Genomic DNA, 143658 nt, shown 5'->3' on the forward strand with positions numbered 1-143658 from the left:
TATTCTCTAGGAGTTCAACTGCCTTAAAATATAGGCTTGCATTTATCTTGGCCACATTAACGAGATCTGTTTGACCAATACATTTATATTTATGATGACTAAGGGCAGATTATGGTTGTTAAAATTTGTCCCTGAGACATGAAAACACTCCTTTGTCATTAATACATTCTGTAATATAAACTATGATGTCAGGTCAACGTAAAGGGAAAAACGTTCCGAAAATATGCACACATCATTTTTTAAAGCAATTGAGCCTAATGGAATAACAAAGGTCATCATAACAAACCATTACAGCCTTGGTCTTGGCAACTCGAGCCACAGAAGAATCTCCAAGAAACCATCATCATTCCTCCAATGTTATGGCAGCCAGACGACAGGAATGGCTCGCAAATGAGTCATACGGGCTCAGATCCTCGGTAGCTATGTGAGCGCGGGACGATCAATTATTCATGTGTTTACAGAGAGCTTTCTTGGTTGATGTTAACCAGAGCTGCTTGCAAAGAAGAGCTCTCCAGCTGTCCTTGGCCGTCCTGGGCCTCTGACTAACAAGCTGCCTTTAATTGCTAGGCCGGTCATCTGGAGGATGCCCCTCCCCTGGACCAAGCAAATACAATCTCTCCGAGTCTTTATTAGGTGTAAAAATATTCATCAGACATACTAATGACAGCGAAACTTTATTGACAGAAATCCCAGCAAATCCCAAAGAGAGAGATACAGGTTAGACTTGATTTAGAGCCCCAGGGTTCAACTAGGACTGGAGTATGGACTTGAAGAGAGAGGTCAGGGACTGGTGGAAGGTAGAGAGAAGGGAATGGAGGGGGGAAATCAGGGGCTGTGGGCTTATGAGAAAGGTTGAAGGAAGAGCAATCTAGAAAGTTCTGTGAAGGTAAGGGAGCATGACTGAGGACCACCAAGGGTGACTAGATTAGGTTGGTCAATAGCCAAACGTGAGTGAACTTGACCCACCATCAGCTTTGGAAGAAGTTGGATGGGAAGTCATTTCTCAGCCTCTTCTGTTACTTAATACAACTTATGACCTGTCCAAGAAGACTAATACTGTGACTGAGGCAACGCCCCCTCCGGAGCTAGGGGAGAGCATGGGACCCGGTGGCCCCACCGGGCCCCCATCAGCTGTGTTTGAGGGAGAGCAGGACCACAGTCAGGGCTGCGACCTGGGCCTCCTCCTCTGAGGACAGTGCAGTCAGAGCCGACACCGAGATCCCTCTGATTTTTATTATCACAATTCCCAAAACATTGGTGGTGCTGAGCCCAAATCTTCCCCTTGCTCGAGACGGGGTAACTTGAGATGCTATCATAACTCACTTGTCCATTTCTTTTTTGTTGTTAATCCTGACCCGAGGATATTTTTTCCAGTGATTTTTAGAGAGAGAGGAAGGGAGAGGGGGAGAGAGATAGAAACATCAATGTTAAGCTGCCTGCTGCACGCTCCCTACTGGGCATTGAACCCTGACCTCTCGGTTCATGGGTTGACAACTCAACGGAGCCACATCAACCAGGTTCACATGGTTCCTTAAATCCTGTTGGCATTCTCCCATGGGATCCCGAGATCCCATTAGTAATGCTATCTGCTGAACTCTTATTTTTGCCTCAGTCTAACTGTAGGTTCAACATAAAGTGGATTTATTGGGGAAGATGATGGTATAGGTTACTCGATTATTTTAATTCTTCAACTCACATCAAGTGTACAGGAAACAAATTGCAATAATTCACCAACCAGAAAACATATACGTGCACCTGTCAACTTGTAACGTGACCTCAGAGCTAGGCTCGATTCCAACAATTTCTGACCCCTTTTCTAAAACCAGTAGGAAATGCACAGCTTTTGGTAAAAAGCATGTTTGCTTGACAGTCCTTGGAAAGTGGGTGTTTGCCTGGGGATGCTGTGTGCGCGCGAACCCACCTGTGAAAGGCCCAGGCCACAGAATTACTGGCTTTGCCCGTTAACCTCGGTCAGCTTTCAAAGCCAAGAAGTCAGTAAGATCTGAAACTAGTCAAAGTAGCTTCCATTTACTTACATTTTTTTCATGATTTCATCAGCTTCCTAATACAATCAAAGGAGAAAATAGCAACGACATACTTCATCCGAATTTAGTTACATAACTCCATCAACAGAAAAATTAGACCTTGGTTTTTAAATGACAGACCTATGTTTTCCTTTTCTCCCATGAAAGGTCTTTGGTGGTTTATTTGGAATCACACAATCCCGTTTCTTCTCTTCTGGGGGCTTCTGCAGTTTCTTACCCTGGACCTGAAGAGGGGCACCCAGTGACGAATTGATGGAACCAGCAAGGATCCAGGAGGGCTCCGTGACAGTACAGCCCCCCTTTTAGGAAACCATGACTCTGGCAGAGAAGCAGAAAACACCTGGAGGGTACCCGACTTCCTTTAAAGAAGAAAATTCTAGAATAGAAAACCAAAATCTATCCACAGGTATTTTTTCAGTCTTTTCAAAGGCATGGGCTGAGCTGCCCCTCCTCGCCTCTAGATGGCACCACCAGTCCTTTCAAGAAGGTTCCTTTTTGCCCAACGGGCGTGGCTCAGCAGTTGAACATTGACCTAGGATCCAGGTGATCAGGGTTTGATTCCCGGTCAGGGCACACGCCCAGGTTGCGGGCTCCATCAATGACTCTCTCATCATTGATGTTTCTATCTCTCTCTCTGCCTCTTCTTTCCTCTCTCTGAAATCAATAAAGATACATTAAAAAAATTTAAAAAAATTAAAATCAAGAAGGTTCCTTTTTGCTCTTACCCGAAGGGGGCGCCATCATTTATTTCCTGGGCAACATGAAACAGCATCTCAGACATCAGACCAGGGGTCTGCCCCTCTCTAGTGGGACCATCCGTTCTCAGATATCAGAAGAAATTCTGGATCATGAATGGAATATATCTGATATTCTGTCTCATGTTTGTTGGTCTTGCTCTCCACAGGTTTCACATGAGAGGGTGACAGCAACGTTGCCCTCAGGAGTTGGTTTTCCAGCCTGACATTTCTGCTGTCCCTCAGCCCAGAGGCCCTGCATGCTGTGCAGATCCTGGACTTGAAGAGGGGCACCCAGTCACGAACTGATGGAACCAGCAAGGATCCAGGAGGGACACCGAGGAGGTTTTCAGTGTTTCCTGAAGGTCATGTTCTTTACCCCCTTTCAAAAGCTCCCCCTGAGCTCGAGGAGAAAAGCGAAGTGAGGTTCCAGCCTTATTTGCGGAGCTACTTAATTTCCATTGCACGCCCCACGCATGCGGTCATAAAACCTTCCAGAACATTCCTCTCACTCGCCCACTCTTCCTCTGTCTCTTCTGTTCTCTTTCCCTAAGGACTGGTAATGAGATGGTGGAGGTGAGCACTCTGGGTAGATGAACAAAGAAGGAAAAGAAAGAATTATCCCACAATCATAGTTAAACATGGAGTTTTCAGAATCTTGTCTTAAATTTAAGCGGCTTCCTGAAGGCCCACTCAGTTATGGAGACCATATTTCTCTGCTTTGAGCACCAGGGCACTGGAAGCTTCGGGACACGAGGAAGTCCAAAAGAGGAAAGGCCTGGAAACCACAGGTCTAAAGAAAATGCGGAGGTGTCAAGTGTTGGCATTTCCGAAGACATCTCTTCAAGGCATCTGATACCCCAGGACCTGCGACTCCTGTTACTGGCCCAGCAGGTACACGGCGTCTCCCACTTTGATTGTCCCTGGGTTTTCCGGAACAAAATACTGTCCAAAGAGAGGCGATTTTCCATATAACTTTTGTTCAGAAGGGTCACACAGGCGGTAACTACAGTAGGAGAGAGATCATGATGAGTCACAGCCACACAGAAGCGAGAGCTCAACTAGCACGTGGTTTCACCAGTTAAGGTCAGAATCCGCCCCAGGCTAGTGGTGCCCATCAAAGTCCAACAGAACAGCGCCCCCCAGGGCACACACCGCACACACCGCACAAGCGCAACCAGCGGCCACATCCCCACGTCTTACCCAGGGACACCGGGGATCTGTGTACGTTGAAAGGGCACTTTGGGGTGAGGAGTCCAAATGAGCCCTTTACACTGGCCACGGTGGGGCGAGGGGGTTGGTTTGTACAAACACAGCTTGGCAGGTGACGGTGCATTGCACTGTCTTGGAGTAGAAATGGAAGCACTAGGGGAGTGGAGTGTGGCCAGCCTGCCACTGCCTCCCTAGGTGCCATCTGGCCCTGCCCACCCCTCCTGGATTTTTGCCCCACCTCCAGCTCCTGCTAAGAGCACCCCCGCTGGGCTGCGGGAAGGAAGCCCCACAAATGAGACCAGCAGTGCCCTCTGGTGAGGACCGGGAGGTACACCAGGCTGAACAGCACTGGATCACACCGGGATCTTCCATGATTCTGTCAAATATACACACTTCTGTTGGGATTAATAAGCTACACACTCACTTAAACGCTCCTTTCCTAGGGTATCTTCTGCCTCAGTGAATATGAAACATTCAACTACTCTGATGAGCAGGAGGCCGGAGCCGCGCTGATCAGCTCAGACAGAGGCCTCCACACGGCAAGGGTGCAGTCAGTTGGGTGGAAACCCCGTAACCTGTAAAGTGCGGTGCACCAGGGAGGGCTGCTCGTTACGCACTCTGCCTGCTTTACTCATTAACTGTCAGAGCCCCGACCGTGACTAGGCAGGGGCTCTGGTCACTGCTGGGCTCCCAGGCAGGGTCACAGGCCTCTTCGGAGACCTCGCTACCTACTGGCTCCCTGGCCAGGCGAGGTCCTTCCTGAGCGGCACTGGGACCGTCCATGGAGAGGGGAGCGTCCGAGGCTGAGCCGGGGGGGCAGGGCTGCACTGAACGCTGCTGCCTCGGAGGGAGAAGGCAGAGGTGCCCACAGCCTCCTCCTCCGGGAAGGCGTCCAGTTCACCAAGGACCACAGCCCACATGCTCACAGTGTACAATCTTTTATCATCTTTTTTGTTGTTATTGTTAATCGTCACCCAAGGATATTTTTTCCATTGGTTTTTCTTAGAGAGCGTGAAGGGGAGGGAGGAGGGGAGAGAGAGAGACAGAGAAACATCGATGTGAGGGAGACACATGGATTGGTTGCTTCCCACACTCACCCTGACCCAGGGCTGGGGATCGAACTTGCAACCCAGGTGCATGCGCTTGACCAGGAATCAGACCCGAGAGCCTTGGGTGCACAGGCCGATGCTCTAACCACTTAGCCACACTGGCCAGGGCCAGGCCTGACTGTTTTACAGACAAAGGCTCCCCTGTGCCCCCAGCCTGTGGGTGGCAGCATCAGTAGGCAAGGTCAGCAGAGAGGTGTCCCTGCTGAGAACTCACATTTGGAAGCAACACAGCCCTCGGCCACCAGGAGCACACAGAAGGCAAAAAGCAGTGTGTCTCCGAGCATCCCGCCCCCGAGCCAGGACGGTGTCTGGACACCACTGTTTGCTTCGAGTCCCATGATTTATGTCACGCGGCCGGGCCCTTCTCGGCCCGATTTATGACCACCTGTCCAGGAGAGAACATAAATTACTACCTCTATGGCAGTTTAAATCTCAGCGAGATAGGAGAAGACACCTCGGCTGGCTGCTCTGTCTCCTGGGGGCTTAGGGGCAATTAGGGGAGACGGTGGGGCTGCAGAAAGCCTGCAGAATTTCAGGAGAGCCCTGCTGGTCCCCATGACCCCTGCCTGCCTGCCCTCAGTCTGTGTTTGGGATCAATTATCCTCTATAAACACAGGCTCCCCATGGAAAGGGGGCGCTGAAGATTCAAAGGAGCAGCCCAAACACATGGAGCGCTCTCAGGAGGCTGAGCCAGCCACGGCGGACACTTTACATCCCCAGGGAAAGATGCCAGACGCCAAGCGACACGGTGGCGACAAGAATCAGACGTATAGGAAAGGATGCCGGTCAATTCCCGCAGTCACTCGGCTGGTTTGACACAGAATCATCCAGCTCTGCCCTGCCCTGTTCATTTCCTGGAGAACACCCAGAGTCTGAGCCAGAGGGGGACCCGCTGGTGACCACATCAGTCGTGTGTGGCAGAGTCAGGGATCCCGTCAGGGAGGGGCCAGAGAGTAGCTTCTGGAATAAGAGCATCGGCAGTGGGTGTTGGTGCCAACCAAAGGAAACTCAATTGTTGTCCCAAAAGAGGCCGGGAGCTTGGTGAGAGATCAGAAGGAAGGGGTTATAGCCGGAGTCACATCCCAGGGGGGGAGTCTGGTCCCACGACCCCCAAGTATGACTGCCTTCCCCTCCACGTGCTCTTTCACGGTGGCTTCGATGCCAGATTGCCACCCTGCAACTTCATTCCATCCCCAAGGCTTCCCGGGTGCTGAGCCTCTGTGCCTTCCCCCTCGAACCCTACAAGTGACACCCAGAGACAAGAGTCAGGGTCAAGGCCAAGAGTCTCGGGGGCTACAGCGATGAGCCCTGCCACCCACCTGTGGCACTGCACCCGATTTAGAAGGCGCCAAGGAAGATGAGCATCGTTCACTCACTCCCACAAGTTTCCCCAATATCTCACCCCAGATCTGAGAGATAGCGGCACAGAAATGTGGGGGTTGGGAATGTTCCAGCAAAGGTGATGCAGGTGGGGTGTAGCACATTCACAGATGACATATAAGAATATACATATAATTCCTATCTCATAATTCACCCACAGAGCACCTCCATTAACATTTTGGTTTCCAGGCTTCTAGCCTTTTATGGACTCATGTGCATTTCTATGTTTTAAAAAGTAAAATCGAGTAAACAACAAAGTAAATGCAATAGATGCTGCTTTGTAACCAGCTTTTAAAAATGAACATTGTCTTAACTTTCTGCGTATTCCACTTTTTTCCTATAATTGTGTCACAATATTTTATGATGAAAATTTTAAAGGAAACATAAAAGGAGAAATATTAGTGCAATGAATCCCACACTTATCATCCAGATTCTACTTAGCAAGATCCTGACACTTTTTTCCCCCCATATCCCCTTTTTTTTTTGCTAAAATAATCTGCAGCACATCCCAGACACCAGGTCACCTCCCTATATACTAACACCCCTCTTCAAAACATACGGACGCTTCTCACATCGCCACAATGCCATTATCACACCTAGTAAATTTCTGGTATCATCTAATACGCAATCCATAATATAATCTGCCAAAATACATAAACAATGTTTTTTAAAAAAACTTGATTTGTTTGAATCATGAATTCTCAATGAAAAATAAAATCCTATGTACAAGCGGGCATCCTGGGGACCAGAACACCCCGAAGTGTTTCCCAGAGTCTCGATCACGAGGGCCCACCAGATCCAAGACTGTATGTGTGGAGGCATCTCACTGACCCTTCTTAAAGATACTAAATTTCCTGTTCCTACCTCTTCAGGGTCTCCAGCGGCTCCTTCCTGCTCATGACGCCGGTGTCTGGATCCACCGTGGTTAAAAGGCACCTGCACACACAGACCCACAGGGCATCACACGGGGACAGAGTGACCTTGTCCCTCCCCCCCTCTTGTCCTGGGCAGCGAGGGAAGCATCTTACCTGGAACAAGCCATCACCCTCTTCAGTTCCACGTCACCAATTAGAAGCTCGTTCCATGAATCCTAGGGGACCGGACACAAAAGTCACATGAGCACTCCGGAGCCCTCGCCCTGACATGTCACTGGAAGCCTCTAAACTGCATATGTGTTTCTCAACGGCCCAGAAAGCTGGGCACCTCGGTGCAGAGCAGCCCCGGCCTGTACTGTGTAATCGCTCCACCAAGGGGCACTGTCGTCCTAAAAAGCATAAAAGATCCAGAAGGTGAGAAAGGAGTTCCAGTTAGGAAACTAACTTAAGAAATATTTCCAGAGCCCCTTTCGTGTGCAATAAAAACCGTTAGGAATTGATTCCCAGGTAAATTAGGTAAAAATTTCACCATATGAGGAACAAATCTATTGGTCAGGTTTAGAAGAAGGGGTGACCAATGAAAAGGGGCCACTGCAACCAACCACATGAGAAAGGGGGGGGGGGAGGGACATGGTCCAGGGAGGGAGAGGAGATTGGGAAGAAGACAAAGCCCCCAAGATTTGTCTGTCGTTTGAATGTGGGAAGTAAGAGAGAAAAAACAAATGGGGGGTTCCCAGTTTGGGGCCTGAGCAAGCACATGGGAGTCAGTATGTGGAAATCAGAGCTGCTATACAGGGGTGGGCAGGACTGGGCAGGGCAGGAAATTCAGCCCTCGGTTTTGGGCATCCTGAAGTTGAGCCTGGCACCCACGTGGAGCTATGGAGAAGGCGGTGGGGTTCTCAGAGTGGAGAAAACTCTGAAGAACAGCCTGGAAGCAAGAGTACAGGCAGAAATTGCTACAGACTGAATGTGTGCACCCTCCCAAAATTCTGATGTTGAAACCAAGCCTCCACCCTGGCCAGCACGGCTCCGTTGGTTGGGTGTCATCCCTTGCACCGAAAGGTCGCTGGTTCAACTCCTGGTTGGGCACAAGCCTGGGTTGGGCCTAGATCCCCGGTGGGGAGTGTGCGGGAGGCAGTTGATCGATGTTTGGCTCTCACATTGATGTTTCTCTCTCCCTACCTCTCTCTCGAGAAATGGATAAAAATATATATTTTTTTAAAAGAAACTAAGCCTCCAGCAGCCGCAATGAGAATGCCAGTCTTCCCCAGAAGGGTCATCGACTAACCAGCAAAGCATCTTCACCCAGACAGGGCCACATGCGTCTCTGTCCCACGCTCCAAGCACAGCGTGTGCTCTCTGCTAAGGAAACCCGGTTCAAACACGCGTCTGCTTCCTGGGAATTCTCCTGAGACGCTCAGGCCCGCAACTGCTCCCTGAGGCCACATCTCTGCCTTGTCTATATCTGTGTCCCCCACACTGATCGGGTGATCAGGAAATTGAAACATTGACCGTGGTGCCTTATAGGGCCAACAAATGACGCATCTCTAGAAATAATCTAATCGACGAACATCAAAGACTCTCGGACCTTAAAAAAAATAAAATAAACCCAAGGAAAGGCCAAGCGAGGCCCCGTATTACCTCTGCATAGACACCACACCCGGAAATGACGATATTGGGCCGGAAATTAGTGGCTTTAACTCTCTTCCGCAGCCTGGAGTTGAGATCGGCCAGGGAGGCTTCAGAGAGGATCAGGAGCGGGCTGGCGTCGGAGTAAGCGATCTGACAAGGAGACAGACGTTGTCTTTACAGGAGGCACACAAAGGATTTCTTTGTGGGCCTAGCTCTGGGGACCCTCCCCTTTTCCTCCCCCAATCTCTCTAAATATTTCTCCGGTTCTTTTTAACAGAAAAGTCACAGTGGCTCAGAAGGTTCAGCTAGCCGTGCAGATAACAGGAATTATATGATAGAGTGAGCAGGACATGACCTTGGGAGCCCAGAGCTGCCTGTGGGCAAGTGCCCTTGGGGAGCTCACTCCACCTGTTTAAGCCTTTAGTTTCTCACGTTTAGTAAGGTGGTTGGGCTCCACGACCTCATTATGTGAGAATAAAAAAAAAACCACTGACTGATTCTATGGATATTTATTTTTACGCAATTCCACACATCTGTGTTAAGGACTTTTGCTGACTGTGATTAATAACTGAACGACACAGTATTGGGCTCCCAACCCTACAGTTATGATGAATCCGTGCAGCCTTGTTCCTGCAAAGGCCAGTCTGGTCATTGCAAATCTGTGGATCGCCAGACATATACCCATTTGCACCACTGTGGTCTGACCCTCAAAGGCAACCAAACCGTAAAAAGGCCGGACTCATGCAGTGACAGAATGGAGCGGAAAAGTCACTGCCGTAAAATATTCTGAAACCCTAAGAGCCCCAGCAGGCTCAGGTAAAGAGCAAGGTAGATGCTGATGGCCAGCAATGCAAGAGTTTCCCCAAATCAAGGGACACAGATGATGCTCCCAAGGGAACAGCTGTATTTTTGCCCGTTGCTATTGCCCAGGGGCCACCTGGCAAAACAACAGAGCTGAGCTCAGCAGATATGTGCCCTGCCCGATGGGCTGGAGATGGACAGCTCTCAGCTCCCTAAGAAACCTGCCTTCCATAGGACACCGAAGGCCAAAGCCAAGGGGCGCTCCTCTCACCTGGTCTGTGGGCCGGAACACGCTCTTTATTTGGTGGGACTTTCTCGGTGCCATGTGAGGCTCGAAGTGCACCAGGCGGTAGGGCTGGCTGTTCAGGAAGCTGGTGATCCACTGGGCCGCGGCCTCGCCGCAGTCCCTGCCCTCGATCTCCAGGCCGTGCACTCTGCAGGGGGCAGCAGGGGTTAAGAAGGGGCATGGCTTTGCAAATCTGGGCACCCTACCATGCCCTACCCCCATGTGCACTGCAGCATTGTCCACGGTGGCCAAGACGCGGAAACAACCAGTGTCCTGCGATAGAGGGCTGGATAAAGGATATGGTACATATATGCTAGGGAACACTACTCAGCCATGAGAAAGGACGGGTTACTGCCATTTGCGACAACGTGGGTGGACCCTGAGAACATTACGCTAAGTGAAATAAGTCAGAAAAAGCTAAGAACAGTATGATTTCACTCGTGTGAGATAGAAAACTGAAACTCGTGGACACAAACAGCAGTGTGGCGGTTGCCAGAAGGAAGGGGGTGGAGGGTGAAGGGGGTCCTAATATATGGTGTTGGGAGAAGATTTGACTTTGGGTGGTGGGCACGCAGTGCAATATGCAGATCTTGTAACAGAAACCCACACCTGAAACCTGTATGATCACATTAACCCATGTCACCCCAATAAATTCAATTAAAAATAAATAAATAAAATTAAAAAGAAAACCACAAAATTATACTAGAAGCGTATTATATTTAAAAACTCCAGGATATTATTGAAATTATATTGGTATTGCGTTTTGTGAACTTTTGGGGTGCCTTCAGATATTTTCCAGCTAACCACATTTTTTGATGTAATACATTCGGAATATGGATTCCATTTGGCATTTGAATTCAAAATGCAGCAACTGGAACAAACGTATAATTAGACCAAATTTTAATTTCCCCATAATAGGATAAAAAATCAACTCTAGACAGGATTTCTTAGAAGCAGTGCTAGTTTTCCTGGAATCATTGCTTCCTGTCGCCCTTCTGATGTCGGGCGGAGAGCCTTGGTACAGAGGGGTCCTGGCTGACTCTCCCAGCTCCCTGGGACTCGGACCCCCCTGGCAGCTGCAGGTCCGATCATTCTTCTGGTCACAGCTGCTTGTTTCTATCTTGGAACCACCTTTTATTAGACCTACATGTCACGGGTCACACAGCCATTTGTGACTCCCTTCCTAACTCCCATTGGGAAGGCTCCCAGTCTTCCCAGGCAGGGCAGGGCCAGTCCTGAGGTTACACGCAGACCCATTCTCACCTCTTCCAGGACCCTCTCTCCAGTCACTGCCACCCCACTTTGGTCCTTTGGCCTTTGGTGGTGTGATTTGCCCCCTGCTGACATGTCAACATGCTTTTGTCCCCAGAGTTTTCCAACACGGGACTTTGATATCCGTCAACCCCACATAAACATACATTTCTGAAGTTGCTCCACCTTTGTGATATTAAGGACTTGCTCCCACCTATGGAGCATTTGCAATCAATGACTAATTATTAACCACCTTTCTCAGGGTTCCCTCCCTAATTCGAACTTTCTCGAAGCACTCACTCCAGGGCTAAGAAGGCCGTCTCCTCACCTGCACTTGAGCACGGCGTTCGTGGCAGGCGTCTCGATGGGCAGCTGCAGGTCCTTCGTGTAGGCTGCGCTGAGGGTCAGGGTGTCCCCCTCGCAGGTCAGGGAGACCAGGACCAGGCGAGGTTCCTGGCGAGCAGTCACCATGTTCCCCGTCTCATTAATCACCAGCCAAAACCTGCCATTTGCAAAACACAAGATATGCAGGGACCCTCACGACAAGTTGCCAGTCTACGGGACCCTCAGTCACCTGCTGTCACCTCTGACTTCCTCCCTCCCCATAAACCTACTATGAGTGTGACTGTGAGCTCAGCAGCCCAAGACTGAGTCTTTCAGTTCATTGCAGAGTCTCATAAGCATTCAAACATTCGACAATTTCTGCAGAACATTTTGAGCTCCCTGATGGCACCAAAATCAGAGACGTGGATTCTATTTTCATCTCAAGTGAGAGTCCGACCACTTTCATTCCACCTGCCCCAAGGAAATGACAATAATCTGTTGCCCAGAAAGACTTCGAGGGCCCGCAGTGCCTGGCACACAGGAGGCATTGGGCTCTTGCCAGTCGAAATAACAAGACCATTCACACAGCTTGGAGTTCAGCTGACCACATTCAATGCCACGTACGCCTTGCCAAGTCCACCCCCGGCCCCCTCGTTTTAAAAAAATTAATGTTTCCACATTCAGAGCTGCAAATCCTGCAATTTACTGAAAAGCCTATTGTTAATATGGACAATAATATTTCTGGCCAGTATTCCTGGTCTAAAGGTACTTCCCAGAAAGAAAAAAAAAAAAATAGAGAGAAGAGCAAAAGAAAGAATTGTTTCACAAAAAGAAAAATGCAGTTCTGCACGTTGCCTCTCAGCTACCAAGGAAGCTAAACACATGGATGTTTCCGTAATTTCGATTCACGCTGGATTGGGTGATGGCTATTGTGGAAGTGAGCTTGTGCTATGCGGATCTAGAGACATAGAAAAAATATGGCAGGTGCTTCGGGTCATGATGTCCAGCAGGTCTTCGGGGTTGAGGTGTGCAGCTACACTAGAAAGAGTAGGTCAATGCAAGCCCTTCCTCCTGGACCTGGACAGGGGTCTGTCCTCGGCCAAATCCTTGGCACCAGCACATGCATTTTCTTCCTAGTAATTCTTTCTAGTAACAATGGTAGTCTGACCTTCCCAAAATACCAATCTGATTGTGTCACCCCCTAACTCTGCAGTAAGGCAGGTATTGTCACCTCCCGGTGCCCTCACCCACACCAGCCTTTCTTTCTCTTTTTAATTTTTTTATTGCAGTATAATAGATACAACATCCAATACCTGGCAAACTCTTAGGTATATACCCAAAGGAACTGAAACTGTTCCTCACAATGTCAAAGGGTAGAAACAACCCAAGTGTCCATCAACAGAGAATGAATATTTTTTAAACGCGATTTTAACCATTTCTAAGTGCACAACTCAGTGTCATCATGCACATTCGCAACGTTGAGCAACCACCACTATCTATTTCCAAAACCTTTGGATCATCTCAAACAAAGGCTTTGTACCCAGCCAGGCCGGGCGTGGCTCAGCGGTTGAGCATCGACCTAGGATCCAGGCGATCAGGGTTCGATTCCCGGTCAAGGCACAGGCCCAGGTTGCGGGCTTGATCCCCAGTCGGGGACGTGCAGGAGGCAGCCGATCAATGACTCTCTCATCATTGATGTTTCTCTTTCTCCCTCTCCCTCTCCCTTCCTCTCTCTGAAATCAATAAAGATATTAAACCAAAAAAAACAAAAAAAAGACTTTGTACCCATTAAGCAATACCTCCCCATTTCCCTCTCCCCTAGTCCTGGTAACCTCGAATCCATCTCTATGAACTTGCCTATTCTAGGTATTCATGTAAGTGGACTCGTAATATTTTTTCTTTTGTGTCTGGCTCACTTCACTTAATAGAATGTTTTCAAGATTTAGCTATACTATAGCAGGTATCAAAACTTCATTTTTTTTGGCCAAATACTATCCCATCATGTGTACATACCACATGTTGTTTGCCCATTCATCTGCTGGACAACTGGGTTGATTCCACCTTTTGGCCATTGGGACTAACACTACAATGAACACTGGTGTACAAGTATTTATTCAAGCCCCTGTTTTGTTTTGTTTTGTTTTTAAATATATCTTTATTGATTTCAGAGAGAGGAAGGGAGAGGGAGAGAGACTTGAAACGTCAATGATGAGAGTTGTCAGTGATCGGCTGCCTCCTGCACGCCCCCGACTGGGGATCGAGCCCACAACCCGGGCCTGTGCCCTGACCGGGAATCGAACAGTGATCTCCTGGATCCTATAGGTCGATGCACAACCGCTGAGCCACGACTGGCCAGGCTCAAGCCTCTGTTTTCAGTCACTTTTGGTAAATACCTAAGAGGACGCCAGCCTTTCCCCCAGCAGACCTGTCCCCTCAAGCCCAGCGTCTTTCCCCAGTTTATCACCTCTCTCTAGGATGCTTGTCTCCCAACTGACTTGCCTGGAAAATTCGTAATCATTTTAAAATTTTCAGTTCAAACTATGATGTCATTCCTGACCACCCCAAACAGTTTCTGCCTTTCCTTTCTCTGTGCTTCCCGGCACTTGTCCCATTGAGTCGGTTGTCACATGGGACGGGAAGCCTTTGTTTGCATCTCTTGTTCACATTTCTTGGTAGCATGGCAATAAAGGATTTACTACAGTGCCTGGCGCAAATGCCAGCTCTTACTACTATCCACTGTAACATGGGCCCAATACATGTTTTTTTTAATTGATATAGTACAATGACAGTGCCCTTCACCTCTGGGCCTACAGACTGAATTCCACCATCCTGAGTGGGCCGTACACACGGTGGAATAGCTCGGACTCTTGGCTTCTTTCCTGCAGCAAAGATGCACAGCTCACCTTTCAAAGGCGCCATGAACTCCTGTCTGGGGAGCCTGAAGAAGAGCTACAGCCCCTCAGCCCGTGTGTTACCCCAAGAAGCCCTGAGGGCTGCGGAGGGAGGAAGCAGTTTGAGGTGCAGCTCTGCCACGAGGCCCGGGGACGGCCTGAAGCCAGGCCCCCGAGAGGACTAAGCTACTTACTCCGGGCCTCTGCGAGCGTCGCTGCACCCCAGGAACTCACAGGGATGGTGCCCACCCAGGCAGGGCTTGAGTAAAACCACCACACCAGCCCCGGTGCGCTCAAGGGAGCCGGGGCCCCGCTTCCACTGCAGCGCGACTCTGGGCCGGGAATAATCTGTGCACGGGCACTTTTTAAGCTGCAGGAAACTTGAGCGTCAACTGCTGTCCTTTCCGTCCCATCCTGGGCTGGGCCTGGGCCTGGGCCTGGGCCTGGGCGGGCTCTGGGAGGGCTGGGCTGGGAGGTGGCTCCAAGTTGCCCCAAGTTCTCAAGAGACAGTGATGCAAAAACAGAAAGGCGGGGGCCAATCCTGGCTGGCAGGTTCTACTACTAGACGATTGGCAGGCACCTGGGGACCGATGTCACACAAGCTCCAGGGGCGCAGCGTGGGAAAGAGCCCATGGGAGGCAGAAAGACAGCCACCCCTGCAAAGCAGGTCGGGACCCCGGGGAGGTGATGCCATTTCCCCCCCTTTCTCCTGGTGCCACCAGCTCTCGGTGGTCGGAAGGGCCCGTGAGGGGGCTCCGCAGACCTGCCCACCTGGGCCCCGCCCGCTCCCCGCCTGCTCCCCTGCAGGGCCCGCGCTGCCCCCCCCACCCCACCCCCCACCCCACCCCCCCCCACCCCGCGGAGCCCGGTACCTGTCCCGCAGGTGGCCGCTGCGCAGCCCCAAGGCCGTGCACTCGGCCTCGCTCACCGCCACCCCCTTGCAGGACTTGACCGGGTAGATCCACAGCTGCGCCACGGCGCCCACCTGCTGCAGCCGCGCGCGCCGCCAGGCGACCGTCCCCAGCGCCACCGCGCCCAGGCCCAGCGCGGCCGCCCCGAGCCAGGCGGACCTGGGCAGCGCGGGGAGGCGCGGCGCCCAGGAGCCCGCGGCGCCCATGGCCAGCGGGTGCGGGTGCGCGTGCGGGTGCGCGTGCGGGTGCGGCGTGGGGGGCGCTGAGCCGGGTCACCTCCGGCGCGCGCTCCGCCGGGGCTGGGGAGCCGCTGGGGGCGGGGTGACCTCTGTCCCCGGGCCCAGGAGGGCGGCTCCGGAACCCTGCCGGGCCTATGGGAGCCCGCGCCCGGCCGGCCCGGGAGGGGTGGGCCCCGGGCGCAGGGCGGGAGCCGGGCTTGGCCTCCAGACTCCCAGCCCCGCGCGCTCAGCCCTGCCCCAGCCACGCTCCGAGCGACCCATTGATTTGCTCACGTATTTCTGGGTTGTTATTTAACTTAGGAGAAAATTTGCGAAGCAAAGCGTGATTTCCAGTTAGAAATCAGGCGGCGGGCAGGTCGCAGCCTTTGGGGAGAGTGGGCGCCTGTGCGCCCAGGTGTCCTTGGCCACCCTCCCCACGGGCCTCCGGAGGCGGGGAGCAGGGGTCCGGGGAAACAGACCCATCTGTCCTACTCGCTTTACAAGCTCAGGTCTCCCTCTCCCCAAATCCAGGAACTGTGTTCGGGGTGCACAGGTCAGCGTTGCTGCAGCTATTGGGGTACATCCATGAGCCCACCTCTTCCAGGAATGAGCTGGAAGAAGGGCCTTGGTCAGTCCAGGCTCCCCCCCTCCCCCCCCCGAAATGTTGAATGGCAGGTGCCCTGGGGGGACACAGTGAGGAACACATCTCAGAACAACGCAGGGCTTTGGGCCCTATATTCTCCATAGAAAAGACAGCTTGGGGACATGAAGTTTTGTGGATTTCTGTTTCTCTCTCTCCAACCCCCCCCCCCCCCCCCCCCCCGTTTCTCTTCAAGAATTTAAAGAGAAAATGTTGCTTCTCTATGTTAATGGTTGGCTTTAAAGTTGGCAGGATTTTTCAATTTCATTTCCAAAATTGACCCAGGGACACAGCTAAGGGAACACCTTTCCCTCGCAGGGAAAGGAGGTTCACTGCAGTCCCAGAGCCCAGCAAATGAAAATAGAAGGAACGGCTGCCCCTCTCTGGCCACTGGGGAGTGTCTGCCCAGTCACCGGCCATCAGGCTTCAGACAGGCTGCCTGTGTTCTCCCCGACGCCCGTCCCCCACCATAGACGGGAGGGAATGTTTGTGGATCCGATTGTGTCTCCACTCGGCAATCAGAAAGGGCGAGCGGAAACTTCGGTGACTGAAGTTCTGCTACAAGATGAGAAAGCCCCGGAAACAGGCTCATAAATACCAAAGAAAAAGTACAAGAATCACATTTATTAATAGTAAAGAAATCACAGAATTATTAAGTAGGTTAATTCATTCACATATTATTACGTCAGTGAGAATTTCTGTTGAGTTGTACCAAGAGTTTATTTCTGTTACCAAAAAATAATAATTACTTGCACCTAAAGAAATATGTGCAACCTTCTTTCTCCTTACCCCAACTCTCAAACTTCCACTCTTTTCAATACCATTCTCTTCTTGATCATAGCTGGATTTCCAGGTGGTGTACCTGGCAATTACACACAATTTCTTTTACATGGCTTCATAGAGGCCTAATTTAACATAAAAACAAGGTTTGTAAAATAATTGCCATACTCCGTACAACCTGATTCCATGATGCACAGGAGTAGAAAGTCAAAAGGACTCAATAGCCAGGTAAAAACCAACCAACAGAGCCCTGGACAGTATGGCTCAGTGGATAGAGCATCAGCCTGCACGCCGAAGGGTCGGTGGGTTCAATTCCCGGTGAAGGGCAAGGACTTGGGTTAAGAGTTTCGATCATTCACATCAATGTTTCTCTCTCTCTCTCTCCCCCTCCCTCCCTTCCATTCTCTCTGAAAATCAATGGAAAATATATCCTTGCGTGGGATTAACAAAAAAACAAACACCCAACTTAACAGAATTTTGTGTGTTCACATATAAAGGCACATCAGGAAACCTGTTCCTCATTTTGCCAACCCATGGAATGGTAGGTAATACAATGTAAACATTTAGAAAAAACGTTTGCAGCTGTCGAGCAGACGCTTTATACTTTCTTGACTCATCAATATTAATGTCAGAAGCATAATAGCTACAGTTAACATTGGAAATAATTTCATGGACAATTTTATTTATTTAAAAAGTCTTCCTCACCTGAAATCTATATAACTTTCTTATTCTCAAATCACCTCTACGACTTTCCTTGGAGCACATATAATTCCAAAAAATTAAAAACAGAGATTCATTTCCAGGGTGGAGATGGTCAGAGGCTGGTGATAAGGATTCTTGAGGTACTGTTGTTATTGTAGCTAAAATCCTGATCAATGTCTCCTGGACTGTGACACCTAAATAAATAATAAGAATCTGGTTATTTGCTTATTTCTCCTACCAGTCATTCATAATTCAAATACCCACAAAAGTCACTTATCAAAATGCAAGAAACAGAAACCATGTCTTGCACTAAATTACCTTAATGGGAAAAGGCCACCTAACGCCAGATGTGGAGTCTGAACCACTAGCCTACGGGGTCCGTAGGATGGTCAGGTGAGAAGGTCAGAACCCAGGCACCTGAATGCACTGACTTCTTTTCAAGCTTTAAATCCTATTTTAAAAAATCATTCGCTACACAGTATTTCACAACCCGCCCCCTCCCCGCCCCAAGTTGATTTTGAATTATTTCAACATTTCCCCTTTGCTCTGCTGTCGGAGACAGAAAACAAATGATGAGGTAACTCTCATTCCTGAATAACATTCCTTAATGAGCTGGGCACACAGACCTGTCCTTCTGCAGGGCTCCAGCATCAGCATTTTATCATGAATGGGGGCAGGGGATGGACAAGGCTGGGTGGGAGAATACAGATGACCGAGAGGATTAAAAATAAAGGGCACTGCCTGGCCACTGTGGCTCAGGGGTTGAGTGTCGATCCATGAACCAAGAGGTCGCGGGTTCGATTCCCAGTCAGGGCATGTGCCCGGGTTGCGGGCTCGATCCCTAGTAGGGGGCGTGCAAGAGGCAGCCGATCAATGACTCCCTCTCATCATTTATGTTTCTCTCTCTCTCTCCCTTCCTCTCTAAAATCAATAAAAACATATTTAATAAAGAAATAAAATAAAGGGCATTTCCCAACTCCAAAGATCTGAACGCAAGCTGCTCACGCTCCCAACAGTTAAAGCAGCAAAACCTACAAACACCTCAAGGTGAGAAAACGTGGCAGCAACTTCAAGGCTCTCTGCCTTCCTGAAGCTAAGCCGGCCCTTTGCCTGTCACTCACCCTCGTGGGTCCGTCACTGCACCATCTTATACACGGGGTCGCCAACTTTCAAGCTTCCAATTTTTTCCACCGAATAATAGATCCCAAAAAGTGGGGATGACTTGTATATGGGCTTCTCAGAAGGACTACACAGGCGATAGCTGAAAGAAGCCAAAATTCATCCTCAGGCACAAAAAGGGCTAATAATCTAAGTGCTTCCGATAGAATTCAGGCTTTCGTCCCTGGGTTACTTATAAATAAGCCTTCAGTCAAACTGCAAATAATTCTGGTTTTTCTATAAGGGTCTATCCTGAGAGTCTAAACCATTTTCCTATGGCTTCTGTTTGGGACCAAAAAGGGGGGGAAAAATTTTTATATGTGACTTAAATACTTAGTTTACACATGGACCTCGAATTTCACAACTCATGGAAACAAGTGCTCATGCAACTGCAAGGAAAACGAACCTCGTTGCATCTTCAAAAGCAAAACGAAACAGAATTATAAATCTGAACGTTTCAAGAAATAACCTCTTCTCTCACCTAAACTCATTAGAAACCAACACCAAAACAAAGGGAAAGAAACAGAATAAAGCTCCCCCCATAATGTTAAGTTGGGTTTAAAAACACATTTTATATTGAGAAGTAAAATCAGGCCAAATTCTTTACGTAACGAAACAGATGCTAACAACCCTGGCACAGGAGATGTTCCTGGATAAACTCTGACAACTCATCTCTTTCTGTTTTTTCTAATAGTTTACGATACAACTTCAATTATTCTCATAGTCCTTGATATTGGTTCTAATAAAGAAATCTGAGTTGCAATAAAAATAAAGTATTTGCGGTCTTCACAGGGAAAGACACATGTAAGTGTTATTAAAAACTGATATAAGAGGTATGAAACGTTCAAGACGTACTATTATACAGTTAAAAATTTATTGGCCTTGGCTGGTGTGGCTCAGTTGGTTGAGCACTGTCCCAGGCACCAAGAGGTCGCCAGAGCGATTCCCAGTCAGGGCACAAGGCAGCCCATAGGTGTTTCTCTCTCTCCCTCTCCCTTTCTCTATCTTGAAAATCAATAAAAACATATTTTTTAAAAAAGGCAAAATCACTAGAAGATGCACCCAGAAAAAAAGAGGAAGCCACACTCCCATTAACCGATAGACACAAATCAACCAGCAGGCAGAGTGGAAGGTGCCCAGATGGAGCACCTCTACCCACAGGTGGGGGTAACATTAAAAATACACTGGACACGGGTCCTACCTCTTCAGGGTTTCCAGGGGCTCCTTCCTGTCAATCACTCCGGTATCTGGGTCCACCGTGGTCATAATGCACCTGTCAGGCAGGAACCCCGGGTTAGGTGACGATTAGGAACCAATGGGACTGCCGTACCCCAGAGGTCAAGTCTCGGGAGAGTCCTTACCTGGGGCAAGCCAAAACCTTTTTCATTTCTGTGTTGCCGATGAGGATTTCATCCCAGGTATCCTGGGAGAAAAGGAAACATTACCTGTTGAGTGAAGGCTTCCCTAATCTTTAAAGCAGTTTATTCTGTGGCTGGTACTAACCATAAAGGGAGCAGAAGACAGCAGTGCAAGAAGACATCAGAAATATCTCCCAGGGGGACTCAAAGGGGGGAGGCATGCTGGTGAGTCCCAGCTCTACCTCTTTTTTTAAAAAAATATGTTTTTATTGATTTGAGAGAGAGAGGGAGAGACAGAAGCATCAATCGGCTGCCTCCTTCACACCCCCTATTGGGGACTGAGCCCCAAACCGGGGCATGTGCCCTGACTGGGAAATGATCAGGTGACCTCTCGGTGCCTGGGTCGACGCTCAACCACTGAGCCACACAGGCTAGGTTCCACCTCTTGACTCCCAGTCTCAGATGCTCAGAAACTTGACCGTCAGCAGCAAGAACAGACCTTCTCTAGGGGCAGTCGCCATGAGAATCGTAAATTAACTCAAAGGCAAATTTATGGATATAAAATAAAAAATGTATGGCTTGCAAGACAAGCCCAGTCTCTCCTCAAAGCTCAACTACAACGGAAGCCAAGTTAAAACTGGACATTTTTTTGATCCGTGGGACATTCCCCAAGGGAAATCGGTCATAAGAGTCACAGATTCAACACTTTCGCCTCCACACAGAGGCAGCCTGACGGCGGGTCCCAGCGTCCCATGGTCACTGGCCCTGCCCTTCCTGTCCATTTCTTATTGACCTCACCTATCCTGCTTCTCTCAGAGACAGAGACCTGCCCCCTGGCGCCAGAGGAAGAGGGGGACCAATGCAATTTTGCTATGTGGCCCTGGCAGTGGCTTAAAGGAGGCAGAGTTGTGCAGACAGCTTAGATTCATGGGACTTCTGACAGGCGCAGGAGCCGCACTTGGCCACACATTAGCTGTGTGATGCTGGGCAAGCTACTCAACTTCTCTGAGTCTCAGTTTCCACATCTGGAAAATACTACTCACCTCAGTGACTATCAAGCATTTTCTACTGTGAACCAAGGTACAAAATTACATTTTCTAATCGCCAAAACTCAGACGCCACCAAGGTGTCCTTCAGTAGGTGAATGTAACAGTGGGGGTTATATGGGAAATCTGTTATTTTCTTCTCAATTTTACTGTAAATCTAAAGTGGCGGCAGCAATGAGTGAATGGCTGGAAAAGGTTAAGGTGACTTGGGAAAGGAGTTCCCGGCACGGCCGCCCCTGCAGGGTCTGAGCTGGCGCGGGCCAAAGGGGACAGCAGCTCCGTTAGCGTCTTGAGCGTAACGCACAAAAACAGCGAGCCGCTCACCTCCTCAAACGCGTCACAGCCGGTCACCACGATGTTTGGCCGGAACTGGTCCATCTTCAACTTCTTCTCCAGCCTGGTGTTGAGATCGGCCAGGGAGGCTTCGGAGAGGATCATGATTGGGCTGCAGTCCGGGTAGGCCACCTGCGCCAAGAACACGGCCCCGTCAGGCCTCGCCGCCCCGTGAGATTCCTCGGGCCAACTGCGAGGCTAAGCAAAGTCTAGAAGCAAAACCACCTGAGCGCAGAAGGTGATGCTTTGGACTTGGAAACGGCCAAGTCAGCTCTGGGCTTAGGGCAGGGCTCCCGGTCCAAACTCCGGAGGCAGCAGCCAGGCTCGGAGCCAACACCCTCCAGACGCCACTCTCTTTCTGGTTCCTCACTCCAGAGCCCAACAGGTGACCCCCCCTTCCCACGTCATTCCCACAGCAGCAGCATCCAAGAGGGGAAGGGTCTGCGGCCAATCAGCTCTACTCTAGCAACAACTTCTTTCACCTGCCCCTGCGCACTCAGCATGCATTTAATTAAGCACCTACTAAGCCGCAGGCATTATTCTAGGTGGGGAAGTCGCAGAGAACAGAGCAGATAAAACGCCAGGCATTCAAGGAGCTTGTCATCAGGGAGTCTGGGGGAGACACCCCGAGGTGCTTGCACTTTAAACCCCATCTCACTGCAGAATCAAAGGCTCAGAGGGCAGTTTCTTCGGGAGGAGCTGCCTTCTCAGCACCTGGCATAACCATCCCGCATGCTGACTGTGAAGGCAGCCCTGGGGGAAACCTGCTTCTGTAATTTTAGGAAACCTGGACTTAGTCCCAAACAAACCTCTCACTTTCACCTCCCCAATTGTTTCCTCCTGAGGCCCTGGGAGTCGCTCCTGGCTTCTTTCCCCTGCACAGGTGTCTCCCATGTTCCATTCCCTGTGTGGCCCCAACACCTGCTCACGGGGCACCCTGAGGATCACTCTCGGGGGTCATGGCTACACTTTCCTGACTGGGGTCCCCAGCGTGGCTCTTTGTGGGTGGAGAAGGGAGCGTGACCAGTGGAGGCGAATGGGCCGCTCTCCGGCAGCTCACCTGGTAGTTCTGTACGAAAGCTGGCAAAATTTTCCTCGACATCCTTCCCTTCATGTTCTTTTCGAATTGAACCAGCCTGTAGGCTTCTGTTTTCAAAAAGTTGGTGAACCACTGAGCTGCCTCGTCGCCACAGTCCCTGCCCTTGATGTCAAGACCGAAAATCCTGCAAGGGTGATAAGAGAGGCCAGGGTCACCTCCTGCATCGGCAGACTCTGGGGCGGGAGGCTGGGCTGGAGCCTGAGACTCTGCATTCCTAGAGCGAGCTTCGGATGCCTCAGCTGCTGGCCCGTGGGACCACACTTCGAGTAGCAAGGATTTAGGGTGCTTTCAGAAGGAGAGAGGACGCAACTCTGAATAGAAGTCCATTCTACTAAAATAAAAAGACAAACCCTAAAGATTGGCTCTTCGCACTCTCTGTTTGTGTTAATCACGCTTTTTGATTTTCTATATTTTTGGTGCTTCAACATCTCAGGGCCTCGCTGATTCTAAAGAAAGTGCCCCTCCCAGGGCTAGTTAACTCCTAGAGATAATAAACCACCAGGCTTTCATATACACGCGAACCAATCCAGAGCCCCCAGCCATCTCCTCTGTTGCTCTTTTAGACTCCAGGCCACCATCCCTTGCCCTGGTCAACCAGGGTCAGGTACCAGACAACTAGGGACAGCCCCTATGGTCCAGAGCCCACTGAAATGATCCACGCTGGCCAATCCTAAGCCTCTATCCTGCCCCATAGTCCTCTCTTTGGAAACCACAATAAAGGCTCTTGCTCACATTTTTCCTGTTCCTTCTGCCTCCTGACCAACCCTGGTGCTTCCCCGAGTAACCCTGCACAGCATGGGGCCCCCCCATTTCTAGGGATTTGTGAATATAAAAAACTTCTTTCTTTGTGACAGTCATTTCCAAGTCTGCATGTCTTACCGTATCTCATCAAAACGATCCCCAGGTACCCTTAAAGCAATACCCTGCATCAGCTACTCACGCCTGACCCCCCGCATTTCCTTTACCAGTCTCATCCCCTACTGTATACAAACTGTAGCGAGACAGAGTACAGGGAGGAGCCCTTAGGGAACCAGGCCTGTCGCAGGTCCCTGAGGCCCCCTAACACAGCACCTGCAGTCGTGGATCACGTTTGAGGAAGGCAGCTTGCTCGGCAACACCAGCTGGTCCATGCCCGGAGCCTTGAAGATCAGGCAATCGTCCTCATAGGTGACAGAGACCAGGACGAGGCGAGGCTCCTGCCGGGCCGTGACCATGTGTCCCTCTTCCTTAATCACCAGCCAAAACCTGCCGACACACAAGAAGGGGCACACTCAGAATTCCACTTCTACCCTCTCCACAGCTTCCTGCCAGCTTTCCACTTCACCAAAATCGCCCTGCCCCAACTCGGAGACAATTGTTTTTTTCCAACACAATTACTCAGCTCCAGCCAAATTCTTTGGGTCCAAAAAAAGTTAGTGCCCCCCAAAAGGAGCTTGTTTAGGAGAGAGTATCTGGCCAACCCACAAAAGTGACCAGTTCTGGAAATCCAGAAAACAAGGCCAATTCACTCCCTGCTCCGACAACTATGTTGCTTATCTGGGGCCTCAGCTTCTATCAGAAAAGAAAAGGCGTCTTGTCACTGAAGTCACCCCAACGGTGCCAGACCCTATGTGCATAGAAACTTTCCCAAAGGTTCTTCCCTGGGGACCACTCTGCTTCTGGGAGAGACACATACTATCCTCTTGGTGATAAATATGACCCATGCAGTCCCCCTGACAGCCCCTCTCCCCGACAGAAGACTTCACTCTGCTCATTACACCCTGCCTGGGACTGGACACGGCAGGGACAGGCCCCAGCAAGGCCAAGGCCAGTGCGCCTGGACAGGACCTGGTTCCAGCCTGCCCTCTCCTGCGCTTGTGCCATAGCCAAGGCAGAAAGTCTGGAACTAACGGGCGCCGCGCCCAGCCCTGCTGCCCGGAGGGAACTCTGCCCCCGGCGACCTTTCCAAACCTGAGTCAGACCCGAGGTGACCGGCCCCGCTCCAGGACCAAAGACTGCCCCGGAAACGCAGGTGGCCAATCTCTTCTCCTTCCGGAGGGGATGGGGGGATGGGGCGTGGGGGAGATGGGGGAATGGGGCGGTGGGGGAGATGGGGGAATGGGGCGTGGGGGAGATGGGGGAATGGGGCGGTGGGGGAGATGGGGGAATGGGGCGGTGGGGGAGATGGGGGAATGGGGCGTGGGGGAGATGGGGGAATGGGGCGTGGGGGAGATGGGGGGTGGGGGCAGGACAAGCCCCGCCTCCCCGCCTCCCCGCGTCCCCAGCAGGTCCCGCGCCGACTAGACCCCCCCGCCCCCGCCCCGCCCCAGCGCTCGGCCTCACCTGTCCCGCAGGTGGCCGCTGCGCAGCCCCAAGGTCGTGCACTCGGCCTCGCTCACCGCCACCCCCTTGCAGGACTTGACCGGGTAGATCCACAGCTGCGCCACGGTGCCCACCTGCTGCAGCCGCCCGCGCCGCCGGGGCCGCGCGCGCCGCCAGACGACCGTCCCCAGCGCCACCGCGCCCAGGCCCAGCGCGGCCACCCCGAGCCAGGCGGGCCTGGACAGCGCGGGGCGCTGGGACACCCCGAAGCGGGCCAGCAGCGACGAGCCCGCGACGCCCATGTCCCGAGCAGCGGGCGGCGGGCAGCGACTCGGCCGAGAGCGCGCGCGGGGGCGCAGCAGGCGCGGCGCGGGGAGGGGCCAGCGTCGGGCCCGCCCCTGCCCCGGACACTCGGGCCGTGCGCGCGCTGGTGGTCCCGCCCCGGGGCGGCGCGGGGAGGAAGCGTGCGCGCGCCCGAAAGCGGCCCCCGGACCCCGCAGCCTCCGGGGGGGGGGCGGGCAAATCGAGGTGGGGTGCGCCCGGGTGCCGTGCGCCCCTGGGGGGCAGTTGTGACGCTCAAAGCAACTGGGCCAACCTCCCGCTTAATCCGGGCTGGTCACTTTCGCTTAACTCCTGCCTCCTCCCCGAGCCCTGCAGCGCGACAGCCCCCAACCAGCTACTCCTCACGGCCCCCCCCCCTCCGATTGCGCCCTGACACCGGCCCCGGGGTTGCTGGACTGGGGCGCACGGAAAGCGATTGCGGTTTTCAGAATGGCTGGTTTACAAACGTGTAGAAACGACTCCCCCCCCCCCCAGGATGGCTCCGAGAAAGAAGGCAGAGCTTGCTCCCCTAACCCACTGGGGGGGGGGGGGGGCGTCTGCTCTGCGCCCCAACTCGAGCACCGCCTCTTGCAGCCCAAGGCCAAGTCTCCAGGGTGACCCTGCTAGACAGGACCAGGGTCTCAAGGTCTGGGCAGGCCTCAGGCTTATTCCCCGCTCGGTGTGAAAATGTGTCGCAGACGCAGCAGTGAAGATGAGCGGGCAGGACCCGGGGGGATGAAAGCAGCCGGCTGCCCAGGAGAAATCCGCGCGTGACTGAACAAGTGGCCCGTGGGAGCCACGGCGACGCTTCCCCTGCAGAAGGCAGGGTTTGGGGTGTGCATCCCCTGATTCGTTTTTTACTGGCTGCAAGTCCATAAAACTACCCTGCGACAGCCACATCTCATTGTTGAATAGAGCACCCTAAGTGGGGAGCCCCTTGAGTTCTGTAACAACCCCAGCCCCCCCAACCCCACTCCTTTATCATGCCGCCTGGAGGTTTCAGGGTTCCTTTGGGTCCAGTCGACTTGGGGAGAGGGGCCCCTGACGGCCTCTTTTTGGAGCACTTACTAGAAAGGGCTTCTGGTTGTGAATCACTCCTGTGTCCCTTGGCAGAGGGGAGTGTGTATGGCCCACACCTCAGAAATGTCCTTCTCAAGGGCCCGAAGCCATTCCGTCGAAATGGAGACAGGGCCTGTCTCCCAGTACCTTCAGTGACTGCCAGCTAGTGGACACAAATGGCTGGCTGTTGTTCTCCGGGAAGGCGACTGTCACCCCAGCCCCGCTGTGTGCCCTCCGAGGGGTCTCCAGTCTTCCACAATGACTGGGGGAGTCTCTGATCTCAAGGGGCTGGGACCCTTCCAGGAATCCCATCAGCAGACAATTTGGCTGCAAGGAGAAAACAGCTGGAGGAGGGGAGGGGAGGGGGCTCTTGGGACCCACGGGGACACTGGGCACCCACTGTGGGCAGAGATGCTGTGGCCAGACTGATGAGGGACATTTCGTTAAGTGAAGAGAGAGTGGGGGAGAGGGTGACAGAGAACAGGGCTAAATTCAGCACAGGCTCGGAAGCAGAGGGCAAAGCCTGGGTGCAGGGAGAGGGCCGGGAAGGTAAACAAGACCAGATGGGAGAAAGAATTACACTGTGTGGAAAGGAATGTGGACTTCATCCAGAGGATATAAAACAAAATAAAAGGAACATCATTTACTGATAAGAAGAGAAACCGGGAGAGATGGAAACTTTTCAGTCCTACACACATTGATACCTTTCTCATTTTGAATCACGAAAATTATTACTTATTCCAAAAATTCAAAATTGTTTTAAAATATATTTTTAACATTACCCTACTTACAATCCGTGGGCGAGCAAAACAGACAGCAAACCTACCCCCCCGGCTTCTAATCTACGAGGTGTTTGCAAAGCTTTATATCTTTGGGTAGATTTCAAAAGATGTGTAAAGAAATAATATAGCCCGACCGGCGTGGCTCAGTGGCTGAGCGTTGACCCATGAACCAGGAGGTCACGGTTTGATTCTGGGTCAGGCCACATGCCCCGGGTCGTGGGCTCGATCCCCAGTCGGGGGCATACAGGAGGCAGCCCATGAATGACTCTCATCATTGACGTTTCTCTCTCCCCCTCTCCCTTCCTCTCTCTGAAATAAAAAAAAAAGAATTATAACATATGCAAAATGATTGTTATACTAGAGATATGGGCTTAGAATTTTGAAAGCACAGGTTGGGGGTGGGTAGCTTGCTGTGCCTGAAGGCTTGGGGAGGTATTGTGTCAATGGGGTTTTCGTGGGAGGTAATGTGTGAACTGGGTTTTGAAGAATGCATAGGAGTGTTTAAAAATGGAAAAGTGAGGAAGGGCACTTTAAAGAGAAATATAATTTTCGGAAAAAGCCTGAAGTGTTCTTGGAGGAAAATAGTTTGAAATGATGACTGGTCAGGGCAACGCAGGACATTGTAGGGGGTGGGGTGATGGGGCAGGGTGAGGCCAAATTGTCCAGGCTTTGCATGTTGGATTAAGGAATATGAATTTCTTCCCTAAAAAGTTCAAATACACCCTCATGGACATTTTTACTGAAACTTCCTAGTTTCTGCTGGTTCACATTACATATATATATATAAAATCAGTATAACAGGCAAATATAGATGGGAAAACTCAGAAACAAGCTTATGAATAAACTTGTTCTCTTTTTGTCAAATACGTTCATCGTTGTGACTTTTATATTTTATATAACATGTTTCTGTTACCAAGACGGTTCCTCATGTACGAGCTGGGATTTAACTCTTGTTATTAATGTTTCATCTTCTCCACGAAGATCAGGGCTTCCCGGAGGTTTGCAGCTCTCAACTTTGGCTAACCTCCTGTTTTCTTTGGCTTGTACAGTTGGTTTGGGTTTGTTTGTTTTTTTCCATAGGCAAGTTCCTCATTCGTCTTGAAAAACCAAATTATCTGGTCCTGCGACATCTGTACTCTTCATAACAACGATCAGCGGGACCTGCGGGGAGCCCGTCCCCTTTGGGCATCGCCTCCCGCCCCCTGCATGTTCCCTGCGCCTTTGGGTGGTTGGGGACTTTGCGGGGCCTTTGCTGCAGGTTTCCACCAGGAGGCGCTGCCGCCAGCGTTTTGGAGAGGAGGGCGGGCAGGAAGCCTTGCAGCCGGCTCTTTGGGGCAGAGAAAGGAAGCCTCCTTTCCTTCCTGGTGAGTAAATCCTGAGGCACAACTTCCCCTGACCCGGCTCAGGGGAGGGTCGGGCCTGAGAGTCGCTTGGAGGCCAAGTATTTGGAAATACACTGGGGAGGAACAAGGCCACGCTCTATACGACTCCTGACACTTGAACGATACGTTGTGGCCCCTGAAGGTCTACGGAATGAGACAACGTGATTCGGTCCTCAGGCCTGTCCTGAGTCAGAAACAGGCTAAGGCGTCTATTCCCGGACTAGCTGAGACACTGAGCCGCTTGTCTCGCCGCAGGGTGACCTCCCTTCCGCCAGCTGGGACTTGGGTGCCTACCTGTGTCTCTCGGGCACAGTAAAATCTCGGGGAATTCGTTGGGATGGGAAGGTCACCTGTATCCCTTGGATGTCAAGGGCAAAGTGGTGGGGGTTTAAGTTGATGACCCTGAAGGCCGGAGATCTTCTCACCTCTGGCCCACCCCGGTCCCCCAAGATCCTTCGATGACCGTGACCGCCTGTCTTCTTCGCAGCTTTGATTTGGGGGATGTTATCAGCCAGGATGCAGGATCCTGCTTCCCCTCTCGCTTCTCAGTTGCTCTCTCTCTGCCATTGTTTCCCTCGGAGTGTGGATTGTTTTCCTTGGCGGCTGCAGGGAGACGGGCCTTTCATCTCAGCGGCCTGTGCCCGGCTCGGAGGGAAGGAGGAAGGACTGTAGCTGGAAGCGGTGCCTGGGAAGGGAGAGAGTGTCCTTACCTGCTGATGTGTCCCTCCGGCCCCGTGGAAACAGTATACCAAGTGCCTCCTCTCTCATGGCTATTCACAAAATAACCTCCATTCCCTAGGCTCCCCTTCGTTGCATTTATTTATTAACCTGCAAAGCCTTGAGCATCTTGAATATGGGTAGAGAGCTGTTTCCCAGGGAGAGGGAATTCCACAGAGTCCTCCTAAGAGTCTGGGCCAGCTGTCGCTGTGGCAGCCACGCAAAGTCTGGGATAAAGACCACCTGGACGCCCAGCATGAGGTAGGTCGGGGGTGGAGGAGATGAAAAGCCAAGACCAAGGGGTGGGGGTTGGCATCTACGGGACCTGAGCTGCCCCCCGCAAGGCTCCATGCACTAGTGAGGCCCCTCTGTCTCCGTTTCCAAGTTTCAGTCAGGCGCACAATGACATCCATGTCACCGTGTCATCATGAGGACCAAACCACACATGGAACTAAACACCTAACTTTTTTTTTTGGCCCGGATTTTCCCGCTACAGGGGTGTGCTCTCCCACACAGCCCTGCCTCACTGTCTCCCCCACCCCCAGGGCCTGGAATGTGCCCTCCCAGCAGACTCCAAGCCAGGAGAGACCAAGGGGGAGTGTCCAGTAGATCCCTGCCTCCCGGAGAGGCCAAGGTCAGGGACCCGGCCAGTCACGTAACTGCCCTGGCTCCAAGATAAAACTGACAACAATGGCGCAGGAAACCCTGGCTGCAGCAGAAAACCCTGGGTCCTGGTTTTGCACAGGGTATTTCTGGCCCGGCGGAGACGCATTGTACAAATTCAACAGCGGCCTTGGCCTTGAGCTTGAAAGGCTTGGCATTCTTCCGTTCCCCCCCCAGCTGGTGCTTGCAGGGCCAGAATCCGAGGGAATTCTTTGATTCCTCCCTTTCCCTCCACCCCTGGACCCACCTCAGCAAATTCCATCACTTCTGTTATCTTTTCCCTCCCATCGCCCCGGCAGCAGGCTGTCTCTCCTGAAAGAGCCAGCACCCCCCTGTGCCCCCCCCCTCCATAGCAGTGATGCCCACCCAGGCCCAGCCTGTTCCCTCTGCAGCCAGGGGCATCTTTTCAAACCACCGAATGGGTCCCATCACCACTGCCCCCACTAAGATCCCATCAGAAGTTCCCCTTTGCCCTGCCTGGCGTGGCTCAACTGGCTGAGCATCTGCCTGGGCACCGAGAGGTCACCTGTTCAATTCCCCGTCAGGGCACATGCCCGGGTGTTGGACTTGATCCGAGGTAGGGGGCGTGCAGGAGGCAGCCGATGGATGATGTGTTTTTTTTTTTCCTCTCTCTCTCTCTCTCTCTCTCTCTCAAATCAATAAAAACACACAATACAATATACAGACGGTGTATTATTGAATTGTACACCTGAAACCTATATAATTTTATTAACCAATGTCCCTCCAATAAATTCAATTTAAAAAAGTGTTTTTTAAAAAAGATAAACAGGTATGGTGTTTTTTCCAATGGGTAAGTCCCCTGCAAAAAAAAACAAAAAAAAAAGAAGTGGTGTTATCTGTTTCTGCAGCAATTCTAAACATCTCTCACAGGAAGCAAAACAAACGGCCTCTCTCTGTGTTAGATGGAGAAAGCGAATCCGACAGAGGTGGGTCACTGGGGGGTGAAAGAGCCAGTGTCAGGAAGGGTGGCCTCCTGGCTCTGCCGTCAGCACTTTGCCCTGATTTTATGTCTGCTCTGAACCAGACACATTTGTTTAGAGCTTTGTCAACAGGTTACGCAAGAGGGATCACCTGAGAGCCACCTGTAAAAAGAAAAAGCATCGCCAGTCCCGGAGGTGTTGGATTCTGACCCGAATTTGTGTCCCTAGATAGAGCTGCAGGGTGGGAAGCACTGAGCACCCCGGGGGGGGGGGCAGGACATAGTGAGTGGGCACCACACACATGCCCAGCATGGGGGCTGGCACCTGGCAGTCCTGCCCCTGCTCAGGTCAGACCCTGGGCTCCCCCTTGGAGCCCTGGGCCGTTGCAAAGGGCAGCAGCCCCTGGGGGCCGGCATTTCCCAGCTCAGGGAGAGCATAGCTCCTTCGGCTCCTTCTAAGCTACTTGTGGGGAAAATCTCCAAATCCAAATAGGAGGTTCTGGAAATTTTCATTTTTAACCAATGCGGGAGCTGAGGCTCCTGCACACCGAAGCCTGACCCGCTGGGCTTCTAGAGAATTCTAGAGAACGGCCCCACATTGAACAGCCAAGCAGAGCGCAGGTGGGTCAGGGCCTCTCTCCCTGTCCCTGCGCCTCGGGACTACACGGGGCTCCGCCTGGTTTGTCCCTCGGAGGTCCCCCTGGCCCTCACCTGCCGAATGAGGTCCTTGGCCTTGGCTGGACACCGCAGGCATCTGTCTAAGGCAAGGCCAGAAAGCGAGGGGGCAAAAAAAATCGTCATGCACAGGAAATTAAACCAAACGGGGGCTTTTATTTACATCATCGAGCAAGAAAACGGTACAAAAGAAGCCGCAAGGTCAAGCGTATAGAAAAAAAAGCTCTAAAACTCAATTCTCAGTAGGGTGGGGGCCCAGGTACTAAAAGGAAACGAAAGAGAAAGAAAGGGCATCAAAGGTCGTCTGCAAGGCGGGCGGGTGGCCCCTCGCGGAGTAGGTGACAACTCGGGCTGAGTGACAGTCTGAAGTCCACCTTCAGTCCCATGAATCTGGCTCCTGGGACCGTCTCTGTGAGGTTTCGACTTTTGCAATTTCTGGGTTAATTCTTAACCAGACTTCCAGAAGTTCAGAGACAAATGAGCTTGGCCTGATAGTGTCTCCAAAGCGGGGGGCGGGGTGGGGGGGGCAGGTCCCACACAGGCCTCAGTAGCTCTTGTCCCTTTCTGAGCAGCCCCAGGCACTCAGCAGGCTCCCTCCCTCCCAGTCCCCTCCTGTGACCAGCTGCCTCGCCGCTTTTCCCTGTCACCTCTCTATCCCGGTGCGGCCAGGCAACCTCTAATGATCTCACGTGCGTGAAAATGTGTCATGATCCACTTTCATCACTTGGGCTCCAACAAGACCCTCTGTTTCCTCTGTTCCTCGCAGATCCTAAGGATGCGGGAATTGCGTCCAAGTTCATCTCCCCCTGGGCCTCCAGAACCGGGAGCTGAGTCCGGCTCCACGGCTACGACGAGGAATCCCTCCCCCACCCACCCCTTTCTGTGTCCATCTGTCTGTCTGCCCCCTCCCCAGTGCCGCCCGGTTGGCTGACTGGTGCAACGTGAGCATCCAGGCCTCCTCTGCGTGACCTGGAAACTTGTTCCCATTTCCTTCGCGCCCGCCTCCTACTTTCTGGTTCCTTCTCTAAATCGTACGCCTTCATTTCCAGATGTAGTTACCTCCCTCTGGCTTGGCTCAGAGACGCTCAGCGGATGCCGCCGGGCACCTGACTCAGGTGGCCCGTGGCATCGGCCAGCCCCAAACATCTGGGCCGGACCGGGGCCCCTCAGGCGCCCTCCCCCACCAGCCTCTCGGACCACACAGCCTGTGCCCTCCTCCCGCCCCTCATCCCCGCTGCGCGTTCCTGTCACTCTGACAATTTTCTCTACTTTCAACAGTCACGACTCATTGTCAACACAGTTTCAAAGTGCCAGAGCCCTCAAAGAGCTGTCTCCTCCTTCCTTCTCAGGCCTGTAATTAAACTCCCGGTGACAAAGGGTAGAAGGGGAGATGGGGGACATGACTCGCAAGCAAACTGCTCCTTTGGTGCCCTCAGAACCAGAGCAAACTATCTCACTCCAGATAAAAATCCCCCCCCCATAATCACCCCTCTGTGCCCCCCCCCCACCAAGTGCTCACTCCGGTGAAGGGTTTGCCTCCACCCCAGCCCTGCCAGCCGCACGTGAAGGCTCCAGTGTGAGCAAACTTAGCTCTGACCCCAAACCTAACATTAGCCCAATTCTCCGCGGGACTGTCCATTGGACCCACCCGTGTCCGCGAGACGTGAAAAGCTCAGCAGATAGGCAGAGACGTCCCATTCATAGCACCCATCCGATTCAACGAGAAAGACGTCTTTTCTTCCAAGTGTTTTGTGGCTTCAAGTCCGAGATGCCCGGGATCTGCGTGGCTCCCAGAGCAGAGGCCTCCATCGTTCCGAAGGCGTCTGGCCCCCAGCAGCTCCCACTAGCGGACAAATGACACCACGCTGGTGGCCACCGCAAACGGGGTGGAGTAGGCCGCGGCGAACCCCTGCAGGCCGATGACCATGTAGCGGCACCCTTTGGACAGGACCTTCCCAACGTTCTATGTCAAGGAGCCAAGACAAAAGCAAAGAATTAGGTCAGGCAACTTCTGCACAAGGGTGACAAAGCTAAGGGATCGTTTTGCTACATTCTCCGAGGGCAAATGAACAAGTTACCGTGTTTGTCTCACACCCACCCGCAGCCTGGGAACATGTGGGGGGCTCAGGACAGACGTCCCCACTGTGCCAAGTGCTTCCAAGCTCTGCATATTTCCAGATCATTCAAAGACCTTGGAGCCTGCAGAGAGGCCGCTAGCTTGAACACCAGACCGATTTTGTTTTATTTTTTAACCAAAGCCAACTCCTCTTCGCTGTTCCAGCTAAGTTACCAGATCATCTGAAGGCTGGGTCAAGGTTTGCTATATTCACCTTGTCCAAAAGCTCACCCGGTCCTCTCTCTGCCTGCAGGGCATATTTCTGTCCAACCCACACATTTGTCTCTTTAAAGTCTCTGACTACTGCCTCCATAGACGTCTGGGTTTCAGACACAGTTAGAAACTCCTTAAGGGTAAGGACCGGGCCATACTTTCCGAGGTGGCTGCGAGGATCCAGAGATGCCACGCATTTTAACCTGCGCACAGGGCACTCAGCCACCTGTGGGAGCACAGCGCATGCGTCCCTTCCCCTTCCCCAAGCCCAGAAAACAACTCTGGGACAATGAATGCCCCACATGCCACGAGGCTCACTGCTGAAAATCAACTGGGAACACTGCCCCCAACGCAGCCTTCTGGACGCACAGCCGTCTTGGAGAGGCTGGACCAGCTCAGGACCGGCAGACCCCTGGTCAGGGCCAAAAGGCAGCAGGGCTGCGCGGGCCAATCCTTTCACGCTTCACAAAGGCCAAGCCTTTTTCTTGACAAAGAAGCAGGAAGGGACTTGGGTGAAGAATTTGAGCAGTCTGATAAATAGGAACTTTAATCACCCTTCCTTGAAGGAAAAGCCAGCTGTCCTGTGGTAACAATGGAAATAGTTCTGCAAAATGTATCATCAGGTGATTTCATCCTTGTGCAAACACCAGGGAGTGCACTTACACACCTAGATGGTCTAGCCTACTGCACACCTAGGCTACAGGGTACAGACTCTATGGCTTGTAGGCTACAAGCCTGTACAGCTGGTGACTGTAGCAAGTACTGTGAGCAACTGTTACCCAATGGTAAGTAAAGCACTTCTGCATGACTGACAGCAAGCTCCAGGTCCCTCCAGTGCTACAATGTAACCACGGCTAGGACCTCACTAAGGGAACAAGAATCTTCCAGCTCCATCATCATCTTATGGGACCGCCGTCGTATATGCGACCCATGGTTGACCAAAACGTCGTTACGGAGTGGACCCCTGGAATGTGGGGCTGTCTGCAGGTCACTCCTTATTCCATTGTGCCCAATAAGGTAAAATTTCACCGAGTGATGAAAGCAGGGGAAATCTCCTCCCCTCATTTCTAGCCGAGCCGCGGCTATTCTTGGATTTCCAGCAAAGAAGGCTCAGCTCTCTTCCTCCTCTGTCTTGGAGACTAACTGGTTCCCGTCTCAGCTGCTTCAGGAAAAAAATGGAAGCAGGAGCTGCTCCTTTGAAAGGCAGAAAGAGCTCATCAACTCGGACACGACAGTGTCCCCGCACCTGGCCTGCCGGGTCCACTGAACGAGTGTGTAGCCCTCTAGAGCTCTCGCACGCCCTCATCTCTGCTTGCGCTGGTCCCTCCACCTTGAATGTCATCCCTTGTCTACCTGGTGAATCTTTTTCTCTTTTTTCTTTAATCGAGGTGAAATTCACAGAGCAAGAAATCACTTTAAAGTCAACAATTCAGTGGCATTGAGAACATTCATGATGTTGTGCAACCACGGCTTCCATCCACTTCCAGGACATTTGCATCAGCCCCAAAGGAACACACACGCCTGTTAGACAGCTCTTCTCCTCCCCCAACCCTGGCCCCAGTCCTTGGCAACCACCAGTCTGTGATCTGTGTCTCTGGATTTACCTAATCTGGGTCTTTTATATAAATGGAATCATACATACATACAGTGTGTGACCTTGTGTGTCTGGCTTCTTTCACTTAGCGTAATAACTTAGCGGTTCATCTGTGTGTGCAGCACAGATCAGTACTTCATTCTTTTTATGGCCGAATAATATTCCATCGTACGTGTGTATCACATTTTTCTATTCATTTATCAGCTGATGAACATTTGGGCTATTTCTACCTTTTGGTTATTGTAAGTAATGTTATGGATGTGTGTGTATTTGTTTGAATACCTGCTTTCGATTCTTTTGGGTAGATACCTGGGCGTGGAACTACTGGTTCATATGGCAGGTCGATATTCAGTTTTTTGAGGAACTGCCCAATTGCTTCCCACGGCATCGGTATGTATCACTTTACATTTCCACCAGCAGTTCCCAAGAACTCCAGTTTCTCCACATGCTCGCCAACACTTATTACTTTCTGTGTTGTGCGTGTGTACGTGTGCGTGTTGATGATAATAACCACCCTAGTGGGTGTGAAGTAGTATCTCACCGTTAACCTGTGGAACCTTAACTCACCCTTCTGTGCCCAGGCTTCATGTCACCATTGATTTGAAAATGTCCCTGACGTCACAGCCTCACCCGCGAGGACTGCCTGCCGGGGCTCGAACCACGCAGTCCCGGCTACGCCTAGAGAGGCTGCGACTTCTCTAGGGCTGGGCTGCATCGTACCCGTTTTTGTATCTCTAGCGCTTAGCACAATGCCCGGCACATAGTAAGAACCTAAAACAGCACCTCCTGAGCCAGGCTCTGGGCTGAGATTTCCACATTAACACCCCACCGCTGGCTGAGAGGTGCACTGATGGCGCCTTTGTGCTCAGCTGGACCAGGAGGAAAAGGACTAGCCCTAGTTCCCGCTTTATAGTCTTTATTAATATGTTTTACAACTGCCTGCTGGCGTTCTGGCTCCAAAAGCTGCTGAAATACCTCCAGAGAGGATGATAGGCCTAAGCTTCTAGGTACGAAGGTTTCAGGTCAGATAAGGGCCACCGTAGGACACAGATATCTGCACAATAAATCAACAAGGCCTTTGGCCTTTGGCCACGATGCAATTAATTTGTGACTTTTCTCTTGGGGCAGCTGTGTCCAGGCCCAGGGAGCAGGGGTGGCAGTAGCTTCAAATACCCCCAGGCTGATTTCGAGGCGGAAACTGTCACTTTATCCCATATTCGCATTCACCTCTCTCTACTTCCCTCTGCCTCTCCGCCCCCACGCCTACCCCAGGAACACCGCAGGACGTCTACAGGCCCCTGGAGCACGCGGGACAACTGTGCGTGTTTGTGTATCTGCCCAGCTCCTAGGCCCTTGAAATAACCTTGGGAATATTTGGGGCAATTAACTCAAAACAAATTCTCAGCCGGTGGAAAATCCTGGAGGAGACGTTGCCGGAAACAGAGAACCTGGGCTGCGGCTCAACGCTTTCCCACTGGGTCACCTTCTGCAAGTCACCCGGCCACGCCCAAGCCTCAGTGTTTCCAGCTGGAAGAGGGGGGACCCTGATGTCTGTCCTGCCCCCCACACAGGGGCGGGTAAGACGGAGGAACCCACTTGGCAGGTGACCCTTGGGACTGTCGCTAACCAGCCGGCGGTGGCTGGGGGCCCCGTGACACCTCTGCCGCAGTTTCTGTCCTTACCTGAAACTTTTCCCTCACTTTCCAGGTCACAGGAACAGTTTTGGGGGGTCTCAGTGGCGAATGCCGGAGAGAGCGTGGTTGTGGGGGGGCTTGAGAGGGACACGGGGAGCCCGGGGAGGCTGAGCGCGGCCACAGGGCGGGGACCGGGCTCCAGCTCTCCAGGGGCACACTCAGGAAGCCGGGCGAGCGCCCCGCAGCCCCCCGCCCCCGGGGCCATGGCCAGGGCGCCTACCTTGCCGTACTTCTTCAGCTTCTGCCGGTACCTCCCCTTGGGCTTGTCGCCGGGCCCCGGCTCCTCCAGCGGCTCGTAGCGCTCGGGGAGCGCGGCCAGGTGCACCCGCCGCGCGCTCCGGGCCCCCGGGCGCCCCGCGCCGGCCGCGCCCTCGGCCGCCCCGTCGGGCAGCTCCGGCTGCTCCAGGAGCGCGGCGCCGTCCGCGTCCCCGCGCCGCCGCCCTCGGCCCCGGGGCCCGCGGCGCGGGAGGCTGCCGGCCACCTTGCTGCGGAGCCCGGCGCCCACCGCCATGGTGCCGCGCCTCCGGAAGGTCCGCGGCCGGAGGCGCCAACCTTTGCTCCGCGCGCGCCCGGGCGCCGCCCCCGCGCCGACGGGGCGGGGGGACTTGAGGTCGCAGCGCCCCCTGGCCGTGGGGCCCGGGATGGCGGCGGGGCCTCGGGACTGACCCGCGCGCCCCCCGCCGCCTGCGCGCACAAGGGGCGAGGGGCGCCCCGGAGGTCAGCGCCCGGGGCATCCCCACCGGGAACCTCCGACCGCGCTCGCCACCCAACCAGCGAACCTCGCGCGCCCCGGGTGCCAACGGGCGGCGGCGATACCCACCCGTCCAAGGCTATTACACGCAGGGCTGTTTAATTTTCTGTAATAAATGTGTGAATTTGGTAAGAAAAAGAATAGAAAAGGGGTTCTGTACGGACCTGCAGTGTTAGGAATTAAAGTTGTTGAAAAGTTGGGGCTCAAGAAGCAGCATCTCTGGGGGGTGATGGGGGCTGGTCGTAAACATCAGCGCAAGGCAACAGGCTTCGTCTTCCAGAGCCTGCAACTTGGGGCAGTTTTCAATCCCAGCCGCAGGAGTCCCCGTTTTTTTCTGAGCACCCCCCAAAGGGGGGAAATGGTCAACCTCACGCCCTTCTCCGGTTAAAAATTTATTTTTTTAAAGATTATTCTTAACTTGGGGCCTGCTAGAGTAACTATCAGTTCAAAATGTGTGAAAAAATAGGAGAAATTTAACATTTGCAGGGGATTTTCTTTTAAAATATATGCCCGTGGCAATCTCATTTGGCGGACCCTATAGAATGCAAACTTGGGAATTTCGGGCACAGCGCTTTTGATTCCACTTAAAGGGGTGGGTTTCAGCACTTGACCGGAGGACAGGCTTGAGGTCAACGCAACCGAAAGGCGGGATTACAGTTAAATCAAGTTATGTTGCTGCTAAAATTTGCTACGGGGGTCTTCCAGAAATTGTGTCCCCGGGGATATGAAGGATTTTCTAGAATTCTGTTTTCTCCTTCCCAGGGGGAGTCAGCTGTTTCCATCTGGTGCTGCTGTGAGGGGCTGATCGCTGAGCCCACCCGGGCGAGCAGAGCAGGGAGACCGGGCCTCAGCTCCAAGCAGATGGGGTCACCTCTGGGTAACCAGGCCTCAGAGCTACCGCAAGGCCCCGGAGCCTTTGATCTCCTGTCTCCGCTTCGGGGCTGGGAGGGCCTTGGAGCAGAGTCAGCCTCGGGGCTCCCCTTTGCCTTCCCCTCCAGCAGGGCCCTGCCATCAACCGCGGGGCGATGCTCCAGGAAGCTTCCCGGTGCTCCTGCTCTGCCCTTTCTCAGCACGATTATGAACTTAGGGACAATCGTGGGGCTCCATGAGTTTTTAAAACTTTGGGCTCTCCCACATTCCAGCTTAGCCTGCCAGCCTGCACCGCGCTGTTGTTAAAAGTTGGCAATTTCTCATCCCCTGCCTCCCCCCAGTCACTTCTCGGTGCCAGGCAAGGCCACTCCTCTGCCCACCCAGCCAGCTCAGCGACCTGTCCAGGAATGCGAGCTGCCACGGCTGGCTGCTCATCCGTGAGCAGCGCGGCCCCCCTGGAATTCTGTTCACCTTCAAGCTGTCCCTGCGGCCACCTCTCCGCAGCCCACCAGGGAGTGTGGTTCGTACTTGTGCGTGCAGATTCGTACCTGTGTTTCCACCGGATCCAGAGTCTTCGGAATCATTTCCCATCGGAAGCAGAACCACAAGTCCCCTGTGGATAAAGCTTTAAAGCGGGGTATCTAGCACTTAATTCTTTAACAGTATAATGGGATGCTCTCTTATTTACCCAAAAGACACTGGAGATTTGGAAAACTACTGAGCTATGTGCATTTAATAATACTGAGAAAAAAAGAATATATGTATAGAGAAATAAGGTCAGAATTATGACCTTGTAAGTTAAGAGTATTTGTTTAAAAAAATTTTTTTTAAATGATTTTAGAGAGAGAAAGGGAGAGAGAGAAACATCTGTCTGTTGTTCCACTCATTCACGCATTCACTGGTTGCTTCTTGTATGGGCCCTGACCGGGGATCAAATCCACAACTTGGGGCACTGGGATGATGCTCCAACCACTGAACTACCCGGCCAGGGCTAAAAACTGGCATTGGTACTATACCCATCCAACAGTATTCCATTCTCATACATATATGTGTATACATATAGGGTGTCCACCAAAAACGTATACACACAAAGGTTACCTGGGCCAGTTAAAGGATTCCTTTGGCTAAATTGTGACATTTTGATCACCCTAAAAGCACTCATGACTACAAATAATGGACACAAATTGAGTCAATGAAAAGCCATCGGTTCATCCCAGTATTCTAAGGGAAATAAGCGTCTGATATAAAAAGAGCATGGCTATAAGAGACTACATCATTTTCAAGTATCATTTTAATTATCTCTGTGGTTTTTGGCCCTGCTAGATTTGCACAATATGGAAAAAAATGCAGAATTCCAACAAGTTCTCGAAAATTTATGAAAGCGCTACATTTGGACGTGAGGGATCCAATGGAACGGAATTAAGTGCCTTTGTAGCCAGATGGAAAGATTTTTAAAAAAGTGCAAAATCCAACTGCAGCAGTGAAGGACGTTAGCCCCAAATCTGTGAGCAGACAGAGTAAGACATGCTATTCATTAAATCTAGGGAATGTGGGCCACCAGGGCAAGCACTTTGGGGGGGCAATGAGGTGTCTGCTTTATAGACAGGCCCACAGGGCTCCGACTGCAGTGGGTGGTAGTGCCTCCCGGATAGAGGTTTTCTCTGCCCTCGTGTGGCTCTGTCTGGTAATGACTGGAACCAACAACAACGTCCATGTGCCAACAGGTTCAGAAGAAATGGTGGCCTTTCTGTGCTTATGGCTGGAGCTCTGTCTGGCGGCAGGACCGTCACACATGGACCAGAACCTAGGACTGACAGATGCATTGCTACTGAAACGCAGCTCAAGGGACCAGACTCCACTGAGAACTCGCGAAACCAACTCCCCACTCCGTACCAGAAAACAGGTCATTCACATTCTGATAAAGAGCGAAAGACAAGTGCTTTATTATGAGAACTGTTCAAGTAAAATTTCAGTGTGCACCAGTGAAAGTGAAAAGAACTTGCATCAGTTGTTTTGGAATGAACGCTACGTTAAAAAGGGGGCGACGCAGTTGCTGTTTTTTTCCAAACACCGCCCTTGGCTAAGGCAAAAAAAAAAAAAAAAATACACTTTGATTCAGAACAGAACTGGTACAGAAGAGAGCTACGTCACAGTACAGTACAGAATGTAAAGGTCACCCTCGTCCGGGAGCCATGTGGAACGGCAGTCACCTACACGGAGAGCCTTCGGATGCAGGCTGGAATCACAGTATTTATCACAGCTTTAGTTTTCTTTAGACTCGTAAAAATCTGAACACGCTTTCTGTCTCAGGAGTGTGCAGACGGGGCCCTAGGTGGGTGTTACGGTAATGACAACGTTAACTAACATTGCACAGGAAACCTCCAAGGCCAGTCCAGTATAAAATCACAAGTATTAAAATGTACCTTGACTAGTGGTTTTACATCGCAGGGATCGCTAATTACGAAAGGAAACTAGGCAAACGCCTCCCGTCACAAAGCCGCACGTTATAGGCATGACGTTATGAAATAAATACAAGAGATCTGGCAAAATAGTCAAAACGAACAGGTTACATGGGAACAAACGGAACAAGCACATGACTGTAAATCAATAATCTGCTGTTATAAATAGTATAACAGTTTTGCTCAAAAGTCTCCTAAATACTTACAGATATTATTGAGTTGGGGGAGAGGGAGCGGGGGACAGGAGAGTGGGGCAAAGAGTCCCGATGCCAGTTGATTCCTGAGGTGGCGTTACTTCCTAACCGATCGGTGACCAACGCTGGAAAGGTGAGTTTGTGCTATGGAACAATCCTGATATTCCCACATCCCCACAGTGCGTGGTGGTATTGGGACGGCCGCAAACCTACTGCGTTACACTAGCCAGATAAAGCACTGATTCTACCGTTAGAGCAGGGCCAGAATACACTTGAAGTTCAAAAGAAATCTGGTGAAGATTTCACTTCCCCCAGTACTTCCTAGTTATTTAGCTCAAGGCGAAGCTCTAATTTATTTTCATGTATTTTATTTGAAAAACTCTAAGTGCCAACACTGTAAACATTTCGTATCTTCTCAACTAGACCTTGCCCAGTGACAAGGTAAGAGCAAAGACAAGCAGGAATAATTCTGTGTAGAACAAAGCCGATTTAGGCATCGGCTTCTGGTTTAAATTTAAGTATGACGTGAAAATAAGTTTTTCAAAGTCCATGCTACTGTGCAGACTATTTCTGTGCACTTTGAATCCTGGACACAATTTTCAAAATTGCATGATGGAAGTTAAGAATTTTTTAAAAAAACCCACCAGAATGTAAATAACAGGGAAGAGTATTTTCAACTCAGAGCATCAGGCGTACAATCATGGGCAGAAATCTAGAGAACTATACAAGTTTTGAAGCAGTCGTCGGTTTTATTATACAACTCTATGAACAGAAAATGAACAGAAATACACAATATACTTACCTGTACATGTGAACCTACTTTTCTTTTTTATTTTTAGCTACAGATATTTGTTATGGTTCATACTGACTTTAATTTTACAGATCATAACTATGTATAACCTTATTGCGTTAGGGGCAAATTCTACACGGGCGAATCACAGGCCGATCACACTGGGCGTTACCAGTACGTTCAAGAACTGTACCTCGTTTGGATGGCTCTTCCCTGATCCTGCCAATGGGAGTTTCTTTACAGTTTGAGCTCGTTGGCTATTTTAGACGCAATGTTCTTAAAGGCAATAGACGTTCCAGATATCCTCTTGAAGCGGACCCCGTTCAGCGACAGCCGTGGCAACTTGCAGACTTCCATCTCCCACTGCACGAGGCTATCCTGTCTGGCGTCGCCGTGGACGCAGAACAGCAAGAACCTCTCTTTCTGTTCGTAGTCGCAGTTGTTTGCATCTAACACTTTCCGGATTTCTCGCATCATGTCGTTGGGGTCCATGGAACTAGTGGTCTTCATGCTCCAGGTGAACCGCAAAGAACGGGGCTTGGGGTCTTTACCCTCCTCCTTGTCTCTTTCTTTGGGGTCCCCTGACGTACTCCTGGAAGAACAGGGCACAGGGAAAGAAAGCAGAGAAAGTTCCATTCAGCACAGAAACCGAGACACACACGTACTGTCAGGGGTCATCATTCAGTGCTTAGCTTAATAAAATGACCTAATTTGCAGACTACCTGCAGGCAGATACAAGGGTGCAATGTCATCTTGCTGCTACCAAAACAAAACCCTGTTTTGACTTTTATAAATATCTTTTACCTAAAATAGCATATTTCCTTAACTGTATTTGTGGGAAACAAGTTTGCAGTCAGAAGTGAAGAACTTAATACCTTTTCAGGTCCTTCCGTATTTTTCTGTTTAAGTTTACAAAAAGCAGATTCTCCATTTTCTGTAATTTGTACCAAAAGAGCCCACTAGCATTCTGCCTGTAAATACACAATTTTGAAATATAAAGAAAAAGTCTCCTTTTCTATCTTTCATTGGGTAGGAGAAGGATGGGGGACAGACAGGATAGTAGTCACAGCTACAGAGGGATTATTTATACTTCCTTGCTCACTCCCATAGACACACTGGCCTCCAAACTATTCTTCGAACCTACAGGGTCTGGTCTGGCCTTAAGGGTTTCGCAAGGGCTGTTCCCTCTGCCAGAGCAGATGATTAACACGTATTTCTTAAATGCATCAACCTCACTGAATTTTTCATACTGTAGGTCTCCCACAAATAATACAGAACCAGAAAACCTATATCACATAATCATAGAGGTAAAATTAATATTTTATAATTTAGAAGACCCTGTAATTAAATCTAATGAGCAATTACTCAAATATAGATGTTATAATTTTAATTTGTTAACCCATTTCACCTACATGTGATTTAAAGAAATGATATACTTTGAAAGGAGTTTATAAACTACTATATACACATTTTAAACATTTTATATCAATATTATCCTAAAATGTATATTCATGTATACATTTATATATAAGTTTTAATGGATATGTGTATGTTTATGGCTTCTCCCTCATTCCTAGGTATCTGAGGCCCCAAAGCTCTGCAAACTATGCAAGCTTGAAAAAAATAAGGAAAGAAATAAGTAGAGGAAATAAATTTCCAAAGACTATTAACTATGTATCCGAGACTATGCATTCCAATGTGTTCTCCAGCATTCTCTTTTTGCTCACTGACTCTAAGTCACAGGGCTCTTGGAATGTGCAGATCCAACCAGAGTCATTTACCAGGATAACATGTATAGTTCAGGTCAGGGGTCAAAGCACTTTTTAAGGTCCTACAGCTAATGACTTAAAAGGATATCTTATCCCAAGTCTAACTTTCCTTGCATCCCACCAAGGAAACCTGGTGAGCTTAAGACAATGGGCACACATAAGACGTTTCCTACGTGTATCTCACAGGCTTCCCCAATGGTAACGTTAACTGTAGAACGTTCCTGGAAATGCTGATAGTAGTAACATCTAACATTTACTGAGCACTTACCAGGTGCCAGGAACTGTTCTAAAGTGCCTAACGTGTACTAATCCCTCATTCACCGCTCACAACAACCCTGGGGGCACAGAGGTCAAGTCACTCTCCTGAAGTCACACAGCTCGGTGAGGGGTAGACCACCGCTCAACCCGAATGGCCTGGGCTCAAGAGCCCGAGCTACTCACCCTCACGCCCCACACATCTCTGCAACCACAGAACCTCTTTAGAGGGTTTGGTCCCTCCTATGCACCCCACTGTTTCTTCTGTAAAATGGGGTACTTTTCTCCTGGGGGTTGTATAGATCAAATGGCTAGCAAATGTCTTATAGATAGGAGGGATTCAGTATGTTTACTCAAAAGTAAAAAGAACATGCAAATTAACTGCAATTTTAGCAGCCACGGTGACGCTCTCCGGTATTCAATGTCTCAGAGAGAAATTCAGTAAAAAGAGAGGAGGACACCCAAGAAGGGGGCTCAGAAGTGGTGACTAAGTGAGGGAGGGGCTAACCACACAAGTCCTTCTTGTTTATTTAACAGGCAGAAGAGAGTTAAAAATATTTTTCCTGCCTGCGTTTGGCTCCCTTCCATGGTGTGACTCAGGTACCTAACTCAACAAAGAAACATTTCAACTATTATGACTATACGTAAATACAGCACACTTTGTAAAAAGAACTACATGGGAATGCTTAACCAAGTCTTTCCAAAGCTAATGATGTTTTATATTCCAAGTGATTTTAAAAAGTAGAAATCAAATTGAGGCTCTGTTTAGCTGGTCAAAAAATAATTCCTGAACAAAGACAGGACATGCATCTACTCAAAATAATGTAATGTCTTTGTTCCTTGAATTTCCCAATTATAAATGTGAACACAAGTAGTAACATGTCATTAATGTGGTCCCCAGACCCTCCAGGCGGCCCATCACAAACCCTGAGGGTGGGGCCCAGTCATCTGTTTGATCAGTTTCCGACTGTGCTCAAGTTTGAGACTGGTCGCCAGATTGAATCCATGACCAGTTTTAAATGTCAAAAAAAACATAAATTATGGCAGGTGACCACTTGCAAATGTCCACCACTGAACACTAACCTAAAATATATTACTAATACCAAATCTTCCTGTATACTCTTGATCATCACTGTATTATTTAAGACTAATTTTAGTTACATTATTTTAGTGAGAAAAGTATCAGTACATTTTAATCTAGTCATTCTTTTGCCAATATATCTATCATAGAACATAAAGGATATTTCTCTACAAAGCATACAATTTAAAATAATGTTTAGAAAACACAAACTTACAGTTAATTAAATGCTAGGCAACAAGTAGGAAAACCTATCCCATTACAAAATTTTTAAATATACATACTAGCTAGTTATTAATTCTACTCATGTCTATTAAGTGCTGTCAATATTTCAAGAGCACGTTTCCATACACAGGGACCTGGCAGCGAAGTACTAATAGTGGCTCCTCACCTTGAGGTGTCTGTTCTGCCACTGGCTTCGCCTTCACTTGGATCCCTCAAAACAAAGTGAAGGTTGAGATTTAATGATAAGAGTGAAAAAAACAGATCAAGAAAACCTACATCTGAAATGATCTTAAAGTTAACTAGTCGAGCAAACTTCTAGCATGACAGTTTTCTGTTACTAGTCAGTCTAATACTATTTCTCATGTTTTCAACATAATCACACTTAACTGTCATTTATTGAGCGTCTACTGGGTATTGTCATAGAGGAGATGTAGGTGAGTTTAGGATTTTTTTTAAAAATGATCGTCCAATTCTCAGAAATGTTTTTAAAGTTATAATTTATCTTCTGGTGTAGTTTAGTTCAATCTAAAGTTAAAACTATTTAATAATTATCAATAGCAAGATTCAACTTAATGTTATTAAGCAGGATTGTAGTAGTCGCTCAATTTTAGAAAACATATATATTAACCTTGTAGTTAGAAATATAGCTCAACACATATATAAGTATCTCTACAAATAAGCACAAATTTTTAAATAATTAACTTATTTCAGAAGTTAGGCTAATGATTCATGCACATGATAAAATATTACAGCAAATGAACAGCCTACCCAAACAGGTGAGTCTAAAAACAGGAACTCAATCTTACACAGAAATATTGATCTTACCTGGATATCCACCTGTGAAATAAAACCAGGAAAACTCTACTAATTGTCCTTTTGTTGAATATAATTAACATTCTTTAAATCTACCAAAATTTTAACTACTTTTTCATTTTCAAAGGTAATTAAATATCGACATAGGAGTTATAAACCAGGTTAAATCTATGAAGAGATGGCTTTTGATAGCAAAATACTAATAAATAGCTGTGAAAAATGATCAACTTGAACCTTTAAGTTAATGTTAATGTTTTAAAAATCCTTATATAAGAGAGAGCTATCCTTAAAAAATCATCAGGTTTGCCCTGGATGGGTGGCTCAGTTGGTTGGAGCGTCATCCCAAACACCAAAAGGTGGTGGGTTCCATCGCTGGTCAGGGCGCATAGGAGAGGCAGCCAATCGACGTTTCTCTCCCACATGGACGTTTCTCTCCCACATGGACGTTTCTCTCCCCCGCCCTCCTCTCTCTAAAAATCAATAAAAACATATCCTCAGGTGAGGATTAAAAAACAAATCATCAGGTGCGATGCCGTCTCCCGCTCACAGAGGAGGTACAGAGAAGCCACCCAGAGCAGCTGGGCTGCGGCTATTTAGGCGCCGTCTGAAATAACACATCTATGGCTCGATGGATGAGTCAGGTGTAAATCGCTTTCCCAAGACCCGAGAACAACTCTCTCCATGAACTGCCTCACCCACTCTTCATTCTTCCCTTCCTGAAGCTCAGCACCCCAGTTCCTTTACTCTTCTCGCTATAAAAACCCTGCTTTCTCATCGTCTCCAGCACCCGGAGGCGTATGGACTTGGTTGGTCCCACAGCGGGTGCGGCCTCGTGGCCCCCAGCTGACCGACACCCCCCCCAGCTGACCGACACCCCCCCCAGCTGACCGACACCGGCCCCCCCAGCTGACCGACACCCCCCCAGCTGACCTACACCCCCCCCCAGCTGACCGACACCGGCCCCCAGCTGACCGACACCCCCCCCAGCTGACCGACACCCCCCCCCAGCTGACCGACACCGGCCCCCAGCTGACCGACACCCCCCCCAGCTGACCGACACCCCCCCCCAGCTGACCGACACCGGCCCCCCCAGCTGACCGACACCGGCCCCCCCAGCTGACCGACACCCCCCCAGCTGACCTACACCCCCCCCCAGCTGACCGACACCGGCCCCCCCAGCACACCCAGCTCGGGTTGCACGCGGGGTCCCCGAGGGGGCTCCACTTCGGGCCTTAGGCTCAGGGAGGTGAGCGGGCACCAGGGCAGACACACCGGGCCCGGGCCCAGTCCGGGTTCCGAGGACCCCGGCGGGGGAACGGGCTGCCCTGAACCCCGAGAAACGCCGCCAGGACCCCGAGCCCCGGCCCCCGCCCGGCCCCCGGCACTGACCTGCGCGCGAAGCGGGAGGCGATCTTGCTGATGAGGCCGGTGGAGGTGCCGCGCCGGCCGTGCGCCAGGGCGCCCGCGTCGTGGGCGGGGGAGGCGGGGGGCCCGGCGCTGCGGCGCTCGCGGAGCTGCTCCCCGTGGAAGGTGCTGCGGCTCGAGCTGCCCCGCGGGAAGCGCGTGCGGTCGGGCGCCGCGCCCACGCTGTGCGCGGACGGGGAGGCGGCGGGCGCGCGCGGGGCCGGCCTGCGGGAGGCGGGGTTCAGAACCGGGCTTCAGAACCGGGGCTCAGAGCCGGGCCGGGGCCCGCCCGCGCTGGGGGGGGGGTAACCCTTCATCACTGTTTCTTTTCTGTTCTAAAAATTAAGTTTACTGCAGCGGCGCTGACCAGCGACATCTAGGTCCCAAGCGGCCAGCCCTGCGGCCCGTCCCCTGGCCCGTCCCCTGTGCCCCGCGCCCCGCGCTCGGCCTCGGCTGCTCCCACTCGGCGCGTCCCACGGGCCCCCGCCGGGCGCCGCCGGGTGGGCCGTACCTGCCGCAGCGTCACGGGCGGGACAATGTGTTCGAGACCAAACGACTTTCATAAAAATGTAGCCGCAGGAATACAAAGGGAAATCCCCCCTTCAGTAGCAGAAATGCCAAACCAGGGGGCTGCACATATATATATACACATATATATGTATATATATACACATACATATATAGGCATATGTACGCATATATATATATATATATATATATATATATTTTTTTTTACTGTTATCTTAACCTAAGCCGCTCAGCAACATGGAACACACACGTTACTGTTTATCCAAAGCCGGTGAACAGAGTCCCTGCCTCTTCAGAACCTCGGCCTCACCACAGCACCAGGCTCCAGCCACACCATCGACACCATCAACACACCTAACTAGCGAAGGTGCTCCCGAATTGGAGAAATCCTAACACAGGCCGGTACCAGGAACACAGTCACAGGACTTTATACCCGAAAGGGCTCTCTGAGCACCGGCTTTACCGACGGGAAACTAAAAGGCCGGTTTTATTGAGAAGTACCTGGCAGGAGCCAGGACGACTGCCCAGGGCTCTCAACTCCCGGCCTCAGGACTTTTTGTTTGTTTTTAAATCATCAAAAAACTCAATTTACCTAAATGATCCATCAGGCAGCAATGCTTTACTTGTAAGGATGGATTTTAAATAAAATCCTTCAAGAAGACTCCTCTGGAAATGATTTAAATTATAAGCAATATTTCTGGAGAGCCTGGGAGGTGGTAAGTTTCGTTCCAATTCACCTCTTCCCCTGCCACAGCCACGTCATCTTTTCACAAAGTTCTTAATGGCATGATGCCTGGAATGGATTTTCATATGGTGCCATATTGTTAAAAACTCTTGCCCAGCTGGTGTAGCTCAGTGGGTTGAGCATGGTCCCATGTACCATGAGGTCGCCAGTCTGATTGCGGGTCAGGGCACATGCCCGGCTGTGGCCCCATCCCCAGCAGGGGGCGTGCAGGAGGCAGCCGAATGATGCTTCTCCCGTCGATGTTTCTCTCTCACTCCCTTCCTCTCTCTAAAATCAGTAAAAACGTATTTTGGAAACACCAACCCTTTAATAAACAAAATGAAATGCAACTGGCACGTTACCCGGGTCGGTAAGCTTCGGAGCCGTCTTTAATGGTTGGCAGTGTAACTTTGATCGGGTGGCCGGATGCCGACATGGACTTCTGGTGGCGCGGTCGTGTTGAGGGGACAGCAGGGGCCACGGCAGAGCCTGCGGAAGACAAGCTGCTGGCCGACATCTCCGTGAGGCTTTGGACATAAGACAGAAACGCAGAAGAGAGGTTCACCAAAACTTAAGAACTACATTTTTAAAAGTTAACCAGCTAACACTGCTCATAACTAAAACACTTAGAGGAAATTAACACTAGTGGCATATTAGTGTCTGGCAGGTGAATATTCCTGTTAATGATGTACAGGATGAACTTACCCCACCTTCCATGGGAAATAAAGATCACACACGCTTGCCCTCTATGTGATTCTGAGATGAAATGATTTTTATGGGTAAAATGACTGTGACTGGGGACATTTTCCACTTTCCCAAAATCACAGTTTGGTGTCATTCATTATACAAAATGAATTCATAATTTTAGCAAAAATACGATTGCTGGAAGCATAATTAAAACACTTTTAGCTCCTATCATCAATCCATAGATTAACTTGTAGATTAAAGGACTTCAGATTAGGCCTCGGGAAAGGAAAAAAAAAGTTGGAAATCAATCCCCAACTATTCTAGCCTAAAGGATCGATGTCCGAGGAGATACCTTCCTACGAATCACAATGAATAGACTCCTACTTTGCGGGTCTATTAACTGAGAGGAAACGAATGTAAGGACGGTCCGTCCAGTCTACTGAAGTGCCTGGGGATGGAACTAAGCACAGAGTTTCATTAGAATAAGCTCCCTGCCCTTTGGTACTATATTGATAAATAGTGATGTATTATACCTCACGATGAAAAGAAGCTAAAGTTTTTAAATAAAAAAGCAACATGTTTATCATTATTTAAACGGTAGTTTAGAGGAGTTCGGCTCCCCATGGTCAGTTGAGACGGCCACGCTTCGTCAGAGGCAGAAAACTCACGCCTTCGTTATCTGGGTGCAGTGCTGACTTGAGGGAGGGGCAGGAGGGAAGAGGGAAGCAGCGGGTACAGGAGAAAACGATGCAGATTACGAAGATCAGACTAGGGTGGGGTGATCTGCTTTGTCACAGGCAAACAGAAAATAAAATTTGCAAAAGATTTTATTTCGGAAAGTCTCAGGTTCAGAGCTTCACCTCCTGTTTTCCCTAAATATTTCCCCACCCCCGCCCCCTGGTACAGAAGGATGGCTGGCTGCGATCCTACTATCTTGGGTTTCCTTTCCTCTGACCCATCAGCACGGGGTTGTAGGGCAGTGACACAGCGGAATCACCGGGCACTGTGACATCTACCTGCTGTCCTTCCCATTCTGCAGGGCCGCGTATCGGTCTGTGGTCCTTTCGCAGACGTACGTGTTCCTCCGAGCCATGCTCCCTCCAGCATACACATGGTTCTTTAAAGAGAAAAGCCATTTGAAAATTCCAACTGTGCTTGAGCAAAGTCAAAGAAATAAACGGAAGTGACAAATGAGGGGGAAGCAACAAACCAAAAGCCCCATGGGTGTGTTTAATCACAAGGTCTACACACATCGCATGCCTCAGGGCTCTTTTCCGTTCTCTCCCCCATTTATCTTTTCTCCTGCCTTACGAGAAGACACCTCAGTCTCTTCCAGCTCCCACTGTATCATTTCTAGAGTTTGCTGTTTTAAGTGAATAGCGCGAGCTAAGTTTTTAAAGTAATTGTTAACAGCATCTGCCTTCATTGAACACTTGATCTATACACACAAAATTTAATGCGCCGATATAATATTAAGTATTACGAATGGGAAAAACGAGGCAGGGGAGTTTAATTTAAAGGATTCGCATTTTATCTTTGTGCTTTTGAATTGCATTTACGAGAAGCTTGGCCCCTTTTGCATGTTCTTTAAATCCACGATCCACTTTGAAATTTTGAAACTTTTTTTTTTTTTTAAAGATAGATTTTTTAAAAAAATCTTTAAACAAAAACTCCTGGCAACAGACCACCACAAACTGCAATAGGCCAGACTATTGACTCACACTGGGAATAGTTGACGATTTTTTCCTTTCTGGCCCCACCAGGGGGCTGGCAGTCATCTCGCTCTTTGATCCCACCGTGGTGCTGCCAAGTTTACGAGCTGTCCCGTCTTTCTCCCACTCCTCTTTCTGCTCGCTTTCCACGCTGTTAGCCTGAGGCCTTTTCGTATAGGACACGGCAGGGGGGATGGATGGACCAGCTGTAATTAAAAAAAAAACACCAAAAAATCTAATGAGCTACAAAAACTGACATATTTTCTTCTTAAGAACAAAAACTCTGTGTTAAAAATATCTTTCTTTGCATATTTTACTCTCGGAAGGAAGAGGAAACTGATTAATTACGAAAATTAGGTGGGTCCCTGCAAATGGGATTCAGTTTGTCATTCAATAATGGAGCCTGCGGTGACAGGGATGGATGACACGGGCACATGAAGGTGTGGATGGGCAATGGCCTAAAAAGCAGGAGTTCGGGGGGAATCGGGCTGTTGTCACCGGTGTGACTTTCCCCCACCATGATCGCTAAAGCGCCGCTGCTTCTGATTGGCCGAGATGCTCCTCTGGACCTTCAGGTGGGCGGGGGACTGGAGAGTGCTGTTGTTTAGGTCACTACTGGGCCGGGGCCTCTGACTCAAGTTTCCACTGGGTAATGACTCACCGCCTTCGAACTAGAAAAAACAAAGACCATCAGGGCTTCAAACACAGAAAGATGTTTATGCAGCCGATGTACACTCTCGATTTTTCTAATCTATTCCAAGCCATACAAGGAGTCATCAGAAGTTAAAAAAAAAAAAAAATACTTTGGGTACAGAACTCCCAGTTGGCAAACAGGAAGGGAAGGAAATGGACATAACGTGTTTCCATGAGCACGTGTGATCCTGTTTTCTTGTCCAAATGGCTCTGGATCCTTAGTTTAGTCAAAACACCAAATAACTGCTCACGATTATTGAATGGCCGTTATGGACTGTGCTAAGCTCTTTACATAGGTTACTTTGTTGAATCATTACCAAAAAACCTGATTTATTCATCTGCACTTTATGGATGGAAAAACTGAGGTTAAGAGAGTCAAGGGGCATCTCTGGATTCAAAGGAAGGTAAAATCTAAAATTTTAACTTCATGTGCACACGTGTGCGCACATATTTTTTTGCTTTGTTTGGTTATCTCCAACCCCATTTACAGAAACAAGTTTGGTTTACCAGCTCTGATCAAGGAATTGCACCTCCTTAGAACCAAGCAAGGTCCACTGGGGGTCGATACACTATCCCTCTCTCTGTAACATAAAAGATGTTTGTTGCCAGCAAACTTTTTATTGAATCACTGCCGTCCCAAAGGGTGACCCAGATTCGTACGTAAAGATGCTAACGACAAATAGCAGGGTGATACTGCTGATGAAAATTAGATAACAGCAACAGAGCACACAGGAACCGCCAGCTGGATATACTGCCTTCACTAAAAGTTATGGTCGAGCTACAAATAATTTCAGCCGATTCTATAAAATGCTCCCACAGATGTCAAGTTTTCAACAAACCATCTGGACTCTGGGCTCTGTTCTTGACACTCGATTTAAACTGTTATATCTGCCGTCCCCAAGGACCATTTGCTTTTTATGGTTCAATAGCCATTTGCATAGAGTTATTTCCTAAATCCAGCTCATGATAGACCTGGCCTGGCCTGGAGAAATCCCAGCTGACTGCATCAAAGCCACTTAACACTCTCTCAGGTACAACGTCACCAACTTTTTTCTGGGTCCCCACCTATACAAGTCACTGAAGACATACACTTTGCTGTAAATGCTGTTGCTTGCTCCTGTTTCGGCCATTGTCTTTTCTGCACACCCAGGATAACCATATTACTTTTGGTAGGGGTGTTGCATTTGGATGCACAACTCTGGGGGGTGCCATTCTCAAAGACTAGACCGTGAATGGTACCTCTTATGGCTAAGGCATTAGGCCTGCTTTTCCATGATAGAATCTCTTGGTACTCAGAAATAAAATCAGTTCATAACGTAGCCTCTTGAGTTTTTAATTCTAATACATAAGAATGTTACGGTCTTTAAGCTATTTCTGATACCACACAGAATATATTTGCTGATGTTTTATATTATACTTGGCCATCACTAGCCCAAGAAATGATGTATATTGATCTAAAAAAGGTGCAAAACTTACTTCAGGTGGTTTTCTACCTAGAAGAATGTAAGTGGCCATAACTTCATCGTATTTCTGATTTATTAAGGCATCATTTATCTCATCTCTTGCGAAACCCATGGTGACCATGACATCTGGAAATTTGAAAAAAATGCAAATTTTATGCAAATAGTTTTATTTTAGTAAACAGATGAACAAGAATTGGCCAAGCTTGCCAACATTAGATATGAAAACAAAGTTCTAAAATGTTAAAATGGAATATCAATGATAGAGACTTCTGGGTTATTAACATTCAGATACTGTATGTTCACGATTTTTCACGCAGAGATTATCTATACCATGGGTTATATATGATGGGACCCATTCCATTTCTCATTGCCTAGCACATTCCAGAGCTGAATTCCTTTGTCCACCCAGAGACACAATGTCTGTCTGCGTGTGACACACGAATCCCTTCTCTCTCTCTCTCTTTCTCTCAACACACCCTCAGCCTCTCAGGGAGTGGTTTCTCTCATCTCGTGACAATTTCTGCTTTCTGATCTGAAGACAGGTTGGTTCCTCCTTGAAGGCTTGAATTCCACACTTGTTCTGATTGGATTCCTAACACCCAGAATGTTCCTCCCTCTGCCCTGAAGCCAGATAGTACAGTTGAGATGATTCCATTTTGAGTTTCTAACGGCTATGGGAAGGGAGAGGGAGAAAAGAGGACGGTTTGGCAGCAGAAAGGGGCTGGGCATGGGAGGAGACCCTGCTGAGATGCAGAAAACAGACAAGGAGAGGCCCTATTATATTAACTCCGGGCCTGGACATTTTCGGTTGAAACACACGCTATGCTTTGCTGATATTTATCAGTCTGCTCAGTGCTGATACTTAAATCAGTCATTCTGCCTGTTGGAAGTTAGGAAAGAATGAGGTTTACTGCATTATTTTAATGTTTGTATCACTGCTGCCAACAACTGAATTAGATTAGAATATGCATGAGAACAAACTAGGGAACGTGAAATCTGCAACGCTTAGTGTACATTCGGGGAAAGAAGAGATAATCATGCAGGTATTTTTCAAATAAAAACTGCTTCCTCTTTATGCTGTTAAGTGCTACTTTGGTAAACTAAAGGGCTGTATTATAGCCTAGGGACAGCACCCCCACAGTGTTTAGACACTTACCTATCCTTTTGGTGTCGTTGAAATCCGGCTCAGGCTCCGTATATGGCTTCAGCTCTTCCTCTTCGTGACCAACATTCATCCACCGATCTTTCATTATTTGCTAGGAAATAAATTCTACATTATGTTTGGCCACCCAGAACATTCAACCACTTACTTCAGCTCTAGTTTAGTGAACAGGGACCACATCATGAAGGTTTCGGGAGAGTCTGAATTTGAAAAGTCTCCCTGGCCATTGTGTGGAGCGCAGGTTGGGGGGGTTCAAGGCCAGAGGCACAGAATCAACTAAGAGCTAGAGTGTAGGAGAGAGAAGAGGCCAGTCTGAATGAGAGGTGGGCAGGGACGATGGAAAAAAGACATTTTCAACATATGGCTGGTAAACATGAACAAAACCTCATGGTTGGATATGGGGGGAGAAGAGAGACAATGAAGGTGATGCCCAGGTTTCTGGTTTAGACAACTGAGTAGTGATGCCATTTACTGAGCAACAAGCTCAGGGAGAGAGGCAGACAGGATGGGAAGAGAGAGCTCGGTTTCAGACAAGGTGAGTTTGAGGAGCTGTGGGATATCCAAGCTGACATGTTCTTTAAACACCTCCAAAGCTCAGGAGAAACCTGGGTAGGGGTGGAGATTTAGGACTCAGCCCACAGATGATGACAGTGGTGGGAGTCTCCAAGAGGAATTAAACAACTTAACAATGGAAATGCACACTATACACTTAGGTGCACATAAAAAAAAAAAAGATGGCCTGGCTGGTGCGGCTCAGCGGTTGAGCATTGACCTAGGATCCAGGCGATCAGGGTTCTATTCCTGGTCAGGGCACATGCCCGGGTTGTGGGCTGCAGCCGATCAATGACTCTCTCCCCATTGATGTTTCTCTCTCTCTCTCCCTCTCCCTTCCTCTCTCTGAAATCAATAAAAATATATTTTTAAAAAAATGATGGACTTTAGGACGGCCAGATGGAAATAATTTTTTTTAAATGGTTTCAACGCTTGTAAAGTACATCATCTGCTTCTGAGGTTGTACTTACTAAGCTTCTTATTTAACACCTTCCTGTTGCTTCTCAGATAGGACTGCAAATTTTATTAAAGTATTTCTTAAAGCCTTACAAATGACTACCTACGTGAAAATAAAATTAGTGAAATTAATTTTGTCGTCTGCGTGCATGGCCTGTGGTTGTTTCCAGCTCTACACGGTTCTGTAATTTTTTCAGGTTGTGTCTACGATGCTGTCAGCTCTTCCTGACTGTACTGATGGGACCGTATCACACATGACTTTAAAAGTATTTGTATTTTTTGTATTGTACACTGTTTATATCCTGTTTCTCTGAATGTTGATGTGTCTAGATTTTTTATTAGAAAGAAACTGAAAAATTTTTGTGCTATCCCCTCTCTCTTTCCATTTTCCAGTCTTTAACCTCTAAAAAAGTACAGTTTATTGGCTCTGATTTTTATACCCTATCTATTCAGCCAAATAAATGACAACAAGAAAGTCCCAGTGAACAATATATGAAGAATCCCTGAAATCGTCTCAGTCCAGGCTAAAATGTCACTCCTCGAGAGGAGATGGGCAAAACATTTCAGAAACAAGTTTTTCTAACTGCAGTACCAGAGGGAACCAAGGTTAGACACTCTGATTACATACACCCCTATGATATTCTTACCACATGTACAACAGCACCTATTATTATAAATACGCTCGTCTGTGGAACGCAGGTAGGTAACACAACAGGGTGTTGAGAAATGGAATATCCGTTCCCAACGTTCTACTTAAATATTTGTAAGTTTTCTGTATTGACGTTGAGAGATTTCTATTAAGTTTTCAAATATCAGACACTCACTTCGGACACGGCCGTGAAGTATTTACTGGATTAGAATTTTCACTCCCTTCTTTTATCTTTGAAATACCTGTACCTCCTAAACCTACGGTTTCTGCGCTGGGTCCGGCACCATCTGCCAGAGGCTAGGTTTTCCTCCTCCAACCAGAAGTCCGTTTCATCCCAGTTTTTATAGTTTTAATGTAATCTGTCCTTTCAGGACAGAGGAGAAATCACAGTCTTTAGAGAAACCTACTGTGATGATGACTTTTGACTAGCAGAAGAACCGTGTTACTTTCTAGAAGACTAATGAGATGGTTTGGTAATTTTCCTTAAAGAAAAAAAAAAAAAGCACACACAGGAAAAAAAAATTATTTTAAAATGCTCTTCGAAGGTTCCTGGAGTGTTTTCCCAGTTCCCCTTAAGCCTGGGGCGCCCAGGCCGACTTACTTCCAAGCTGCCTCTCTTGGTGGGGTTCAGCACTAAGAGCTTCTTGAGCAGATTCTCGCAGTCGGTGGACATGTAGAAGGGGATGCGGTACTTGCCCCGCAGCACGCGCTCCCGCAGCTCCTGCAGAAGAGGGCGGGAGAGGGCGCTTGTCTCAAGGGGCGCGCGGGAGGGGGCGCGGGCGCCCGCCGCCAGTACCTTCAGGTTCTGGCCGTCGAAGGGCAGGGAGCCGCTGACCAGCGTGTACAGAATGACGCCGAGACTCCACACGTCCACCTCGGGCCCGTCGTACTTCTTTCCCTGGAAGAGCTCGGGAGCAGCGTAGGGCGGGCTTCCGCAAAATGTGTCCAGTTTGCTCCCGACTGTAAATTCGTTACTAAAACCAAAGTCAGCAATTTTAATATTCATGTCAGCATCAAGGAGAAGGTTTTCAGCCTAAGAGGGAAATAACAAGAAGACAATGTGAAGAGCCCGCGTGGCAGGGGGCAGCCCATGCGCCCGTCAGCCCCCCCGTCCTCACCGCCTGCCCCCCGCTTTGTCAGGGTAGGAACTGGGGCAGGGGCCCAGCGGGGCGCCCGCGCCCGCGCCCGCACAGCCGCCAGGGCCGCATCCGGGGAGAGCTGGCCCTAACGCTGCCCAGGGGAAGCTCTCGACTTCAAGCATCTCTGCAGCGGTTCCAGAAAGGCCACTTAAAACCCACGGAACCGCGTCTTAGCCTGGCCTAGTCCAAAGGACATCCGTCAGCGTGACACTAACCCCTTCGGGGCTTAGCCCAAGTCACCCGCCAGCGCCCGGTTTTAGCAGAGGACCGCTGGTCAGTGCAAGGCCGACACCCACAGTGACTGCCTATCCGGGCTTCTGTCACGACTGTCGGGTGCCCTCCTGTGTCCCCTTAGAGGATGCTTCCTACCAAAGTTCTCTTCTTTCAGGAAAACAACACAGTACAATGCAGGCGCCATTAGATCTCGTCTGTTCTAAGCTTCCTCGTACTGTTAAAATCTAGATTCCCTTCTGGAGGCACGTTACGGTAGGAAGCAGTGATTTCCCCCCTCCCCTTGCTTTGAGATGCTGCTTTCCAAAATCCTAAATCAGAATCACTCAGAGAAAAAGTTTTCAATGTGTTTTCTGTAAATGCAAGCAATTCAATAAAGCATTTGCTTCTGAACATATTTTGTTTCAAACTCTCACAACTGACAGACTAACAAAGTTATAGGTTACTTTGTAGGTGTGTTTTATCAGGTTCCAAAAGGAGTAACGCCTAACATTAAGTGGCAACCTATGGATTGGGAGATATCTGTAAACCATAGGCCGGATAAAGGGTTAATATGCAAAATACAGGATGGGGCAAAGTAGGTTTGCAGTTGTTTGCATGGAAAACAATGCAATAATTAATCAATAATAATACAACAATTAACTCTGTGTTTTGGGTACTCACAGCTGTAAACTTACTTTCGCCCCACCCTGTATATAAGGAAATCACAGAGCTCAATTGCAGAAAAACAAACAATTTAAAAATGCCCAAAGCACCTCAACAGACATTTTTCCAAAGACCACACAAATGGCCAAAAGGTGCTTGACATCACTCATCATCGGAGAAATGCAAATCGAAATGAGGTACCATCCCACCTGTCTGGCGGCTGTCATCGAAAACACAAGTGTTGGGGAGGGTGTAGGGAAAAGGGGGTCCTTGCACACTACTGAAGGAAGTGTAAATTGGAGCAGACATTACGGAAAACTGTACGGAGGCCCCCGAAAAACTAAAACTAGAACTACCACGTGATCCAGCAGTCCCGCTTCGGGATATATACCCCGTGGAGATGAAATTGGTACCTCACAGAGATATCTGTGCTCCGATGTTCACTGCCACAAACATTTCTTGACTATGACTATCACATATTTCTTATACCAAAGTATGCGACTTTATACTAATCACATGCATTCGATGCTCATAAAAATGTTTTAAGTTTTTCCTTTGAGCTTTGATGTAAAGAATGAGACCTGGGTCTTATATCAGACCAACGTGGATTTGTGCCCGGACCTTGCTTCTCACTGAATTGAACCTTAAGCATTTTTAGTTTGGGACAAAGTCCCACATTCATCTATTAAAACAAGCTTAGTAATGGCAAATCAAATCCTCTAGCCTTTCCTGCTAGATAACTACTTATGTATTTTCTTCATTTTCCCAGTGAAAATACTGCTTTTTGTAAAAGTGCTGTGAAGATTAAATAAAAACTAATTTCCTTGTATAGTGCCTGGCACAATTAGGTAACCAGAGATAGCTCTAATATTATAAATTATCCGTTAATAGTTTAAAATTTTATGTTATAAAATCAGGGCTTACCTTAAGATCACGGTGAACAATGCACTTCTGATGACAATACTGGACAGCGGATACAATCTGAAATAAATATTTGGGTAAAAGATTAAAAATTATTTTTTGGTTAAAAAAAAAAAAATCACAACTTCCCCCAATTATCACCTCCAGCTTAGATCAATTATTAACTTGAATTTCAAAGTAATATTTAATAATTTCACTGTTCTTTTAGTTCAGAAAACTATACATATCAAAGTTAAAGTAATGAAACTCCCCCTTAAATATAAGAAATGTGGACAAGTAGGATTCTCTTGTTAAAATATTTCTTTGTCAGTTGTGAAGATTTTTTATGGGTTGTTATATTTCTCTGTTTACATGATCAAATGTGTACAATTTATAGTTTGGGTCAAACGGTTTATTTGTTCCAGTGTTGGAATAAGAGCTTTGGCAAACGTGAATCAGTATTCCACGATAGCTGGTTCAAGTTCAAAAAGCAAAACTCTATTTTAGGAATTATATCAAATCTGTTCAGCACATGTTTCTTTAGTGAAGCCAACCGACTAAGAACTCACCCTGTGGGGTATTTAGCAACATCCTTTGTGTGTTCATACATAAAGAAATGTGGAAAATGTGCCTTAAAAACAAACCCAACTATCAAAAGACAAAAAAGTGAAATTTAATCTTAAACCTGTCACTAATGCAGGTGGGCAATGTACTTGACACTGTAAGTAGATTTTGTATGCAGTCGAAATTTTCAACAATTACACAGGGCTCTCTGGGGGCAAGTTTTAAACAGAGAGGAACCCAAAAGATCAAGAGCCAGAGATACAAATGAGAAATAGATGATAGCAGTTCTTTCACAGTTTATTTACTACATTAAAATGCAGAATTGAAAAGATTCTGCTAGCAATCAAGTAAGAGCTATTTTTTTAAAAAGCATGTTTTTATTGATTTTTTTTTAGAGAGAAACATCAATGTGGTAGAGAAACATCAACGGGCTGCCTCCTACACGCAGGCTCGAACCCATTACCTGGGTATGTGCTCTGACCAGGAACTGAACTGGCAACCTTTCGGTCAGTACATGGGACGACACTCAACCAACCAAACCACACCGGCCAGGGCTAAGAGCTACACAATTGTACATATAATTATCTGATGTCTAGGAGGACAACCAATTTAATGCTCAGCGGAACATTCAATTTTGTGGATTCACTTAAATGTAAACACAGTCTGCATGCCGGATACTGGCTGGGCGTTTACAAATGGAGACAGCAATGAGATTTCTAAAAGTCTAACAGTGATGTGAGGTGAGACCATGCTGACAGGAATGTGCGTTAAAAACAACATCAAACTTCTAAGTAACAGAAGTGAAAGTTTCAGTCTTCCAAAATTATCCTGATGTATATTAAAATGGTTCAAAGACAGAGAAGACATGAATTCAAAACAAAATCAACACACAATGAGCAATGTGCCATGCAATTAAACTTATTTCGAGTCATCAGCCAGTTTATTGAGTACCTGCTATGTGCAAGGAAATGTGCTAGGGAAATGCGAAAATTGCCACCGCATGGACCCTGCCCTGGCAGTCCGATTAGGAGAAAACGTGAGTGTGGGTAACCACAGTACGAGGCACAATTACAGAAGCAGAAGTACAAAGAAGGGAGGAAATCGTAAAAAATAGAAAATCGATTCCATTAGAAACGCTCCCTGGCGCGTGGGTCGATGCCCAGCCACCGAGCCGCGCCGGTGGCTGGGCCCTTTGTCCCGAGACAGCGAAGAAGCCACGCTACAGAAAACGATCTGGCTACCAAACATCACCGCCCATTAGACAGAACAATCTCCACGAGCGCAGCTCTACGGGCACTTCTGAAATAAAACTCCCCTGGGCCTGAGAGTCTTCAGGATGGGAGGACAGTCAGAGAGGAATGCTCGGATTAGGCACTGATTCTCCCCAAACTCTTTGACCTCTGACCTCTGGCAGTCAAACACGGTGGTTTATAATATCACCACACTTATCTCGCCAGGTACAGTTTCTGATGGGAAAGAAATTCCGGCTTCAGACCCATTGCCAGAACCCCGTCCACAAGGCCAGGTTTCACCGCACTGTTCTACGGCCAGGCCCTCCCATCTCGGGACATCCATATGTAGGGTTGGAAACGTAATTCTATGTTAACATACATGCAAGCTCTCTTGGAGGAAACTCTGGTATCGGTGGTCAGTGTTTCCCAAACTTATTGATGACAGGGCCCCTCTCATTGTAGAATCAGTGTTCGTGCTTACAGAAGAGGCACTGAGCTATTTTTCAATGAACTATTTTCAGTTCCCAGTATTAACAATCCCAAAGTTTGGGATATAGTGAGTTGTCCTCCGAAACTTGACTTCAGTAAGTTTTAAAAACAATTTACATTAACTTGTCATTTCTACAGTAATTTATATAGTATGCTAATTTAATCCCTTTATTCCTAAAAATAAAAAATAAAATCCTAGATCGACTTAAATTTCTTATTTTGGCATTTCTGTAACAAGTCATATTCAAGTTGAACGGGAAATATAAATATCTTACCATATTCTTCTGCCACATTGCAAGGTTCCTTGCCTGGCTAAATAAAATTGACCATAGTCTAAAAAATATGAGTTCTAATACCAAGATATCTTTAATTATAAAAGAAAATAACCTCTCTAAACAGTACTCATATATACTGCATACACAGGGCTAACAATGTGTGATAACAATTATTGGATAAAGGATTATTTCTTTTCTATCTCAGCCTAGCCTATATTTCCAAGACTATCAAAGAGTGATTGACTCTCACCTATAAGCATCTCGCTATTTATGACCATCTAAAAATAACCATTGGCAACTCTTTTAATTTCAGGAAGAACAGGTTTCTTTTTCAGTTTTCCATTCACAAAAAGTAAAAGGAAGCAAGAATTTTTCTCATTAAAATACCACCCCCCCCCCGAAGTCCAGTTTGTGACACTGTCCATTGAACGTTACTAAAAACAGCCGCAAGACAAAGGTGAAAACTACTTTCCGTACCTGCCTAAATTTTGCACGGGCCTCTTTTTCTTTCATTCTTCCGTGGGCCACTAAGTAATCAAATACTTCACCTGAATCGGGAAGGCAAAGCAGGCGGTAAAATACACGTAAGAATTTCAACGAACAATTATATGCAATGTCAAGTGTGCGCCTTGTGTTTGAAGAGGCCTCTGGCCCCCAATTTTCTGGTGGTTCTACGTCAGTCACAAACTATTCCACGAATAGAAAAAAAAGTTTAAAAAAATTACATATAGAATTGAGTATCTGTAGCAGCTTGTGATTTAGCAACACTCTTTCGAGAATAAGTCATAAAAACATACCAAGAAAACTCACTTTCGGCTTTTCAATGATTATGTAAAAAAATACAGTCAACTCTTTATTACCCGTTCTAATAAAGGGAAGCCACAGCACGGCCCATCAGAAATGACATCTGGCTTTGTATTTGGGGGCCTCCATTTCAAATAAAATAACAAAAGTCTTATTACGTTGGATCTCTCTCCTTTAAATTCCTTCAGCCTTGGTCCAATCCCATCTCGCTGTCACCACGGACACACTGATTTTGCTCTTTTCCTTCCTGCACTCCGATTACGCGTATTCTCACCAGACTCATTCCATCGATTCTGTACCTGACTACTTACTATACAGAATTAAATCACCCTCAGGTGCGGCTCCTATTGCCCCACGTGAACTTCAGAATACCTGAAAGCCATCATCACGTCCGTACTTCCTTTGTGTCCCCAGCCTCGTGACAGAACACAAAGTGGATAGACGATACAAACTTGTTGAAATAATTTAAAGACAACTAGAAACTTTAAAATTTTTCTATTAGATCCATTACTTTACATGTCTGCAAGTTACTGCATTTTTTCCTAGTCAATAATAGTAAAAAAAACCCCCCAAAAACCCTCAATTAATATTTAGTTACAATATTAAAAATAAAATATCTCCGGATACAGAAGAAATTTATTTTTTGTGTCCTTTTAAATTGCAATTTACACCGTATGGATATACATGCACATCAAAAACTCATAAAATGGCTTAAAGAGTTCTTATAAAGTACAGCAAAGTGGTTAAAAATTCAAGACTTTAGAATCAGACCAATATTGGTATGAATCCTGGTTTAACCCCAAAGTACTCATTGGGAGACATAGGAAGATTTCTTAACCTTGTGAGGACCAGTTTCTATCCATTGCTTATCTCACATGGCTCTGTCAGGACTAAATGAAATAACCCACGTGCTTAGCACAGTGACTGGCATATAGTAAGCACTCAATAAATTACAGATTTGTATCGAGATACACAAATATATTACATATATATGTATATGCAATATCAACCCTAGGATATAAGTGAAATATTAAAAATCAAATATGCAATGGTGTGTGTCAGATGAAACTAATACATCTACAATGTCAGACGGCATATTACTTAAATGATTAAATGGGGTGATGGAAACAGAGACATGAATGGGTGCCCTAGCTGGCCCATCAGTCGTTAATTCTAATACTGTATGTGAGTTCAGGCTGGGAAAGACACACACCCCAGTCCAAAACTTTGGGCTACTCTTAAGTTCTGCCTGGAACTCTCAGACCCCAAATGTTGGCATGACTCAGTCCTTCACTTATTTATGGTTTGTTTATGGTTTGCTTCCCCTACTAGAATGTAATCTTCTTGAGGGCAGGGGCTTAGTCTTTGCTCAGCCATGTGTCCCCAGCGCCCAGAATATTGCCTAGGACATAGCAAACATTTAATGAAGTTGTTGGCATGAAGGAAAGAAGAAACAAACGTACTATTCCAGAGCAGCCCTGGCCCTACTTTTCACAGGCTCCTTTGGCCAAACTATGGTTTGAAATCGTAAAGGAGCTCCCTGCCTTCCCCACCCCTGGAAACTTTTTGCCCCATTAGTGAACCACACCAACCGGTCTGATCTACTCCTGGCCTCGAGGCTGTTGTCTGACTCCGCTCTTGTTCATGCTGGATTTCTGTGTGCATGTCAGATTCAATCCTAAAATATCTGGAAATTCCAGAGGGAAAACATGAAGTGGTGTATTTTCCAGAGGAGCCTTGCCATTTATAGATTAAAAGGGCAAGAAAATGATTCTAGATTGATTGGCAGAACCAGGACTGTTTTGTCACAGGATCGCTGATTGGCAAGACCGAAGAAAATCGGTCACTGGGAAATCAGAACTGAAGGAGGGGCCCCCTGGCTGGGGCTGAATTCCAGGACACAGTCTCCACACTACACCTCCCCTTCCAACTCCGCTACTGGGGGACAGCAGTGAGGACGCTGTGCTCTCTGCCCCCGCCATCGGTCCCCTTCATTAGCACCAATAGAGAGTTGACTGTACTTACCACTCACTGTGAAAACAGTGCACATATGAACACCACTGGTGGTGGACCTTCATGAGCAGAATGGTGTCCACAGACTGTAAGCAGTCTATAATTTCTCCTATCAAAGCATATCCAGCCCCTATTTCTAGACTTTAGATGACTAAAATAAAAAATAAAAAAAGGTCTAACTGAACTAAAAATAACAGTCAGGGTTCCCACGCTGACAAAAGGTTAAATAAATCTAACTAAAGGATAGAAAAATAGAGTAATAGTTCATGATGGGTTTTTTGTAAGTTTGTTCACTTTATTATAGACCTTCATTTTATGCAAAGTCGTACAGCTGAATAACTGTTTAAAATCCAATAATAAGAAAATACTAATAACCAGGTTTTTCAGGTTAAGTAAAAAAATCTACACTGAAATATCTTTAGAGTGGAAAAAAAAAAAGCTTTGGAAAAAACCAAATCTATTAAAACTTTCAATCTCTACGAAAAACTGAAAATGCAATTAAAATATATTTATTATTTGTAGTAAAAGTTTTTTGAAATCTAAGACAGTATAAAAATACATAATTTGGATGTTCTAATTACATAAAATCTGAATCACCAGGAGAATCTATGTACTTTATCAGCTAAAAGGACTCAACACTGTTTTTCTATTGATTAGCAGAAGAATTAATTAGCCAGAGTGGTTTAAATACTTAGAGCTGCCCTCCCTCTTCTTCAAGTGCTTAAATTTTCCAAGCTTTTAAAACCATCAAGTATTCCTTTTTTACTTATTGAATGACTTAGCTCCATACATTTTAAACCTATTTCTGAGAATGCTGAGTCCTATGCCTAACGGAACTGTGATTTTCAGCCAGTGTAGCTCTCACTTGAGGGGAAAGCAGATGAAAGTGGCTTTCTATATATATATCAGTGTTTAAAAATCATTTCTATTTTTGACACTATGTAGTCAAAATATACATTACATTCTACTACAAATGTATCTTGCTAGTTTCCTGTCAACTCAGTCTTTTAACTTCAAAAATATAGTGTCCCCAAAAAATATATACACGCTGTAACAGCTGAAAGCTCAATTTTGAAACTGAAATATATTTTAACAAACATTGCCTTTATAATTATTCAAAGGGTGTGTATATTGGGGACACCCTATATAGAGGTCAATACTTGTTTAAATGAAAACATTTTATGGATTATCTTGAAAATGTACGTATATTGATAATCTGTCATAGATGAACAATCAGTGAAATAAACATCTGACCTAGAATTTATTAAATACATTCTGAATTTGAGATTTCCTGCTTATAGCCACAAACTTCTAATCATCATAATAACTTGACATATTATAATACTATTTAGGTAGGAGAATCAAACCATTCATAGATAAAATGCAAATTTAGAGTCTTAAAAATGTCCCTACATAATTTTTAAATAAGCTCCAAATCCAGCTCTTAAATGTAGGATCAATAGGTCTTGAAAACAAACACTGAATTTTCCCTAAGGCATCAGGTAACGGCATTTTAATAAAACTATAAATTCACTAACAACAATAAAGACATAAATGCTACACTTAATCGCTAGGTGTTGATGGGTCTATGTCTCACCAACGAGAACTTGTCAAGCCCCCTGACCTTACCCCCGCTTGCGTATTCCATGACCAAGTAGAGGGTCTTCTCTGTTTCAATCACTTCAAACAATTTTACTGAAAAAGAAATCAGAAATAAAACTGTAATTGTTAGCACATATTGGATGTGTTTTAGTAAAACTTAAGGTAACACTAAACCAGCAGAAATTCCAAGTGCTTGTTAAAGATTATTAATTACAATTTTAAATTTAAATATTGTCTCACGAGTGATTACTATGTGGAAGAACGCTATTTACCATACAGTGACTGGGGACCAACGGCTGGGTCAAAAGAGAGTTAAGTTTATGGCAGTAAAAACCCATTACTATTTCTAATTATAATAAGGTAATAAAAGGGAAATCTTAAAATGAGAATAAAATTTTTTTTCACAATAATAAAATTTTAACTAAAGCTTTAAAAGATACTGTATTATAATGGGCCTATCCTAAAGCCGTATATATACTTTAGTACAGAAACAAAAAAATTCTGTAAGTGTGTGATATTATAAAAGTTTGTGGTTAAAAAAATACTAAATTATCAGATTTATGTAGTTGAAATTATACACCACAAATAATTATATTAATATTTCTAATAAATGTAAGACTTTTAAATGTGCAAGAAACAAGTGTTTAAAAACAGATTCAAAACAGAAATGCTTTCTACTTGTTAAAATGCAGTGACATCATATAATACATGTAACCAACACATTTATTTGTAAATATAGGAGAAACCCAGAATTTATGGAAATAAATTCACTACAACTGAAATCAGCTCTAGTTTTTAATTCAAATTAGTTATTTTGCCTAAAAACTACAATAAAACCATAATGCATATTGTCAAGTTATCTGGAATTCACTTTTTATAAGTATCTAAATGGCATGCCATCTCTCCTTAGAGAGACTGAGTAGGAAGATAGAAGAAACATGCGCTGCATGTGGATTAGCTCCAAGTCACACCCTCACTAGTGGCAGGCGGAAGGCTGCAGGGCCTTCAGTTAACTGCTTTATAATCTATCTTTACCCAAAGAATCACTTTCTCAGCTCATCACTCAGGTTTCTGGTTATCACCTTTCTTCTATTTATATAAAACATCCTTAAAACTGCAGCTTTTCATATGCACTCGGATGCGGGGAACGCTTCGTTATTAATTCACGTGTACGCTTCATACCTATGTTAGGGTGGTTCAGTATCTTCATGATTCGTACCTCTCGAAACAACTGGGAAAGAAAACAGGGAGATGCTCCTGTTAAAAAGGACACGCGGGCAGAGGACCATCAACACGTGCATTTGGAGAAATTCATCTCCTTAAACACAGCGGATCCGGGGAAGGAGCTGAGAAAAGCTCTGCTCCCCCCGGCTGACGGCGACCCTGGCTTCCAGGGCAGTTTCAACCAGGCGGATTCGAGGGGTTCATCCTCGCCTGCTCTGCCTGCGAAACTGTACGTAAGTCCATCCAGAAATTAAAAATAGGCTAGTTTACTACATCAACAAACTGCCCGGCTCAGAGAAAGAACAGAAGTGTGACTCTTCAGATAACTCAATGAGAAGATGACTTTTTAGAAGAGCCAGATGGTGAGTCTAAAACCCATAGGAGATTTAAATAGTCCCAGTTTCCTCTATTTCCAAGAAAAAAATTCTTCTGTATCTATTCCAGTAAATCTTAATTACTTTCAATACTTTTGATTGGTTTACAAGTTTGGTTTCTTGATAATTTGCTAAATTAGTAATTGTTTTTTTGTTTTTTTAATGAAATGTTCCCTGACCATGAATCGAATGGGCAACCTTTCGGTGCACAGGATGACACCCAACCAACGGAGCTACACAGGCCAGGGCTAAATTATTAATTCTTAATATTGCTTCTCTTGTTCTAAACAAAATTAACATGTATGGCAGAAATGTTAAAATATCTGTTTCATCTTGAAAGTGCTAAAATGCGTAGCGGAGAAGGTTTCCCCACATAAGCAAGTAATAAAGCAAATGAAACAGCTTCTCCAGGTTTACAGGGCAATCCGCATCCTGACTGCTTTTCATTCTTTCCCCGTTTTCTTACACTTTCACCCTCTGAAGAAATAAGTTAGCTGGAACGCTAGTTCCTACGGAAGAAGGAAGAAACCCACCTATGGACAACATCAACTCATGAACAGATGCTTAACAAAGCAGGGTCCCGAGCACTTCAAAACATTTCATACCAAGTTTAATTCTACTGAATTAAATACATAAATTCCTTTCACATGGCACATGCATTTGAGTAGGAGATATTTTTTACACAACCACTTTAAAAATATTATTTAAATATTAAATATAAATATGTTGTATAGCATGTCTCTTCTGAATATATTGATGAAATGCAGCATTGCACCTAGTTGAAAATTTAGGATAACTGGCTTTACAGAACTCATACATTAATTAATAAACTCACATTCTAATTACTTCCTATTAAAATAATTAAATACCTTTTGTAGACTGGTAGGATTTAGCTGAGTTTTATCTATTATTTTCACAGCAACCTAAAAAAGAGAATCATTAAACTGTATTTGAGTATATTTTAGTGAATACATTTTAGAAATAAAGCATCTTTCATTTCATTTCTAACTAGATAAATTCAGTGTGCATACAACTGGATGGCCAGGTTTTGATAGTCTGGCAGCCTTAGGACACATGCCAGCGACTCACGTCTTTAACGTGCTTGACCCTGAGTCAATGAAATCACTTTGTTATTTCTTCCAAGTTTCCTCTTTTAAAATAAAAATCATTTGCATCTTAAACTTTCACTCCTGATCTTGGTAAGTTACAATTAGCAGAAGGGAGAGGCTTATAAACTTTCAGTGACTTGAGTATTCTGTGACTGAAGTGATTAGGTGGGTAGAGAAACTAGCCACCCAAGCTTAGTTACAGCAGACAAACCAAGGGGGTCTGAATGTCCTCTAAGCCTCTGCCTAGTGTGGCCTGTGTTTGAACAGCTCCTTGGGTCAGCATGGACAGAGAAGACTAAATTCAACCGGAAGTGACAATAATGTTCGGTATAGAGCAAAATCAAATCTCACCAAAAACATTTGATGACTGAAATTTTTCATAATGTCGTAATTAGATCCAGTAAACATAATGTAATAGAGAATGTTAGATGTTTAACTACTTTTAATCTTTAACATAGAAATTACTAAATATATCAGTGTTTATAATAATTATTTATTATATACATTTTTGCTATATAAATACATATAATTTAAAACCCACGGGATTTTAGAAACCCAATTTTAAAACATCTGTATAACAACACTTGTTATACAAAACTGATTATTAATAAAAACTTATCCTAGCCCTGTTCCTAAAGTTGGGTAGCAAAGGTTAAGCCGAAATATTTACAGAAACCACATAATGAAAGACAAGTCTGAGAAAAGCTCATTTGCGTCAGGCTCCATCTCTGAGATGCTACTATGAAGAGGTGGTTCTTTCTCAGCATTCAAGGCCAACTCCATGCTGCGATACAGCTCTATCCGGCACGTTGCATTCACACGGATCCCAGTATTTGCCATTCTGATGCTGTAACACTCACTGATTCCCACCACCTGCTCTGGGAAAGCTATTTAACAAGGCTCTGGGGAGGCAAATATTCAATATCCCAGTAAATATTAAAAGGCATCGTGGAAAACTTACCTCTCTCCCAGTTAGAACATGTCTCGCCAACTTCACTTTGGCGAAATTCCCCTTCCCTATTGTTTTTTGTAAACGATAATTTCCAATGTGAGGCTGTTCGTCGGTGGCTGACGTGATGGAGTTTCTGCACCGAGGAATGTTCTGTCTGCTACTCGACTTGGTGGGCTGGATGTGTGGTTCGGCGTATCCATCCACAGATGTATGCTAAGACAAAGGTTACAAGACGTCAATGTTAATTCCATTCGAAAAGGACAGTTTAAAAGACTACAAGTAATTTTCATCAGTGATTCACCTTCAATGAACATACATCGCACTACACAATTTTAAAGTTTGGGCATTCTGTTTCTGATTTCTATTGGACTATGGCTCCTTTTGCCAGGGGGAATATAACTATGTAAGACGAAATGTTCTGCATAGCTTCAGGCATATGCTTATGATTTAAAGATATAAATGGTTAGGTAGATAGGAGCCCCACAGGCCATTACTCCTCTAAGGGTGTTATTTGTTTAGTTGAGACGACATCACAGTCCAGAACTGCTTCATTAAAATGTCTTTAATGCCAAGACAAACCACCTCATGAGCATAGTCCTGTATCTCGAAACCTGCCATGTTCACACTTGCACTTGCTGAGCATATAACCCAGCCAACTGACCAATCAGCCCGTACTTCTGGTATCCTTCTGATCAATATTCTATCAGCACTCTCACTCAACATTAGGATAGTGCTAGGTAGACCAGCCATGCTTTTTAAGATTTATATAGATCATCTCTCCACCGCTGGCACAAATATAAGCCTAGAAAATGCAAGTAAATCAGTACGATCTCTTAGAGGCACTACTTGAGTTCAATAGAGTTACAAGAAAGAGGAAACATCCTTAATAATCAATTATATTCAGAAAGAATCATTTGGTGAACTCTGAAATCCTTTCAAATTCAGCTTAGACGTTCCCGCCCAGGAAGAGCCAGACATCGTGTCAGAGCTTCTATTCCCCTCTCAACTAGGCTGGGTTCAAGGCTGATTTTTGGTCTTTCTATAGTTATTTCTAGCAATTCACTGCCCCCAATTTTTAAATGAAATTTTATTAAAATGATATATGCACATGGTCAAAAAGGTCCAGTCACTTTAATAGGCTATCAGTCCGCTGTACCCCCCTTCCGGACTTCAAGCCTGCTCCCCAGAGTCTTTTTCTTGAGATTTTTCCTCTGGTGGTTGCTCATTCTTGGTTCTTCAGTCTCAGACATTCTCTCCATTTCCTACTGTGGCCAATTAAGATTAAGATCTTTTACCCTGTGCACCCTTCTCTTCTCATCCACCTAATGTAATATAATCAAATTTTCAGTTAAAAAGTACTGTGTTTACATAATTGTGACTTGTAAATACTAACTCACTGGAAGCCAAGTAGTATGTATGATGCCTGTAGTGAACTTTCTGTCAGCTTCACTGTGGTATAAATAACAATGAAATTCACCAACTTTCAGTGCACAATATGACTTGTGACAAACGTACAAAGTCATAAAACACGATCACGATGTAAATGCATAAAACATTTCATGCCAAAGTGTTCCCTGCACCCCACTGCTGTTAATGCCCCTCCCTGGTGTGCTTCTGCTCTTCTAGAACGTTAGATAAATAGCTCCCACGGTAGAGAACTGAACCTGCTACGTCCACAGTAACTTGTGCCATCCTTGGGCTTCCTTCTGCATTTTGTTTTGCGTTTTCTCTTTTCTTTATATTCCCCATATTCATGAACTTCTCTGTTCCTTTTTCCCCTCTAGTGTGTTGGGAGCCCCACCTCCAGTGTCTGTTCTCTTGGTGGTTGTTTAAAAACGTTAAGGGGAAAAGCCAAGGCGAGGTGGGCTGGGGAAGCCTGCGAAACGGAGGTGGCGATGTCCCATTGCTTGTTTCAAGGAGAGACCTGAGCACGTGGAAACCCCAAGGGAAGGATCCAGTGGAGAGAGAGGAGCTGCCGGGACAAGAGGGAAAGACAAGCGACGTCCCCGGGTCGGGGGCAAGCGACACGGGGCAGAGCCCGGGTGGAGACTCGGCCCTGCTGCAGGGAGAAAGGGGTCTGTCTCCTGTGCCGGGCAGAGGGAAGGGAAAGCAGGTGTCGCTGTAGGAAAGTCCCCAGCTTGCGAGGAGGGAGGTGAGGTGGCTCCAACCTGAGGGCCCTTGCTCTCTCTGTCACTGGAGGGAAGGTCACCTGTTAAGAGCGGAGAGAGGTCACAGGTTTGCAGAGAGCAGAAGAGACTGGAAGTAATTTCTGCAGAGGAAAAACGCACGAACCAAAGCAGCCTAGCAGCGCTCTGCTGGGCAGTCCTGAGGGTCTAGTTGGCACGGGTGACCCCAGGTTGGCTGTGGTGCTAACTAACCCGTCTAGTTGTGTCATTTTCGTCAGCAATACTCGACTGCCCACGGCAAAGGCCGGGGAAGCAGATATACGAGTTCATCCTGGTCTGGAGTTGGCCCAACAGGCACCAACCAAGAGGAGGTGGCCAGATGAGTTAGGTTATTGAAATGATGGATTATAAAATCTAAACTGGACGAAGACAAAAAACAGTGGAGGGACAGAGAGCAGTGGAGGCCAGGATTCTGGAGGGCCCATAGCTGTCAGGGTTCACGGTCACAGGATAATCACAGCCATGAGATCAGAGGCTAACCGGGGCAAGACGAGCTGAGACAGCTCCCCAGGGCCAGGTACTGGCAGTCGGAGACATGGGTGCCTGGACTAGCGATACCAGATGCTATCGGCACACAATGTTTTGTTAAAGCCACCAAAAATTGTTCTGCATTTTTTTCAGATTTTTAAAAATATGTGCCTATTCTATTTTTTAAAATGTTTTAAAGAATAGCATCAAACCTCACAGCCACGTGATTAGAAATTATTTTAATTATCTGTAATTTTCGCTGGTTATGTTACTCATGATAGTTCCCTACATCCCTGCATGTCCCTCTTTCAGATTCACTTTTCCTGGTTTGTGAAAGTTTTTCAGATAGGTGTGGGGTGTACGTGATATACTTTCTAAATCATTGCAGCCAATTCTTCTTTATTTTAACTTCACATATAAACAATAATTCAGATGGATAGAGAACAGGCACAAAGGAGCATTTTCCCACTTATTTCTGGTTTTGTTCCAGAAGGTTGAATTTTTTTAGAATCATGACGTAGTGAAAACCAGAAAATCATTACAATTAAGTTATGACTCACTATGACAAAACAATAAAAAAAAGAGAGAAAGTTTTGTAGCATTTCCAGGTAACAAAATTCTTATAGAAGTTCACCTAAGGAACAGGCCCAACTGCAAAGGAGAACTCGTGATAGGTCGATGTCAATGTGGTCAGTATCTCATATCAATGGAGAAACAGTAAATTATTCCTCAAATGGTTTTGTAACAACCAGAAAAAAGTTAAGTTGGCCCCTAGAAGGATGTATTACTCCTTACACCAAAATTAATTCCCGGTGAGTTAAGAATATTAATGTAAAAAAACCCCCAAAACAAAGAAGCCATAAAAGTAAGCGCTACAAAAAAATAAGTGACAGGCTAGTAACTGCTTTTATAGCCTCAGCACGGGAAATGCTGACAACTTTAGCAAGTCAAGAATACAGACCAGTTTACCCAAGCAAGTGCCAAAATAAAATTCTGTGGCTGTTCCTATGAGGCTACTGGTGGCTCCCACAGGGACCTAGCTATTGTGGCATCATCTGAAAGCAGGTGTCAGCTGATTAAAAACACTCACAGGCTCTAAGTGACGGTCACTGCTGAGAAAACTGGTCGTCCGTGCTACAGGGAGAACGGAAAGGAAAAATTTCTGATGGATGCGATTTAAATGTACTGAATTTCCCCTTAAATTATACTCATTTTTCATACCTCTCTGCCCGTTCTGAACGCAAGAGCTGGTGCAAACAACGCCTGGCTGAGGCAGGAAAGCAGAAAGGTTCGCTTGGGCTGTTACATCCCTTTGTGTTAAAATAGGCAGCTCTGTCCTGTTCTAAATTAGAAACAGAATTCGCCTCCCCCTCAAAAAATAAAATAAAATAAAAAATGAGAGAAAAAGGAGAAACTGACCTCTGCGAAGGAAGGGAGTGAAAACAAAGAGAAAATTATTTTGGAGAATTTCCTTTTTGGTATTTGAATAAACTCTCTTAGGTGAAAGAAAAAGAAAAAAGTATTGTTTCAGGAAGAAGATGAAGCCACCACCCTTCAACGTGACATCGTTCAGTTCAATTGGACAAAAATGCACCGAGGACCGACCACTGCTGGGGAATAAGCATGATGGTTGGAAATGGCCCCAAATATCAAAGGTGAGCGAGAAAAGCAAATACAAACGGTTCCGACGTGAAGAGTAATTGATGAGGTTACACAGGTGCTGTTTTCTGGCAGCTGGAGCTGTTTGCCGACGTGAACCCCTTTTTCTCAGCCCCAGAGTGGCAATTCTGTGGACCCGCTGCCCACCCTGCACCCCAGGGGACCGCTCGGGATGATATACAGAGGAAACAATTTGCATGTACATCTGGTCTCTCACCTTTCTGGCGATGACTGCGATAATTAAATAATTAATAGTCCGTCTCCAGGGGGCAGAAAAAAATCTTGATTTGCTTGTTTCACGCTCACTGTCCCCGCCCCCCGGACTGCACAGGGGGGCCTTCCCTGGCCACCTCTCGTAAAAGGCCCTCCTGCCAATTCCGTCCTTTAGCTCTCCTTTATTTTCTTCATATCACTCACTGCTACTTAATATTATGTGATCTTTAAAAAATTACCTGTTTTCCTCTGATTTCCCCTGTAAGAGTAAAATTCTTGTCTGTTTATTTACCTCTATATCCTTGGTGCTTGGGAGCAGTGCCCAGTGCACACGTGTATGGAGGCAGCAAGTATCTGCTGAGTGGATGATAAATAATACACAGTAGAGTGAGAGGTACTTTGTAAATATTCATTGAGTGCTATTATTATTATTCAGGTAACCAGTTCAGGTAGATAATTCAGGCTTTTGTGTTATCTCTTCAAATAATTTCCCCATTGTCTTCGCAGGTTTTGTTTACTGTTCACCAAAATCAAGAATTACATTAATTTACTGCTTGAGAGGATTTTTCTTCCACTGTTAGGCGTTGCCATTGGCATAGGTTATATTTAAGTTCATCTCAGACATTTATTGAGCACATACTCTGAACCACGTTCTGTAGCTCGGCGATGAAAGCCAGTCCCAGTTAGCCAAGAGTCTGCCTCTGGACACCTCACCTGCTTAATTTAAATGCGGTGTGAGGAGGGATACGAACATACACAAAATATAACTGGGCTGGGGGAGCTGGGAGTTTGGAAAGGGCCCCGACCATCTATCGGAAATCCTCCCACGGTTCTACGTGGACCTTCAAATTCCTTAACTCATTATGGCTAACAGTCTACCCCGGGGGCTGTTTTTGTTGATAATTGTATCACCAAAGGGTAAGCCTTGTTACTACCCAGGTTCTCAAAACAGCAAGTCAGGTGTTTCTGGAATATTACCAAATAAGTGGACATTCATACAGGTCCTCAGGAAACTAAGGAAAACGTTTTTGGGCATGTGTGTGAATGTACAGACACGTGTCAGGATAAGACTGGCAAAGGTTCTCTCTTCAAAGGCCCTCTCTTTATTTGGGGGCCGCGCCTACTTGCTTGGGGTTGAGCTGACCTTTCTTTCAAGTAATTACGTTGCCAGCTCGTGGCGAGTTTCCCCCGCTTACTTGGCAAAAAGTTGGCACTCCCATCCCACTGGATTCGGTTTACTGCACTTTTCCGCCCCACTCCAAGCTGATGTGCAGTGTTGCTTTTGGTCAAATTTAAATTTAAAAATAATCCGTTTCCATTCTCCTCCCCATAACCCAAGACCTCGGAAGTTTGGGCTCCAACGTTTCTTCTGCCACTTTCCATGTTATTCTTAACCAGCGTTTGTATTTACTTTGCCCCCGACATCCTAAAAATAAGCAACTGCTCTTTTTTTGGTCACTTTTACAGCCCGTGTTTACCTTATGAACCTGACGTTCCTGCACCAACTGCTTTCTTCTGGATCCCAAGTCCCTCGCTAACCACGTTCCTGGGTAGTTCAGGGAGTAAAGAAATGGAGGCAGAAGAGAGCTCAGTCTCGACTGACCTGCAAGTACTTTTATTTTGTTCTTTACTCTTAAAAGGTTAATTAGAAGAGAACTGGAGGTGGACAGTTATGTTTTCTCACGTTACGTAAAGATGTCATCTCATTGCTCAGTGTATTCATTCCTGCTGATGAGAGCTCCACTGCTCACCTAACCACTGTTCCTTGGAAACCACGTTTGGCACAGAAGAAAGAGGGACAGAGGAAACCCTCCAGTGGGTGCGACCTGCGGCAGGGCACCTGGAAGTTGTTTATTTTGCTAGACAGAGAAAGGGCGTGAAGTACGGAGCTGCAGAGATTCGCAGACTGGAGCTCGTGGCTTGGCTGAAGGATCGAGGACCTAGAAGGAACATGACCTGAAAATGAAGGCCAAGGGAGAAATGTGTGAGCAGATCTCTGAGTGAGCACAGTCCGCGGACACAGTTGTGTTCCGCGTGAGTGTTCGCCACCGAGGACTCACGCTGTGGGCCCGTCGTGGACCAAGGCTGGGCTGCCAAATGCACCGAATAATACTCAGCTCCCAAGTGACACCTCGATTCCCGGGAGGAGGGGGTGAGGTTTGTCAGCTACCTGGGGGCAGGTTGATCATATTGGACTGCTTGCATCCTAGGAGGGGCAGGCTTCTGGTCTCACTGGAAGAAAAACTTGCTGTTCATAGGAATCTGCCTTCCCTCTCCGTGATGCTCAAGCCAAAACCTCACAGGGAGACTTCCAGAATACACTTTTCACCATCGTGGTGTTCCACACAGCACTGCTTCCAAGAAAGGAAGTGATCTTAAAGCAAATGAAGCCTGGTAATGGCTTGTGCCTGAAGAATTCACCGGTCTTCTTAAATTCCCCAATGCCCCGAAGCAGCTGGCTTGATAAACCAGTGGAATGGCTTTTTAAAGACTCTGTTACAACAGCAGCTGGGTGACAGCACCTTGCAGAGCTGCGGTAACATCTTCCAGGATGCAATGTGCACTGTGAATCAGTGAATAATAAATATATGGTGCTGCTTCTCCCATAGCTGGGATACACAGGTCCAGGAATCAAGATAGAAACAGGAGTGATCCCTCTCTGTTACCCTTAGTGATCCGGCAGGGATGTATTTCTCTCTAGTCTCTGCAACTTTGGGTTCTGCTAGCACAGAAGTCTCAGCACCCAAGGGAGGAATGGGAGGAATGCTTCCACCAGGTGTCACAGCAACGTGCCACTGAATTGCAAACCAAGACTGGGCCATGGCAGGGCAGTGAGTCACTGGGCAAAGAAGAGGGTCATTATACGGGGCTACGGGGCTGATCCTGACCATCAAGGGGAAACTGGGCTGCTATTACATAACAGCTTAAGGAGGAGTGTGTCTAAATGCAGGGGATCCGCCGGGGCACCTCTAACGACTCCTGTGTCCTGAGGTTAGTCAATGGAAAATTACAATCACCCAATACAGGCAAGAGCTCTGACGGCCCAGACTCTTCAGGGATGAAGGCTTAGGGATCATAACCAGCTGCAGAGGAAGAATACATCCCGAGGGCAACTGTGAATTTCCTCATCACCTTCCCTTGGATTCCTGGCTTCTTTGGTGCCTTACTGAACACCTACTATTGCAGCTACGCAACATACACACACCTAGTAACTTCAGATCGACAACCCCTCCAACCAGGTATGTATTATACTCGTTTACTGGTAAGGAGACATGCCAAAGCTCTACACCTTATAAAGGACTGAAGCTGGGAGTAAACCCCAGGGCTGTCCTATCCACCAAGTGTGTGCTCTTAGGCACTATACAGCACCACAGACAGGTATGTCCATTTGCATTGGGAACACGGATGTCACCAACCAACTATGGTCCTCGGCAGGCTGCAATTATCCTTGCTCACCAAGTCACCTGCAGATGACTCAGCCTCCCCCTTGGCTTGCTTACACTTGGTGCAGCAAAGCAGAAAGTACACTTTACGTGTACAATTTTTGTATTAAAATTTAATACAGTTTTTACGATTAGTGTTGGTATAAAATGGAATGTAAACCTATGACTTAAAATACAGAAATTTTTAAAAATTAAAATTGGGTATAATCCAGTGACTCAAAACTTTGGAATAATTATTTCCTTTATCTCAATGTAATAATAATAATAATTATAATAATAATAATAATAATAGCAGTTAATACTTATAGAGTGTCTACCAGGTGCGAGGCACTGTTCTAAGGGCATCACGTGTTCAAACATTTAACCCTCACAACAACCTTGCAAGGTGAACACGACTGTTATTCCCTTTTAACAGATAAAGAACCTGAGGCATAAAGAAATGATGTGACTTCCCAAGGTCGCAGAGCTAACAGATAGCAGAGCTGGGACCCACAGTCTCCCTCCAGGGCACGGGCCTTAACCAAGGAGCTCTGCAGACTCTGTATCTGAACTGGATGTACAAAGAGCAACAATTCTCTTCAAGGAAAGAGAGTGGTGAGCCTGTGTTTTATTTTTAGAGGCATTCCTCCCTAAAATACTCTCCTCTACACCACCACCCCCCAAATCCTCTGGGAGGTCATTCACTACTGCTTGCCAGAAGATATCAACCGAGTCCCCAGGGGATAAAAGAAAACATTTGCTTAAATTATATCTAAAAATATGGTATTAAATTCTTTTAGAAGCTTCCTAGCTCCTTCACTCCCACAAGCACAAAGCCCTTACAGCAAACTCATGCCAAAAATTACAATGTGTGTTTGTTCTTTAAATCATTAGACTTGATTAAATTTAACACTCTCATAGGTAAAGCTCTATTCTAAGACCTTCAGTTCAGATATGTCGAGCAGATCTAACAAAATCCACTCATTATTCCCCAATATAAGCTAATAATCATATCAACTTAGATCTATCAATACACTTTCTAAGTACATTGTTTGAAGTACAGTAACATTTTCAATGACTTTAATTTATGAACATGAATACAGAGGCTTAGGGGGTGATCTCTCCAAAATACCTGAGAAGTTCATAAAAAACAACAACAGAATTTAAAAAGCAAATATTGTATCTACATAGCACCACCTCAGAGTCTTAAAGTACGTCAACATTTCCCACAGAATGAGTGAACAGAAATTGTGTGTATTTACTAAACATCCACCAAGCACCTACTACGTGCACAACACTGTGCTCAAGTTAGGAGGGGATGTATTTTACTGACATGTTCTTGCTGTTTTTATACAACACAGCAGGCAATTTGGGAAACTTCTGAAAGCCAGGCATGGCGGGCACCATCGCCTGACTGGCAGGCAGGTCAGCAATAGGGTTCTTGTCTCAAGGAGTTGCAGGATTATATGTGGGGGCAGTTGAAGGAAAGTACAGTCCCGTTTGAAAGTACTGTCTCCAAGTGCACACGCCGTAGAATCAGCAGCGGGATAAATATTCAATTCCAGCAGAACAGAGATCAAAGAAGACGCCCCTTGGTTTTCCCCTCCTAGAGAGGAAGGTAGAAGAGAAAAGCGGAGCTAATCAACCGAGCTCCCACCAAGCTTTTCTAGTCAAAGCTTTCCTCCTTAGCATGTCCTTTGGGCACTAGTAGTTAAGAATTTACTAGAGCCCTGGCCGGTGTGGCACAGTTGGTTGGGCTTCAGCCCACGCACCAAAAGGCCGCCGATTCAATTCCCGGTCAGGGACATGCCAGAGTTGCGGGCTCGATTCCCCAGTAGGGGGCGCCCAGGAGGCAGCCAACTGTTGTATCTCTCTCACATCGATGTTTCTATCTCTCCCCCTCTCCCTTCTTCTCGTCCTAAAAGCAATAAAAACATTTTTTTTAAAAAAGAATTTACTAGAAAGTCAATTCCCCAGGTTTAAACAAGTGGCCACTGGTACATGGTTTATTCCTCTCTAGTTTTTGGTAGTTCAACAGTAAACAGAAAGAATTTGGCGTGGCCAGAGAGATCAATGGCACGATTTAGCAATGCTATTCAGTTGATTAATAATTTCTACAGAGAAAATATGCCACACAGTTTATAGGTAAGTACCAAAATGAGATGCACCAGTAAGTGACGAAAGGAAGAAAGGCTAAATGACCTACCCAAGATAAACTAGCTAGTGACTCAGCAGCTAAATACTTTCCCCCTCTTAGGTCAACTGTATTCACCACTGATTAAAATCACAAAGACACACACACAAATATAAAAAATTTAAAAATGAACTAAAATCACAAAAACAGGATGCCATAAAAAAATTAATTACCAGTCTAGCATTTGCTAAATCCTTGTCGTAACCCCTTTAAGTCACCCCATTCTTCTGCCCTCAGTCGGGAGAGGCTCTAATTTCTGGCCTACTAATGTTTTTATGGTTACTATGGGCTTCTCTAAATTCACTGCCAATACATACAGCCTCGGTGAAATGTGTATGGAATTTCATTATGAAATGTGAATCTTAAGTGGTGTTAAAGAAATAATTATTCTCTGACACTTGATAAATGGTAAGGAAGACTTTACTCAAGATTACTGCAACAGGGGAATTAGGATAGGAGAGAGAGATCAGTTCTGAGTACAGCAATGACAGCTGGGGATTTATGACCAAGGTGCAGAGTAAGGGGGTCAGGGGACGGAAAATTACTAAGAGGAGTCATCAAGGGTAGGGGGATTCTTGCTAAACCAGCCCAACAGGATTCTTGCTGAAGGCAGGTCAAGAACGTGGACATCAAAGGTAAGGGATGAGGAAACTGGTTAGACATCCAGGGTGGTCAGATATCAAGGGTGAATGACCCTCACTAAACTGACTTCCCAGAATTCCCTGTCCTGCAGGGACAGGACAGACACCAAGGCCAAGGTCAGAGCCCAGTTAGGAAAACTGCGAGGAGTCACCCTGAAGTTTGGTCAAGGAGAGAGTTTTCATCACTAGCTCTGATTTCTAGCCCTTCTCCCAATACGCCACATAACTTTTATATAAATATTATATAAATATTATATTAGAGGCTCTTTCATGGACCACGAGAAGGCAGTTCACTAAATTAAGAAGCTGGAGTGTTTCTAAAGCACACACAGAGTACAGATCGAATCACACTGGCCCTCTGCTTAAATCGTCCAATGTCCACCGTCTCCAGGGCCGGTTCGGGCTATGCAGGCGGGGCTCTGCCTGTTCTCCCGCCGGTCCTCTAGCTAATCACTGCCCGCCCAGGCAGGCTCCTGTTCCACCTCTCAACTTCACGCTCGGGCCTTTGTCTGTCTCACTCCTTCAGCCCAATATTCTCTTCTTCCCACCAACTCAGTTCTCTGCAGAGCCACCTGGCAAAGGGGGGCCGATGTCTGAGGCCCAGTTCATAGGCTGTGGACCTTTCTTGAGGGCTCCCTCCCACCGCCCCCTCCTTCCGTATTCTGGGTCCTGAGCACTCGGATGACAAGGAGCTGTAACTTTCTACTGCACCCGTTTGTCTCAATGTCCGCCTCCCTCCTCAGGCTCACGTCCCTCCAGGGCAGGGACAGGTTTCATTTGCCTTTGTATCTCTAGCGTCTCCAACTGAGATGAAACAGAAAGCAAACCCTCTTTTGAGACTGTGAAAGCGGCACTGTCGCTCCCCAAAAGAAAGGTGCTCATGCTTTAAAGGCTTAAAGTAAGCCTGTTACTATACCCTGTACACGGAGTTCCATTAGAACTTTGGACTGTTTCTCAGCTCTGATTTGTTTACAGCCTGAACAAAATGGATACAGTGGTCAAACAATATTAAATAATGCTTCCTCAGAAAAAAAAGACTCTCTAGAAGAAGTCATCCTCTATTCAAACTCCCAAGTTTCACACAGGTAGAAATCAGGCAAACAGGAGTTCATCAGCAAAGACCAGCAAATACAAAAAGAAACAAGCCACAGTGAATGAGAACCAGTAGACACCAACCATAAAGCTAAATTCCCAGGGATTTCAGATAAAAAAATTTCCAGACACAGACTGTAAGTAACTATACATTAAGTGTTTAAGAAAATAAAGTTGAAATTGCAAAAATGAGTGAAGAGCAGAGATCATTAAAAAGTCCAGACTGATTTTAGAACTTTTAAAAATAAAGAACAGAATTAATATAATTAAAAATTCAACAGATGGGTAAAGAGAACAGTAGAGTATACATCCAACACTCTGGCTTTTCAGGGAACTGCCCAAGGACCAGTTCTGTCCAGTTGTACTCGCGGTGCTGGTGGGAATCAGCAAACGCTAGATACCTAGGGGCTGCTGAGAATCAAAAGAGCTGCTCACTGTCCTGCTACTTCAGAGAAACCACAGTACAACAGACAGACACCAGGGGGAGCTAGAGATACGGGCTCCTAAGAAAATGAACCAGCAAATCCCTCTAACCAGGAATCTACACACACAAGTTGAGAAGACAAGTCCACAGCAAAGGTCTGAGAGCCCAGAGGATCTCCAGCTGCACTGAATGGTAAAGAACCTTCCATGTTTCAAGCCAGGCTGGAATGACTGGTAGAGGTAAGCCAATTTTAAAACTGCATGGATACCAACACAAAGATACAGGAAACACAAAGAAACAGGGCAAAATGGCCCAATCAAAGGAAGAAATTAAATCTCCTTAAGCCAATCCTAAACAAACACAGGTATGTGTATTACCTGACAAAGAATTCCAAATAACTGGCATAACGATGCTCAATTTGCTCATGAAAATGATGCATGAACAAAACAAGAATTTCAATAAAGAAATAGGAAGTTTGAAAAATAATCAAACAGAAATTTGCGAGCTGAAGAATGCAATAACTATACTGAGAACATTATTAGAGGGGTTCAACTGTAGACTTGGCCAAGCAGGGGGAAAAAAATCAGTGAACTTGAAGACAGGTTATTTGAAATTATCTAGTCAGAGGAGCAAAAAAGAAAAAAATAGTAAAAAAAAAGTGAAGAAAGCCTAAGGGAGTTATGGGATATCGAACAGTGGACCAATATACACATTATGGGAGTCCCAGAAGGAGAAGAGAGAAAGGACAGAAAGCTTATTTAAAGCAAAAAATAAATAGTAAAGAGCATGGGTGGCCATACCTATATCAAACAAAGTAAGCTTTATGTCAAAAAGTGTCACAAGAGAAAAAAGGACACTATATAATGATTAAAGGGTCAGTTCACCAAGAAGATACAACAGTTATAAATATTTCTAGACACCAACATCAGAGCACTTAAATATATGAAGCAAACATAGACAGAACTGAAGGGAGAAATAGCAATAAAATGAAGTAGGAAATTTCACCACCCCACTTTTAATATTAGATGACCATCCACACAGAAGATTAAGAAGGAAACAGAGGACTTGAATACAACACCTTAGACTAACTGGAATAAACCTATGGATATACAGTCAAATGATCACTCACAAGAGTGCCAAGACTACACAATGGAGAAAGGATAGTCTTTGCAACAGATGGTGCTGGGAAAACTGGATATCCACAAATTGGACCTTTCACTTATACACAAAAGTCAACTTAAAATGGATTAAAGACTTAAACGTAATACCTAAAACTATAATAAAATTCCTAGAAGAAAACATAGGGGGAAAACTTTAGTACGTTATTCTTGGAAACGATTTCATGGATATACTACCAAAAGCAAAGGCAACCAAGGCAAAAATAGACAGGCTGCATTCTATCACTGAAAAGATGCTTCTCCAAAGAAGATGTAAAACTGGCCTACAGATATAAGAAAAGATGCTCAACATCACTAACAGGGAGCTGTAAATCAAAACCACAGTGCGATATCACCTCATGCCTGTTAGGATGGCCCTTATCAAAAAACAAAATAAAACAAAACCGACAATAACGAATGTTGGTGAGGATATGGGGAAACTGAAACCTTGTGCACTGTTTGTGGGAATGGGGCAGCCACTATGGAAAACAGTACGGTGTTCCTCAAAAAAATAAAATAAAATAAAAATAAGAGCTCCCACTGCTAGGAATTTATTCAGAAGAATAGGAATTGTTCACTGAAGCAATATTCATAATAGTCAAGATATGAGAACAGCCCAAATGTCCATCAGCAGATTAATGGGTAAAGAAAGTGTGTTATATACAATCAATGGAATACTGTCCCACCATAAAAAGGAAGGATTTCCGTTATATGTTATAGCATGGATAAATTTTGAGGACATTATGCTAAGTGATATTAGCCAGTCATAGAATAGTCAATACTGCACGATTCCTCTTAAATGAGGTATCTAAACTCGTCAAATTTATAGAAGCAGAGAGGAGAACCGTGGCTGCCAGGGGCTGGGGAGAGAAGAAAATGGGAGTTGCTGTTCAATGGGTATAAAGTCTCAGCCATGCAAGATGAAAAGGTTCCAGAGAGCTGCTGTACAACATTGCGCCTGTAGTTAACAATACTGTACGGCACACTCAGGGGCTGGTTAAGAGGGCAGATCTCAGATCTCATGTTATCTGTTTTTACCACTAAAAACCAAATTCAACAGAGGGGTTAACAGTGATTTAAATACAGCCAATGAAATGTAGCTAACCGCAACATATTACAAACAGTAACTGCACTGTAGATTTTACTATAGACTGCAGCAGAGATCCAATAACATTGGGGAAGAAATGAATGAGAGTTTAAGATGTATGCAGTAGAGAATAAAAAAATGCAGCATCTCCGATCAGAGTACCAGAAACACTGGAGAGAACAGAGGAGTAAGGCCATACAGTATTCCAAGAGAAGTTACTGGCTGCTGTATTTCCAAAATGAATGAAAGATATAAATCCACAGAGTTCAGATCTAAACAAACTGTACAGATTGCTCTACAGAGAGGCAAGGAACTCGTGGGAAAAGCGAATGAGAAGTTAAGGCACATGGAGGAGTTAAGGTCTAGCATAACCTAATCAGAATCCCCAAAGCCAGGAACTGCTATGTTTTGATGACAAATGAAAAAATTCAAAGGGGAACATTATGGCACTAATCTCTTGTGTTTTGCTCCCAGTCATCGGGCTGAGCACCGGCAAGTACACAATTAAGGAGACCAAGTAAGTCAGCAATTAGAATGTAGCGTGACAGGTACTGTGACACGTGAGGTGTGCACAGGGTGCTGAGTGGTTATTAACAGTGATTCCCGGGGACAAGCTACTGACGGCCACCTATGTTACAGCCAGTACTTGTTACAGCCATCAGTGAATGTCAGATCCATGAACAGAATCACCATCCAGAGCTGTGTCATTCAAAGTCTCAACACAACTATCACCAAAGTCTGTTTTCAAACATTCCCAAAAGGAGTCAAACCAATCTTCTTCATACGGACCAAAATTTCACCACGGAAAGCTAGCCTGGACATTTTGGATCCATAAAAATTAGCATCATCAGAGTTTTTCCAAAAAGCACACAAACGTGTTTTTTTTTCTTGCTTCATTTAAAAGCACATAAAAATAATAGTAATATGTTATCTATATCTATGCTGGAATTATCCAAGTAATTCGACAGAAGGAAATTATTTCAGATGCCCATTCTTCTCTTTACAGCCTAAAATCAAACCCCTTTAGCATAAATTGATGCTATTATCTGCGACACACCTTTTCTACTTCACTATGAAGTGTTTATGCCATGTGAGGCCTGTTAGTGCACACACAAATCCTTCACCTAACAAAATACTTCTGAAAAAGTGCACACTAATGTTCCTAAAGACAGTCGACTCTCTCTCAGTCTACTCTAAACAGCAGCAGTACACAGAAGCTCGGTGCTAACATTCCCCTTTGGAATTTTTAAATTTATCCTCAATGCATATTAGTGACATGGGTAGATATCACATATACCCAAGGATACAAACTCCAAATCCACTTATGTACGACTAAACAAATTTTTATATAAACTGCCAATGATTTCAATAAAATACAAGACGGCTCTTTAAGTGACCATATTTGCTTCTTTTAATTTCCTGCGGTAATGAAATATTTTTAGTTATGCCCTTAATATTCCACAAGAGTGAGAGGCCTTTCATTGTCATACGAATGTAAATTTTCACAACCTGTTTTTAAAATGTCACTGTAACTGGAAACACTACAAACAAATGTATAGTTTGACGGCCATACTGGCATCGACCTATTAGCCATCAAGAGGCTTTGTTACTTTATTTATTGATGAAAGGTACGTCAAGAATGGGCAGTGACATTTACTGTCACTACCAACCAGAGTATGAAGAGAGACGCCAACTGGTAATTTAAATAACCATCACTGCTGGCCCCTTTAATAAACACACCTACAGCACTTACGAAGCAACCCAGCCCTGTCCACAGGGTTTCCTAACGTGCGCTGTTTGGGGTCACATTTACCTTTTCTGTAAGTTCCTTGAGGGGAGAGGCCTGGTCTTTTATGTTTAGTGGTCACCTGAGGATATTTTCCCATTGCTTTTCAGAGAGAGGGAGGGAGGGAGATACAGAGAGAGAGAAACATCGAGGAACATCCATTGGCTGCCTCCCGCACTTGCCCCAAGCAGGCCGGGGACGGAGCCTGCGACCCAAGTGCGTGCCCTTGGCCGGAATCAAACCCAGGACCCTTCAGTCCACGGGCCGACGCTCTAACCACTGAGCCCAACCAGCGAGGGCGAAGCCTTGTCTTCAATCCTACTACTATATCTCTTCCAACTCAAAACCAAAGCTGAGCGCATCCTCATTGATAAATTAACAGCTGTAGTACAATACGTATTTCCCATGGCAATTAGGAGAAAATCGGGACGCGGGTAAAGAAGGTAACTGCAGGTATAGTTATGTACCACACAATGGCAGCAAGGGACAAGACCGTAAGAGTGACTTTGAAATATGTTCAGACACGGCAAATGAGTTTATACAGCATAATCATTTTCAGAACAAAATTTGTCACACGATTATTGCTTAGCTTAAAAATGCGGTTTTTTGGGGGGGGTCATACGTGTGATGCTGCGTTCATATTTCTATAATGCTCTCTCACGTCAACCACCTTATTTATCCAAGTACGGAAAGAGCTATATGTACTATTCAAAATCCAGAAGAAAATAAAAACAATGTATCATCCCACCCTTCTGAGGTTCATTCACACACACAGCGTTTTGCTAATTAAAACAAAGGTCTCACTTTTCACGCACACCCAAACCACACGCTGAGTAACGGGAATCTTTTCAGAGCTCCTGTTGGAACAATTCTGCACCAGCTTGGCTTTAAAATCAACTTTTATCAACATTTTCGTCTTTTCCCCAGACCCTCTTCAATCTCTCCATCAAAATTACATGTATCAGTGATGTTTCTATAACAACAGCCATGGTGCAGATTAAGTGATCACTTACAGAGCAGCCGCCTTACACTATCTTTACCATTGTAGATGCACCGCACCACAGAGGACAAAAGCACACTCTGGACATCTTCCTGGGTCTTCTAACAACAGTCTGTCCCTAGAAGCTCTTCTCGCGTCACATCATCATATGAAGCCTCCGTGGTCCCCTACTCTCCAGGATCAAATAATCTGCCCACACCTCCCTCCGATGTTCAGAGGCGACTGTCTCTATTCTATCTTTTGTCTAAGAACCCCAAAGCACTTATTCTCCCCACCCCGTGGAGGCATCGGCGCACCAAGAGCTGGAGAGCCCCTGAGTTAAGCAGACAACCGGAGAGATCTGGACAGCCCCCCAAAACTTGCTACCCTTCTAGCTCCTTAAAACAAGTCAGAAGATCAGCCAAGGCCCGAGGTACAGGCCATGAGACTTGTGTTGTTGTTGCTGTTTTATGTCTTTCCCACAAAAGGACTCACACACACACACACACACACAACTGTACTTTTCACAAGGTGGAAACAAGCCGATCGCGTCCCTGTGGTTCTCAGGAGCTTAAGCACCAGCGACATCTGCACCGAGACAAAAACTCCTGAGGGCAAGTTGATCAAAGACACAGAAAATCCTTCCTTCAAAGACATGCGCCTCGTGACGCTCGGAGGACGGGGGACCCGAAGCAGAACCTGCCCCGACTGCCCCGCGGGATCCAGGCGCCCGGCGCGTCCCTGCAGCGCCGCGCGGGACCCGGGCTCACGCCCCCCGAGCGCGGCGGGCGCCTCCCGCGCGCCCCGACCGCCGTCCGCGCCCCTCCGCGGCCGCGGGGACACAATGCTACAAAAAGCAAAGTCACGGGGCACTGCGGGGTGGGGGTGCCAAGGGCTGAAGGGGCCCGAAAAGCCGGCGCGGAGCGGGGGGAGCGGTCGGCGGCGGGCCGCCCCCGGCGCGGCCGGGCTGGGATGCGGCCGCCGCGGGGCCATCACGCGGCCGGGATGCCCGCCGCCGGCCCGGCCCTGCCCCAGCTCCCCGCTCCCCGCGGGGCCACCCCCGGGCAGGGGCGCCGCTCAGTCCCCCCGCCTCGCGCCGGAGGGCTGGGGTGCAGCCCAGGCGAGGGGGGCCAGGGTCCGGCGGGGACCCCGAGGCGCGCGGGGGGCGATCGGGGGCCGATCGGGGCCGCGGCCGGAGGGGGTCTGGCGGCGCGGGGCGGGCGGCTACTCACGTTCTCGGCGTCCCGCTCGTTCACCGTGGGCAATGGCGTCCGGGCCGACATCTTGTGCGGGCGGCGGGGTCGCGCCGGGGTCCCGCGGGCCGGGCGGGTGCGGGCTCCGGGCGCGGGCGGGGCGCGGGCCGAGGCCGGGCGCAGCGCTCCCGCAGGCCGCGGGCGGTGCGAGCGGCGGGCGCGGAGCGGGGACGAGGCCGCGCGGGCGGGGAGGGGAGGGGGCGGCTGCCCGCGGCGGCGCCGGGGACGCGGGCGGCGCGGAGGGAGGGCGCGGGCGGGCGGGCCGGGGCGGCGCCGCGGGCTCAGGCGGCGGGGGCGGCGTCCGGGCCCCGCGGGGCTCCGGGGGCCGCGGCTGAAGGTGCGCTCGCGCCTCGGGCGGCGGCCCGGCGCGCGCGGCGGGGGCCCGGGAGCCGCGGCCCTGACAGCGCCCCGCGCCCCGCCCGGCGGAGCGGCGCCCCCGGGCTGTGCCGCAGCCGCGCGCGGGGCCCGTGCCGGCCGGGTCCGCGCTCAGCGCCGCCGCCGAGCCGGGGGGAGCGGCGGGCGCGGCTCTGGGCGCCCCGAGGCGCTGGGCCGCGGCCGGGTGGGCGGGCGCCCCCCGGGGGCCTCTCCATTCATTCCCTCATCGGGGTGCGGGGCGCCCCTCCTCCCGCCGCGCGCGCCAGCGGCCGAGCCCCGTGTATTCGGTCGCGCGCCCGCCCGCCGAGCTCGGCCGCTCCGGGCCTCGGCGCCTTTCTCGGCGCGGGGTCGGGTTCTGCCGGGCGCAGCGGGAGGGCGCTGGTCCCTTTTCGTCGTTTCGCGGGGGAAGCTCCGGGCGCGTGGACCGGCTCCCGCGGGGCTTCTCCGGCTCTTAACCCTCCCGCGCCCCGGCGCCCAGCCCTCCCGCCCCTGCCCTGCGGAGCCCGCTGTCCCCTCTGCAGGAAGCGGTGGGGTCAGGTCACCCTAAGAGTTGGGCACGGGGCACAAAAGCCCCTGGGGGCGCCAGCGGGGCTCAGCCAGGCACCTGGTCCAGGTGCCCGGACGGCGCGGCCTCCTCGGGAATGGGGACCGCGGGCGAGGTCGCGGGGCGCGCACCGCAGCACCCCGAGGGGGCGCCCCCCGGAGCCACGGCGTCTACAGGGCTGGTCGTCACTTCCTGGGACACGGGAAGCGTCGCTTGGACGCGTGATGAGGGACAGAGGGGAGCAGGCTCTGACTTTGGCCCTGTCCCGCCTGCTCCAGGTGGCCGCCTCCCTCCACCCACCTGCCGCCTCGCATCCTGCTACAGCCCTGCAGGGGGGCCCAGGGGCCCCCTAAACAGCACGGCCGCTGCTTCCCGTCTCATTTGAGCTTATGTTTTGCACACTCAGCCTCTGGGACAACAGCCTGACCATCTTCTTTCCCCATCTTCCCAGTGCTGCTTTTTGGCTTCCTCTCGGGTGGGCGGGCAGATAAGAGGAGCAATGGAAGGGCACAGATTCCATTTCAGAGCCACTTCCATAAGCTCCCAGTGGGGATCTCAGGATGGGCAATTCCGCCTCTCTCCTGAAGTCCACCAATTTGAAAAAACATAACAAACAAAACCCCCTGCACCAGATGGTTTTAATCCTGACTTATTAAAGGTGGCTTCTGAAAGTTAACACTTGACCCTTACAACATGTTCCAAAAGACCTAAAAATAGCAAATACAGAGATCCCCTAAGGAAAAACAAATCTCTCCGAGCATAGTCACTTTTAGAGCACCACCTATGTACTTGCTTATTTAGCACCGTATCTTGTAAACACTTCCCTCTCTCACAGCGCAAATAAAAGTCGCAAGGTCCCTTTGGTGCTGATCACTCCTCTTCGAACACTGGTCAGGCTGTGGGCCTGCAGGCTGCCCGCTGAATTATGCTGAGCGGCTGGGAGCGCCGAGCTCTCTCAGCTCCGCTGCGCATCCTGAATCACCGCCATGCACTGAGGTTGCCAGGGCACAGCTTGTACTTTCCTGATTAACTGGAGTCCCCGTCGCCTATAGGGGCTGCTAACGGTGTCAGCGGCATTGCTCACTGCTCGGCCACCCGGGAACACCTTGTCACGACAGTCCCCGTGGTAACTGGGAATGAACAAGTACCCATGAAAGGTGTCCAGCCCCTTTGGAACATGAATCACTCCTTCCACTGCTTGCTTGGGTTTCGCTCTTCAATGCCCACTAGCTTACTCTCCTGTGTCGTTACCCTTGTACTGACCCAGGCAAGCATAAGTCCACTCGGTCGACTTAGTCAAGATCACAGATGCACCAGGCTCACAGTGTATAGAAGAAAACTGTGATATGCGGTGTTGTTCACCCCATAAAGTTCATTATACCTGTAATGTATCATGGCTAATTAGAGACGGAGCTCAAAGGACAGCCCATGAAAGGTCATGGGCAAACCCTTTAGCTACACTGTGTTCTTATATTGAACCTGAACTGAAAACCATGTGACAATAGTAAGGGATACTTATTTTTTAAACCAATTCATTAAAAAAGGCTTTAAAACAGCAGAGCTCCATTCAAAGGGAATATTTGTTGGATGGATAACTCAAATCCACAATTCTCATTAACAAAATGGGCTAGAAACAACTTTATCCAAAAAAAAGAAAAAAAGCCCAGCCCTCATGGCTCAGAGGTTGAGCATCAACCTAGGATCCAGGAGGTCACGGTTGGATTCCCGGTCAGGGCACATGCCTGGGTTGCAGGCTCGATCCCCAGTGGGAGGTGTGCAGGAGGCAGCCGAAAAACGACTCTCACCATTGATGTTTCTCTCTCTCTCTCCCTCTCCCTTCCTCTCTCTTTTTTTTAAGTGGCATTCAAATAATTTATGCCTGGCATTCTGGGTTTGTTATATAATGAACACTCACTTTGCATAGGCTAGGAAAAGTCATTGTGTTTTTGGAAAGGAGTGTGTGCCCCTGTGTGAGCTCTCCTCCCCTTGAAGTGGCATGAGGCAGTATTGTGACTGAATTAGAACTGCACGGCCATAGCCCTTGCTTAATAACAAGATCGCTTATAAGCAAAATTTGCCTGTGTCACTACATATAGCTTCTTGTGTCTATGACTATGGAGAAACAATGACAGGAATGTTTTAAGGTTTGAGTAATTTTCTTTAGGATAGTTAGCCAATGTGGCATGCTGAACTTAGAGGTTTCTGACCTAAGGTGCTGAAGAATTAAAGGCCTTGGTTAGAAGCGATTAATAAATCGTTCTTTAACTCAACAGACATTTATTAAACACCACTGTACCCATGCCAAGCACGGAACTCTTCACCTAATAGTTACAGCAGTTAACATTATAATATTTTTACAGAGCTAAATGGAAACATGGGGCATTCATATGAATGAGTGTGAACAGGTTGCACTCATTTGTAAATGAAGAATTTCTCAGAAGTGACAGATTCAGCAGAGTTCATAATACACTCATCATGTGTTTCAAATATATCCAATGTCTGATAGACTTGGCCAGCCAGTCACTATTTATTGAGGGCATACTTTTTTCAGTAGGATACAAGGCTATCTACAATCTTTCATTGAACCCACACAAGAAAACTACAAGATGGGCAGTTCTGCAATAACAAAGAGTTTGTCCCAGCTAAAGAGGAACATGGTTCAAGTCCTTCAGGAAAAGAACAGTCAGTTCTTTTCATAAAATAAAACTGGGTCCTGATGGCTCTCCCGTTGTTAACAAGGTCCATTTTTTTGCATGTCAACAGTCACCAATGAGAATGTGGAATCACTGAAATGGAAAAGGGCCTCAAGAGAAAAGATGTATTTTAGGTTAAAGATTGTATAAGGCCTTTTGCACTGTACACATGGCCACAGAAGGACTGAAAAGTCCTTGTGACCATACCCTGTGCATGTTTTCATCGCTGTCAGTGTCAGCCCAAGAGTTGGCTGACTGGGCTTGTCCAGGTTGGGCTCCTCCCCACTGCACAACACAATCTCCGTGTAAGTCATACTTCATCTCCTTGCACTCCCCACAAGCACCCTGGACTCTGAAATGCTGCCCCGTTGGAATTCCCCAGACACACCACACTGCTGACTGCTCTGCACCTTTGACTCATGTCTTCTCTCTTCCCGGAATGTGCTCCCCTCTCTTCTGTCTGATGAACTAGAGCTGGTCTTAAAAAAACCTCTTGGAAGGCTTCCCTGACACCCCTGCTCCTCCCGACACCCCCAGCGATCATCAATCACTGTCTCTTACCACCTCCGCACCCTGGACTTCCTTGAGCTGTTGCTCTCCTCACACTGTGTGCCTGGCTGGCTGGTCGCCCACCCGACTGGGACCTGGGTCAAGGAAGGGAATGTCTTATTTAACTCTTTTCGCCCAGGCCCAACCACAGTGCCTAGCGATTGGTAGCTACCCAATTTCCTAAATGACCATGATTGACTCGTCCCATGTAAATTTTCCTATATGTCCATGGATCCTTTTGAATTTCTAAGAAGGATCACATAGAAATGGAAAATATAGGAGAATCATTAAAATTTGCAAGTTGGGACTGCAGAAGCAGATAAGATTTCACACAGTATACAAACTATTTTCCCAATAAATACTGATTGGGTGGCAAAGTGACTCTGTTCCCTATAGAGTAGTAGCTTAACATAGCGTGGCTAATTTTACTGCTCTGTGATTTTACCGTAATCAGTAATTTTTACCCATACATAGGAATTGCTCATTGTGGATATTTCATAAACAAATGAGAGCCTCCCCATAAACCAAGGTGTACTGACAGTAAGTACTTCCCTGGTTGGGAGGAAGCCATTCAAAGGCAGGATGAAGAGTGAGGAGTGGAGTAACACAGTGACGGAGTGCTGGGAGTGACAGGGCTGGCCGATCCAGCCCATGCAGGAGTCACCAGGAACTGGGTGGCTCTTCCCCGAGCAAAAGCCCTTGAGCAGGCTGAGCGTCACAGCATCACTGGGCAGGGCAAGTCAGGACAGCGAAACAAAGGACAAGGCACATGCCAGTGAGTTACACACTGGTCTCTGGCAACGTGGAAAAAATGCCGATGAAGATTCGCATTAAGAGCACCCTCTTCAAATACAGGACAGTGGTTATGGACAGACCCGGGCAGGTGTGCCTACACCCACACTCTTGTACCTTCCAACTACAGTTTTGTAATGTCACATCGGAGGCAAAACAATCCTTTGAAAGTCTTATGGTAGCCACCCCTGAGTAAGAATGTAGTTATCTCTCACTTGGCGTTTACAAATTGAACATAATGCAATTCAACACCCTTTCAAACAGCCTTGTCATTTGATTATCTGATTTCGTGGCCACATTCTGGGTGAACTGTTCCCTTATATTTTTCTACTTATTTTGTTAGTATAAAATCATCAGTTTTATAGCTTCTTTCCATACACTCCACTTATTTCACCCCTGCAAATTGTTTTTTCTATGTTAAATGTTACATTACTTTCCTTCCTATATACGTATTGACACCATTTGTTACTATGCTTTTCATTCCTTCCTTCATTTAAAAACACCGAGACCTGCTAAAGCCAAGCACCATTCAAGGCCCTTCAGAAAGAGCAGCAGACAAAATAGACAAGAGTCCCGCCCACGTGAAGTTTACATTTTGATAGGCACTTTCAGTGTCTAGACGGTTCAAAACCAGAGCCTCCCATAATACAAACAGCCTCTCCTGTGACACAATGGTTATTTTTCTTTTTTAACAAACAGAAGCACCCAGGCTTAATTTTTTTAAAGTAATGAATTGCAGTAGCTAGATCTTTTCTCCAATCTAAAGGTAAATTGCATTCTCTATCTATATTTTGGCTTTTCTCCAATAAGCTTTTGTCTAAACGGCTTCAACTGGTTCCACAAGTAGCTTGGGTGCTTTAAAACCAATAATAAAGATGTCTTCCTGACCAGGTGACTTGCATTTGATGTACGTTTTGTAAGATTATCTCAGCTTTATTAGACTGACACCAGGATACTTCTGTTTCATCATTATAAACTGCTTTATCTTCCATCACTGGTAAACTGTCAATGTTTTAGTAGTTCTGCGAGGATCACGCAATAAGAATGTATATTTATGGCCATTTTAGAAGAACTTTTTGTTTTTGGATAAAGAAACAGTTTTGGTAAGTTCTGCCCTGTCTATCCTATAAAAATAAAGCCCCTAGTACTGACGTGGGTGTTATACTCCACTTTTCATTCATAACTCTTATAACAATAACTAACAGGGAGACACTGTGAGCATTTTTTCCAGGACTGTGCCTCCAGTGCCTAGTACAGGACCTGACTACGTAGTTACTCAATTAACTACAACCAAGACTGACTGGAGGAATGAATCATAGGTCTAATAATTTCTCTGAATTTGAACATATGTTTTCAGATCCCATATTATTTCTAACCTCACTAGACTGCCATTCATAAGGAAGGACCCAGTGTCCCTTCACCTTTCCCAACTGGCTCTCCATAGTCACCCTTGGGCACTCGCCACCCACTGCTAAACAGCTCCATCGACAAGGCTCCAGATGAACTTTTCCCACTACTTGCCTTATCTTTTTCTAGTTCTAAAACAAGTATCCACATTCCTCAAGTTATAAATGCCTCTTTTTTAAAAGCATTAAAAACCGTGGAATATGCATCTCAGAAGATTACCATGGCTAAGATCCAGGTTTACTTATATGTGAAAAAATGTGCTTCCTTTGTAATGTTTTTAACCATTCTTTTGCTATCCACTTGTCTTGTTTAAAACCTTGATTCCACCTCTACACTAAGCCACAAATCAGCTGCATACCACTGAGCGCCTACTACGTGCTAAGTACTATTCTAAGACTAATTTTTACATAAATACAGCAAGACTTATATCTCAAAATTAGAGCTAAACTTTTCCTACAGAAAGAAACTCCTCTGTTATAAATGCTCTGGAGCCTGTGGCATGAGCTTTTGTGGATTCTCAGTGGTGGTGAGTCTTAGTCTTTTGAGGATTTATTTTTAATGCCGACTCATTCAGAATCAACTTTGATGAGTAGTATGGATGATTAAATGGGATAATCTCACCTTTGAGTCAATATTAGAGGTGCAACAGTTTCAACACTATTTCTTCGTATTAATCAAGTTGGATCATGCTTTAACAGAAGCATTTAAAACATTGAAAAGTGACAGCCTTTTAAAATAAGTATAAAACCTCGGAAACTGACTCTTTGTATGAGACATTCTCATTGTTGTATAATCACTTCGACACGTGGTCCCATGGCTCGTGCAGTTAAAGAACATACAATCTCGATAGAATGACATGAGGGGATAAAGAACGAATCAGAGTGTTAATTGTTAGTCCAAAGGTTGCTAGAGGCAAAGGAAGGTGAAAAAGAGGCGTCCTACAGGAGCTTCAACACGCATCATCAACATCTCCATTGAGCCAATGTTTCCAAGTGGCCGCCAGGTACACGAAAAGGCGCTCAACATCCCTAATCATCAGGGAAATGCAAATAAAACCACAATGAGATATCACCCCACACCTGTCAGAATCACTATCATCAAAGAGACAAGAAAGAACAGTGTTGGTGAGCATGTGGAGAAAAGGGAACCCTTGTGCGCTGTAGGTGGGGATGCAAACTGGTGCAACCACCATGGAAAACAGTATGGAGGTCCCCCCCAAAAATTAAAAATGGAAGTAGCATATAATCCAGCAATCCCACTTTTGGATATATAGCCAAAGAAAATGAAAATACATCTGCACCCCCATGTACACTGCAACATTGCTTACAGTAGCCAAGACATGGAAACAACCTAAGTGTCCACCAAAGGACTGATGGGTAAAGAAACCGTGAGATATCTATATAATGGATTTATTGTTCAGCCATAAAAAAGAATGAAATCTTGCCATTTTTGACGACATGGATGGAACTCAACGAAATTATGCTAAGTGAAATGAGTCAGACAGAAAGAAAAATACTGCATGATCTCAAAAAACAAAGAAACAAAAATAAGCTCATTGATACAGAGAATAGATGGCTGGTTGCCAGAGGCAGGGGCGGGGGGGGGGGGGGAGAGAAGTGGGGGAAAGGTACAAACTTCCAGTTGTAAAATAAATAAGTCACAGGGATGTAACATATAGCATGGTGACTGTAGTTAATAATAGTACTGTACCCCATATTTAAAAGTTGCCAACAGAGTAGATCTTAAAAGTTCTCATCGCAAGAAAAAAATATTTGCAACTATGCAGGGTGACGAATGTTAATTGAACTTACGGTGATCATTTCGCAATATACACAAATATCGAATCATGGCATTGGGTACCTGAAGCTAATATAAAGCTATACGTCAATTATATCTCAATAAAAATAAAAAGAGCTGATGTTTACATGTGTTTTCTAATCTTTGTTTGCATTATCTCTTGCAATCCACACTAAAAGTTTGGCAAGCAGACAAATATTCTTAGTTCATTCCCCAAAGAGGAAACAAAGCCTCAGAAGGTGAACCGTCCCTGGCTGGCTGAGCACCCCGCTCGCCCCACCTCAAGCTCTTTTCAGTCCTTTCTGGGTCTCTCCTGGGCGCCCCGGCACCTTCCGAAGGATCGCTGACGACATCCACATGCCTCATCTCTCCCCCATTTTATGCTTCCTAAAAGCCACTGTCAACATTCTGAACCTGAGACCAGGAATGCGACTGAGACATGGAGGTGAGTGTTAAGGACGGAGAACTCTGTGAGCAACTGTTGTGAACTTATCTGCTATAAATGTGAAATTAAATCAGGGCCAGCCCTAGAGGCCACACTGGATTATGTAGCTTGTCTGATGTTTTTATACGGATGAAATCAGATGAGACTTAGAGCCAAGAACAAACTGGAATTAGGAAAGAAAGCACGAAAAGATGTAACTTATAGCCTGGAGGGTATGTGTTTGTGTGTGAGGGGACGGGTCAGGAGGGAAACGGAGAGAAACTGCCCAGACCATGGGCATAGCAGCACCTACCATTCCTGTGGGCAGGGCTGGCCTTGCGAGTTGCCCCCTGGGCAGTCACACCCACTGTACCCTATACTCACAAGAACCCCGGGCTTGGTTTGATGCCCTTCTTTGGCTGTGTTGAAATTCTGAATAATTTTTAAGAGGCCCTACCCTGGGCCCACAGTTTATGTAGCCAGTTCATAAATTGCATAATATAGTTCTAAACACCGTAATTATCTCTCAGTAATGTTACTTTATTGTCTTCGCTTCTCATTAGGATTATTACTGCTATTATTACTTTACTATTATTAGCTATGCTCCAAAGACCTCAGCCTGTGCAAGCTTCACTAACTGCACTGCCATCCACCCAAGAAGGGTAAGTAGTTAGCGAAAGACAAGGTGTGTCTGTTTTAACGACCATCTATCTCAGAGGAGTAAATGTGGGTCATTTCTATTAAGCCACAGCGACAAAAACACCCGGCAATCAGAGAGCGAGAGCTCACACACCAAGCCTTGTGCTAGAATCATGACAACATAGATGCCTCCTATTATCTGACACCTACTGAGCGCCCCGAAGTTCACATTTGTCATTTTGTGTCATCTCCACGGCAACCCCGTGGGAGTTTCCCAAAGTCACAGCTATGGATACGGCAGACTCCACCACGCTCTGACGCCGCTGGAGGGGACCATCCCTACAGCCGAGGAGCTCACAGTGGACTCAGGCCAGGACCTCTCCTCACCCCACCTCACCGCTGCAGCACCAGGCTCTGCACACACACTCGCACCCAAGTCAAAGCACCTGTACAAGAAAATAACCGCACAGAAATACAGTGTAAAATGCATCTACCGGGGCCATGAGCTACATGGGTTGATTAGAAAAGTCTTTGTGGGAGCAGAGCTGGGAGCTGCACTTTAAGAAACAGAAAGAACCGGTACCAGTCGAGAGGGGTGAATCACCCATTCTCCGAAGACAATGTAACGGGCCAAAGCTCGGAGGCAAGAATGAGCTCGCCGTGGACAGGAGAAGACAAGTAGATTTGCTTGACTGGAACACAATTTTAAGCAGTCCAGAGAATCATTCACACGCAAATATATTTAAGGGCACAGCCAGCTTTCCGCAAATAGAACCATGAGCTTCTACTGAGAGGGCTTCGAAATAATGCTGGGAACCAGCGCTTGCTCGCTCCAGCTCCTGCAGTTTTCTCCCAACGGGACCATTCAGCCCTCGTCTTTGGGCTGCTCTGAATTCTAGCAGCACTCACTCCCTTGGGTCTCTAGGCCCAAAAAAGAAAAAAGTCACAGAACTTTCTCTTTCCCTGAGTGCGGAATACAATTTTCATTTCCAGTGGAAATGTATTATTGCGGGTTTGCTGACATTTCCCCCCAAAACAAGACCACAACTATTTGTGCTGCAGGACTACTGCGCAGCTCGATGTGTGGAAACTCGTTCTGGCGAGATGCTGGGGAAATGTGTGTGTGCTTTGCTCTGCTTTTCTGCCCGTTATGTTTATAGACCATTTATTTGTGAGAGCAAGTGGTTTAAACAATAAACAATGAGTGTGCGTAATCCCAGCCCCCCGGAATCTCCTCTGGGGGGACGTGGGCTCTGGATGTTAAGCCATAGCAGACGAATGGAATGATTGGAACTCGGGTCTCAGTCCTGGTTTTGGTCTCCGTGGTACTCGCTCTTTCTGCCTCATTTTCTCTACCTATTAAATGGAGACAGGCATTTTCACTTCATAGTCGATGTGTATAAGAGATGTTTAAAGTCCTAGTGAAGTACAGTACAAACACAAATGAATATTATCAATAAACAAATGTGTACATCAGATAACCAGAAAATAAAGAAGGGCAGCCAGTGGGTAGCAGGCTTTATGACTTTAAGACTAAAAGGAAACACACTCCTGGAACTTAAAGCCCCCCTACCATGCTGAAATGATGAGGGGGTCACCTACTCTATTCTTGCTTCTGCACTGAGCTACAGTTAAATTCAGGAATATTTATCTGGAGCCTGAGAAAGTGGGAGACCCAGAAGCTCCCTGAAAAGATAAAGAGAGAATCCACGGACATGTGAGTTTTTCAGTAAAATGGGGCATTCATTTCATCAGACTTTCAAGAGTTGCGTATCAAAGTTTAATACCTCTCATTTAAGCAACTCTCAATGGAAAAGGCTCTCTCTCTACCTTGGTGTCTCCTGTGTTAGATTCAAGCCTTATGTAATATTTCCTCTTCATCCAGGCGCTTTGTTTTCCAAATTGCAAGTTGTGATCTGTGGCATGAGTCACCGTGGGCATTAGAAATGAATTAGAATAGAATGAAATGATCACCAGTGCCTCAAAGGTCCTCAGGGTAAGTATAATTTCATGACACTTTAGTCCTGTGTGTACCGGGTCTTGATATAAAATGTGTTTCATGCACGGGTGGGGCCAAAAAGGGTTGAAACCACTGATGCAGAGATTTGGTTCTCAGATTCGAGTGTAGACAAGAATCCTCGAGGCGTCGAATGAAAATGCAGATTCCCAGGCCCTGCCCATAGAGCCTGTTGATTAGAAACACACATGTCACAGCTCCCCCGGTGAACCTGGTGAAGGGAGGCAGGGACTGAGAACCAAGGCTTGGGAGTCACGCTAGGAATTAACACCATCACGAACGTGCTCGTACTGAGATAGTGATATTTCGCCCGAGACTTGCTTCCCTTCCAGGTCCTAGCGCCGTGTTCATCGAATTTCAGTTTGCTTTAAATACCTATTCATCTATCTCATATCTGCGATGGGAACGAGAGAGACAGAAGTATGATCAAGGTGTGTAAAAATGTCAGCGAGTTTTCGCGCGGGCGTGGTTTACCAGGCTGGGAGCTGCGGGAGGCCACAGCCACGTCCCCAAGCCCAGGGCCCGGCGCCGTGCTTCACAGACAGACCTGGCATCGCTTCTCTCCGTTTCTTCCCGGTCGGGGGTGGGGATAAATGTCCTTTGAGGTCCCTCCTTGTTCTGATGGCCTGGGCTTTGGGTGAAGTCCATGTTTGCGCGTCCCACATCCGAAAGCAGAAGATTTTAGTGTCCTGTTACCCTGCGAAGGTGAAACTGATGATGAAGACGCCTAAATGACCTCCAAGAGCCCAAAATAAAAAATGTCATTTCGTTAGATGGACCTTCCTGAGTGCCTCCGGCACAAGGCCCTGCTCCCTGCGCAGCCTCCACCAGAGAAAACGGGGCTACCCTGCGCCAAGCAGCCGTCTGAGGCCGGGGCTATAGACACTCGCTGGGGCTTCATAGCGGTTGGGAGGGCTGACCTGCTGTCCATTCCGAGGCAAAGATCCCCAAGCAACCGTTACCGATTTTCCCGGCAGTGGCTTTCGCCAGGCTGGGATCAAACCGACAGGTGGAGGGTCTGGGAGGTCACTCGTGAGCAGGAGAAAGCTCTCTGGCTTTCTGGAAGAGCAGCCTCGGCCTGCACTCGAGGAGGGCGGCCCGAAAGATGAATTCATGTGGGAAAAAGTCTGGGAGCACCTCTAAGTAGCGGCTCACAGCCTTTCAGAAACAAGGGCTGTAACGAAAGCGGAGTAGTTCTCTTTAAAAGACTCTTTGGTAGCAATTAAGGCAGGCAAATGAGTGCAGCCCTGTTTTACCACACAATAAACCTCCTAAATTAACAAATAAGCCGAAGTCATTATCAGATGTTTTCAGTAATGAACATATGTTTCTTAGCGCGGTGGACAGGATAGAGATGTTAGCCTCTCCTCCCCGGCTACAAATGACCTTAAAGGCACTGTTAAATAATAAATGTCCATTAACTAGTCTTGAAATAAGTGCATTTAAACCAATTTTATGATCATGTAGAACCACATTTTACATCACAGTGCAGGCTGATGAAAGGGCTCTGTAGTGCAGATATTAGCCAGAGACAGGCAGCCTTGTGAGAGGGATTAACATTCAGGGCCTCAAAAGACCGAGTGTCCCCAAAGTATGGCCTCACCAGCCTGTGGCATCATCTCCTATTCTCCCACCAAGAGATGAACTAAGAACCAGGTCACGAAGGGGAGAAAGCTGTTAAAAATGTCACTCTTAAAAAGCAAATATGTGCCCTGGCTGGGTAGCTCAATTGGTTGGAGCATTGGCCCTATGCCAAGGTTGCAGGTTTGATCCCCGGTCAGGGCACATATAAGAACCAACCACTGAATGCACAAGTAAGTGTAACAACAAATCTCTCTCTCTCTCATCTCTATCTCTTCCTTCCCCTGTCTCTCTCAAATCAATAAAAAAAAAAATTTAAAAAGCAAATATGTGACCAGACAAAGAAGGCAGATACCCGAGTTTGCATTACATATCAGGGTCTTTTAATACGGTGATGGCGCCTGTGACCAAGAACCAGACAGAGAAGCCTGACCTTCTTACTACGGCATCTCTCTCTTCCAGGGAGAAGGAAGGACAGAGAGAGAGATTTCCTTCTCAAAATAAAAAAATTCTAATTTACATTATACATATTCATTCAATAAGAAAGTTCTTAGGCTTCTTAGGAGATGCAGGAAAAAAATCTTTAGGGAGAAAACTCACATGTCATGAAACTACAGACAGTCCTGCCCGGCTGGCATGGCTCAGTGGTTGAAGTCAACGATTCAATTCCTGGTCAGGGCACATGCCTGGGTTGTGGGCTCAATCCCCAGCAGGGGGGGGTGCAGGAGGCAGCCAATCAATGACTCCCTCTCAATATTATTTTGTATTAGTTTCAGGTGTACAGCACAGTGGTTAGACAATCATACACTCTACAAAGTGCTCCCCTTGATATTTCCAGCACCCACTTGGCCCCACACATAGTTATTACAATATTACTGACAACATTCCCTATGCTGTACTTGACACCTCTGCGGCTATTTCGTAATTACCAATCTGTACCTCTCAATCCCTTCACCTTTGTCACCCAGCCCCCCAGCTCCCCTCCCCTCTGGCAGCCAGCAGTCTGCTCTCTGTCTCCATGAGTCTGTTTCTATTTTGTTTGTTCGTTTATATTGTTCTTTAGGTTCCACATATCAGTGAAATCATCTGGCATCTGTTTTTCTATTATTATTTTTTTTAATTGAATTTACTGGGTGACATTGGTTGACAAAATTGTACCGGTTTTGGGTGCACCATTCCACAACACATCATCTGTACACTGTACTGTGTGTTCGCCACCCCAAGCCGTGGCATTTGTCTGACTTATTTCACTTAGCATAGTATCCTCTAGGTTCACTCGTGCTAAATCTTACCCAGTTTTCATTTCTGCTCAGCCCCTGCCCTGGGATCCACTGGAAATCACATGCCCAAGGAAAAGCAGAACCCATGTAAAAGAAACTGATTGCTGTGAGCATTAACTGCACTGTAGAGAGGGTGAAAAGGGAGCTGTGGCTGGCTGTAACCCGAGTAAAAGGGATTCGACTGTGACATCATCGCACTCAAATGGAAACCATGGCAATGAGTGAATAATAGGAAACAGTAGTCACCTGAATGCTGCAAATGAGGGAAAGGACAACAATGGAAAGGTAGCTGGAAGGAACAGTCATCCAGGACAAGTGTGAAAGACTGGATGCTGTTGTAATTAACACTGAGCCCTGGGGGAACATGGTAGATGCTTACAGTGGTGCCACTGCCAGGGCCATTACTCACCTGGGCCTGTCAGGTGACACCCAGCCTGAATAGGAATATTGCCTGACACCATAGAAACACTGTTCTCTGATTCAGTTCCATCGATGGGCAAGTTAAAAATTAACCATGGCATTTACACCATCCCCAAGCACACCTCCAGACTTCAGAAACATTTCCTAGCAGGGGTCTCTGGCCTCCTGGCACCACACCCTTCAGGCAGTTAATTTTTCTTGTTTCACAGCAAACAGAACAGTGACTGCTGCTATGGAAAGGCCCACTAGGAGGGTCAGGGCTGTCTTTTTCCGTGTCATGGGGCTCTGGGGTATCAGGAGAGCACTGGGAACCTGGCTTTTGGGATTTGCCTTGGCTGCCCTCCAGCTTCCCAGAGCCTCTCCTGATGAGGGTTTGCTTCCTCGGGGCCATTTTTACTTTCAGGTGAGTACCCGGAAAGTCTCTCTAATTCTTCAAACATTTTGGCCATGAACTAATTCAGGCCTAAAATCCCATAGTTTGAGTCATGCCTGTCCTCTGGCCATAGTTAAAATTCAAAGAACTCTACAAGTAGAGTAAAAGCAAGTGAGGGAAGGCAACAATACCCTTTCCTTCTTAGTCTAGCTCCTTTAGGTCCCGCCTCTTCTATGGAGTTGTCTAGATTGCTTAGCCCACCATGGTCTCCCCCACTTCTGAATTCCTATAGGGTTGTCTGTGTACATTTAGTGTCCTATGGCTATGGATACGCCATACTGGATTGTTTACCGGGTCCAGTGATTCTCAAATCAGGGCAACTCTGTCCTCCAGGGGATATTGGGCAATGTCAGTAAACACTTTTGGTTGTCACAACTCAGGAGAGTGCTAGGATCATCTAATGGGTGGAGGCCAGGGATGCTGCTAAACATCCTACAATGCCCAGGATAGACCCCACCACAAGGAATCGTCCAGACCAGTATGTCAACAGTGCCCAGGTTCAGGGACATGTCACCTCTGCATTTTCAGCTGTTTTAATACCATTTCAAGGAAAAATAAACCACAATTAGCCCTAAATGGGAGGAAGCATTGTCTTGCCAGTTATCTGCAGTATAGAGTGAATGACTTTAACATATCCTTCGTGAGAGCAGTTTGAACAGGTGGGCTTTGGACGGTCTGGATAATAGTAGAGGTAGGATGGTGAAAGTGGGTAGAGATCATTCAAAATTTAAACTCCAGAGGAAGTTTCTCTGGGGGTAGGTGTTAAAGAGTTACTCTCTGATTTTTGTGTTTTTTTCTTCTAATACAGTTAATCAGAATATATATCAAACTTCTCATGGGGGAGCTTTTTCCAAATAAATACACTTAGGTCCCATCTTTGAATTTTGTCTAGAGCTGGGCCTGGGCATGTATTTTTTGTTGCTGTTAATCCTCACTGGAAGATCTTTTTCCCATTGATTTTTAGAGAGTGGAAGGGAGAGAGAAAGAGAGAAAATCAACGTGAGAGCAGAACATCGATTGGTTGCCTCCTGCTTGGGCCCCGACTGTGGCTGGAGATTGAACCTGCAACCCAGGTACATGCCCCCGAAGGGGAATCGAACCTGTGACCCTTCAGTGTGCAGGCCAATGCTCTAACCACTGAGCACACCCACCAGGGCCTGGCTATGTATTTTTAAAGGACTCCTTGGGTGATTCTGAAGAGTGTCCCTGGTTTCAAGCCAGTGTGCTCAAGACCATAAGCCCATGTAGCCACTATGCTAGGCTATTTTTTCCAAACATGCAGTTTCCCCTTTAAAAGAACTGTGATTTTTCTGGTTTATGGCCCCTGTCATTTCAAAGAGAAAGGCCCTTCCTGCCTGGGCTTGAATCTGCTGTCTTGAGAGATAATAACCCCCCCAGGGCCATCTCAGAGTTTCCATGACCAGGTCCTGGAGCAGAGATGGTGGTACCTGAAATACAACTTCCACTCTGAAAGGTTCCCGAGTCCTGGAGACTGGACACGCATGGGAGGGTAAGCAGCTACCTTGGGAACTGAGATTTCAAAGCAACTTACTTGCCCTTCTCGTCTGTCAGTCAGCCACCAGCTGCATTTGAGAGCCCTCGAGTATAAAATGATGCATACTGAGATGGTGATGTTACAACAGCAGCTTCCTCGGGAAGCTTACAATCTATTAGGGGCACAGAGCAGAACAAAAGCCTCTTAGAGATTAAAAAACCAAACGAACAGAATAAAAGAGAAAATATTTTGGACTCTGGCCAAACAAGTCATTAATCTCCTTTCGGTCCCAATTTCCTTAACTGCATAACAAGGAGGTTGCATTAAAGGGCCTGCAAAGCCCCTTCGAGCTTTCAAAGTCTCTAAATCTATCAGGTCCTAAGTGTATAAACTGAGTGCCTGTGTTCTCCAGGACAGAGCCTCGGAGGGATGTCACCTGAGGGAACAAAACCTGCTCAGGGAAACGGCCTGACACTCACCAGTAGAAGTCAGCCCTGGGGGGTGGGGTCGCAGGGGTCCTGCTCTAACCAAAGGCCTTGCCCCTGGAGTTCCTGAGTCAGTCAGGTCACGGACAAGATACAGTCTTCAAGCTCGGCCCACCCACTTGGTGGGTTTGGGCTTGACTGGCTCTCAAACCTATTGTCCTAAGCACCTGCACACCTGCTCAATCCAGACCTGCCTGCCCAGCCAGTATTAGCTCAGTCTGGATGATGGCTGGGCTTTTGCTTTGTTTTTTTCTATTTGTTCATTCAACAAATATTCACTAAATGCTCGTTCTTATCAGGCACTGTCCTTGGCATCCAGGTGCAGATGGAAACTGAAGAAAGGCAGGTCCTATCTCTGAGCCCGCAGTCCAGCTCGGCCTGGCACTGGGTTTGGCACTGCCCAAAGCCCATCTTGTTGACGGGAGTCCTGCCATCATTTCCGCCTATGTCACATTTCTGCTCATACCCCTTCCTTCTGCCTAGGATTCTGCCGTGAAGGAAATGAACGTCCAGAACCTCCTGGCCTGAGCTCTGAGTCCCTCACCTCATCTGTGAACCGGTCCCTGCCCTTCCCTTTCCTTCTGCATCCTTTCCGTGGGTCTGCCCATCTCCATGTGGCCGGCTATCTCCCCCTGGGTCCCATCTGGCCCTGCCTCCCTCCACCAACTCATCACTCTGCCCGTGAGGTGCCACTTGTGGCCCATTCCACCTGAGCCATGACAGAATGGAAGAATCGAGTCTGCCTTGGTCATAATCAGGAACATTTTTGTTCAGTATGTTCTTCCAGAATCTTGTTAGAGACGGCTCACAATGAAAATCAGGAGCCTTTTAAACAGATGGCTGTGCGGCTGATACGGTAACGGAGCATTAATGGCACTGGAGGGATGGGTAGGGTTCCCTACCAACACTGGCATCTAGAGCAGTGTTTTGCAAGAACGGAGAGATAGGGAGTGTCCTGCCAACACTCATCATCACTTTGCTCTTTCTCTGCTGTCCTGCTGATAGTGCAAGAATAATGCTGGTGACAGGCACAGCCAGCTCTCCTTGGAAGCATCAATCCCAAGTTTCCTCTTATCTGTCTCCCTGCATTCCCTTCCCCCACACCTCTCATGCAAGCAGGCATGTCGCGTACAACACATAGGTGCTTCTCTTTGGCTGGGGCTGGGACTTTGCCTGGGGACCTGTAAGACATTGCAAACCTATGAGCAGATTCTCCCTCTCCAGCTTCCTCTAAGCCCAGCATCCCCCACAGCCAGGAGCAGGAAGGCTACGCAAGCCCAGGCCACCACGTGGAGATGTTCACCCAGGGTCGGCCACCCAGCCGCCACCCTAACCTGCCAAGCACAGTCAGCCAAAGGCCAGTCTTGGTTTTAAGAAAGGAGACTTCCAGGCTGCTGCTCCCCAGCCCGAGAAATTCCAGAGGAAAGCTGCAATGGAAATTGCTGTGGCCAACACAGAGGGCTATAAATAACACCCTAAAGTCATCAAACATGTCGTCACCTGCTCTCCTATCATGTCTCTCCATCCCCTCCGTCCCACACCCCTGCCAGATGGGTAGAGCTCAAGCCACGGGCTGATAGCACGTGTTTCCTTCCTCACCACTGAAGGCTACTACCAAGACCCAAGGAACTGGTGGAGAGGTTTTACATAATCATCTCCTTCCAGCTCTCAACGAATATTCTAAATTCATTGCATCCCTAGGCATCCTGGAGAGTGAGGAGAGCAAGCTGTGAGCTAGCCAATCATGTCCTAATACACCAAGGTTGAGGGTTCGATCCCCGGTCAGGCACATACAAGAATCAACCAATGATGCATAAATAAGTGGAAAAACAAGTCAATGTGTCTCTCTCCCCCTTTCTCTCCCTAAAATCAATAAAAAATAAAAAAATTAAAGAGCTAGCCAATTGTGCAGTCGTGCCTCTTTTCACCCCCCCTCCCCCACTGAGAATAACACTTTACCTGCCTGTTCACGTCAATGACTAAGAGGTGCTTTGAGATCACAGATAGACAAGAGCTAACAGTGCTCCCCGGGGCCGGGACCTCACTGGCACTAGATACAGGCCAGGAACTTTGCCCATATGACTTACACATCCTCCTACCTACCTTGTGAATTTAATTATCACTCCCAATTTTCAAATGAGGAAATTGCATTTCAAAGAGACAGAATTTGCCCCAGGTCACGCAACTGGTAAACTAAGCTGGAATTCTAACAGGATCTTGTGAGTCCAAAGGCTAATAGCTAAAACAGTTCATCCCTGTAGAATCTGGATATGTACACTTACAGATTCATTTATGCAATGGATACTTCTTGAGCACCTACTATGTGCCAAATGCTTGTGAAAAAACAATGAACAAATTAACCAAATCTTCTTGGCCTCATGGTGACACTCCAGTGAGAGAGGTGGGCAGAGAGAAGATATTTCATAGCTCTTTTTGTCTGAAATTCCACCATGTGTATTTCTATTGAAAACATGAATGGGCACGAAGAGAAACACTGCGTGAAAAACACAACATGCTCAAATGAAGCTGAAGTGATTACAGTGATCAAAGCCAGGAGACTCGCTGTTAAGATAAGAAAATATAAAAGCAAAAAAAGGATTTCCATTCCTAAGGGCATTTGTTGAAATTCTTTATCATCAGTCAGGTATGGAATGCTGTTCCTTTCTAAAAACGTATGAAAAAGGTTAGATATGTTAGTCAGTGATTTGTTTTCGCCATAACACTCAAAGGTCTGATTGCTACATCCATTTCATGGGTAAAGACACTAACTTTCCAGGGGATGAGTTGCTCAAAGTCATTCAAAGGTAATTCCTATAATGGCAAAATGCAGGCCTGAGTGCAAAATAAAACAGCTGACTATGGGCAGAGGTGTGGGAGGAATTCAATGAGTGGTATAGGCCACGGTCTTGACCTCCCATTATCCAAGCAATAGGAGTCAGCATCAGTGGCGTCCATGGGAGCATCCTATAAAAGTCAGACTTTTCCTCTTAAGGCCGTGACTTCTCCAATAGAAAAGATTCTTCTGATGGGAAGATTCCTAGAAGGTGGGTCACCTAGCATGTCCCCACTGCTCAGCAGAGAAAAAGCAAGCGACTCAGCACCAGGAATATAAAGTTGTGGCTACACATGTGGAGTAAAATGAAGCACTGGCCTCGTTACCTGGACCATGTAGCTTTATCCTACTAGAGTACATAGGGCTCCCCAAAGCATTAGGTTATTGTTTGATGACCAGTTCACTGTGAAATGTTGAGATGAGTGTTTATAGACAAGTGGTACCCCAAGTGGTCTACACCCTGACACTGCCACTTACTGGCTGTGTGATTTTGGGTAAATTACTTAACTTCTGTGTGTGCTGGTCTCCCCAGCTGTAAAGTTAGAGTCACTGTAAGAATTCACTGCGTTAATACATGAAAAGTACCGATTTTATTAAATGCATTACTTGATACTATTTGACTATAGTTTTTAAATAGAAAGAGTTTGGGTATAAAAATTAAATTATTATTGATTACTACTACTACTATTACTAGTGGGAAAGCTTCTACATTTATTTAGCTGAGTATTTTCCGGGAGTAAAATTTCCACCCTAAAACACAATGGAATATTGTCTTGAACAGCATGATCCTATTATGAGGCATGAATGGAGAGTTGGTTTGCTGACCTCAGTAGATAAAGCTGAGAGGAGACTAAGGCTGGAGAACCACCTAGGTGAGCAGGAGTATAAACACTGACCTGGGAGCAAAAGAACACAAACGGCAGGAGCAAAAAAAGATGCAAACCCACTCAGAGGTGTTGGAGGGCCCCCGGATACACTGTCTGCCCGGCACCAAGTGCTGGGTAGAATGCAGAGCAGGGCACACGTACCAGTACAGGTCCGTGTTCTGACCTTGACTCAGACCCAGGGGCTGAGCCTAGCTGAAGTGAGGCATGCACTGACCCACACCGTTTCCAGAGGTACCTGCTTGTCACCAGGACGATGGGTCAGGCCAATTGGTTTGGCTAAATACCCAGTTAATTTGGTATAAAAATGTCAATTGGTCATTTGAAATTCAAAGGTCAATCTATTCAAAGTGAAGAAAACTATAGTCTGTATAAACTGTTATAAAGTTTTGAGGTCTAGTGATCTGGGCAAGAAAGCTGTAGAATTTATTTGAAAAGTAATAAAGCATGTACAAATATCAGGCATTATCACTATGCCATTGTTTTCCTGCACATCCATTATTAGACTCATTTATGTTAGTATCACACTTCCAGTTTGGGCATGAAAGCTAAATTACTATATTCTAGAAAATGCTGCTGAATTTTTTTTTTTCAGTATGCAAATAAAATCGTATTAATTGCCCGTTGGCAGTTGTGGATTTCTTAGGACATTTTATCTGCAACCAAACTAATTGGCCTTGAATCCACTCTGACAGAATTTTAATTTTTCACTAGTTACTAATTCTTAAAAGCAACTTCAACATTAAAATGTCTTTAGAGCAGGTACTGAGCTGTTGAGTCCCATAGGATAATTTGTTGCATTCGTATCACTCTGGATTTTCTTGGAGATCTTTATAAATGTGCGTATCCTATTTATGTATTCAGAATATAACTTTAAAATCCTAATTACTGTGCAGAACATTCTTTGCGTGATCAATATGCATGTTCTCCAAACACCCTGTTTTATCATATAGTGTGAGGCTATGTGAAAACTGATGTCGGTTTTTAAGAACCAATTGAGAAAGCAATAAAAAATAATTTAGTTCCTTATTATGTGTAAAACTATACCACAGGGAGTACAAAAAAGTATCAGGACTGTACTCTGTGCTCTGCTCAGATCCCTGTGGAACCCTTTACTGGAACAACGGAACACAGGAAAACAATTGAAAATGAGAAAAAAATATGAATGGCCTAGACTATAACAGAATAGATGTCTGTCTTAGGGAGGGCTCCCCAGGTGCAGATTTGTGGGAAAGCGAAAGTGATTTGGGGAGTGGGGAAGTGGCCGGGAAGGGACGTCCCACTCAGGGAAACTTTGGCTCAGTGTTGCAGACGAGCTTGCAAGACAGTGTGGGGTCAGGGCCAAGGGAGCTGGATACTTACACCTCTCTCCTCAGTCACAGGTTATGAGTCACTGCGGTGGGGGGCGGGGAGGAGATTAAGGGGACTTAGAAGTTTCCAGGTGCTTCCTGCCGTCTGTCCTGGCAGGCAAAGTGGGTTACAGCTGCCTGGGAGCAGCCTTCCAACTGAGAGGTGTGGGTGCAGGTGTAGGTGCTGGCTCTTGGAAGCGAAGGCACGCCAGATGTCATCAGTGTGAACAGTGTGCCCACAACTGGCCACATGTGCTGATGGGATACAGTGGACAACATCTGACCTCTACTGTGGTCACACCGGGCTGCAAGGGATTAACTTCCAAATGAATTATATTTACAGCAATTGCTGTGCTACATCAGAGAAAGAAGAGATCTCCTGATCACAGAAGCATGTGGTTGGCTCTCTTTCTTATAAATTGTACAGGGACAGGCCTGTCCCAGCTCACTGCCACCTGTGGGTGGAGGTAAGTCCCTCTACTTTTGGGATTCTGTATAAAGAAGTCACTTGCCCAGGGATATAAACCACACTCTACAATAACACATGATCAGTAACAAAGATGGTATGCTCATGGTCTATTTTACTCCTTGCATATATCTTAATTAGTTCAGCACTCAGGTGGGGAAATGTCGTATTATTTACTGGCCCTCCAACCTCAAAAAAGAATAATAGCAAACATTTATCGAGTACTAAGGGCCAGGAACAATTCTACGCACTTTGCAAAAATGATCCTATTGTATCTCTTCAACAGCCTCATGGTGCGGGCCCTGTTCACGCTTTCCTCTCGTGGAAGCTGAGCTACAAGGGGTTAATTATCTTGCGCAAGGTCACAGGGCTCTAAGTAACGGGCCAGGCTCTGAGCATAAAGACAGCCTGGGTACAAAGTCTATGCTCTTAACCGCTGGGTTAAAGGCAACGGAAAGCACCAAATGTTTAACCAGAAACTGATGATGATGTAAAATGCGGGGAGGAGGCCATCGGAAAGAACGGTTTGGAAAAACGCGTTCAGCCTCTGGTTCAGCAGTTTCTCCACCGCAAGAAACATTTAGATCTGTCCCCAAAGATGAACATGCAAAGACATTCTCTATTGGTTACCCAGGGAAGCGGTGACACAATATATATTGTGTCCGTAATATGAAATACTAGCAGCCGTTGGAAGGAGGCGATGGGCAAAGCCCTGCAAGACCTGTTACGGGAAAAGCAAGTTGAAGGACGGTCAGCCTGTATGTTAACGTGTGGGGGACGTATCTATGTACACACATGTAAGCAGACCAGGGGGATACCCATCAAAATGCTGACGCTCCCCTCACTCAGCAGACGAGTCAAAGGGGGAAAATGAAGATATTTACATTTCTGTCCATAATGTTTTTGTATTTTATATTATTTAAATTATTTATAATAAGAATGTGCTTAAATATTAGCAGTGTCATTTTTTTAAGGCAGTAAATGTAAAAAAATTACAACTGATGGTATGGGCCTGCCTAGGGGGACTGCTATCTAGGGGACTGGTGTGGCGAGGCCCAATTAATTACGTATGACCCACTTTCATTCAGTCACGAGATATCAATGAAATACGTTGTAGCACGGAACAGGTTCTTCAATAAGAAGTAAATATATTTAAATCCTTTCTGTCTGTCTGTGTCTCACACACATAAAGACACATATTAATTTATTCCCTGAGTGCTTGGTGACTGCGGGCCTACTTCTAATGCTGTGGCAAGTGTGAAGTGGTGACGCCTTCTCACCACCCTGTGCAGGTAAAAATAGGCATTTTCTCAGGCTTTCTGGGTCACCACGCCAGGCTGTGGGACAGCATTGGTCTGCTGCTGTGGGTGACGAGGTATGATTTCGGGTGAGCTGCTCTTTCCCGCCCCACACTCACTCCAACTATTTAGACAGAGCTGAAGGAAGCAGGGTTATGGTGAAGCAGAGGGTCACCTATACAAAGGTGTGTGCAGTGTCGCCATCCTACTCAGCTGGAGAAAGGGGCTCCAAACCAGAATCCCCAGAACATCACTAGAACCACCCAACCCTGGCCCTTCTTCTGCCTTCTATTTTTTCAAATAGAAAGAAACAAGGGCCCCAGTTTTATCTCATTTATATGCAATGAAAAAGCAGGATGGATGCCGGCAGCCAAAATAAACACATAGAAAATCAGGCATTGGAGACAGCACAGATAATCCATGGAACAGAAAAGAACAACAACAGAATCTTCTCTTTACTATATTCAGAAATTTTAAAAGGTATTATATAGTATCTATAAAATAATAAAATTTTAAAAAGGGGAGAATATGAAAATTTTTGTCAATATAAAAACTGCAAATAACATTAAGAAAATCTGTCAGAACAAACAGAAGACGGACAATCTACTTATCTGATTCGATACTGAATCTTAGGAAAAAATAGAAAAGGAAGGGAAGGGAATCTTTAAAGGAGCAACCATTTAAATTTCTGAAGATTTGATTCTTAGAGGGTAAAGGCAAAGCTCATGGTGCCAGTTCAGGCAATGGGAACAATAAAAATCCTCAAACCTCAACCCACTGATAGGACATTTCAGGACACCAAAGGCAAAAGAGAGGTGCTAAAGCTTTCAGAGAAAATAAAACAAGTCATCTAGAAAACAGTGAGAATTAGTCGGCCATCAAACTTCTCCAGCAACATTGGATGTTCAAATATTTGTCTTCAAAATAGTTTTCTAACCTAGAGTTCCACACACAGCACATTATTAAGCACGTGTGGGGGCAGAAGAACATATTGTCAAAGGTACAAAACTTTCCTGGGGCCTGCCTGCCCTTCCCACACCGGCCCTTCTGGGGGCCACGTGAGCCCTCTTCCTCCCCGCTTCCTCCCTGCTGCAGCTTAGGGTGCAGCTTGGTCCAGCTCTAACTCCCCTCTCCCACAGGCAGATTAATTAACTTCTCAGTTAACTTCTTCCTGCTCCCCTTCAGGCCTGGATCCCCCTCCGGCTTCTCCCACTGGTTGTCCCCCGCTGGCCTCCATGCCGCCTGGTTCTTAAGTACAAACCCAACAGAAATATGTAAATAGCATTCAGGCAAAGGGAAGACCTGTTAAAAGGCCAGACATGATTAATTGCCCGATGGATGGTGCAGCCGGTAATCACCACAGGGGTTCAGAGGAAACACCACGTGGGCACGCTAATGAATCCTCTCTCTTCCTCACCAACACTTCTCTCATTTCACTGTTGTCTCTGGAATCATTGCAGTGGGTGTCAAAATGTGGTCCCTAGACCAGCAGCATCAGCACCTCCCTGTTGGAGATTGTTAGAAATGCAAATGCTCGGGTCCCACCCAAGACCTGCTGAGTTAGAAGCTCTGGGGGTCAAGTCCAGCAGTCTGTGGTTTGACAAGCTCTCTAGGTCATTCTAATAAATGCTGAAGTTTCAAAACCACAGGCCTAAATTTGAAAACTCCAAACTCTGATGGCAAAGAGTGGTTTGAGTTCCAAGAAGTAGCAATGATTTTTGTGAACTAAAACAGGCAGTAAATTATTTAATACCCCACAGCTTCGGAATCTGTATTTCTTAGCTACCACAAGCTTATCTTGTCACTCAAAACCTACCACTTCCCAAAGGCCCAAAGATATCCATTATCCTTTCTCTTGATACTTGCTACAGGGAATTTCCTTTCCCCTAACTCTACATGTCTGAAGACAAAAATCAAACCCCATATCAGAGATCTTTAAGACAATAAACATCAAGACAGAGTGTCTTGTCTCGCTATTGTCTCATTGCCCATTGGGCCCGCAACACATAACAAATGAGAAATAAACATTTGTTTAATGAATGAAATAAATATTAGCCCAACATGAATGAAAGCTTCATGACATCTAACAGACGGAGAGATGTGAGAGGCATTTTTAATGCTTCTCTTTTCCTTGAATCAGACCTTGTTTAAAGAATAGTCCTTTTCTGGACCTGAATTTTACTCATATCCCTGTAAGCTCTAGTGAGACCTGGAGAAGTTAATGGAAAAGTCCAAGAGGTTGGTTTTAGGTTGCTCTTTGCACAGTGGAGACAAGAAACTCTGCTTCCCTCCCGTTCCTTAGCAACCAACCAGGTGCCGTGGTCCACAGCTGGCCTTCAAATCGGAAAAGATGCTGATGACATCACGCCACGCACAGCAATGCACTGTCCCACTGGAGAATTCCATCAGCTTCGGGGAGGTACTGTGAGATTGTGACACTGACTAATTCCACCTTGTGGGTCAAGTGACAACAATATTTGATAACCAAATTAGCTCCCAACCAAGGAAAACTGATTCCTAGGGCCACACTGCTTAAAGCAGTTCATTTCAAAAATGATGCATAAAAATCACTTGGGAAATCTGTTAAAACCACAGACGTTTGGGACCTACCACTCAAGGTGCAGTAAACCTGGGATGAATCTGCATTTTTACCAAGCAGCCCCAAGAAATACTAACCCTGGTATTCACTTTACCAACTCCATAAGACACTTGAGTTTTGTTACTCCAAGCACCCAGGGTTGCCTCTTAGGACTTTGGTCCACAATTCAGCTTCTCTGCTAGTTTGAAGGCCCCCTTTGTCCTACACAGATGAAAGATAGTGCTCTCTAGAAAAATTGAGAATTTATTAATGGGAAATAGAATTTTTATTAGCACAGAACACAGCTGTACTGTCTTTTGCTCTTACGTGGAAGGGCTTTTGTGTGTCTATTTCCCTGGGAAAGTCCCATTTTATGCCTGGTTTCCCAGAGTAATTATTAATAGCTCCCCCTTTCACTCTCAGAAGTGTCTCAGATTGGACAATAAATTAGATGATCGCCCTACTCATTTGACATCTTTCCACAGGAACTCAGCTGATATGTTTTAGAATAACTGCTAGTATTTGGTGCTTCTCAGCATCGGTTAGGAAACATTACACAGGGAGCTAGTAAAAATTGATTTATGTCCCCTCTACTCCCCCTCCCCATCCAAAACTACAGAAGCAGCATTTTTGGAATTGAGCTGAAGAATCTGTATTTTGAGAAAGTTCCCACGTGATTCTGATCACATTCTTCCACAGACCCATGTCTGGAGCTTACCCCTCGACTGCATTTCTGCTCCTGCCCTTGGTAGCTGCATGACCTTGGGCAGATGACTTCATTGCTTTAAATCTATTTCCATCAGTGAGGGTAGGAAAAAATGTGCCCTGAGAATCTCAGTGGCTTAACACAATATAGTTTTATTTCTCATTCATGTCAGTGTCCAGTGCAGGGTGGAAGGGGTTCCGTCTCACACTGATGCTCAAGTCCAGGTTCTTCCATCAAACTCCATTGTCCCCTCAGAGTTTTCTGCTGGATCCTCTAAGCCAAGATGGCAAATAAGGGAAGAGAGAGAGTGTGGAGAACCGTGCAGAAGGTTTTATGAGCCACATATTATAATATATGGAATAAATATGTCACCAGGGTGTGCTCTGCTCCACGCACTCATTCAGGAACCCAGGCTCCATCTAGCTAGTGGCTCCAAGATTCCCTTAGCGTCCTGTGGCTCTCTGTTGGATTCTTTGTATCCATTCAGCAGGTAAGGGAAGAGAAACAGGTTGGGGGACTGGGAGAGAGGTTTTCATGGGCCAATGGTATTTACCACTTATACTCACATCCCCCAAGCTACCCCCAACTGCAGGAGCACCTAGGATATATACTCTAGCTGTACATTCAGGGAGCAAAGAGAAGTGGTTTGATTAATAACTAGCCAGTCTTTGCACACCTTATCTGTGAAATAGGAAAGATAATAGTATCTACCTCATAGGATTGTTGTAGGATTACATGAAATAACTCATGTAAAAAACTTAGACAAGCATCAGACTTATGGCAAACGACCAATATGTATTATTGTTAAAATTACTATTATACACATTTTCAGTATTGGCTGAAATTAAACATTGTGTGTGAAATGCTTCTATCTAACTAGAAACAATAAAACTCTCAACTAGTCAACCACTCCATTATGAGAGAAAAGCCACCAAAGGTGAACTCCTGTCTCAGATCAGGCTACTCTAGGAAGTTCACAGATAACAGATATTAAGCTCTTTCAACAGAGAGGATCACACTGGTGAGGACTCTCCACTGAAAGTCATTGTGTGAGAGGAGCCAGAGCAACGGGAAATGGACCTCACCGTGGTCAAGAGTTGCATTTCTTTATATATTAAAAAAAGTCCAACAATCAAAGGTATCAGGGTAAGACTTCTCTGAATGACTATGAAACATAAAGGTGTACTATAGAACTCAGGTATACCGGTGTAATTTCCAGCTAGTAAATCTCTTTATCTGACATGTTACGAGTCCCTACTATGGAGAAACACATGACTGTTCTACGGAGTGCATTTTCCCAGATTTCTGACCCTAGCTCGTGTCAACACCTATATGACATAACAGAGGAGTCTCAAACACATAAGTTATGCATACTTAATAAAAACACAAGGCAGTAAGGAAAGACCTAATGCTAGGATCATCCAAACTCAAGTTCACAAGCACATTCTTCAATCTCCACCCTCCCTTCCCTCCCCTGCAACACCTGCAAAATAATTTTAGCCCCTTATTTTACACCTTCCTTCTTGCCATACTCCCCACTGATTTGCAACGTTGCCAATGCTATTTAATCACTGCAAGGTTATTGTGCTGTAATAATATTTCTCTTAAAGAACTGCCAAGAAGAGTATTATGTTAGTCTCTATCAAAGGGGTGGGGAGTTTTTCCCCTCAATCTGTTTCTAACCATGTTTCATTTTGTATGCCTTCCAGTCTCTAGGAACAACTCTTGAGAAATAAATAAACAAGCATTGAACCACACTGAGAAGCAGTAATGAGGAAAATATGTTAACAAAAATGAGAATGCAACTTAGAACTCGAGGCTGTATTTAAATATAGCCTGTTGATTAAGATTTTGTTTTGAGGGCAGTTTGGACAGACATTTGCTAGTAACAGAGATGTGCTAAAGGGCCTCTCAAGTAAATATTGACTTCAGTTGACAAAGGCTGACATTTCCTCCAGCTCTCCTGACACTGGGAAGACACTTACTTCATGGTGTGTGCGTGCAGGTGGGAGGGTAAATAAGCAAGCAATGTTGTAGGAGAAAGATTAACAAGCGTCCACAGGGGACAGAACTTTCCCCAAACATGGGGCAGAATTTAGAAAATGCACACAGATTCCCGGTCAAGTTCAAATTCAGAAAGTTTGGATAATGCCCAGGAATCTGTCTATTTTAAGTCCCCTGGTGATGTTGATATACAAGCAGGTTTGGGAATTACAGTTTTAAAGGTTCCTAGCACAATTCTAACCCTGGCCCAGCACTTATGTCAGCAGGGCTCATGGGAACCAAGATAGACTAAGATGTGAAGGATACAATAACCTTGTGTTCTACAGGAAAGGTCCTTCAAGGTGAGGGTTGGAGCAGATGGCCATTGTATCCATTTCTTGCATAAACAGCAGAATTTATCCTGCAGGCTGCCAATTTGGCCCCCATCTGAAACATTAAATTCACTGAGCAAATCAGAAATGGGGGCTTTTTAAAAATACCATTTCAGTTAGGGTAAACACCAACTGAGAATACCCATATTCTCTTTATTATAGACAGCTGTAACTGTTCCAACGTAACAGCACAAAACCACGCCTCGTATTTTCAGTATCAAGGATCTAAAGGTCCTTTTGAAAACCAGTCAATCAACCATGCTTAGGAAGTGTCAGCTATAGTCAGAATAATAGAAAAGTGACTGGAGTTGGCAGACATGGGTCTGAACACCGTTTCTACCTCTTATTTGCTATGACCATGGACCTAACTGCTGAGCCCTGGTTCTTCAGTGCCCTGCTCTGTGCAATGAGGGAACAACGGTACTTACAATACAGGTTGTCATGAAGTTACAATAACAGTACAAGTGGAGCCCCTATGTCCTTGTCTAGCAGTCAAAAGTGTCCGCTATTAGAGTTATTATTTCTGACATAGTCAATATTCAATAGATGATGACCATGACTATGATGGAGTCAACTGAGATTATTCCTCCAACCCACCACTTCTAGCGGATGAAAGTATTTCACAGAAAAAGGAGTCAAAGTTACGTCTCCAATTATAACATGAGTGTGTTGAGGTGGGGTGGGGGTGGTTCTCACACATCCAAACAATTCTCCGATACCAGCTGGGTGTCCTACAATTCAACTCAATGCTGACACTATTTACCTAGAGACGGCATCAGATCCCAGAGGTTAAGGGCTCAGTCCCACATTTTCAGATTCCAAAGGCAGGTCCAGGTTGTTACCTAGGTTCCTAATCTGCTATAGATCAGAAGTTTCCATAACCCCGGGTTAATTAATTTGCTCACAGAACTCAGAAAAACACTTCATTTATGGAGGAGATGCATAGACAAGGTGTGGGAAAAGAGCACAGGGTTTCCATGCTCTCTCCAGGCCTGCCCCTCTCCAAATCCCACCCTCCAGGTTTTTACCGAGGCTACTTCCATAGGCACGATTGATTCAGTTATTGGCCACTGGTGACTCATTCAACCTCACCCTCCCCAAGGTCAGGGGGTGGATCTAAAAGTTCCAACTCGCTAATCATCTGTTTGGCTCTTCAAGCCACAAGCTCCAACCTCATTAACATAACAAAAGACAGAAGATTTCTTTATGGCTTTCATCACTTAGGAAATCCCGAGGGTTTTAGGAGTCTGTGGCCCAATGAGAACAAAGACCAAATATGTACTTCTTGTGAATCCCAGTATCACAATCCTTTCCCCCACTCTAGGCAACTTTGGAATGACCACCTCTAGCACTTGATTAAAGATGTCTCATGCCTTATTAAGTCCAGTGTGGGGTTACTTCAGGGAAAGTCAAGGGGGACAATGCTTTTTGCCACTGTTCCGTGGGTGCAACCCCCACTGTGGACCACAGGACAGCAAGAGGTAATCACTCATTGCCTGCCCTCCCTCACTGCTCTGATTTCTTTAAAGGATAGTTAGAGACACACCCTGTGGACGGAAGAGAGGGGGGCTTATTTACATCACGAGTTGGCTGATGCCCAGCGGGCATGGCTCAGCGACTGAGCTTCGATCTAGGTTGCAGGAGATCCCACAAACCCGGGCTCTGGGCTCGATCCCCAGTGGGGGGCGTGCAGGAGGCAGCCCATCAATGATGACTCTCTCATCATTGATGTTTCTCTCTCTCCCTCTCCCTTCCTCTCTCTGAAATCAATAAAGATATAGTTAAAAAAAAAAAAAAAAGGAGTTGGTTGGTACTTGTTTTAGATGCTATATACGTAGAACAGATGCTATAGAACCTAAAGGCAGCACAAACAATGTCACATACAAACCCTCTCCAGGATTCAAGTCATTAAGCCTTCTGTTAAAAACAAAATTCCGTGGAGCAAATTTGAAGATCTAATTGACATCTAGCATCTAGAAGGGCGCTCCCTGGGGTTGTACTAAAAGGAAGGTTTTGTAGAAGAAGGAGGGTGGGGCAGGAAGGTGTTAGCAAAAGAAAAGGAAGGATTGTTTCAGGCCAGGTCATCTTTGGGAAGGGGGTGGGGAAGGACAGAGGGAAGGCAGGGGTTTTATCAGGCAGCTTACCTCACCCCTGCTCATCAGGAAATTTCGGATGGACTGTTTAAAGGTCACATTCCTGAGAAAAATTGAAACGAAAATTAAGACTTGGTTGACTGTCACGGGAGCAAATGACTCCATTTTGGGCTTGTAACTTTTTTTTTTTAACACTTTGAACATATTACCAAAGCCGTTTGTGAATATTTCATTTCCGGAAACCTTTTAAATACATACTATTGCATAATGTAGATTTTAGTCCTGACAAAAGAAGCTACACCAGTTGATCCGTGAGACCTTCCCAGGTTAAGCTCTTTGTGCTTATACATTACCAGCAGCAGCAGCAGCAAAAAAAAAAAAAAAAAAAGCCACATAAAAAGTGACAATGTCCAAAGTAAGTTCACACGAATATTTCATTTTATCCTCAAAACCTCGTCATCACAAGCAAATGAAGAAACTGGGTTCACAGAATGAAAACCGGCCCAGGTCACAAAGCTCTCACAGAAAGCCTGACTCACACCCAAAGCTCCTGACCCTAATCTCAAACCGGTTCACTTTGCCCATGTGAAGCCTCTGGCAGGGAGGGGCCCGCAGTGGCCAAAAGCTGCTCCACCGCCTAGAGATTCTCGTGGAAGAAGGGAGCCCTGAGCACCAACTGCTCTGTGTGGTTTTCAATTAGAATTTGAATCAATACCCAAAAATTCAGTTTATCGTTGGTTAATCTCTTCCCGCCCTAATGGGGGGGAAATGGGGGACATCTGTAATACTCTCAACAATAAAAATAAATTTTTTAAAAATTCAGTTTATCACACTGTAAAAGTTCAGAACAAGTCACCCTAAGGTGCGCCTCTGTGGTGTGTGGATGGTTTTGAGCTAAAGGCAACCAAGACCCTGAGGGCTCAAGTGAAACTTCGGCCTCACTCAACTACCTAGAAGAATGTAAATTAAAGGCCTTGCCCAGAATAGGTCATCAGAGATAAACTTTGTGATCTATCTACCTATAGGGCTGGGCGAACTTCTAATTACTGAACATCTGCTCTCTTCTTGACCTGAAATGACCCTCCTCTCCTCTGAAGCCTCAGGGCACCTTGCCTCATCCTGAGCTCAGAATGTTCCCTTTACCTCATTTTAACTTTCTATTCCTGAACCTCTCGTGGATGTGGGGTTCCCATACGTACATATGCAATTAAATTTGGTTATTTTTCTGCTGTTAATCTGTCTCATGTAGATTTAATTATTAGACCAGCCAAAGGGAACTTGAAGGGTAGAGGAAAGTTGCTTTACCCCACAATACAAATCATTGTTACATTTTGTTTTGTTTTCCACTCAAACAGAAACTGAATTCCTTTATTTACTCAACTATTCCCCAACTCCCTTCAGTGCAGGGCACTGTGCTAGAGGCTGTGACACAAGCTGCAGGCAGGCCATCACACAGAAGGATGGATGTTTGACTCTTGAACAAGGACATAGGGTTAGGGCAGTAGGTCAGGGTTTATTTCAGCTGGAATCTCCTTGCCCCTGGACGGAGACAAAAGTGAGTCTGGAGAGAGGGGATTCATTTGCATTATGGTCAAAGGGAGAACTCAAGCTCTGATAGTCAACATGGCCTGAAAGGCTGAGAAGTGCCATCCGGGTCCCGAGTTGAGACTAAGGAGACCAGACTTGGTCAGCAAAGCAGGCTGTAGCCCCTGAGGAACCCTGAGCCTGTGGGGCTCCGACCCTAACAGGACTCAAGCCGGTGATCCGAGACCCGCTCGCTTAAATGTCTTTTCAAATAAGACCTGTTTTCTCAGCATCCGACTGGGTTCTTGCCTTACTGGTGGTGCTGCCACCATGTTCCACACAAGTGCGTGTGTAAGAGGGTGTGGGTGTGGGTGTGTGTGGGGAGAAAGGATGACCTTCCACTGGGAACCCCCATCTCTGCAGTTCTCTCAACCACAGGACCTGAGAACCGCGGAGAGTCCTAAGGTTCAGTCCTGGACCCCATGGTCTTCATAAATGTCTTGTGCACTTTGCAATGTTTAGTCATTTACTTTGTAGGAAACAGAAATAAAAGAATTGTGTAGGAGTCTAATGAGAACCAAGATCGGAAAGATAAGGTTTGGGCCAAATTATGAGGATCCAGAACAGACAGGCCAAGGGAAAGGCTTTGGGGAAAACATTGGGTTTTTTGTTTTGTGTTTTTTTCTTTTAGAAACACATTATGCCTCTTGTAAACCCAAGATATATGTAGCTGACTACTCTTCAGCCAAAGATTTTGATAACATTTAAACACTGTCTTTGTACATTTGCCACAATTTATGCAAAGAATGCATTCCCCAAAGGTTGTGTGCAAGTCACATGTTATAATTCAAATCATATTTGAAATGTACTCAGGGACCTTGCTATTTAAAGAGCCCCTTATAAGCATTTTATCCACTGAACACACATACACCCGAGTGTGTGCGTGCGTGCGAATGTATGTACATAGTTAATTTATTTTGACTTAAAAGTTGGATAAAATTGTGGTTTACTCATCCACTAAATTTACCATTTATTACGTTCTTGATCTGCTGTCTTTTCCAAGGATTGAATGGCCTGAGAAAATAAGAACCACTGCCCTAAGTATCTGCCTAATTTTCAGACAGGAAGACACCAATTCATTGTCATTTACTTCATGCCGGAAAGAAGCTATCTGCGGTGTGAGAATGTCAAATGAAAGTGTGTTTTCTTTTTAAGGGTATAAGAGGAGGAGGGAAAGAACTGCCTGGAATCTCCTCCAGAGGTCTATGTGGAATATTGTTTGTCTGATATGAAGGACAGAGTGAGCTGCTGAGATGAGGGTGGGGGTGGGAAGGGGAGACAGACACTGTTCAAGGCAATGACCCGCTGGAAGGAGAAAGGGTTTGCAAAACACAGCTCGGAGGAGCTCCCCAGGTCAAAGACCTGTTTTGCTGAAGCTCTGCTCTCAGACCTTTCTGAGTGACTCAGCTCAGCCAGACAAAAATGAGCCTGTTGCTCAGACTCATAGACACAGAGAGCAGACTGACAGCTGTCAGAGGGGAGGGGGTTGGGGACTGGGAGAAAAAGGTAAAGGGATTATGCAAAACAATAACAACTCATGGACTCAGACTACAGTTTGGTGATGACCAGAGGGAAAAGGGGATGGGGGGAGGTAGGAGAGGGTATGGGGGGAATAAATGGTGATGGAAGACAGGGCTTGGGGTGGTGAACACACAATACAATATACAGAAACCTATCTAATTTTATTAACCAATGTCACCCCAATAAATTCAATTAAAAAAATTTTTTTAATGAGCCTGTTGCTTGAATTACCCAGCTCACTGGTCCAGTTTCCCACTCGGCTGTCCTCGGGAACTTTACCCACACACGTATAAGCACTGCTCCCGTTTGCATGCAAGAGCCACCTGTTTATTTTGCAGCTGGCAGGGGCTGGCTGGGACTGACTCAGAATTTTCCTGGTCATCTCGAACTTGACGGAGCCCTTTGGTGCTCCCATCTCAAGGCTCTTGCTCACAAGACTTTCTGTTCTGGGGTAACTTGCCCCAGGGCAGAGATTAGCACTATGCCAAGGAGATTAAAGTGTCTCTGAGAGCAGAAGTGGGGCAGGGCACATGCCGCCTGCCCCGACTCCATGCTCACCAGCCGGTCCCTCTCCATCCACAGTCATTATCCCTCACTAACCATGACTGACTCTGGGGACAAGAGTCACTTAGCCAACAGCAGTGATACAACTGGAGATTGTTTATCAACCTGGAACAAATGAGTGCCAAATCTGAAGTTATATTGATGTGATGTTTAAACGTGCATTTAATTCAGCCCACTGGCTAAAAAATTCCACTAATTATCTAGAATTCTGTCTATGGGGGTTTCACTGCTTTTGTTTTTTAACAAAATTGACTGGCTGTTTAGTGCTGCATTGACACTTCTATGAGTAGCTTATCCTCAAAGGTAGGGTCTGCCCCTCCTCCCCAAACCTAGCATGCCCTTGGTGAGTCTGAGGAAACCAAGGAAAGAGCCTCAAGATCTATGAAAAGAGCAAGTGGGGAGAGGGCGACTTAAGGGATGATTTATTTATTTTCATTTTTTGCAAATCTGCACTTGGAACCACAGGGTTTAAGAATAATGAAATATGAAGAGGGGTGGGATTCCATGCACAAGGCAGGGATAAAAGTAACCAAAATTTCTCACTGTGTTATCCCCTTCCCTTCCAAATATTTACTGCATCCCTGGCATTCAACCAAATAGATCCCTCTATGAGATTTCCATAGTTAAAGCCACTTCTCCCAATACTGTATAAGAACAGGAGACTGGCCTTTTAATAATTTCCATATGATCTCATGTAGTTCATAACAACAATGGCTACCACTACTGAACACTAACCAAGTGCCAGGCCTTGTATTAAGAACTTTGCAAACATTATCTCATTCAATGAACTTTCAAAACAACCCTGTGAGACCTGTATTTTTATTCCCATTTCCCAGATGATGTAACTGAAGCTTAATGTAGTACACATGACTGGTTTTTGCCTGCACAGCTCTCCTTCCTTTGAGGACCAGCCTGTCCTTCATTCTGTAAGTTCTTAGGGTTTAAAATCCCAGCTCTGTCCAATCACAGAACCACAGAGATAGACATGTGACCAAGATGGACCAGCTAGAATCTCTTCTGGGAATCTGAATTCTAAGTGGCCAATTAGAATCTATCCCGAGAATTTGAATTCTGAGCAAAGAAATATTCAGGAATCGAAAGCAGTTCAAGTGGAGTAGTCAGAGCTGAGTACCCTAGAGATCTGAGGTTTAGCATCCCTGCCAAGATCCTTGGATCTGCCCTAGATCCTGCCCTTCTCAAAGCCTAGGTTTCAGCTATTCCTTTGATTCTGGGAATAACCCCATTTCCTTTTACTTATGGTATCCTGAGCTAGTTACTATTCGTTGTGAACCAAGAACAGCAACTGACATACAAGGTGTTTAGTAATTGCTTCGATCTCACAGGTACTAAGTGAAAGTTGGGATTTTAGCTCAGGCCTGTATGACTACAACATCCCCCCCGTAGCCATTAGTTATGCTGACTCATCCACCCCGTCTTACTCAGCTCCTGGCTTTTATAGTTCTTGTGGCAACAGGTTTTGTGATTTTTTTGCTTTTCTGCTTAAGACTTCGCCAGTTTCTTATTGGTACAACACTTCAGCCATTATTAGGATTGTGTTGTTTTGTTTCTTAATTTCTGCCAGAAAGCACATTGCTAATACTAATTCTATAACGTTGGAAAGTTACTTCACCTGCCTGGGTGTCTACCTCCTCACCCATTTATGACATAAAAGGAGGGAAAGTCATATAACTATAGGCAGCTTTCGAAGGATGAAGGGTGCAATAATTGGAGGGTCCTCTCTTAGCTGAGCAGAGGTGATGGAAGACCGTACCAAGGCAGAACCAAACTACCCCAAAGCCTGAGTAAGACATCCGAGGTCTTGGACAGGAGGGACAATTGAGCCCAGTGATTTACAAACTTGTTCACACTCCCATGCCAAATTTTTTTGAGCATACACTTCCTTCCCAATGTGTACATTATTTTTGTAAATGATAAACATTTTACTATTAAACCATTATGTCATATTATAAAATATATGCAAAATATTCTAAAGGATACATTAAAAAACATAAACATGTTATAATATTTCATTTCTGCATCTGCACGGCTACTTCCTGTACCTCCAGGGGTTCCCACACCTACTTGGGACACCACTGACTTAGGGATCAAGAGAAAGAGATCCCTGTAGTAAGTCCAGATAAATTCTTTTGGACCATGATTTATGCTGGATTTTTAAGGCTTCCCCTACCTCTGAGGTCTGCATATAAAAAGTGTTCATATTAATAAATTAGCACTTATTACATTAATTCATTTCTATGTGCATTTCCCCATCATAGTGTGACATTCTTAAGGGCAGGGGCCGTGTCATACCTACCTCTGCATTCTCAGTGTATAGCTCTGACATAGTACAAGGCACAAATAGGTGACTAATAAACAGTTGTTTCATTTAGCAGAACCCTGCTCCCTCTTTAACCCTCCTTCCGGAGTTGCCAGCCAAGCAGCCACTCTCACCCACGTTGGTGAGGACTGGGCCACCGCTGTCTCTGAGGCCATCTGGGCAGTTGGCTGGGGTCCCAAAGCCCAGCAGCTCTGATAGACAGCAAATAATCAACACATTTCAAACACAAATAGAGAGCTATCAAGAACTTAGCCTGAGGCCTCAGAGAAGGGCATCTATTAAAATAGCAGCATCTTAAAGGCCATCTTTGCTTTTAGATACAATCTCTATGGGAGGAATGAATGGGCAGTTTCCAATGTGGACTGAATTTACTGTGGGACCAAGAGACACTCTCGTGTTTCTGGGCCCCCCTGTAGCTATTGTGAAAGAACCCCATGTGGTGTTAGGACCCATCCGTGGTGAACTGCATCTCTGTAGTCCTTTGGTCTGGAGGCGCTTAGGTTTTGCAATCAAGGCCTTTAACTGGGCTCAGGTCAGGAAATCGTGCATATGTTTCTTGGTTTCTCTAATCCCTTGACTCTATATTATGAGGCTTTATGGAGGCGTAGGTTACATCTCACATTTTTGTGAGATTATGCAACTCAGTCCTCCTCGGTGGCCCAGAAGCAGCCTGGGAAAACTCACAGTTTCAAGCTTTTCTTTTTCCCAGCGGAGAAAGTGGAATTCCATGTCTTTGTTCCGCTGTTTTGCCCCATGGAGGACAGAGCTGTGCTGGAGTGCTGTCCAAGGAAGGTGCCGCACTCACATCCTGGGGGGTTGTCCAACTTTGAGGGCTGCTCCCCAACATTTTCTTTTGCTTTTTTAAAATATATCTTTATTGATTTGAGAGAGGGGAAGGGAGAGGGGGAGAGAGAGAGAGAGAAACATTGATGATGAGAGAGTCATGGATCGGTTGCCTCCTGCACGCCCCTGACTGGGGATCGAGCCCGCAACCCGGGCATGAACCCTGATCGGGAATCGAACCCCGATCGCCTGGATCCTAGGTCGATGCTCAGCTGCTGAGCCACGCCCGGCCGGGCTCCCCCAACATTTTCAAATGATGAAACAAAGGACTCTCAGGCCACATCCCCTGTCTGGTAAACGAGGTGGAACAATCCATAGCAGGAAGACCAAAGGCAAAAGCGGACAGAGAGACGCTGAGTAACTAAAAGTGTCCCTGCTGCCATCCTTCACCGAGCAGGTCATCTAACCGGAAATAGGGGCGGTTTCTTTGGAGATGTTGGTATTGAATCCAGAAGGTTCTCTCATGGAGGCCAGAGCCGAACGAAGCTTGACTCCGAGGCCCTGGACAGGGCAGACCCCACTCCACAAGGGGCCCTAATCAAGCCCCCTCTCCTCCAGCACAGACGCTGCCTCAGCTGTCAGCAGTGGGCACGTTCAGAGGCAAATGCAACTCAGGGCACCACGTGCTGGTCGCAGTTCTAGTCTCTTGCTCCCTCGTCCAGGAGAAGGGGCTGGAACAGATACCACCTCCCTCCCAACAGGCCACGTCAAGTCTGTGCGCCCACTCCTCTTTAAAAAAAAAAAAATACGCCTGGCCGGCCTGGCTCAGTGGTTGAGCATTGACCTAGGATCCAGGAGATCGGGGTTCGATTCCTGGTCAGGGCACAGGCCCGGGTTGCGGGCTCGATCCCAGCAGGGGGCGTGCAGGAGGCAGCCGGTCAATGACTCTCATCATTGATGCTTCTCTCTCTCTCTCTCCCCCCTCCTCTCTCTGAAATCAATAAAAAACTAAAATATAAAATATAAAGGAAAAAGCCTTGAGAGCGCCTGCCCCTCCGCCAGGGCCGATTAGTTATGGGCTTTCTCCTGGCTCATTGCTATTCAGCGAAAAGCAGCCGAATGGAACCCCTGGCCCTCCCCTCTCTGTGGTTCTCCCAGAAAGTCACAATGGACAAGCCCAGGGAGTGTCTTTCCTGGGCTGGGTTTTTCTCTCTGAATCGGTGGACAAAAATATTACTGGAGCGTTTGTCCTTCTGAGCCGGAAGGGGAGGAAACGTTCTCCCTGGAACACTTGGAAACTGTCTCCCCGAGTCCCGCCGCCGGGGCCGCGCCTGCCACCGAGATTGAGAGGTCCTCAGGCTGTCAGCGAGCTCCTGCCGCCCCTTTGTGGAGGGGTGACAGGCGTGACAAAGAGCGCGGCCTCTTTCATCTGCTCATGCTGGCTGCCAATGTTGCAAAAAGCAGTTGAAAGATTTTCCCACAGGATATATGCTAATTGAAGAAAATGTATATAACGTAGAGAAGGCAAATAATTCCACCACTCAAAGCTAAGCACTGTTCACACTCGATGTGTACGTCTTGTCTTTTTTCTATACATAAGTTTTCTTTTTGACCCAAAAAAGAAATAGAATATATATATGTACTGTTTTAAGTACTGCTGTTTTACTAAATGAAATACTCTGTAAATTTTTCACATCAGCTATTATTCTGAAAATTCATTTAGAAAGGGTTTACGTATGTACATATGTGTGTGTTTGTGTGTGTGTGTATATATATATTTTTAAACTACCATATGAGTATACCATAATTTACTTAAGCAATCTCCTATTTTGGGAGACATTTGAAATTTTTCCTATTGAAAAAATTCTTTAGATAAAATCTGCACTTTGGACACATTTATAATAATTTCCTACAGATCAATTACTAGCAGAAAAAATTGTGATTCCAAAGGTAAATAAATGGTAAGTCCTTGGACACATCACCAAATGGCTTTCCAAAAAGATTATACCAATTTAGCAGCTATACATAAAATTACTTTTAATCTCTGACATTTTAATAGGCACCCACCAAAATGTGTTCTATTAGTGTTTTAGTTTTCATTTATTTAAATAGATATGACACTAATCTTTTTTTTCTTTAAATATATTGCTCATTTGTAGTGTCTCTTTTGTGAATACACTATTCCCGACTTTGATCCAGCTCTCCATTGGAAACTGAGTATTTTTCATATTGATGTATAAGAAATCTTTATATATTGCATTCTAGAAGAAAATCATCTAGACATTGTGATTTTCTTTCCTCAGCTTGATATTTGTTTATTGTGTGGGGCATATAAAATAATTTTCTTTTTATATGTTTACTAGAAAATTTAAAAATACAGAGAAGCAATAAGATAAAATGTACTCACCTAAATATCACTACCCAGAGATAACTGAGACATGTAGAAATTTTTACTTTTAGTATAATTCCAACCACTAAAATGTTTTCTTTCATGGTTTCTATCTTTCTTATTACTTGTAGAAATATCTTCCTTACACTATAATCACCTGCATTTTCTTCTGTTCCTTAACATGTAAATAAACCTTTAACTCATCTGGAATAGTTTAGGTATAAGGTAATGGTGTCACTTTACATCTGTCCAAATTCTCTTCCTTCTGCCCAGTCTATCTCTCTCTATAAAGAATAAATACCCAGTTCTCTCTTTCTGTATGAATACTGGAAACTGAGAGTGAGCCAAATAGTTCTGGCAAAAGCAAGAAACTATACCAATAGCAGTAAAACCGATCAGTGCGAGTGGTCACACACAGTAACCAGGTCAAAAGGAGGTCCCGCGACGGGGTGAGGTGACAGACCGCCCACAGATGACAAGCGGTGAGAGGGCTGCTCACTCAATCTCTAGCCCTCTGTCTTTTCCTCAACTACCACCTGCTGCCACCTCCTGGAGGGCGAAACACGAGCCTACTGGTGAAGATGACATGGCACTAAGGCATCGTGAGGCACGGGAACCCAGGGGGGAAATCCGGTGACCAGGACTTAACAGCCATGAGGGTAGGACATTGAGACACCGGGGAGGGTCTCAGACTTTTCTCGGTGCCATCTCTGCGTGAGAATGAAAGGCTGTGGCTTTCCTTCTTGTTACTCTTAGAAATAGCTTCCCTGCTCTCTAGTCACCTGCACGCACGTGGCATACGGAAGGTGGTCAGTGTCTTCAACAGCAGACACCTCGCCTACTCCCAGTGACAGTGAGTCGGCTTAGACTGCTCCACACGCTCATCTTCACTCTCAAGTTATCCGCTACTGACAGCCAGATTTCCAAGTCAATGCAAATCAAACTTTCAGTTTATTTTCATTGCTGCAGAAATGGACAACAGTTCTTTCAAAATGCTTGGTGACATAAAGTTTTTTCTCCAGAGTCTTTTGGCTGATTTTTGTTGTTGTTGTTTTTGTAGTTTCAAATGGGTCCCTAATTGCTCACTGAAGCATTTTTATAATGTCTGCTTTAAAGTATTTGTCAGAAAACTCTAACATCTTCATCAGCTCACTGTTGGCATCTATCAGTTGTCTTTTTTGATTCCATCTCAGATCTTCGTAGTTCTTGGTGTGCCAAGTGATTTTCAGTGGGAAATTGGACATTTGGGGTGTTGTGTTCTAAGACGCAGGGTCTTACTCTCACCTTGTTTTAACTGACTTCCTCTGACACTGCTACCCAGGGGAATGGGGGTGGGGTAACAGTCAGGGTCCCCTCCTTGGCCACTGACACTGGAGGGGTTGGTCCTAGTTACTGTTGGGCAAGACTGGGAGTTCCAACTCCCTAACAGGCTCCATGGATAGCCCTTAGCTGGGAGGCACTGGAGCACCCCCTAACTGCTCACCACGTGGCCTCCACTGACGGCGGGTGGGGGGAACATCATTATATGTGGGTGGTTCCTACTGGACCTTCTCGGACAACACCCCCATTAGTCAGAGCACCTCATTGCAACCTGGTGGAGGTGGAAATCTTGCCTTTCCCGTTGGGCTTTTGCTGACATAGGTGGGGCCGGGACACAGTGTTTTCTGTGGTGTTGGCAGGACTAGAGCAATTATTATCTAATAGTTTTCTGTCTTGCCAGGCTGCCCTTTTCCTGGCCCTTTGACTAGAGAGAGCAGGCTTTTGTTAGTGTTTTTTAAAATCTGAGACTTCAGTCTGTAAAACATGAGGCCAAAAAACAACAACAAACTCACCACTGTTTCATTCCTTGGGGGCCACGGTCCTCAGCCAGTCAGCCACCTGCTCTCTTCTTTGCACAAGTCTCTCACGTTGTTTTATATATAATGTCCAGGGTTTTTTATTGCACCTAGTGGGAGAAATACCAAAAAGTATGTATATTCCATCTTTCCTGTTCCTTTCTTTAATCTTAAAAACAGAAATAAAAGCAGTAATGTAAGTATCTGAAAATATCTATATCTATTCATATTTAAAGCACAAACACACACATATATATTAATTCCTACTGTGGCAACGCCAAACTCCATGCTTCTTTTGTCTAGTAAATTTTAATTTGCCTCGCTCTTTAAGTTAATAGTAACAGTTTATGTTCAGAAAGATTCTCATCAGGAAGAGTCGGATCAGCTAAACATGGATCACCAGTGTCTTCCAACATCTAATTAGACATGTCACTCTCAGTCCTTTCTTGGTTATAAGTCATCAGTAGTTCCTATAATTATGTCTTGGTAAGGAAAGCCAGGCAGTTCTCCTTCATGCCAGCAGTTCTGAGTAATAGAAAAGGACCTGGCAATAAACAGAAGGGAAGCACCCAAGGGAGTTTCCTGTCCCAAGTATCACAGAAATCCCTCATCTTGCTGAGCAGAGACCACTGCGACTGGGGTTTGCTGGGTCACGGATGGGAGTGGGAAGGCGGGGTACAGAACAGCAAAACCCAAAGGATTCGAGCTCCCGAGGATCAGCACTGCCAGTGCAGGCACACCCAACGAAAAACAGAAATCATGCGAAAATTCTGGAACGACTTTTCCCGTCACTTGCCACACTCTAAAGTGCTTGGACACAATTCCTAGAAAAACTCCCAGGGGGAATTTCTGCTTCAACTCACCCTTCCCGTTCCCTTCCCTTCAACCCGATACTTGGCACCATTCACTTCATTAAATGGCACTTTCTAGGAGCTTGGCAGATATTTCTGTTCACTCACCCTAGGAAATCCATCTGCTAGGTGCTGTGGCCTCACCAACATGACATTTTATTAGAGACCTTGTCACCAACATGGAAAACATTAGTTCAGCAGACAAAACAAAACCCCCACAGGGCTCCAGAGTCCCCAGTTACCTTTTTGGTAATCGAAGGGGTTAATTCACCACTTCCTTTTCTCTCCTCTTTGTAGAAAAGTTCCCCAGGTTCCCCAGCAGGTATTCAATGCCCACCATGACTGTCCCCTTCTGCCAAATTCAGCCTGTTCTACCACGTTCCCCAATGGCAAGAGCCGTGGCTAAGCGGGTGACTCAGCATTTCCTGAGCACGCTCAGCTCGCTCTTCCTCGCCACGTGCTTTCGTGCAGTTTCCTCCAGCTGCCAGAAATGTCTTCCACTCCAATTCCACCCACTGAGATCCTACCGATCCCTCAAAATCCAGTTCAAATGCCACTCTAGCCATGAAGTCTTCCCTCAGCTGCATCTCCCAACTCCCCTACTGTAATGAATCTCCTTCCCCACTGCTATGTCCCTATGCATGATTATTAGATATCGCCTAAAAGTCATCAAGAGTTAATCGCAAGTAATTCTCTCATTCAAAACATACGTTTCAATGGACTTGTGCGTGAGAATTTTTATGATTATCACGGTACCTAGAAAGTCACCTTGCCTTGAATGCTTAGCCAATTTATGCGATAACCTGACAGTAAGCAGGACTAGGCCTCCAGATTATATGAGGATGTAATGAGAAGGGATGAAAAGTAATTTGTATAAAATAACTGCTTTTCTTTTAGGTCAACGAATGTGCGATCTGAAAAATAATAGTGATGCTTTGCTTTTTGTGTGGTTGTCCTGCTGGGGATCAGAGGCTTAGAACACACTTTGATGGGTGGAACTGAAGGATCCTTCAAAAGGAATAAATATCTAGATTATTAGTATTGGGAAAAGGGAACAGTTCTGGGTCAGGGAATGAAGCAGCAGATGGTAGGTCTTAGTCTGGCTCGAGGGGAAAATTTTCTCTTTTAGAACCAGAAATGAGTAGAGCTCGGGCTTGGGGACATGGCGATGCCTATAGCAACTGTGGAGGTGGGAGGTGAGCTCCCCATGGCTACGTAGATGTTAGCTGCATGAGAGGCAGACAGCAGGACCCCCAGACATTCTGGCCCTGTGCAATGTGGTTATTTCCTTTCCATTGTCCTCAAGCTTTCATCAATTCTTATTACTTGTAGCAATCTGCTGTGTCATGTAAAATTAGGGAGAAAGCCGTTCTCACACTTGAGATGAAGAAAAAAGAGTGAGAGCAATGCCTGTGTCCCTACATGCCTGTGTCACAGTGGTGGGGACTCAGCAAGGAGGTGACCCCGGAGGGGGTAAAGGAGTATACATTGACAATTTGATATTGAAAATGTGATATTAAATACTTCATTAACTCATCACTTCCTAATTAAGAAGTGTGCTCAGCTTTTTCTATCAGGTTCTCAAAATTGTTGATGACTGTAATTTATTCAAGTTACTGTCTATCCAGTCAGAACTTAGCCCAAGTCATGGAAGTGCTGTTAAATAGAACAGAAGTACCCAAGATGGTCTTAGCACTTTTCATTAAGGAATATGCTCCTTGAAAAAAATATGTCTCAGAGGGCAATATCAAATTAGGTTAAAGATAATTAATTGTAGAGTGTGTATAAAAGAACTCATATTAATTTCTGAAAATTATATGCCAAAAGGTTAATTTTTTTGAAATGCAGTCCAGACACTTCCCCAGTTCAGGAACTCAGTGTTAACCAACACTGAGAAGTGTCTCTTATCTTCCAGAGGCAGCTGGGCTGACCCAAACAGGACACAGCAGAATGAATGCCATAGTTGTAGGTCTTGCTGCTTCCCAGACTGGGCTCCCTTCTGTCCCCATAGCAGGGGCCTTTTGATTCCTACCAGACTGAAGCTTGTCTCCATCTCTGGAGTCTGTCCTGGCCTGGGTGGGCAGAATTTAAATCTCAGTGCAATCAAAAGTCAGAAGCAATCACACCCACACTCACCACTCCTCCACCTTTGAGTTCCAAAATTCTATCATGTTTTCAAGAACCAGTCCCCACTCTTGACCTGGTTTCTGATGCCTGAGGTCCTATCTTCACTGTATCTCAGCCCATGTCATATCACTCTGGGAAAGTCCTTTTGCTCCCTTGCCCAAGACCTGGAGTAGGATCCTTGTAAATCAGCTTGTGTTCTTTTAATCCTGACCTTTTCTAAGAATTGGAAACAGGAGAGAGAGTCTGAGGAAGGATTGATAAGCTGGACTTTATTAAAAGGTTCTGCCCTGCAAAAGATAAAGTCAAAAGAATGAAAAGACAAGCCACAGATTGGGAGAAAATATCTGCAAATGACACATCTGGTAAAGGACTGTTATCCAAAATGTACAAAGAACTCTTAAAACTCAACAATAAAATTAAGAACTCAATTAAAAAATCAGCCATAGATCGTAACAGACACCTCACTGAAGAAGACATACAGATGGCAAATAAGCATATGAAAAGATGTTCCACATCATATGTAATCAGGGGGATTACATGGCATTACATGTAACTACATGGCATTCTGAAAAAGGAGAGTGGACTAGGGAGAGCACAGAGGATTTCTAGGGCAGAGAAACTACTCTGTATGATACTATACTGGTGGATACATGTCATTACACATTAGTCCAAATCCACAGGATGTGGAACACCTATGGATTCAAGAGTGAACCCTGATGTAAACTATGGTGTTACACTCTGGGTCATAATGATGTGTCGGTGTAGGTTCACCAGTTGTCACACATGTACCACTCTAGTGGGGGATGTTGATAGTGATGGGGAGGGGAGAGGGGGGAAGGAGGGAGGGGGAGAAAAATGGAAGAAAGAAAGAAGAAAAGCCAGCCAGGAGCCTGGTGGGGTGCGTGGGGGAGAGGGCGATGGCATTACAAGTCCTTGAGTAATGTGTGCTCCCAGCTCTGTGTGCCTGCTAGTCTCTGCCACAACTGCTGACTAATGCCCTCTCCGTCTCATCTTGGAAATGCGATCCCTTTCCTATGCACTCACTGAGTGCACTAGATTTGACCCCTTGATTGGAAGTGCCAATACCTCTGAAAACAACCTAGGGCGAGCTGGGTATGGCCAGCCCTGCATAAAGCCATTTCCCAGTGCTTGCCATCAGCGCAGTCTAAACTGACTCCATGTGGGAGACTTGGCTCCCGTGCTCTAGAGAAAGCACCTCCAGTCTTGTTCCTATTTGATATCCGGGCTCCAGAGTTGCTGGGTCTGGTCCTGACATTTGGGTTGAATTATACACGCGTGCACAGATTTGCTGGAGGAAATTACAATCTCTGTTTTAGGGTGGCCTCATGGAGAAGGCAGAGGGAGTTGAGAGTGGAATTGCTGTTTGAACTCAAACAGGACCTGGTGACCCGGTCATCCTAGAGTTTGTCAACCAAGGAAAGGAATGCTGGGAACCCTCGGGCACAGAAAGCAGAAGTCAGACCCTCAGAGACAAGATAGGTTAAATACCATGACCCGAAATTCTAAAGGGGAGCATGGTTAATACAAGGGAAAAGTTTCCAGAATAATTTTAAATCTAATTCTAATAATGTCATCCCAAACAATCCCAATGATGATTTAAGTGGAGCTGGCGTAAGTACTTTGTGTTTTTTTTTAGTTAAAATTTATTATATTTTTAATGTATGCCAGGTACCACGCAAAACCCTTTACAAACATTTCCTCACTCAATCCTAAAACAATTATATTTGTTGGCTACTGCTGTTCTGCCCATTTTATAGATGAGAACACCAAGGTCCATAAGGTTACATTCATTGGTCAAGGTCACACAACAAGTAGGTTTCCCAAATCTGGTTTTGAACCTCATGGTCTGATGCAGAGCCAGTGCACTTAACCATTACCCACAGGAAAGAGGGGCAGGGACCTGAAAGGACCACATCGATCTAGGAAACGGCAAAGATTTCTGTTTGCTACCAGCGAGCTTGTTTTCAAAGATGCCATTTAAAACCACACTCCATTAAAGACGGTTTGTGTAGGCGATCGCTCTGAGAAAAACACTGCATCTCGGACACCTTCAAGGAAGGATAGTGAAGCCAGTGGAATGGTCAACCTAATGACTGTGAAGGAAGTCAGCCGAAGGGAGTTTCTAAGCCCAAGTGAATTAAAAAAATGAGCTGGAAGTGATGGAAAATGTCGTAGAGCAAGGTGGCCCAGTGGATAGAACATCAGCCTGCAGACTAAAGGGCAGCGGGTTCAATTCCCAGTCAAGGGCATGTACCTGGGCTGTAGGTTTGATCCCTGGCTCCTGGTCAGGCCTGTGCCGGAGGCAACCAAGAGACACATCAATCTCTCTCTCTCTTTTTCTCTCTCTCTCTTTCTCCCCCTCTGCCGGAGCCTGCCGGCAGTCGAGCAGTAACCTGATTGAGGGGGTGAGGATTGGAAAAGAAAGACAAGAGACAGGATGGGATCGGGAGGGCTTCAGTACGTGACTGAGCCCCGAGTTTATTTTTCAGCTTGTAATTATAGCACACTTAATGCGGAAGCACAAAAACTTAGTGACCCTTGTCCCAATTCCTTCTTTCCACCCTGTTCCTTGTTCTCGTACATACATCATTGGTAGCTGGGACATGCTGCACTTCTGACCCAGCCACGGTTCCTGGACCAAGGTACTACCTCATACAAGCATTGTTAATATTGGCCCCATGCTGAGCTACTCCTCATACAAGCATTGTTAATATTACGCTAAGCTAAGCCCTTCAGGAGGGGGAGCGGGAGCTAAGCCCTTCAGGAGGGGGAGCGGGGGGAGCAGGGCGAGTGCTCGCACCGCCGCCCACCACTCGGGTCAATGCCTCAGAGATTTCTCTCTCGATGACACTAGGGCAAGCGGGCCTCCCGGGTTTTTTTCCCAGGGCAGCACCTCGCCCGGCGGGTCCTCCCCGGGGGGAGTCCCGCCGGCTCCCCACATCTCCCCCTTTTTTATCTTTTAAATATAAGGCTTCGGCTCAAGCGGGGTAGGGCGAGTGCGCAGTTGCAACGCGTGTAGTCCAACTTTGAGAATTTGTACATCTTTCAGTAAGGTTCTAAAAATGCATGGGGTAAGCAGAAACCCTAACAGGACGATGGCAGCCAGACCAGCCATTCCTAATATACCATGTCTCCAGTCACTGGCTGAGGGAAATTCTTTCCTCAACCCTTCCACCCAAGACTGAGCCAACTCAGCTGTGGAGGTATCTATCTTCGGGGCTTCTCTCAGAGCGAGAATCTCCTGATGTAGCTGCATTAAGTCTAAAGAGACATTTCCATCATGCCATATCCCCTCCAAATGCCTCTGCACTCGTTCCCAGGGGTAACTAGACTCATTGTATCTCTTGTGGGTGACACATATGTACTTATAATCTGCATGGCAGTCAAGATCTAACCGCAGCTTCAAACTCTGTACCTCTCTTCCTAAAATTGATATTGTATCATACAGGGCATTCAGCCTTTCCTCTACCTTTAAGTCAATGGCCTCTTGTGTCCCTAAAGCTTGTGTGACGTTAGCGCTAAGCTGATTGACATGGTGAGCAGTTTGAATACTTTGGGAGAGGGATACGGCCGCAGTAACGCTGGCTGCTATCACTGAAATAAGGGTAGCTATGCCAGCGATAAGAAGCCCAATAAATCTCTTTCCTCTTAGCATAATCTCAGTGACCTGCCGGATTACTTGCAAGCCTCGGTCATTGTACCATTCCCCTGAGACTTTGACAGGGATCATTACAAATGAGGGCTGATACAGGATCAGGAGTTGCTCATCCTGAGATATGTTATATACACATGTGCTAAGGGTACAGTTATGGCATGCAATAGTCCACCAGGATCCACTCCGTGAAATATTAAGTGACCCCACAAGAAGAGCATAAGGCTCGGGAACGCAGGCCTGCACCTTTCGGTAGAATTGTGTGGTGCCCTTTTGTACAGCTGCATTGCCCCGTTCCTCATTCACCATGATGTCCCCTCCCATTGCTGCCGTAAGCCTCCATAGCTGAGATTGCATTGGCCCTTTCTGTACTGATCAAAAGGACTCGGCCAGCGCCTTCCATTTTGGGCCCTTAGCTGACCAGTCCTGTAGTGGGTATCCCCTTGTCACATTAATCAATATACTATTTTTCCCCCAGCAGCTCAACCAATGCGGCTGCTGGGTACGGTTGACAACGTCAGCCTCACATATGGAGATCTCCCCAGGGGGGGCTCCAGAAGGATGGCCTGCGGCATTCCCAGTAGGGTACCAGATGTCCACGTACCACCGCGTCCAGTCCAGAGCTGATTGAACCCAGGTCCTCGCCGTCCCGTTGACATAAAAAACCCCTGTCGTAGTTGGCAGGAGCGACTCGATTTTAGTAGTTTTAAGCAAAAAACAACCGGCTACCTGGTCAGTTCGTGAGAAACAAATAGGCTGGTCACTAGCGTGTCCTGAATAAGAAAAGTCCGGAGCACGCGCTGCTCGCAGGTGCCTGCTGGAATGGCCCCCCATGGTCCATGTGTCGTTGGTGTACACAGGTACTTCTTCATGCTGCCACGTCACTGGCTGCAGCAGAGGTGGGTTAGGCAGGTAGGCCCAGTGAGTTTCTGCTCTAGCCCCAGGGGCCGCGGCAAGCAGAGCCAGCATTGCCAGGAATAGAGTTTCGGGCGTGACAGTCATGCCTTGCCCTCTGATGAGTTGCTCTGCGCGTTGTTGTACCCGCCAGGCTCTTCGCCGGGCTCTTCGCGACTGACGCTCAGGGTACATTGTTAGCTCCTGCATCCGTTCCTCTAGCGTCTTGGGCCGCGTGTCGTACCAGCCTCTCCGGGAGCCACCTCGGCGTCTCGGCATCCTGCGGGAAAACACAAACATGCCCTCTTCCCCAGATTAGTACCGGATCCGGCCCGTTCCATGTACCCTCAAGAGGGTCCTTCCACCGTACCATGGCCTTATCAGAGGGCCCGAGCTTTTGCCATAACCTTTGAGCTGCAGACTGACCCTTATCATCCAAAATCAAAAAATTGAGAATAAAAAGTGCGTGATTGAGCTGATTCTGTGGGGACAGGGGGTACAGCTCCCCCTTCTTTAGTTTCAATAGTTGGTTTTTTAGGGTACCATGGGCGCGTTCTACAATGCCTTGCCCTTGCGGATTATAGGGAATCCCGGTACGCGTTTGGATACCCAACCGTGCACAAAAGACTTGGAATTTTTTCCCAGTATAACCTGGGCCATTATCAGTCTTAATGATTTTAGGTTGCCCGAGGATCGACATACTGCGCAGGCAGTGTGTAATGACATGAGATCCTGATTCCCCTGTGAGGGCGGAGGCAGTAAGGAAACCGGAGTAGGTATCAATGGTCACATGTACATACCGTTGCTTACCAAAACTAGGCACATGCGTTACATCCATCTGCCACAGATGATTGGGCAGGAGACCCCGTGGATTAACCCCATAGAGAGGCACACTAGTAAAGGTAGGACATGTGGAACATTCCTTTACTATCTGTCTGGCAGCCTCTCGGGGAATGTTAAACTGCAGCCGAAGAGACTGGGCATTTTGATGGTGGAGGGCATGAGCCGCCCGAGCTGCAGGCACCCCAACGAGGTACACCTTAGTGGCCAAGTCAGCTTGGCAGTTTCCATGGGATAAGGGCCCAGGTAAGTTGCTATGGGCCCTAAGATGCCCAAAGTAGCATTGTTGGGTACGATTCAGGATGGCAGCTTGGATGGCTATAAACAGTTGTTGCACAGTGGAATTAGTAGTGCCAATGAACGGGACAGTCTCAATAACAGAGAGGCTTCTGACTACATATTGACTATCAGAGAAAATATTTAGAGGTTCATTGGCCACATCTAAAAGTACCCGGTGTACTGCTGCTAACTCTACCTCCTGGGCAGAGGAATATGGGGTCTCCCACCGTGTAACCTGGTGCCCACGCACATAGGCTGCAATGCCAGAGGACGACCCGTCAGTGAACACAGTAACGGCCCCCGGTAAGGGGGTGGCTGATACCATTTTGGGAAAAACGACTGGATGCCTGAGAAAGAATTGTAGAAGCTTGTCTTGAGGGTAGTGAATATCAATTTTCCCAGGGAACCCAGCCAGAGCTATCCCCCAGGGATCACAGGTCTGGAAGAGCCAGTTGATCTGCTCCCGTGTGTATGGTACCAGAATGCTTGCAGGGTCCCTGCCAAAGCAGCGGCGGGACTCTTCCCGAGCCTGTTGAATAAGGACAGCAACAAGTTCATAATAAGGGGCAAGGACCCGGGCAGGGGAAGCAGGGAGGTGCACCCACCGTAGTGGCCGGTCTTGCCATAAGACAGCAGTAGGGGAATGGCCCGTGGCCAAAATGCAGGCCTGCCAAGGTCTACTATAGTCACAAAATGTTGCCTGCTGCCTGCGGATAGCTTGCTCCACCCTCCCAAGGGCGACACGTCCCTCCGGGGTCAGCTGTCTAGCGGATGCAGGATCTGCATCCCCCTTGAGAATGTCAAACAATGGTTTGAGCTCCCCTGTAGTTAACCCCAGATAAGGTCTAATCCAGTTGATATCCCCCAGCAACTTTTGAAAATCATTCAAGGTCTGGAGCTTGTCTATCCGAAGGTGAACTTTCTGACAGAAAAATCGGTCAGGCTCCAGATGAAAACCAAGATAAGAAAACGGGGGCTGCCTCTGGACTTTTTCTGGGGCTATGACCAGGCCTTGTTTTTGCAAGTCAGATTCCATTTTCACAAATGCCCGGAGGAGCAGTCCCTCATGGTGAGCGGCAACGAGGATGTCGTCCATATAGTGACAGATATATACTGCTGGATACTCGCGCCTTACCTGAGCTAAGGCCGTTGCCACAAATTTTTGACACAGGGTCGGGCTATTGGCCATTCCCTGAGGCAGCACTTTCCAGTGATATCGCTGCATAGGCTCCTGAAAATTTACTGATGGTACGCTAAAGGCAAACCGTGGACAGTCCCGGGGATCAAGGGGAATGGTATAAAAACAATCTTTCAGGTCAATAATAATCTTATATGTATCACGGGGTATGGCTGCAGGTGAAGGCAAGCCTGGCTGGAGGGCCCCCATGAGCTCCATAGTCTCATTCACCTTCCTAAGATCCTGGAGTAATCTCCATTTCCCTGACTTCTTCTTGATCACAAATATAGGTGAATTCCAGGGAGAATTAGACGGCTCGATGTGGCCTTGTTGGAGCTGCTCCTGCACCAGCTCCTGGGCAGCCTTTATTTTTTCAGTAGTCAGGGGCCATTGATCTACCCATACAGGAAGATCTGATTTCCAGGTAATTTTATCGGCATGGGTAGCAGGAGAGTCAAAGGCCCCTCCTAAAAATACCCCAGGCCGGCGCGCCCTGGCCGGGGCAGGGGTTCAGTAATGCCCTGCCCTTCTCTTCCTAATCCTTGATCTGGTAGCAGCCCTTGGTTAAGTAGTTGTTGTGTAACCGCTGGACTCGAGCTGTGGAGATACACCCCCATGTGCTCCATGACATCCCTCCCCCACAGATTCACAGGTAAATCTGATAAGACATAGGGCTGAAACTCTCCTTGATGTCCCTCATTGTCATGCCAACGTAAAACAGCAGAGCTGACTTTGGGGGTTTTGCTCTGACCTATACCTTGTAGGTCGGTCAGTGCAGACTGAATAGGCCAGCTGGCAGGCCAATGCTTTAGGGAGATAACTGAGACATCCGCTCCAGTATCTAGTATACCTTTAAAGGCCTTCTCATTGATCCAAAGTGTCATCTCTGGCCGATCCTTCTTAATGGGCTGCATCCAGTAAGCATCGGAAGATCCAAATCCCTGGGACCCGCGAGCCTTATTCGTCATGACTTTTCCCTGTTCTACCAGCGGCAACAAAATAAGCTGGGCAATTCTCTGACTTTTATCTACTGTCACCACATTGTGAGGAGCATGAGCCATAACCTTCACCTCTCCGGTATAATCCTGATCTATGACTCCAGGGGCTACCAGCAACCCTTTCAGAGTACTACTGCTGCGTCCCAAGAGAAGCCCCACGGTTCCAGCAGGCAGGGGACCGTAGACCCCAGTAGGCAGAGCCTGCATTCCCATGGCCGGGGTCAGTACTGTGTAGGCGGCGGAACTGAGGTCCAGTCCGGCGCTCCCTGGGGTGGCTCGGAAGAGGTCACAAATGGATTGTTTCCGGGGGGCTTCCCCCAGGTTTCCCCCTGTAGAGCCCCATATGTTTGCGTCTGCCAGTTTCCCGACTGCGAGGGAAAACTAAGAGGCCGCCCTTGCATATCAAGCTTGGACTTACAATCACGGGCCCAGTGATTTCCCTTTTTACATCTCGGGCAGAGCCCTGGAGGCGCCCCACGGGGAGGCCCCGCAGGAGCCCCTGGAGTGGCAGAAGGAGGCCTCTGCGGGCAATTTCTGGTGAAATGGCCCAATTGGCCACAGGAAAAACAACTGCCGGGGGGCCCAGGGACTCGCCGTCCCTTGCCGCGCCCCTTTCCCTGTTGCTGCAGAAATTGCTGCATTGTTTGTCCCCGCAGGGCAGCAGCGAGGGTGACTCCCGTCGTGTAGGAGGGCCCAATATCTTGGCAAAGCCTAATGTAATCATTGAGGGACCCCTTGTGGCGATAGGGCCGCAGGGCTGCCTGGCATGCAGTATTAGCATTTTCAAAAGCTAATTGTTTCACAATGATTATCCCAGCCTCCCCGTCCCCTATCAGTTTCCCTGCGGCATCAAGGAGCCGGGAGACAAACTCCTGGTAGAGCTCATCCGGGCCCTGTCTGATCTTGGTCAGATCCATAGTTACATTTTTAGTGGTAGGTAATTTCTTCCAGGCCTTCCTGGCCGCGGCAGAGACCTGGGCATAGGTCCCTACCCCAAACTGCAACTGAGCCGGGGTGTCCGCATACTGCCCTTCCCCCAGCAGACCCTGAAGGTCAGAGGGTATGTTATTCCTCACATTCAGTCGATGGACCCTCTCACATTGTTCTGTATATTCTGATTTCCACAGTAAATAATCCCCTCCGGACAGGCAAGCGCGAGCCAGTTGTTTCCAATCATTAGGACACATGGTATATTCAGTGTCCAAAGCCTCCAAAATAGCTTCGGTATATGGGGCAGTGGGTCCATATTGTGCGCAAGCCATCTTAAGCTCTTTCAACTTTTTAAAATCCATGGGGCCATAAATTCTTTGCGGAGGATTGTCGCCCTGAGCAGGCTGTTCAAACACCGGGCAGCATATCATAGAGTCAGAGTCAAACCCACTCATATCCTCCCCGCGCAACCGAGCCTGATTAAGTGCCATCTGAAATGGGGACATTTGTGCAGAGTCGGTGCGCACCTTTCCCCATCCGGGGTCGTTAACCTGACCTGGACCTTTCTGTGCCAGGGCAATCATGGCCCTTTCTCGGGGGTCGAGAACCCGGACCCCCACCGGCATCCCCACTCCTGCTTCAACTCCCCGAACTGGGACACCCGCCTCCCCGCCAGGGTATCCCGGGGGCTCCTCTTTTAGGTCTATGAGCGGGAGGTCTGCCGCTGAAGGACTCCCTACGGGAGGCCCAGGGGCAGAGCAACCCTGACTCT

The 143658-nt window shown here is 46.8% G+C and overlaps 4 protein-coding genes across 4 annotated transcripts; all 4 read right to left on the bottom strand.

The window, feature by feature from the left end:
• Positions 1-2842: 2842 nt before the first annotated feature.
• Positions 2843-15657, bottom strand: MTARC1 (mitochondrial amidoxime reducing component 1). Its single transcript, XM_087829058.1, has 7 exons — positions 15413-15657; positions 11654-11827; positions 10060-10222; positions 8997-9137; positions 7509-7570; positions 7345-7416; positions 2843-3785 (listed from the first exon to the last, which is right to left on the bottom strand). The coding sequence occupies exons 1-7, from the start codon at positions 15655-15657 to the stop codon at positions 3659-3661; spliced, it is 984 nt and encodes a 327-aa protein (XP_087685184.1). The 3' UTR covers positions 2843-3658.
• A 1250-nt stretch (positions 15658-16907) lies between these two features.
• MTARC2 (mitochondrial amidoxime reducing component 2) lies at positions 16908-25431 on the bottom strand. The gene is made up of 8 exons (XM_087829020.1): positions 25108-25431; positions 23857-24030; positions 22747-22909; positions 21678-21818; positions 20311-20372; positions 20151-20222; positions 18913-19052; positions 16908-17985 (listed from the first exon to the last, which is right to left on the bottom strand). The coding sequence occupies exons 1-7, from the start codon at positions 25386-25388 to the stop codon at positions 18926-18928; spliced, it is 1020 nt and encodes a 339-aa protein (XP_087685146.1). The 5' UTR covers positions 25389-25431; the 3' UTR covers positions 16908-17985; positions 18913-18925.
• Positions 25432-31761: 6330 nt separating this feature from the next.
• C21H1orf115 (chromosome 21 C1orf115 homolog) lies at positions 31762-37762 on the bottom strand. Its single transcript, XM_087828870.1, has 2 exons — positions 37463-37762; positions 31762-33588 (listed from the first exon to the last, which is right to left on the bottom strand). The coding sequence occupies exons 1-2, from the start codon at positions 37751-37753 to the stop codon at positions 33469-33471; spliced, it is 411 nt and encodes a 136-aa protein (XP_087684996.1). The 5' UTR covers positions 37754-37762; the 3' UTR covers positions 31762-33468.
• A 3020-nt stretch (positions 37763-40782) lies between these two features.
• Positions 40783-88640, bottom strand: MARK1 (microtubule affinity regulating kinase 1). The gene is made up of 18 exons (XM_087828933.1): positions 88570-88640; positions 70039-70242; positions 68838-68891; positions 67553-67601; positions 66398-66463; positions 62429-62499; positions 59416-59472; positions 57273-57509; positions 57078-57197; positions 54814-54913; positions 53671-53783; positions 52019-52172; positions 51511-51707; positions 50806-50906; positions 49465-49629; positions 47836-48075; positions 45800-45844; positions 40783-42898 (listed from the first exon to the last, which is right to left on the bottom strand). The coding sequence occupies exons 1-18, from the start codon at positions 88618-88620 to the stop codon at positions 42544-42546; spliced, it is 2379 nt and encodes a 792-aa protein (XP_087685059.1). The 5' UTR covers positions 88621-88640; the 3' UTR covers positions 40783-42543.
• Between the last annotated feature and the right edge of the window lie 55018 nt (positions 88641-143658).

This window comes from Miniopterus natalensis, chromosome 21 (genome assembly GCF_054644295.1).
Source record: "Miniopterus natalensis isolate mMinNat1 chromosome 21, mMinNat1.hap1, whole genome shotgun sequence".
Classification (NCBI taxonomy): Eukaryota; Metazoa; Chordata; class Mammalia; order Chiroptera; family Miniopteridae; genus Miniopterus; species Miniopterus natalensis.

Coding starts and splice junctions, on each gene's coding strand:
- MTARC1 (XM_087829058.1), bottom strand. CDS start 15,657: ATGGGCGCCGCGGGCTCCTGGGCGCCGCGCCTCCCCGCGCTGCCCAGG. Junction 10,223..11,653: donor AACGCCGTGCTCAAGTGCAG/GTGAGGAGACGG, acceptor TGCCCCCTGCAG/AGTGCACGGCCTGGAGATCG. Junction 3,786..7,344: donor CCGCTGGAGACCCTGAAGAG/GTAGGAACAGGA, acceptor CTCCTACTGTAG/TTACCGCCTGTGTGACCCTT.
- MTARC2 (XM_087829020.1), bottom strand. CDS start 25,388: ATGGGCGTCGCGGGCTCGTCGCTGCTGGCCCGCTTCGGGGTGTCCCAG. Junction 22,910..23,856: donor AACGTGATCCACGACTGCAG/GTGCTGTGTTAG, acceptor TCACCCTTGCAG/GATTTTCGGTCTTGACATCA. Junction 19,053..20,150: donor CCCCTGGAAACCCTGAAGAG/GTAGGACCCGTG, acceptor GGCTTCTTTCAG/CTATCGCCTGTGTAGTCCTT.
- C21H1orf115 (XM_087828870.1), bottom strand. CDS start 37,753: ATGGCGGTGGGCGCCGGGCTCCGCAGCAAGGTGGCCGGCAGCCTCCCG. Junction 33,589..37,462: donor AGCTGAAGAAGTACGGCAAG/GTAGGCGCCCTG, acceptor TCCTTGACATAG/AACGTTGGGAAGGTCCTGTC.
- MARK1 (XM_087828933.1), bottom strand. CDS start 88,620: ATGTCGGCCCGGACGCCATTGCCCACGGTGAACGAGCGGGACGCCGAG. Junction 66,464..67,552: donor ACTGAACCACCCTAACATAG/GTATGAAGCGTA, acceptor TTTCTTTTTCAG/TAAAATTGTTTGAAGTGATT. Junction 57,198..57,272: donor TCGACGGCCAGAACCTGAAG/GTACTGGCGGCG, acceptor CCTCTTCTGCAG/GAGCTGCGGGAGCGCGTGCT.